Source organism: Sphaerodactylus townsendi, linkage group LG12, assembly GCF_021028975.2.
Source record: "Sphaerodactylus townsendi isolate TG3544 linkage group LG12, MPM_Stown_v2.3, whole genome shotgun sequence".
NCBI classification, from domain to species: Eukaryota; Metazoa; Chordata; class Lepidosauria; order Squamata; family Sphaerodactylidae; genus Sphaerodactylus; species Sphaerodactylus townsendi.
The window spans coordinates 8,316,528-8,460,706 of record NC_059436.1 but is presented as its reverse complement, the minus strand read 5'-3'; the positions used below and the strand labels follow the sequence as shown (position 1 = coordinate 8,460,706).

At 43.8% G+C, this 144,179-nt stretch overlaps 3 protein-coding genes across 8 annotated transcripts; 2 read left to right on the top strand and 1 right to left on the bottom strand.

Annotated features, from left to right (window-relative positions):
* Positions 1-32,285: 32,285 nt before the first annotated feature.
* OGDH (oxoglutarate dehydrogenase) lies at positions 32,286-94,797 on the bottom strand. Of its 4 annotated transcripts, none has more exons than XM_048512505.1 (24): positions 94,710-94,797; positions 84,898-85,146; positions 71,409-71,597; positions 69,597-69,687; positions 64,033-64,077; positions 60,776-60,891; positions 56,800-56,954; positions 54,440-54,586; positions 53,700-53,790; positions 52,764-52,943; positions 51,866-51,994; positions 49,807-49,986; positions 48,919-49,071; positions 47,556-47,658; positions 46,793-46,921; positions 45,131-45,281; positions 44,242-44,369; positions 43,979-44,157; positions 42,235-42,306; positions 41,425-41,547; positions 38,943-39,015; positions 37,263-37,426; positions 35,608-35,762; positions 32,286-35,345 (listed from the first exon to the last, which is right to left on the bottom strand). In XM_048512505.1, exons 2-24 carry the CDS (start codon positions 85,117-85,119, stop codon positions 35,225-35,227), a joined length of 3,096 nt encoding a protein of 1,031 aa, XP_048368462.1. In that variant the 5' UTR covers positions 85,120-85,146; positions 94,710-94,797; the 3' UTR covers positions 32,286-35,224. The 4 variants fall into 4 exon arrangements, with proteins under 4 accessions (XP_048368462.1, XP_048368461.1, XP_048368464.1 ...); XM_048512504.1 differs by lacking the exon at positions 69,597-69,687 and adding an exon at positions 69,350-69,452; XM_048512507.1 differs by lacking the exon at positions 64,033-64,077.
* A 58-nt stretch (positions 94,798-94,855) lies between these two features.
* Positions 94,856-116,787, top strand: LOC125442309 (interleukin-1 family member 10-like). Its single transcript, XM_048513612.1, has 6 exons — positions 94,856-94,886; positions 108,118-108,232; positions 109,255-109,355; positions 110,738-110,857; positions 114,881-115,008; positions 115,961-116,787. Exons 3-6 carry the CDS (start codon positions 109,268-109,270, stop codon positions 116,174-116,176), a joined length of 552 nt encoding a protein of 183 aa, XP_048369569.1. The 5' UTR covers positions 94,856-94,886; positions 108,118-108,232; positions 109,255-109,267; the 3' UTR covers positions 116,177-116,787.
* A 1,738-nt stretch (positions 116,788-118,525) lies between these two features.
* On the top strand, positions 118,526-140,370 carry LOC125442310 (interleukin-36 receptor antagonist protein-like). 3 transcript variants are annotated; one of them, XM_048513615.1, is made up of 5 exons: positions 118,526-118,639; positions 119,868-119,981; positions 121,423-121,521; positions 123,202-123,329; positions 131,521-131,741. In XM_048513615.1, the coding sequence occupies exons 2-5, from the start codon at positions 119,888-119,890 to the stop codon at positions 131,536-131,538; spliced, it is 339 nt and encodes a 112-aa protein (XP_048369572.1). In that variant the 5' UTR covers positions 118,526-118,639; positions 119,868-119,887; the 3' UTR covers positions 131,539-131,741. The 3 variants fall into 3 exon arrangements, with proteins under 3 accessions (XP_048369572.1, XP_048369570.1, XP_048369571.1); XM_048513613.1 differs by lacking the exon at positions 131,521-131,741 and adding an exon at positions 125,680-126,225; XM_048513614.1 differs by lacking the exons at positions 118,526-118,639; positions 119,868-119,981; positions 121,423-121,521; positions 123,202-123,329 and adding exons at positions 128,820-128,863; positions 134,706-134,822; positions 136,815-136,945; positions 137,737-140,370 and having other exon boundaries at positions 131,521-131,677.
* The last annotated feature ends 3,809 nt before the right edge of the window (positions 140,371-144,179 follow it).

Sequence of the window (144,179 nt, the reverse complement as noted above, 5' to 3'; positions counted from 1 at the left end):
GACCGCTGGGCTCAATTATTAGCATTAAACCTAAGATCTAGTTTTGGGGAAGCAGTGTAGGTAGCCCTGTTAAGCGCTGCTAAACCCCACTGATTTTCATGCGAAGAACTAAAGCACGATCCTTTACTTGGGAGTAAGCTCGGTTGCTGGCAATGGGGCTTGCTTCTGAGTAAACCCTCCTAGGGGCGTGATTCACTTATTGGAAGAGTTGCACGGTTGCTTCAAAGCAAAGCCACCGACTACCACCAAGCTTACTCCCGAGTAACGCACGCTTCAGAGCCAACCGTTTTTTCTAAACTGAAACCTCAGTATTCAGGTTAAATTGCCATGTTGGCACTTTGCAATTAATAAGTGGGTTTTGGGTTGCAATTTGGGCACTCAGTCTCGAAAAGGTTTGCCATCACTGTCATAGGGGATGGAAAGCCTCCCTTGTGGTAGGGGAGGAAATGGCAGTCATAGGGACTGTACCAGAGAAAATGGCTGCAAGAAAATCCAACATTTCCCACCCACAGGGCAGCCAGTTGTGTTTTACTGTGATCTTTGCTAAAGCATCAGAGCAAAACCGTGTTTGAGAAAGATCTAAGAAAAGCTAGGAAAACCCCAAGGGGGGCACAAATGTACTACAGTGCTGTGCAGAAGCAAGGAGGAAGAAAAAGGCTTCTGAACAGCATTGAACTCAGGGTAGACAGCTACCCCGTGAGGAAAAAGTCACAAGAGAAGCGAAGGAGCAACAGAAACAGGGATTAAAAGACAGAGTCAAAGGTTATTTTACTAATACAGAAGGGAGCCTATGGCATTAGCAAAGCATCACAGAGAGTCTTCACAAAATCATCCATTTAAATGCATCTTTTTTTCTTAGTTGTAGCATCTTATCCATGGCTACCAGTGCAATCCTAAGCAGAGTTCCGCTATTCTAAGGCCACAGACTTCAATGGAGTTAGAAGGAGATCTCCTCTAACACTGCACTGTTAAGAGACACATCCTTTTACGGCGAGTGCTGTAAGACTCTGTTCTTTTAAATATATGTGGGCTAGAGAACATGGGTTACTATTTTTGTTAACACAAGACACTGTGCGGAGCTTTGCATGAGGGCACACAGGGTGTGACTTTCAAGAAGGCTTTGACCCGGAAATATGTGTTATGCACAAATCTTGGGATAGCTGGTGCCAGCACCCAAAGGTGCTCCGAGGGACTCTGGGTTCAAACAATATAAGGAAAAAGAAATGTCAGATGTTCAAACTGGATTCAGAAAAGGAAGAGGCAATAAAGTTCATATCCCATTGGTGACTGAAGTATATGAGAGAATTTCAGAAGAAAGCTGGCTTGTGTTTCGAAGATTACAGCAAAGGGACTCTGGGTTAAAACAATTCCTAATCCACTCTTCCTACTTTTCCATGTGGCCTAGTGGGGAAGATAGAGGAGTGACTCTGAAATTTAAGGAACAATACACTGTATTGTGGGAAGTTCCGGGCTTTTACCTGCAGGGTAGAGAACACTACAGGTGTTTTGCAGAGGGCCAGACTACATATTACTCTTTCTTTGACTTCATAGAGGAAACGAGCTTGGAGCCATACTGCAATTGGAAATCCTTGGTGGCAACTCCTTTGTAAAAGTGCACCAGAGGCCCAGTCTCGATCAAATCCACAGGGTGTGGCAAGGGAAGAGGGGATACTGTGCTTATCGTGGAGCCATTTTCACAAGTCAACAGCCATGGGGTTGCCCTGTCGGGGGGGGGGGGGGGACTGCTCAATAGAGGAAATAACCCCTGCATGGCTCCCTGGGGTGTTTCCGCTCCTGCAAATGACATGGGGGAGAAAAGGGAGCCCCTTCTCCCCTGCACTACACTCCTGATCCAAATAGACTCCTTGCTGCACTTACACATAAGAGTTGCCATCAGAGACCAACAGCAGCAACATGGCTGCCAGTCATTGGCAACTCACGTGAACATTTATGTATAATTTGGCCCTGAGGACCCCCCTCCCTCACCAACTAACACAACTTCCAGCTCCTAGTGTTTGGGGTTGAGAGCTGGAAGATCTTACCGTATTACATATTACATTGCCCACCCCCATACAAAAATGTCACACGGAGAACGCGGCAGAATGCTCCGGTCGCAGAAGGGGGATGTTACGGAATCTTCAAGCGTACTGCAGATCCTATCACAAAGTAAATGTGCAAAATCTGCTGCCAGCTTCATCCACCCGTCCCTGTGACTGTAGCCTTTCCTTACAGCCTGCCTGTTTTCTCATGGCAGAGCAGGCAGCCTCCAGGTGGGACTGCCTACATAACTGTTGCCACCACACAACAGGCCTCCGTTTCCCTGGCTGCTCCTGCGTTATAACTTCACCGGGCTTGTCACATTAGCGGACCCTTTTTCTCCCAGCGGGTAGGAGGCACTTCTGAGGAGGATTCAGCGCTCCTTAGGGACAAGGCTCCCTTCCTCCTCTTGTTGAACGTATGTGACAAACGTCTCCGGAAGCTTAGTGAGGCTTGTGGCTTTCACCTTGGATGCCCTCCCCCCCCATATGTCAGAGAACATTACTCAGCAGTCGTTGCCTGACGTGGCTGCAGCCGGAACATCCAAGTTGGGGCGGGGGAGGGAGTGATAGAGGAGGGATGAGTTAAATGGAAGATGGGAAGGCAGCCTCCTGCACACTCTCCCCCTCCCCCCCCCCAGGAGATTTCTGCTGTGCCAAACACTGCAAAGGAGGGGACTTCATGTATGTGTCCCTTGGTCTCTGGTGGGATGTCGCCTACTAAATTAATTCTTCTAATCTCAGCGCCATTTCTTGAGAGTCTGACAAAAATTTCCACCTCAAATAACATGACTGAGTCTGAATGAACAGCCATTCCATTACCAGAATTCTTTTCTTGAAAGCAAGAGTCACAGGCAGAAATTCCCAAGGTGGAAACTTCCTTCTCTCCCAGTGCAAAAAATGCAGCTATGAGGAAGTATTATTAAACTGTAGTAAGACAGTGATGCAATTCGGAAACCTTCACCCTAACTAATGTGAAGGCAAGGAGAAGAGAGCAGGAAGAAAGCGCACCGGATTTTGTTTTGTTTCTGATTCCAAAAACTGTTGGAGAAGACAGAAGAGTGATGGCATAGAAGACAGGGAATAAAACACAGAGAAGCTGCCAGGTGCTACCTTGAGATGACATCACTGAACAACTGTGGGAGGAATTAAGAAGATCTATCCACATGGACGTCAGACTGGTTTTGCTGTGATCTTTCCCAAAGCATCACAGCAAAGCAGGTTTGGGGAAAAAAAACCTGAAGACGAGATGGGAAAATTCTGGAGGTTCACAGAAGCACCACGATGCCAGAGGGGAGAAGGGGGGGGGGGGAGGGTCGCTTCCACCAGTGTGTAAAGTGAACTGGAACAAAAGAATGTCAAGGGGAAACATTAGAAAATGTGATCAGTTTATCTAAACATTAGATGTAAACTTTACTGCTGTTAACTCCAGTGGGAAGCATTCTTAGTGGGGGGGGGGGGTCAGGAGGGAGAGATTGCCGTCAAATCACAGCTGATTTATGGCAACCCTGTAGGGTTTTCAAGGTGAGAGACACTCGGAGATGGTTTGTCATTGCCTGCCTCTGCCCCATGACCTTGGTAGTCCTTGGAGGTCACTCTTCCAAATACTCGCTAAGGTCAGGGCTGAGAGTGTGTGACTAGCCCAAGGTGATGCAGCAACCTTCCATGGCATAAGTGGGGATTCGAACATGGTTTTCCCAGGTCCTAGGCAAACACCTTAACCACTACATAATGCTGGCAGTAAGACAGCACCATTGTTAGACAAGCATTCCTGTCATTGCCTTAAAAAAACACGCACGCCTCTTCTTGTATGAATGCTGGGTCATTCCAGTCTGTCTCCCAAACTGGAGCCAAAAGGCCACACTAGAGACATTTTTCAAAGTTTGCAACCGATTGTATTCCCTAAATTAACTTCTAGACCAGTTGCTCCACATCACTTTGGTGGGAACTGATCTTCCAACAATGTGGAGTCCCCAGTTTGGATCGGGACCATGGTGCAGGGGGAGAAGGAGCTTCAGCCCTCCTCCCTCACCATTTTCCTGACCCAAATAGCTCCAGGGTGCTATGTTCCCTATTAGGGCTCTTTCTGTTTGGGAAAATCTCAGGGGGGGGGGGGTTAAGTCGTTTCCTCACCATCTAACACCATGCACACCTGGGAAATGAGTCCCCAGCAAGCTGAGGTGTGGCCAATGATCTGAAAGCCAGGTTGGAGAACCCAGACCCAACCCGTGAAAAATGATCCTGTCTAGTCTGGCCCTTAAGAAGAGTCCTTCTGGATTAGACCAGGTCATGTTATTCCACAATTCTCTGCAGCAATTCATGGAATACTTATGGGATGCCTGAAAGCAGAGCGCCAAGGCTACTGCCCCTTCCAAGCCTGTGGCTGGAAGTCAGGGGCATACTGCTCCTGATATTGGAGGCTCTATTATTTAGGTTCATCTGTAGCAGCAGTCAACCATTCTGAAGAAGAGAGGAAAGACTCCCTTTTCACTATCCTTTCTTCCTTTCATACTTCACCAGGGGGCCAATAATTCTGCAAAATGGGGGAAACAGGAGAGAACAAGGGCCCTTCTCGATGGAAGCAGCCAGAACAACTATTCTATACATTCTGCTACTCTGAGCTTATCAGAAGCACAGTCTTTTTCTATTAATGTACACTGATTCATGAGTTTTTGAAACAATAGGATATAAACATCTCATTATATAATTGAGCAGCGTGTTCTTGACAATGAACCAGAAAAAGTGAGGGCAGCTGGAAAGCGTAGTCCTCGGCCATCCGGGAGGGCCCAGATTCTAGCTCCTCCTGAGCGGTAATGACTAGAATTCCCAGGAACCCTTGCTATAGGGAATCATACTCCCCTCCTCCCCCATGGTGTGGTTCTCTCTACCAGGACTAGATCCCTGTGGTGAACTTTAAAGAACTTCCTGCCTGCGAACATGAGACAAATTCTGTCAAGCTGCAGCTGAGCCAGAAGAGCCCATTTGCAAAGTTAGGGGAGCCTGTTTTTGTGTGTGTGTGTGTGTGTGGGGGTTTTCGGGGGAATCTGTAAGTGAGCTTTTTTCCCATTGACTAATTAGGCTAGGTTTTCATTATCTGTGGTAAATTGCAGGGCCAAGTGGAGAGGAAAGGCAGAAGGGACTGGCCCTGTCAGTGGGCGCCGTTAACCTTGCAACAGTTTTCCAGAACCTGCTGTATTTGCTTGTACAATGGGCTTTACTGCAGGTTAATAATATTTAGCTACCTATTGTGTCTAAGCTGTCAAGAATGTGCGCCGCTTTTTTGTACGTGTTGTATCTACCAAACGTTTGCTTTTCATGCTGAGTACCTCTATTGGGTGCAAAAAAAGTGTCAACCTGCAATTTACAATAGTGCTTACCTCTTTTCTTCTCACGAGTAAAGAAACTACTAAGCTTAACAAGAGAGAATTGGCTGATAAACCGAAACAAGAACATGGACAGAAAAAGAACAGGCTTGACAGACAGGAAAAGAATTCCCAGCACTTCGAGTCTCGCTCATTTTACTCTCGGCTTAACAAGGTGGAAGATTGCCTACAGGCTTTATTAGCTGCCTTTCCAAATGAAGCATGGAATCCCTCTTTCCCCATGTAAGGGCAGAATACAGACAGGAACCATCCATTATGGTCACAAGGCAAGGCAGTGAAGTTCCATTTCCTGACCCTAGCAACATAAAGACCAGCCTTTTGCGAAAAGAAGGGGGGAAAAGGTCTTCTAAGGCCATTGACACGCTTGTGATCTCCTTTGCATTGCCTTTGGGTTTGATTCTCAGGCTGATTCTGCATGGGCCAAAAACAGCAGTGTGAAAATGGTGTAAAAGGGTTTAAAACGGTGTAAAAGGGTTTATACTGTTTTCACACTGTTTTCACACTGCTGTTTTTGGCCCATGCGGAATCAGCCTCAGTTACGCACATATTTTACCCTCTTTGGCTATATCACCCCGTCTTCAGATCACAAAACCCTTGTGGTTTCTCGAAGCTCTGAAAGTGTTTCTTTTCCTCTCCCTTTGCAAGGAAAGCGAAGGAGATCGGTGTGCATTTTCTTCAGGTTTTCTCGCTCCTCGCCACATTTCCCTGTCTACACCAAAGCAATTTCTCCCATTCTTTCGCCCACTTGAGATGGATCAGAAGGGCTTTCTTTTTTTAAAAAAAAAATCTGAAAGTCTGATGCTGGAGCAATAGAACAAGTGCAATTGACAAGAAATCAAGCAATAGAACAAGTGAAATTGACAAGAAATTGACAAGGTCTAGCAAGACCAAAGATGGCAGGGGGGAAAAGGTGGCAGGCAGCCTCCCCAAATGGAGGTTGTACGGAAACAGAAGGCAGGCAAAATAGTGGCTCAGCTAGGGACACTGCACTTGTGCAAATTAAAAAAAACAAAACACAGGAAACCCCAACTGCAAAGCAAACAGCCATGGCATAAGTAGTGCATACATAAATAGCCTAAATTTTGCCCATAAAGTTGGGATGTTTTTGCATATAGCAAGCTTTGAATCGAATGCTTACATTCCTTCTGATGCATTACATCTGGTTTATGAAACAGGACAGCTGAGGTCAGAAGGGTGATGACGCCTTGCAAGGGGTGTTAACATGGCTCGAAAGCAACTTGCCGTCATCCTGGCAAAATGGACAGTCCATTTCCAAGCCAGCATACAAGACATGCATGCCCAGAAGCTTTATGACTCTGGAACAATTAAACCCTTTCAAATATTACGACCTCCCTGCCCTTGATAAATTTTTCTACAGATTTTTCACATGGAGTCAACTGGTTAAAAATCAACCCCACGGTTTAAGCAAAAAACCCAAAACACACACAAAAGATCCCCCCCCCCCCCGGTGTGATAAAGGCACAGTATTTTTTTTTAACAACACGGATCTTGATATGTTCTTAGAACATATCACATTATCTGGCAAGCTTCCTGTGTGGTGCTAACAAATGTGTTTGAAGAAACTCAACAGACACAGTTTTACCCAGAACTTCACCTGTTGAATATACCGACCAACTAGATGTTGAGGAAATGGTGTGATCCTTTTACTCCAGGTCTCATGTACAGCAGTTCTACCTACCTGGTTTTTAATATGTCCTTCCCCAGTGAGGAATATACATGGTTCTCCTATCCTCCATTTTATCCTCACAATTCTGTGATGTAAATAAGGCTGAAAGAAACAGAGAGATCTAAGCCTAAGCAGTAGGATTGCCAGCAGAATTGGTGAAAATGTCCAATCCCTTCAGTAGATAAGGGCCACTGAAACTTTTTATGGCAGGGAGATAAAGAACATCTCAGCCAGTCTTCATCAAAGGGACAGGAGGAAGGGGGAAATCACGCTGACTACTTTCTGTCTTTTTAACATCGATGTGACATGCAGAAACCATCAGGCAAAGATTATCACTGTGGATCACTTGCCCTAAAGTTCTAGGTTCTACAGGGCCTGTAGGATGGAGCTATTCCACCAGGCCCATGGTTGATGACAGAAACTGCATGCTCCATCATATCTGGTCTCCTTGTCTGATTCCTCTTGCCTTCCCCCTTTTCCATTTACTTTCCCCTGAGTTAATTTTATGGTGCCATTGAAGTTTTAATAGTGCTGGATTTAAAATGGGTTTTTTTTGTAATCCACCCTGAGCCCATTCTTGGGAAAGGGTAGCATAGAAATCAAATATAAAATAAAGCAAAGGGACAGCGAGCAAAAGCTGGCAACCCTCAATATGTCTTTAGTGCTACAAGGGGGGCACCTTGATGACACTGCCGTATATTAGCTCTGTAGTTTCTGGAACTTTGCACTAAAGATGTCTGTCCACCCACAAGAATCATTGTTCCATTAAACAAGGTTAGAGTAGCAGATGCCAGGGTTGAGGAGCTCAAGGTTCAAGTTCCTGCTCACACATTTGATACTGACATACTCAGTGCTCAGTCTTCTACATTCTATGCCAGAAGACAACTGTCATTTGAAGAAATCCCACTGAGTTCTTTTAAAAAATTTTTTTTTTATTAAAATTATAACAGTCATTACAATTTCCAATGTCTTTGTCATTGACTTTCAAGTACACAAAACACACATTTTGCGACTAAACATAAACAAACCTGACAAACAATAAAACAAGCAACAACAAAAAAAGATAATAAAACCGTAAGTATGGTAAAGGAAACCCTAGGTGATAACGTTCTATTACTCTATTTCTATACCTTTGGGTTTCTAGACTCAAAACAAAAGTAGCCTGGCTTCCGCAAACTTTATGCGAGAACACCTCGTTAACATCCTAAGTTTTTAAGTCTATCTCTATTATAACTCATTTAATTGTATATTTCCTACTAACTAATCTCTAGTCAGATTAACCTAAATCAAAGTATCTTATAGTCTCATTTCATATTTGAGTTTTCGTGGATATTATCCTATTATGGCTCAATCTCTGAGTCTTTCCAAGATATCTATTATTTTTCTTAAGCATTTTCATATTACTTCTCAGAGCGTACAATTAAACCTAACACTGGTAAATACAACCCTCGATGAGAGCCTTAGTACCCAACCTTCATCTTAACCTGAGTTCTTAAAAAGCTTTTCAGCCCCACAGAAGTAAAATGTCAAGTCACAGATACCTGCCCCCCACACCCCATGCCAAGACTGTGTCTTTAAAAACTGCATGATAGTGCCATAGGCAATGTCACTGATGGACATACTTGACTGCATGCCATGAAGCCCACTTTTAAAAGGGAAAGGGAAAGGAGGCAAGGTTCGGTAAGATCAAAGCAGAAATCCGCAAACTACAAACCCCCACAACCACCACTACAGTTCAGTTCTCCTGGCAATCTGCAGGGGTTTAGCAGCCTGATTATATGATTAAGAGACAGAACGTCTTGCAAACTGGGACTTGTAGGATTTCAGATAAGTTTTGCATAATTTCTTAACTCTCAGCAGGCACCTTAGACTATGCCTTTGCTAAAAAGTCAAGGCAAAAATAAACAAACAAACAAACAAAAGAATTAAAATTCACAAAGATCCAACATTAGTTCTTTTGTATGTATAGAGATCTCTTTGATTGGTTGTTCTGGGGTCCAAAAATAACCTTAAGCTACCTTAAATAAGCATGCAGAAATGCAGAAGTTAACACATTTCCAAATCGCATGCCTTTTATATTGCTCTTTCTTTACATTTTGAAAATTCTGGCAGGTCTTGTTTTTTACCTATCATATTTTCTATCCTCCCTTTCCTTCAAGGAGCTCACAAGGAATGTAGCTGCTTCTCCCTTCCTACATTTTACAACCTTGTGAGTTAAATTACGCTGAGTCATATTGGCTAGCCTAAGGACATCCAGTTAGCTTTTATGACAAAATGGGGAATTACATTCTGGTCCTTCTCCAACCACCACTCCACACTGCCACTCTTACATCTGTTTACATTTACTTTATCAGCTAAGACAAATGATCACAACTGTTCTATTATACAGTTCAAGAAATATCAGTCAGAACTCTTGTTCATTTTATTTAAAAAAAGATAATAAAATAGATGTACTGCCATTAAAGCCCTTAACCACTTGGGGATTGGCCGTGCAGGCAGGGGCTGAGGGGAACTGTAGTCCATGAACATCTGGAGCACCATTGGTTGGCCACCCCTAAGAGTGTCAGACTAGTATAGTACAGTGCGTCAGGCTAATTAATATCTGGGAGCCCCTGGTTCAAATCCCCACTCTGCCATGAAGTTTGCTGGGTACCTTTGGGCCAGTCACTCTTTCAGCCTCCCTTACCTCAAGGCTGTCGTAAAAATAACATGGAGCAGGGGAGAATGATATTGTAAGCTGCTTTAGGTCAAACAGAGTATAAATATCCAATTTTTCAAAAGCCCCTTCTACATGAGCTTTGTCCACCAACTTAGACAAATGTCAGAAGCTCCACTCGGTATTCTCCTACAACAGGAAGCAACCACGGAGAGGTCTTTTTCCCTAGTGACCCCAGGGCTGCAAAATGCCTTATTCATAACAGTCGCTTGATCAGTACCTACCAGAAACTGTTCATTTGCCCAAGAAATCAGTTAATTGTATTATTCGTTCCAACCCTTCATTTCAGTGCTTAATTTTTTAAAAAATTGATTGCATTTGCTGAACTGTTTTGTGTGTGTATTTCTCTTACCTTGCTGTTTGATTGTGCCTTTTGGTTGCTTTCTGACTGTATGGATTTTAGTGATTTTATACTATAGCCAGTATATTTTTTATAAGAGCCTTATGGTGCAGAGTGGTAAGCTGCAGCACTGCAGTCAAAAGCTCTACTCATGACCTGTGTTTGATCCTGACGGAAGTAAATTTTAGGCAGCCAGCTCCAGGTTGACTCAGTCCTTTCATCCTTCTGAGGTCAGTAAAATGAGAACCCACCTTGTGTGATGACTGGGGAAGGCGATGATGGCAAACTACCCCATAGTAAACTTTGTGATGAGACATCATCCCATAGGTCAGGAACGACTCGGTGCTTGCACACCTGTATGTTTTTACTCTGCTTTACTCGGTGCTTTATCTGTATGTTTTTACTCTGATTTTACTAACAGCTCCTTTCCAAAGGACAGATGCAACCAAATATCCAAAAGATGCAGCCAAATATCCCAAATAAATAAAATTTAAAATGCAGTTTTAAAGTAGGCATTGCGAAACACTCTATTTTCACATTTTATAAATATAGTGCGACAAGAAAGAAAATGCAAATTTGTTTTGATTTTCACAGCTTCATTGTCATTATGAAGACTTCACAATGGGGAGAATATCTTGGAGCATGAGTAGACTTGCACAGAAGTAGCTCCCATTTAATTCCATGGGGTTTACTCCCAAGTAAGTGTGGATTTCAAAAATCCCTCCTTGGGATTTCAAAAGTTAGCAGATCTGGAAGGTTCAAGTGGCAGGTGCTGCTTTATGCAATTGGATAGATTCAAAAAACATGCTGACCTCTACTGGATAAAGTTAAAACTGTGTAATGTGCTCCCAAGGCCTTGAGAACAGTCTTGCTTTTGAAATGGGCGTTCAGGTTGCAGAGTGTTCAGGTCTGATACTACGCACTACACTAATCTGACACTCTAACCAAGTTTTCACCTGAGGATACTGCAGAACAGAGACAAGCAGAATTCAGAAGGGTAAGCTGAATTCATCTGAGATTTTGCAGCACCTGAAGAACAATCATATTTATTAGGACAGAAATCATCTGACAAAGTGGGCAGCGGTCCATCGAAACTATGCAGAAGTCATAAGATTCTACCCTGTGTTGCTACAGAACCTTCAATTCTTCCCGATTTGCAGCATTAAAATAGAAATCCTGAGTTTAGTCATGCTCTAAGCACATGACAGCTCTTGCCAGAAGCTATCTGAGAACTCTGTTCATCATGCTCTGCAGGGCTGCTCGGGTCAGGTACTTTGTACCCAATCATTAACTTCAACTGTGATATTGTCCTTGTGACACTGTTAATGTAAGGGGAGGAGGGACTGACTGTTTACATGAAAGTGCGCTCCCGAGAATGTTCCTGTCCAAAGACGCTCATGCGCCCACTGGTCCTAAAGGTACTAGGAATGCACTTAGAATGCCGTGTGCAGCTCTGGTCACTACATCTCAAAGAGGCTACTGTAACACCAAAAAAGGTGCAGAAAGGAGAAATCAAAATGTTAGCCTACTTTCTTACATGTATTACAAGCTTTTCTAGTGTCGCCTTCCATTTCTGGCAAGTTGCCATGTTAGTCTGTCATAGCAAAACAAAATTCCAGCCAGCAGCATTTTGAAGGGTATAAGCTTTCTTGAGTCCAAGCTCACAAACAAGCTGATACCTTGGAAAATGTTGCCAGTCCCTAAGGCCCTACTAGACTCAAAACTTGTTTTCTGATTTAATAAATCCAGGGTGACATTTTGTTGTATTGCTTGTTGCACGTATGCTACTGTTCCTCTTGCATCGTTTTTAAGAATGCATTCTTAAACCTCCTTGAGTCTCTGAAGGGAAAGGTGGACTACACATGAAGTAAACAAATAGTGAAACTAAAAAAGTAAAATCCGGAAGGATAGCAGCGCTAACCTGTTGTAGGAAAATTAAACAGGAGTTCAGTAGCACCTTAATATTTAATCCAGCATCGGTTGTCATGAGTCAGAGTTCACTTCTTCAGGTACATGGAATGGCCAGTCTCAAGCAGCTTCTAGCTGAAACGACAGAAGGTGGGTGGAGTGAGAAGATACAAGTAATGCAATGATTATTCATTGATTGGTTCTTGTGGCGTAGAGCAGCAGTGGCGTAGGAGGTTAAGAGCTCGTCTATCTAATCTGGAGGAACCGGGTTTGATTCCCCACTCTGTCGCCTGAGCTGCAGAGGCTTATCTGGGGAATTCAGATTAGCCTGTACACTCCCACACACGCCAGCTGGGTGACCTTGGGCTAGTCACAGCTTCTCAGAGCTCTCTCAGCCCCACCTACCTCACAGGGTGTTTGTTGTGAGGGGGGAAGGGCAAGGAGATTGTAAGCCCCTTTGAGTCTCCTGCAGGAGAGAAAGGGGGGATATAAATCCAAACTCTTCTCTTCTTCTTGTCAAGGACATAGGTAAGGGGGGGTTCTTGGGTTCAACCCCCCCATTGCATGTCTGAAGCTCCGCCCCGCGTTTGTGGGTTTTTATTTTAAAGTGTTTTTTGGTTTTTGGCCTGCAGGGGGCACAGTTTTTAGGCTAGCGGCACCAAAATTTCAGGTTATCGTCAGGTCACACTCCTGATGATACCTGCCAGGTTTGGTGAAGTTTGGTTCAGGGGGTCCAAAGTTATGGACCCCCAAAGGGGATGCCCCATCCCCCATTGTTTCCAATGGGAGCTAATAGTAGATGGGGCTATCCTTTTGAGGGTCCATAAGTTTGGACCCCCTGAATCAAACTTCACTAAACCTAATTGTTATCATCAGGATAATCTCCTTCTGATACTACCCAGGTTTGGTGAATGTTGGTTCAGGGGGTCCAAAGTTATGGATTCCCAAAGGGGATGCCCCATCCCCCATTATTTCCAATAAGAGCTAATAGAAGATGGGGGCTACACCTTTGAAGGTCCATAGCTTTGGACCCCCTGAACCAAACTTCACCAAACCTGGGTGGTATCATCAGGAGAGTCTCCTAAAGATACCCAGAAAGTTTGGTGCTGCTAGCTTAACAATTGTACCCCTGACAGCAGGCACCCCCCCAAATTTCCCCAGGTTCTCTTTTTAAATCCACCTTTAAGTGGATTTAAGTGGATGATGCCAGCATTATGCTGGCAGGGGATGATGGGAACTGTAGTCCATAACATCTGGAGGGCCGCGAGTTTGATACCTCGCTAGATGGACCATTTGTCTGATCCATCCCAGCTCCTCTTATGTGGCAATAAAGGATATGCCCAATCGGTCTTCAGTTGCATTCACTGTGCAGAAAAAAATGTTCAAGAGGGCCAGGTCAGATGTTACCCTCGACGCAGGCTACGGGAAAGACCCCACCCATGCTGAAGAGCTGCACCTAAAAATGCTGCATGGCCCTGATGGTAATGGGAAACCCTGTATGCTAACACTATGTATGGGAGCTACATACATAGTACTGAGCTTCTGTTTACACTTTCCACATGAAGCTTCAGCAGATGGGTCCCATACGTGACATCCAAATGGGTTCCTGAGGGACGGTGCTTCCCAAGATCAACATGGGAAACAAGTTAACAATTGGGTGCTGTGTGGTTTCCGGGCTGTATGGCCGTGTTCTAGCAGCATTCTCTCCTGACGTTTCGCCTGCATCTGTGGCTGCATCTGTGGCTGGCATCTTCAGCACCCAAGTGATTCTGGCTGTGAAAGCCTTCGACAATACAAAGTTAACAATTCATTTTAAAAAATTCCTATATGGAAGTATTTGGTTAGGCATACAGAGTTGCTGATTTAGTATTAAAAACTGAGGGCCTGCAAACTCATCTCTGGCTCATTCTGCACATGCAGAATAATGCACTTTCAAACTGCTTTCAGTGCTCTTTGAAGCTGTGCGGAATAGCAAGGTCCACTTGCAAACAGTTGTGAAAGTGGTTTGAAAACGCATTATTTTGTGTGTGCGGAAGGGGCCAGCTGATTCTATAAATCCTTAAGGACTTGAGCACAGTCATTTCCACATACGCCCCTCTTTTTTTCTTTCAACAATGCTCAACTTCTCCCGATATATTCCTGACATATTCACTTCTAATCCAGCTGCTGTATGCAGTTTTTCATTTGCTTCAGCAAAGGTATTTCCCTGTGTGCCTGCAGAGTTCCCAAAGTATGAAGCAATTCCCAGTTGTCGGCAGATGGTCCTGCTTTGCTGCTTTCATGATTGGCATGAGCCACCCACTTTATTATTAGATATAACACTTTAGAACATTCCTATCCCACACTCAATCCGTAGATAGTCAAGCAGAGTCATTAGCATCAACCATTATAATATTAAAACTATAGGACAATAAAATAACCAGCTCTATCTTGCAGAAATTACCAATGTCGTCACTAAAAATAGCACATTTCTAAAGTCTGAAACAGTCTGAAGAAGCCGTATAAAAACTGAAGACGCCGTATAAAAATAATCAGAAAAATTAAAAGCCACCTAAGACCATCTAGTTCAGGATGTTGTTCTTCATAGTGGCCAAGCAGATGATTCTGGAAAGCCCCTCGTGTTGCCTTCAAGCAACTGCAACTCAAGGTACATTGCCTCCGAATCTAGAGGTTCCACTTAGCATGGCTCATAGCTGTTGATTATGCTGTCCTCTATTACAATCTAAACCGGCTAAAACCATCTAAACTAGCAATCACAGCGCTGCAGTGATTTTTTAATTACACACTGTGTGAGGACATTCTTCCCTTTGTGCGTTCTTACGAGTACGAATTCAAGTCACGGCTTTTTTTATTTCACTGTACCCTGACACTGGCCAAAAAAACCCAGCCTGCCCTGCAATCCTTATCAGTTGAATTTCTGCCTGTAATCCAGCTGTTCGAGATCCTTGTGTTTAGACGCCACACGCCAGTTTCAGGCACAGCCATGCCTTGCGCAAACCGGACTGCAAGGTGCAGGTTTCCGTACAAAATATTCCAGGAACCATCTGCAAGCAAATTCCTGTCGTCTCACTCAGACCACCTTAAGCCCCCGCTCCCCCCCCCCCCGAGTCCCTAGAGAACCCCGACGGCTCTGCTGAGGATGAAGTCGGACGGGTCTATTCGTTCCTTTCTTCCGAGGGGTGCTGTGGGAAGAGACCAAACGCACTGGCGGGGGGGAGGAGCGGAGTAAGGAAAAAGGCGTTTGTGCAGGTTGCAAAGGAAGACAAACACCTGAAAGAGTATGGGGTGTCCAAAATGAGACTCGAGAAAACCACCTGGTCTGGGCACTGAAGAGCAATTCCCCTTGGCCCCTGACAAGGTGCAGGCGCCCATCCTGCTCTTCTACAGGATGCCCTGGCAGGAGCTCCGTTCAGCAAAGAAAATCCAAAGCGCGCAGCTGCTTAAAGGGGCAGCGCCTCCCTGCCTTGCGACTAAAATCCTAGAGAAACTCCAGACAACGACTCAGTGTGCTGCCGTAGTTAGGGAAGGATTTGTTCACATATGCAGGAGAATGGGCGAGAGATTATCTGCCTCACTACAGATGGAAGGTCACTTTGGCATGCCCCAATGTTAAAAATCTCCCAACAGTATAGCAAACCAATGAGGCAGCACAACCTTTCTCTTTGCTCAGCTAGCTTTCTATTTGCAGGGAGTTTTTCAATGTGAATGAACATGGAATACACACCGCTGGCAGCCTCTTGCACTAGCTCAAGACCACACTCTTCTTTTTGCTTATGTGAGCCAGATCGATAATGATGAAGCTTTCCAAAGGAGCAGCAAATTATACGCTTCCCTCAAATTACTAGCTATTGTTTGTGCCCTTGAGAATGTGACTTAGAAGCATTGCCACTATCGTTCTTGTTGGTGGTATTCCTAGGTAGAAATCTAACAGGTAGAGCAATTACAAGCATGCAGTCATAAGAAGGTGCACACCTGGCAAGTCATGAAGCAGTTGCAGAAACAAACGGCGGGGGGGGGGGGTGAGAATGGGCAGTGGATAGGATGAGCAAATGTGGCATTCACAGTTTAGTCTTCAGTGGGAACTAGAAAAGTAATATAAACATAAAGGATGTAATTAGGGATGTGCAGCAGCTGTTTTCAGCCCATGGGATCAGAACCCTGAAATGGGTTGCATTGTGCCACTTTCTGTATTGCAAGGCCCTATCCCCCCACCTCTTTACGCTATCTTTCAAGAAGGTTCTTTGGCTGGTGTACATACCCTGAAAGTTATCTGCCTAGTTCAGCCCCTTTACTGATGGAAGGTCTTCCATGGGGAGGCATTGTCAACAGATTTTTCCCTCCATCCAGGACAGTAAGCAGGAGGGACACTGATAATATAAGAGTTCCCAAGATAGCAAGTGTGGCATATTGGTTAGAGTGCAAGGCTAGGGTCTGTGTGACCTAGGTTCAAATTCCCACTCTGCCATGAAAGCTCCCGTCTGACAACCAGAAAGAAACTGCATATTGTTCCGAATACTGTTCCTGATGGCAAATTAAAGATGGATCCTTCCCCCCTTCCCCGCTCTTTTCAGTGGTTCCAGGAAAACAAGCCACCATGACTTTCACTGCAGTGACAAGGATAAGAGAGAATCAAAACAGTGGGAGAAGGGAGGAGCTGAAGAAGAATCAGAGGGGGGAAAGTCTGAGAGCTGACTGTACTATATGAAAGAAGCCACAGAAGCAGTGGTGGTATGTGGCAGCAGGAACCCATGCACTTCTGAGTACTGAACAAGCACAGGCTTGTTTGTACGTGCCTTTAAGCACTGCTGGCTCACAGAGGTAGGGCAAAAAATGACATACACCAGCCATTCAGCAACAGCTCTGTGTGCGTGCAAGAACAATGCCAGCTGTAAGGCAAGTCAGGGCACATATGGCACAGAACCTGAAATCTTGTACAGCTACTGCTGTTTTCCCCAGAGAAAGCTGTCAACACAAATTTCAGCCCTAGGAGGGACCAGGGAAGCTTCTCCGTCCTGGGTGCAGGCACTGTTCAGCCTTCCCATAACTGCTTTTGACTCTGGCTTAGACTACCCCAAGGATAAGAAGGGTGTTGGCATATCCCTCAGATATGGCTTTGGGCCAGAATAGGCTGTGGATCCTGATGGGGAGAGATGCACCAGCAGAAACTGGTGTACAGGGTATGTGGTTGTGTATGTTGGTATATGATGCAGAGGGAAGAGAAAGAGCCGCCCTGATGTATTCTCAAGGGCCTTCGATTGTACTCTTTCTGCCACCCTTGCCTTCAGGAGCAGGGGCAGAAGACTGAAATACTGTTTTTTAAACAACATAAAATAGGAGAGGGGGAGTTATCAGTTGAACACATGGTGCACATGTATAAAGTTTCATGTTCGGACTCTGGCATCTCCTAGCCAGCACATGTAGCATTTAGAGATCAGATTCGGATTGGGGAGACCCAGGTTCAAAACCCTGCTCTACCATGGAATCTTCCTGGGTGGCCTTTGGCTGGTGACCTTTGCAAACTCTCAGCCTAGCTTATCTCACAACATGGCAATTTAGTTTACTGTTATTCCCATTTTACAAGGGGGACATCCTATAATGGGCTGGGACCAGCATGCCTCTTGAGAGCCAAACCCATTCTCAGATCAGTTAAAGTCGCCTTAATGTACATATTGTTTCAATACTATTAACTGTCCAATTGTGAACTTATCCAGTTGTGAACTATCCAGCCATTATTGTCTATTATTGTTGTTACCGGCCTTGGATCTTCAGTGGTCAGGAGAAAAGTTAGCATACAAATATTGCAATTAAAAATATCTTTATGAAACTGGCTCTCAGACTATCGCTGCAAGCAACTAAATAACAGATAGGATCAAAACAGACCTTCCAAACAAATTTGTCAAATAAGCTATAGAGGCCTTTTTGGCAATTTATGTTACAATTGTTACAGCTGACCTCTGTATAATTAGCATATTTTAAAATAAAGCATTACCTCCTGTGTAGAAACTTGCGTTCACCCATTTCAGATCTTGATGTATCAGTGATGGCGAACCTTTTTGAGGCCGAGTGCCCAAACTGCAACCCAAAACCCACTTATTTATTGCAAAGTGCCAACACGGCAATTTAACCTGAATACTGAGGTTTTAGTTAAGAAAAAATGGTTGGCTCTGAGGCGTGCGTTACTCGGGAATAAGCTTGGTGGTAGTTGGTGGCTTTGCTTTGAAGCACCCATGCAACTCTTTGAATGGGTGAATCACGACCCTAGGAGGGTTTACTCAGAAGCAAGCCACATTGCCAGCAACCGAGCTTACTCCCAGGTAAAGGATCATGAATTAGTTCTTTGCATGAAAATCAGTGGGGTTTAACAGTGCTTAACAGGGTTACCTATACTGCTTCCCCAAAACTAGGTCTTAGGTTTAATGCTAATAACGAAGCCCAGCGGCCCAGGCCAGCCTAGATGTGTGTGTGTGTGTGTGTGGGGGGCGATTCCCCCCCCACATGATGAACTCTGTTTGTGCGTGCCCACAGATAGGGTTCTGAGTGCCCCCTTTGGCACCCGTGCCATAGGTTCGCCATCACTGTGATGTATGGATATTAAAGGTATGAGGGCTGAAACAAACACCTTTGCCATTCAGATGTGAACAGCTGGCCTCCAATCCCCCCCCCCCCTTTAGCCGTGGGGTGGACTTGCTCAAAGACCTTAGGAAGGAGATCCTCCCTGCCTCAGTTCCTCATCCACAAAAGGTTAGTTTGAGAACAAACAAGGAGGAGGCTGCATTCAAGCACTTCATCCTTTAAAGTACTATATCGTATGCATATAATAATGAGATTGCTGATTAGCAGGGACAGCTCCTATTTGCCCTTGAAGGGTATTTGCCTCTTTTGAGCTTAGTTAACACATATTGATTTTGTTAGGTGATATCACGGAATTGGGAATGGAGGGAGCAAGGATGAGCGCCTTCTGAGTACGTTGGCCTCCCCTTTCCCTTCCTGCAGGCTGTTGCCATGGCAACAGCAGGGCTACTGAAGGGCTGTTCCTTGTCCTAGGCCCTGTCGCACTCATCAAAGCATCCTTAAGGGTGTCTGAACCTTGGTGCCCCTGATACAGAAGGCGGAGATCTGGCCTGAGATAGCCAGCCGGACTGGATGGCCATTCTTTAGCTCAGTTCTCTGAACTCATAAGTCCTTGTATCACTGGGTGACTCTTTGAGATCTCTCTGTTTGGTACCCGTGAGACATACTACCAACAGCCACACAGTAGGATACTTTAATAGCTGAGGGTCACATGCTGGAGTTCTGTGATTGAGACTCCAGACATGTAATTTGACCTGGAAATTGTCTGTGTGTATGGGGAGGAGGGAGTAGTCAGAGTGAGGGCACCTGGATTAGGAATGCAGCATGGGGAAAAGAGATTTACTCCCACTAAGACACTTCCCCAATAAAAATGCCTTTTGAGGGGATATTTTATTCATTTATACCCCAGCTTTCTCATCAATAGAAACCCAATAGTGGCTTACAACAGGGCATTCTTCTCTCCTCTGTTTGTTCCTAACAATAATCCTATGAGTGTGTTAGGCTGAGGCAGCCCAAGATGGCCCACCAAGTTCCCCTGGCTAAATGGGGATTCATTCAGCCTGTGGGAGATAAAGATACAGCGGGCAGAGTGTTTTCCTTTCCCCTCTGGAAGGGTTTAAAGGAACTTTGGGGAGCATTTCCATCAGTGAAGCAGCTAAGGTTGCCAACTCTTGGAAGGAAAGATATCAGTTTGGCAAGGGACATGGTGTGCTTGACATGCAGCCACAGCCACAGATGCAAGCGAAACATCGGGAGAAAATACTACTGGAACATGGCCATACAACCCGGAAAACCCACAACATTCTAGTGATTCCGGCCATGAAAGCCTTTGACAATTGCACTTCCTTGTTTTGACTGCTGAGAACAGACAGCAGCAGCTAAACATTAAGCCTGTTTATTATGAATGTAATCCTTTTATAGTTATGCAGATATGTAAGGTAGAGAAACTGCAGGAAACTGAATACTTATACTGTTATAAAATCTCATGACTTGCCCAAAGACTTAAATTTTGGTATAGTCATCCTCCAAATCATTACAAATCTATGCACTAAAGAGAATTTGAAACTCAAGATAGCTGAAAAATCGACTGGTCCAAGGTCATCCACAGCAAGTTTCCATGCCCAAGTTGGGATTTGTACCTTGGTCTCCTGGGTTTTAGTCTGACACTTTAACCAGGACATCATGTTGGTTTTAGGAAAATACTTACCTCAAAGTGTGGTGGAATCTCCTTCTTTCAAGGTTTTTAAACAGAGGCTGGTTGGCCACCTGTCAGGAGTGTTTTGATTGTGTATTCCTGCATGGCAGGGGGTTGGGCGTGATGCCCCTTGTGGCTTCTTCCAACTCTATGATTCCATGAAATGGCAGGGAATAACAAAACAGAATAGTGTCACCTTTCAGACACCTCAGGGTTACTTGCTTACTTGGCTGACCTCCTAATGCTTCTCACGAATAACTGATTAGGCTGCAGAAGCTCTATCACTTCCCTTTTTGAACATATGAAGCAGCCATACCAAGTCCATCTAGTTCAGTTGTCACTTGTGGCAGAGAAAAGTCTTTCATGCTCCTTGTGATCATTTATCTGGCGGTGTGAGAGGTTGAGCTTAGTAGCTTCACCATGCAAAGCACACAGCACTGTAGCACTGACTAACAACCTCTTTCCTACTGCAACACAAAGTTCTCATAGGACCCGAATGAGCTGATTTATACAGCTTTATCTGTAAACTACAATGTCAAAATATTTTTTTAATAGGATGAATTAAATTCAAGAAATTTGTGAGTGCAAACGTTTGAGTTTCTCAGAGCTCTTAGTCAGCCAGGATGTTAAGTATTTAAAGGGCTGGATAGATAAAACGTGTTTCAAGGCATACTGAAGGAACCTGTCATTGACTCTAAAATATTTTGATTGTTGTTTTGGATTTTCTCCAGGGACCACTACTGCTATCTACCTTTTATTAAAAAAACCAAAAACAAATAGTGAGCCTTTTTCCCACACAGATTGCCAAGTTGTGGGTATGATTGTGGGTTTTTTTTACAATATTATGTTGTTTTGCCCTGATGTAGATGGTCCAGGCTAGCCTAATCTTATTGGATCCCTGAAGCTAAGCAGGTTTGATCCTGGTAAAATATGGATGGGAAAGAATAAAAAGACAATGGCAAAGCACCTCAGTAAGTTTCTTACCTTGAAAACCCTACTGGGACTCTACAAGTCAGCAGCAACTTGATGGCACCCTACGTACCAATGTTACGATTATGATGTAGTCTAGCGGTTGAATTTTTCTTGTGTCTTTGACACAGGTCTTTTTATGTCTTACTGTCTTTTAGACCAGCTTTCTGCCAACGGCATAACACCCATCTGGCTTGATATAAACAGCTGGGTCTCATAGGCAGCTTTTAGGAACGAGGGTGCCGGATACTAGCATCATGGCCTCAGCTGAATTTGAGCCTTGCCTCTACTCCCCACTTTGATGCCCCTAGACAGCAACCATATTTGCCCCCCTTTCCTGTACACCACAAGCTTACTTCCTTCAAACAGCAACTAAGATGATTCACCTGTTTCTGGGCTGTATCTCTTCAGACTGCAGGTGGATAACACAATCCCCACCCTCCCCTTATTAACATACACTTAGATTTCAGGAAGAAGTGTTGTGCATGGACTATGTGCATAGACTATGTTGTTCTCCCTAGGGGGCACTCATTCAGGTAAGACCGCTACCTGTAGATTAAAGTAGTGTAGTCAAAAGTTTACCATTTCATTTTGTATAAGAACTGGACCACAGCTAAATAATATAATATTATAATTTGGGAAGGCAGTCAGGGGTTAAAGAAAGCAGTGGTTCATTGTATGCATTACAATAGGAGACAGTATGAGTTGGTCTCACCCTTACTTCTCTTGGGCCCACAATCCCACGCTAAGAATCCCAGAGTAAGAAAGATTGCATCCCTCCATTGTAGGACAATCCACTATGGCAGTTAGGGACTCCAGGTCTCCCTTTGGCCAGAAACCCCCCGCCCCCCCCCCCCCCCCGGCTGTTTGGTTGTAGCAGAAGAAAATTGGGAGGGGATCATCATTGCACAGATGCCAAGAGGTCACTGGTGGTGCAATGATGGTGTGTTCAATCCAATACTGCCCCCCTCCAGTAATTTGCAACAGGATTTTCCAAGAGTGCACAAAGCAGCTCAGAATGATAGCTGCTACATAATGCTGGACAATCTCCAGTGATGTGTGGAGGCAGCCTAAGGGTGTGGACCAGGAGACTCCCTCAGCTGTTAAAAGAGGGTCAAGGGGTTTTTAGTTCCACCTTTTGTGCATCATATTCAGTTTCTGAGCCAAACCTTTGTCTCTCTTCAACACAGAGCAAACCCTTCCTTTGCTGCTTCCTAGCGATTGCCAAGAAGATGCTCCTTGCAAAAACAAGACATGTCTTCCAAAGCAGAGGTGAGGAGGGGAGTTGGGGGAATCTCCTTCTTTGTTCCCTTGCTTTGGGAGAAGGCGCAACTATGCCCATTGCTGCCATATGTAGGAAAGAATCCCAAGAGGGAGAAGAAAAAACAACAGCACGAGTGGGAAAGGGCTTGGTGCCACCTTAAAACATCCCAGGGCGTAATTAAGACAGATGCCATCTCGCAGGCTGATGGAAGCTGCAGCTTGTTTAGTGTGCAACAGAGGCAGTGCCAGGCTGTCTTAGGCACTCATGTCTGTGCCCTGTCTGCAGGAGGGAGAAGGCTGCTTGGAGCCTTGCCCACAAGTTCTCCTGTTCCAGACGACTCCAAGGTCAGCGGCAGCGGCACATGCAGCCTCATAGCCCTCCCTGCCTGCTGTGCTGCATCGTGCAGCATAGCATCCAGGGAAGAGCAAAGAACCATCTTTCCCCGTGCCATCCAAAGAGGATTGGCTTGGGTCCTTGCTGAAAAGAACCTGGCAGCACTTATATAACTTCCATTCACTGTAGAGGCTGGGAGGAGCTGCATATTTTATAAGGCCCGGAAGAGGGCAAATGTGTTTGGGGTCTCTTAGGGCTGAACTGGGATGCTGGTTTGAACACCAGACGTGTCCTTTAACACCTGGAAAGCGACCACAGGAGGGGGGGGGCACCTGGGCAGTACGGATGCAGGCTACAATCCTGGGAAAAGGACTGTAGTCTGCATTCCTACCGCCCGTGTTTTTTCTTATTTCAAAAATCCTGCCTCCTCTGCTGCTCCCCTCACTCGGTAGGCAAAAGAAAAACAGGTTTGTACAGACATATAATTGTTGATCAAGTGGTCTAGTGTGCAGCTGTTTCTTCCACAGCTGGCCTAAACAGCTACACAGCATGGAAACTATGAAGACCTCCTACCTCTGAGGGTTGTTGTGAGGATAATAGAGTGGAGAACAAAACAATATATATGATGGCCCCAAGAAGAGCAGGATGAAAATGTTCTAAAGAAAAGATGTCTGTCTTTTTGCCCTACTGGAGCTTAAAGCAGAGGAATGATGTGGGGTAGGGGTATTTCCATGGGGGAAATTGGCAGCTGAAGGAAGGAGTTAAACTCTCTTTCTCCAACGCCATGGGCCAGGGTCAAACAAGGACCACCCAGAGCTGCTATTTAGGGTCAAATTACACCCCCAGAGCTCCCCATACGAAAGCCCTGCACGAATGCAGATGTTCAGATCCCGCATTTGAGTCTTTGCATTCGACAGACGCAACCCACCAACACTGACAAAATAGATGATGCAGAGACCCAATTGTCTGCGTCGGCTAAACAGGCTCTTTGAAAAGCACCTTGTCAGGATGATGCATGTCCTTTCTGAAAAGGCTGGAAAGGCAAGCTTCCGTGTTGGTGCGGTGCGGCGGGGTGGGGTGGGGGGGAAGGATCTGCAGATACCATTCTCACTACTCAAGGTCAACTCCCAGCTGATGCCTGGCTCAGTAGGAAGCTAAACCCAAGGGATGGGACCGTAACCCAGAAGCGGAATATCTGCCCAGCCTGGGAAAGATCCCAACTTCAGTCCCACCCACCTCTAGTTCCAAAGCACAGGGAAAGTCTTCTGCTAGAGCCTTGGTAGGGAGATTGGAATTTTTTTTTCAAAGCACAGGGGCATGCAGGGGTCATTTAACTAGGACCAGGGCTGGGAGCAGCAGGGAAAGAAGTGATGGATGATGTCCATACCCGGCATTGGCCAGCCTGAACTGAGCGGCCTCTGTGCCGCTGCCAGCATGACTGTGCTGTTCATAGTCACTGCGCAGATTCACACATGCAAGCAAGAGGTTTCAGGTGTGCAGTTCAAGACTGCACGAGATGCAGGCCCATAGCCAGAAAAAGATTATCAATGGATGGGCAAATTAGTATATTAGAGGGGCACCCATCACTATTTACTATTACTTGAGGTGCATTACATGGTGTAAAGGAATGTAATGAGAGATCTCTAATGCATGCAACAGGACGAGGGCTGCTTTTTTGCACTTTGTGAAGTGTTGAAGTTTTTATACTATGCCAAGCAATGCAGAAAATGGAAGCACAAAAAATGAAAACAATGCTGTAAGATCATGTTGCAATAACATACACTGTGGCATAAACTGTAGTCCTGTTCTCTATTAGTGTTATAAAAATACATCAACAATTTTACATAGGCTCATTCCGCACACGCAAAATAATGCACTTTCAAGCTGCTTTCACAACTGTTTTTGCCATTCCGCACAGCTTCAAAGAGCCCTGAAAGCAGCTTGAAAGTGCATTATTCTGCGTGTGCGGAATGAGCCATAGTTTGCAGAATTAAAGTGTGGGAGCCTTTCTTCTAGTTGTTGACATCTGAAATTGCAAATACAACCTTCCTTCCTCCACCAATTTTCTGTAAAGGAAACAGAAAGCTCTGTCACTCAAAACAGAGTGTTCAAACCAAGAGCACCTATCACATGCCTATCTTATTTTGTTTGGGGGTTAACAAACTGAGATTGGGATTTTCTGTACCTCTGTGTGGAGAATAAATTAATCCAGTTTTCTAAAAACTCTTGATGTCTGCTGCAGTTCTATGCTTGAAACTTAGCTATTGTTGGGTTATAATTAGGAACCTATCCATTTTCTGACAGGATTAAGTTATGAAACTGATTCCAAATGAGACTTCCAATATTCAAAAAACCACAACCTGCCCCTGTGAATAAGATTTCTGTAAGGTCACATTAATGAGCAAAAGATTTGTGCTCACTTACCTCTAGGCCTAAATGCCTTGTTATATGTCTCCTGCCTTGTCAAAAATAATTTCCCCAGCAATAAGAGTTTTTTAGGACTATTGTGGAACACTGTCCAGCCTCTCTGTCTTTTTCTTTGCTTTGTTCAGAGTTCTAGTACAACATGATTTTACCTCTTCACTACTTAATCCCTTTCTCTTTACTCCAACATAATTATACTTCATTGCTTGCAAGCTTTTTCAGCCTTGCTAACTATTCGTTCTGTTTTAGCCAATTGCAAGAGAATTCACGCTTGGAAAGATTCACACCTTTTTGCCTCAACCCTTTCCTTTTCGCCTTTACATAGATAGAGAATTTATACTTGAAAGACTTGTGGCAGATTTCACATCAATCCCTAGTGCTGATTGGAGGGGCATGACAAACAATTGATGGCACTGAGTCCCCTTTTGCTGCACCGAGGCTATGGGCCTGACAGGATGTACTGAGGTCTTAACACTGTAGCCTGAAAGGTGCATCTCCCACTATCAAAATACTTTTGTGAGGCTCATTCCACACATGCAGAATAATGCACTTTCAAACTGCTTTCAATGCTCTTTGAAGCTGTGCGGAATGGCAAAATCCACTTGCAAACAGTTGTGAAAGTGGTTTGAAAACGCATTATTTTGCGAGTGCGGAAGGGACCTGAGTGTTCTGGAGAACTGGAAAACTTGCACGCTGTTTTACATCATGTTCGTAGATCTTAATAAAAAGCACCATGCAGCTTTTTTTAAAAAAAAACATTCAAGCAAGGAGAGCGAGTGGATATATACTAGGGAGGCGCAGCCTTGGCCATAGAAGGAAGGGAGGCAAGATTTTGAGCAGCTTCTGCTTCCAAAGATTCCCCACCCCGCTGATCCTATTATCAGGCCATCAAGCTGTCAGCACAAACTGCCCATGTATGTGAGAGACCTTCTGAAAATACCCCTTGCTGCAAGTTTGGACTGGCCAAATTCGAGTTGAAGGAGTAGCTGTGTTTGCATTCAGAATTTACCCCCACAGAACACGGGCCATTCCATTCTCCTACTTATGGCCATTACCCAGAAGTAATGGCACAAATAGTTCTGTCACCAGGTCCTGTTTTACCCTTCAGACATGACTACCATTTTGCATTAGTGGCACAAGAATTGTAACGGGAGTGAAAGATAGTATCTCACTTTAATATGCAACTTATCCCTGAAATCAGGCTCCATCCCTGAAGACTGGAAGATGGCCAATGTCACACCAATCTTTAAGAAAGGATCTAGGGGGGACCCGGGAAATTACAGGCCAGTCAGTTTGACATCTGTTCCTGGTAAATTAGTAGAATCTATCATTAAAGATAAAATTATTAAACATGTAGAATAGCAAGACCTGCTGAGAAAGAGTCAGCATGGCTTTTGCAGAGGCAAATCCTGTCTTACAAACTTACTAGAGTTCTTTGAGGGTGTAAACAGGCATGTGGACAGGGGTGAACCGGTGGACATTGTCTACTTGGATTTCCAAAAGGCTTTTGACAAAGTTCCTCACCAGAGACTGTTGAGAAAACTCAGCAATGAAGGAATAAGAGGGGAAGTCCTCCTATGGATTAAAAACTGGTTGAGAAACAGAGGAAACAAAGAGTGGGTGTAAATGGGAAGTTCTCACAATGGAGAGATGTAGGAGTGGTGTCCCCCAAGGATCCGTTTTGGGACCAGTGCTCTTTAACCTATTCATAAATGACCTGGAAGTAGGGGGGGGTAGCGTGGTGGCCAAGTTTGCAGATGATACCAAATTATGTAGGAATTGGTGAGAACCACAAAGGATTGCAAAAAAAGAGCTCCAAGCGGACCATGACAAATTAAGATGAGTGGGCTCAGAAATGGCAAATGCAGTTCAATGTAGCAAAATGTATAAAGTGATGCACATAGGGGCAAAAAATCCAAACTTCACATACACGCTACAGGGGTCCAGTGCTATCAGTCACAGACCGGGGAAAGGGATTTAGAAGTCTTGGTTGGTAGTTCCCGTAGAGATGTCAACTCAATGCATAGCAGCTGTGAAAAAAAGGCAAACTCTATGCTGGGGATCATTAGAAAAGGAATTGATAATAAAACTGCAAAGATTGTCATGCCCTTATATAGAAGCGGTGAATGCGACCGCGCTTGGAGTACTGTGTCGAGTTCTGGTCGCCGCATCTCAAAAAGGATATTGAGGAGATAGAAAAAAGTGCAGAGAAGGGCAACAAAAAAGGATGATTGAGGGACTGGAGCACCTTCCCTATGAGGAAGAGGCTGCAGCGTTTGGGACTCTTTAGTTTGGAGAGGAGGCGGCTGAGGGGGGATATGATTAGAGATCTACAAAATTATGCATGGGGGTAGAAAATGTTGACAGAGAGACATTTTTCTCTCTTTCTCCCAATACTAGAACCAAGGGGCATTCATTGAAAATGCTGGGGGGAAGAATTAGGACTAATAAAAGGAAACACTTCTTCACGCAACGTGTGATTGGTGTTTGGAATATGCTGCCACAGGAGGTGGTGATGGCCACAAACCTTTATAGCTTTAAAAGGGGCTTGGACAGATTTATGGAGGAGAAGTCGATTTATGGCTACCAATCTTGATCCTCTTTGATCTTAGATTGCAAATGCCTTAACAGACCAGGTGATCGGGAGCAACAGCCGCAGAAGGCCATTGCGTTCACATCCTACATGTGAGCTCCCAAAGGCACCTGGTGTGCCACTGCGAGTAGCAGAGAGCTGGACTAGATGGACTTTGGTCTGATCCAGCTGGCTTGTTCTTATGTTCTTATGTTCTTATAGCACAGGGGTCGCCAACATGATGCTTGTGGGAGCCAAGGCATTTCCCTACACTTTTCCATGTCCCCCCAAGTATTTTTAGAAAGTGAGTGGGGCTTTTGCCCAGCAAGGATAGTAACAATCCATTCTGCCACCACTGTTCTTTGCCCCCAGACTGGAGAGCAAGAATTGCCCAGTCCCTTCATCTGCTTCCTTCTGGGCTGAGTCAGGATTTAAACCACCGTCATCCACACTAAGCCACCTAGAGTGTCCACCACCCTGATGATGTAACTGTGTGGCAAAGGAAGCTTTGGTGGAGGCACTAAGTATATACTTGGCAAAGAAGGAACTACTTGCTCAGCAGTGGCGTAAGAGGTTAAGAGCTCGTGTATCTAATCTGGAGGAACCGGGTTTGATTCCCAGCTCTGCCACCTGAACTGTGGAGGCTTATCTGGGGAATTCAGATTAGCCTGTACACTCCCACACCCACCAGCTGGGTGACCTTGGGCTAGTCACAGCTTCTCGGAGCTCTCTCAGCCCCACCTACCTCACAGGGTGTTTGTTGTGAGGGGGGAAGGGCAAGGAGATTGTAAGCCCCTTTGAGTCTCCTGCAGGAGAGAAAGGGGGGAGATAAATCCAAACTCCTCCTCCTCCTCCTCCTCCTCCTCCTCCTCCTTCTTCTTCTTCTTCTTCTTCTTCTTCTTCTTCTTCTTCTTCTTCTTCTTCTTCTTCTTCTTCTACTACTACTACTACTACTACTACTACTACTACTACTACTACTACGTGGCCATTGAGCCACTCTGAGGGCAATGTTTGTACCTCAGAAAATGCGTATGAATGCTGCATGTAACATAGCCCAGCTTTGGAAAACAAAACCAATCCTTTTGCCTTGTTTTAGGCAAAACATGTTTAAGTCGTGTTTAAGTCAAACAAGGTCCTTTTGATGCTATGAACATTAAATTTTGGTGAACAACATTTCAAACAAAGCTCAAAAGCTTGCAACCTCTTTGAAGTGCCCCTTTGGGCCAATAACGTCTCACCTCTATGCTAATGTTTTGCTGCCATCTAGTGGTGCCTTGGACAAAACAGTAGTCTGGGGGGCCATTACATTGAGATTTCAGGCATCTCATCTGCCCCAAAAGCTCTTTGGAGGTTACAGAAAAGGCTCTCAGGCAACTTGAAAGATCATTATTATTCACAAGGGAACAAATCTTTCACACAGATAGCCAATGAACTGTTTTAAGTGCTTCTATGGGTCATCCTAAGCACTGCAAATTTTTCCTGCATAGATCACAGACTTGCTGGTAAATGAACATGTTCTGCCAGAGCCGTTTCCACCAGAAAGCAGCTACAGCTTGTAAATACTGATTTCCATGCAGCACATATCAGTGGATGCAGGACAACCACAGTAACATATTATCTAGATTTGAATAACAATATGCCAACCCAGGGTACCCTGGTAAGCCCCCTGCAGAATACCTTAGCTGTAACACGACATGAATGATCAGGCAGATCTGAAAAATGTGGGTCCCTAGCTCTCTTTGTTCTGTAGGCTGACAGATCCTGGCATGCTGACCAAAGGGGAATTCATGCTTACTTTCCCCCTCAAACGGCCCCATCCGTCTACTTCTTTCTTAAGTAGCAAAATAATTCATTTCTGTACTATTTGTCCTGCTAGTGAAATGGCAATTAAGTCTCAGCTGCTGTTTTGTTCCAGAACAGAGAACAAGATAATGACTCTTTTTCCCTTGTGCGCTCTCTCTCTCTCTCCCCCCCCCCACCCCCCACTGTTACTGTCTTTAAAGGGCACTCGGCTCACTGTGAATAGACCAATTTCAGAATCATCTGCCTTGTTTTATTATCTCTTCCTATGGGATGACTCTTGCTACCAACTAGCTAATAGCAAGATCCGTACAACAATCCTGTTAAGTAAAGCTAGTACTATTGTTCTCATATTGCAGGTAAAGAGGATTCAGCTGAGTTGATATTTATCCAAGGTCACCTCATAAGACAAAAGCATATTTGCAACTCAGTGAGTCTTCACATTACAGCAATTAAGGGCTCTTCAAGTGGGAAACGGCTAATGTGATTATAGCTAATGTCTATAGTCTTTATTTGGTTTCACTTAGTTTACCTAGGTTAACTATAGGTGCCATGGCACCCCCCTCCTCCCCGTATTTTCTGACACTCTTCTTCTCTAAATCAAATAACCAATATAGCTAATGTCTACCTCAGGAGGTAAGAGCTCATAGTTAAAAATCTTCTAGCATTTTGATTAATTTCCTGCCTCCATGACAGCTATTTTCTGATGGGTTCCACACACTCACACCTGCAGCAGCAACTTGTGGCGTTGGCTGTCACCTTTCCTCAAAATTCCAGAAAAGCTGAGCAAGGCTGGGCACCTTTGGGCTACATACTGGTTTATATCCTGGCCCCAGTCAGGACTTGTACTGAGGAGTCACCGATATAAAATATTACGGTTTGGATCAGACAGAAAATTTGTCACACGCTTGATCTCTATTATTTTCTACAAATCTCCATCCAGGAGCCTCCAATATTATTAAAAAACAGACTATGGAATGGGGGGGGGGGGGGGCGGCACACTTCTGCAGACCAGGACCCCAACTCCTACAGCTCTCCTCATATTAACAAAACACCAGAATTTGACAAGTTGAGCAAATACATATTTTCATTGTGCTTACCCCAAACCAAATCACATTTTCCTGATGAAGATGTAAAATAAATGCATGTATCAGCTTGATGTAGTGGTTAAGAACAGGTGGACTCTAATCTGGAGAACTGGGTTTGATTCCCCACTCCTCCATCTGAGTGGTGGAGGCTTATCTGGTGAACCAGATGCGTTTCCGCTCTCCTACATTCCTGCTGGGTGACCTTGGGCTAGTCACAGTTCTTTGGAACTCTCTCAGCCCCACCTACCTCACAAGGTGTCTGTTGTGCGGAGAGGAAGGGAAAGGAGCTTGTACACCACCCTGAGTCTCTTTACAGGAGAGAAAAGTGGGGTATAAATCCAAACTCCACCTCTTCTTAAGTGGGCTTTTGCAACTAAGAATTAGTAGTAGCACCCAAACTTTGTTGGCCAGTTCAAGAATTCTCATAGTTATGAATCTTGACTAGAAACTGCCATTAAACTGTTCCATCCAAAGCAACTTGCTTGGAGAGACCGTGAGGTTCATGCTTTTCATACGTGGGATTCAAGTCTGAGCTACACGACACACCCAACACATGCCTGGTCACTGGGGCATAACTGAACTCACCTTCATACATCAGGAACACTCACCATAAAGACCACTTGTTTGCTTAGTGCTGTGAGGGCAGAATGCTATCCTAGAATGACAGAGGAACTTGTAAGCAATTTCCAAAAGGGACTGTGATAAATGAGGACTGCCATGAACAAGCCAGGCCCAATCGGGCTGCAGTGAAGTGGTTGGTGGTGGGCTGTGCTACGGAACCTGCCTCGCTGTGTGCTTTGCCTTCTTGTGTCAGTTCTTTATGGAATTTCTAAATGGAAGTACGCTTGCAACCAAAGCCCTTTTAAAAGAACTCATAGTCAGCCCATACACTTCAGGATGCTACTGACCATCTGGATTTTCAGAGACAATCCCAAATAGATGTACTATCTCTGGGGGCAGGAGACCTGAAGGTTTCTTTGGGAGGGGCAGCAATGCTACCTTTTCACAGAGGGGATAAGACTGCAGAATACCTTGCAAAGCTCCCCACCAGGAGCAATTCAAGGGACTTCTTATGGATTAATGGATTCAAGCTATAAGAAAAGAGATTCCACCTTTCTAAACATTAGGAAGAACTTCCTGACTGTCAGGGCTGTTCAACAGTGGAATTCACTGCCTCGGAGAGTTGTGAAGTATCCTTCTTTGGAGTTTTTTTTAAACAGAGACTGGATGAACATATGTCGGGAGTACTTTGTGTTTTCCTGCATTCCAGGGGGTTGGTCTCGATGGTTCCTGGGGTCTCTTCCAACGCTATGATTCTGAAACCTTTGGTAGAGATGATGTTTGGAGAAGGATGGCATGCTAACTGTGGTCTAGCTGGCCGAGTTATTTCTTACAAGCACAGGCAAGGCTCAAGCCATTGTTACAATACATTTCACAGCAGTGCGCTAAGTTGTAAGCTGAACAAAACCTCAGACAACTGAGCAAGCCGGACACACGTGGCCAGAAGATCAGGCTTTATTGTTTAAGCCAGACACATCTCCGTTTGACTGTGTTTTAAAACCAAAATAAATAAATCTGTATGTGAGTTTGTGGAGAGCCCCCAGGTAGTGTGCTAGCTCAGAACAGGCAGTTTCCCTTTCCTGCTGCCCCCCCTGGCTTTAGCAAAGGTTAGACATGGGGATCCTTCTTCTGCAGAGCTAAAAAGGGAAAAGAAAAATCACCAGCAGAGCCCCAGTTTGCAACAGCCTCTCTTTCCATTGGGCATCGCTTTTGGAGCATGCTGTTCCCTCTACTGAAACAGCACAGATTCATATATTATAGAAAAAAATTTATTCACAAGATGGCACACATTTTTCATATGGCTGGCAGCACACACAAAAGAAAGCGAGGGGACAGAAGGAACCAGCTCTTCCCCTATTAATGCCCAGAAGCTGGGCAGATGATCATAGATTGCTCAGATTTGTTTTTGGAAGAGACCGGAGGCTCTGATATGGGAGATGAGCACGTACGGGCCTCATTTAGAAACTCAGGAAATAGACACAGAATGGGTGCAAACTTGTGTAGAAGGGCATCTTTGCATGAACGATGCTCTGTCTGGGGAAGGCAGGCTGCAGCCGGTGCGGGAACCAATCTCAAGTCACTGGTGCAGGTGTTTCTGCCTACCGTCTTGTGACAATCGCTCAGTGCAGGGCAAAGAGCCCAGCTGCACTGTCAACTTATTACTCAAAGATCACCAGGTAACTCCTGTGATTGGAAGCCGCTACCAGCGACAAGAAAAATAATCCAGGTTCTGCATCCGTCTCTGACATAAAAGCCACACAGTGGGGTGTTTGGGACTGTCCTGTCTTTTAAGCCTATGGATTTGGGGTGAAATATGTGGGACATCAGCACTGCTAAAGTAATATTCCAGTGGGCACAGGAGCCATGTAGTAGAGACACTAGCCCTTACATAGGGTCGAAACCTTTAACCATCCTGTGGGGAGACAACCTACTTGGATCCTTGCTCAGAAAAATGACCAAGAACTTTCCTGGCACAGAACTAAGGCACCTGCTCCCTGGCAACTCTGGAAAAGTCAAGCACCTGCCAACCATGTGAAGGGTCCACAGAAAGGACAAGGTTTGGAACACCCTTCTTAAAGCCGCAGTGGCGCACGATCTCTTTCCCTGATCAGAGCCAGGCTACGGGGAGCCCTGTGTGCGAAGCTGCGTAAATCCAGGAGGAAGCCACTGAGAAGGAGGTGCAAGTTATTTCTGGGATGAAAGCGGTGCACAGCCCGACTTCTGCTTGCTGTCTGAGCCCACAGAGGTAGAGCAAGCTGCCCTTCTACCCAGCAACACAGGTTTTGTCTGGGCCGAAAGCTCTGGACAAGTCAGGGGTGCTGGGGGAGGGTGGGAACGGTGCTAGTGGGCTAGCCATTAATATGCTGTGCACAGCTAATGGCTCTGAAGGTGGATTTGGGGCAAGCCTCTATCTTACAGTCACCGAGGAGATAGAACGCTGTGTGTGCTTTCCTCCCTCATTCTCCGTGCATCTTGAAATAGTGAACAGCCTGTGGGGAAGTGTTAAAGAAACACTTGGGGAAGAAGGAGGGAAGGTGGACACACTCCAGGTCAGTGCAGTGGGGAGAGGGGCAGCCTCATGCAGCAGCCTGTATGAAGCTTCCGATATAGGATTATCTGCTTCAGATGCCTTTGGAAGTTTCCCGTGGACAGCTATTTGAAAAACCTCATTCCGTATGAACATGTGCTCCTCCAAATCACAGCAGATCCAATGAAATAATCATGATGGAAGGGACTTACAAAATAAGCAGAACCATCAGCCAAGCATGCAGGGGGGAAATGTGCATCCGGACTGAAAGCTGTATGATAATATTGGGCAAAGCCTCATTCTTCTCAAGTGACGCAACGAAAGGAATTAAATTAATTTGGTGCTCCTGATGCAGAATTGCAATCAAAGACAGGGACAGATCTAAGTGCCTAAATTTCCTCACGTATATTGATTGGTGGAAACCCAGTGAATTTTCAGTTACCAATGACAGCGTTACCTTGACACAGCACTGGAGAATGGCAGCTAAGCAAATTCAAAGGCCCTTTTATGGCTGTGATGACTATCAGGAGACTCCAAGGCAAGCTATGGTGCCTACAGCATCTACAAAGGGATGCAGGTTTTGTAAAACAAGAAACCAGATCAGTGCCTGGCTGGGTCAGTCCATAGTTTTTATCTGAGGAATCCTTTGAAGGTTTGATCTGCAGCGGCCTGGTACATTTCTCTAAGGGCAATGCAAGCCACAGAAGACAAGGAAGGTGAGTGAGGGTGCTATCCCAGTATATTCAGTGGTATTTTTAAAAAAAGGAATAATGTGTGCCCCCCCTTCCACCCCAATCAAGGCTTGTGCTGCTCTAGAAGTACATGATCAGGCAAAACAAATGTGAAGATAACACCTCTAGCCTTTCAAGCTGGGCATGTGTGCGTGATTGGGATTCAAAAGTAATTGTCTGCTTCCAGTATCATTTTTGAGCTGGAAGTGGTGCACGCCACACCTGGAACCATCAGTCTCGGACAAAAAGTCATTTGGAAGGCAAGTACCATTCCTACCGGGGCTCTTGATTCTGAAGGAGTGGAGCCGGTTAATGCAGGCTGGGTTGGATGACTGGGGGGTGGGGGTGGGGTGGGGGAAAGGCTGTTAACACTGTGCTGGAGTGATAGCCAGATTGTCCCTAAGGTCTGAGCTTGCAGGACACGGAAGAAAAAGCCAGCATCCTAGAGAAGGGTGATTTAAGAGGGAGTTGCTCAGTAGCAAAACAAGAAGTTAATAAAAGGGGTCTTAAGTTAGGATTACAAGGTCTATAGCAAAGGACGCAAAAAGGAGCTGAGCTGACAGACAGACAGGGACACACACACACACACAGTGTGCTGCAGAACCAGTTCCAAGTGTATCTAAGACAAGCCCTTGAAGGAGTCGAGGTTGAAGGCCGTGTCCAAGAGGCGCTGCAGTTCCGTCAGGTGATTCTTTTTGTTGCCTGTGGCTGGTGCGGCGGCAGGCTCACGTCCAGCGTACCTAAAAGCAGGGAGGACAGCAGAGATTCAGGCTCGGACTCAGGGCCAACCGGTTCCTGAGGCAGCAGTTTCAAACTCCAAAGACCTCAGAGAAAGCAGAGAGATATCTCAGCACAACGCCTGTCACTCGTCACTGAACAGCAGCTGAGCACCACGGCAAAGTTAGGCTGGCACACGACGTATTGCTGTATCTACAGCCTCCCTCAAGAGAGGCGAGCAAAACAAGGTCTCTGCCCCCCAGCCCCCCAGAGGGAGAAGCTTACCACACTGGCTTTGCGCGGTCGATGGTTGTGCGGAGTCTAGGCTTCACATAGTCATAATATCCTTGGTTTTTGTGCTCCTCCTGACACCAAACCAGGTCAGCATTTGGGTATTTGTGGAATTCTTTTAGTAGGAGGTCAAAAGGGAATGGAGATAGCTACAAGGAACAGAGAAGGCCTTGGTTAATAATTATCAGTCTTGGGACAGCAGACACACGACAGTCAAACTGCAATGGAAAGAAAAGGTAACTTTGGTCTTTAAATCCCATGTCATGAGAAACAGGGAAGCTTTTTTTAAAACCCTAGAAGAAATGTGTCGTCCCCTGCATTATGATGCAATTTGGATACTTACAGCCCCATCCAAAGGTGGGAGGGGGAAAGGGTTCTAGGGAATGGCACGGCCATGCACCGGTGTGTTTGCCCTCCTGGGGGCACTTGCCCTGATGGAGGGGACAGATGCGCTGGCAGCCGCCTGTCCTGCAGCCCCACCACCGCAGAACCTAGAAGTCTGGGCTGCGGCAGGGCTGAGCTGGTATCTTGTTCAGACACCAGCATGGGAGAGAGGGTGGGGTGGGCTGGGGCATTCCTGGGGGCAGAGCCAATGTTAGTCGGCTCCCTCCCAGGGTTGAGGACCAGGAACGGAGCACCCTGGCCCTTGGACTTTTGCTACCTTTTTGGTGGTGTAAGTCCTGTAAATCTTATGGGGCTTTTCGGTGGTGGCAAGAGGTGGGTGGGTAGGTTTCAAGCCTTTTCCATGCTCCCTGTGTCACTGGAAAGCCACACTGGTGCCTGGTCTAACTGCCTCAGGGTTTGGATGGGGCTACCCAGCACCCAACTGTAAAACTATAAAGGGGGGGGGGGGCTGTAGCTCAAAGGCTGAAGCCACGTTTTGTACATCAGCAATCCCAGCTGCAGTCCATGGTATCGCAGACCTCAGGTGGCAGATATTATTTCTTCTTGGAGAGCTATTGTCAAAGCAGACATTGCTGAACCAGATGGACAAACCATCTGACTGGGTCGGTTTATGTATCCCAAGCTCAAAATAGATTTGCAGTTTTGCATGGCAGGAATCCCATTCCTCTGTAAGCAAAGATGAATGGCAAGCCTTTGACATTCCCGTTTCGTATATAAGCAGGGATGTCGGCAGAGCTGTGAGGCTTAGTGGGGACTGTTCATGGCTGCAGAAATCTTTCAGCTTAAGACCTCTGTATTCTTTACAGTGCTGCTCAATACAATCAGGCCATTAACAGAAGTACAGAATGCAGAAATGGTTCCACCTAAGTCCACACAGTTTAGCTGAAAGGCTAAAATATTCTCTGCAGCGCCTTTGCTAACAGTTCAGAGGAGCAATCATAGAATCATAGAGTTGGAAGAGACCACAAGGGCCATCAAGTCCAACCCCCTGCCATGCAGGAACACACAATCAAAGCACTCCCGACATATGTTCATCCAGCCTCTGTTTAAAAATCTTCAAAGAAGGCTAGTCTTGGTTTGCACAGTGCTAAGGAGGTTGGGAGTATCCGTCTGAAAACTGATGGAGGATTCCTTTTAACAATTTCTTCTGGTTTAAAATCTTGGATCAGAATTACTGAGGTTCCAGAGTAAGATAATCTTGCAAGATTGTTGGGTCGCAGAAATATTTCTCACACATCTCCTACCTGCTCCACCCTTGTGATAGCCACATCTGCTTCCATCTGCCGGGCCTTGCGCTCTCGAGTAAGTTCATAATAGACTTTGCCAGTGCAGAAGAGCACTCTCTTGACTCCCTCTGGATTCTGGGCGGCAGGGCCGCTGTCCGGGATGATGCGTTGGAAATGCGTGCCTGCAGAGGAGCAGAGATATGCGGCTTTTCAAGCTGATCTTGGATGACACATTTCTTCAAGGCTGTAACAGCTGCACGAGCAACATGAGTGATACAAAAATCTAAGCAGACTTTCAAATACAAGTCAACAGGACAATGTACTGTCAAAGGCTTTCACGGTTGGAATCAACTGGCTGTTGTGGGTTTTCTAGGCTGTGCGGTCTGGTGGTTTTATGAGGGTAAAGCATTAGGGGAGACACAACCCAGAAAACCCTACACAGCCACTGGAGGGAACAGTTAGTGTCCCCCTTGAGGCCAGATCCTCCTCCTTCCAGGTTACAGACAGGTAAGAGATATTAGATTGGGTGCTTCAGAGAGTTTCTAGTCGGAAACAAGAAGCTGCTAGAATTAACTTCCCTAAAGCATTCTGCTCTGCCAGAGAAGGAACTGAGCAGAGGGACTGACCCCCTAGTGCTTCCTTCCTTGGAGTAGAAGCTCCCATGCTTGAGCTTTGCAAATGTTAACAATTACTTTCTGTGCACGCCTCTTCTTGCAGGACAAGCACGACATGTCACTACTCAGCCCAATGTCCACTGCAAAGCAATACGTCATTTACGTATGTAGCACTCCTTAAAAAATACAAATATCACTGGGCTTTCTCTTAGAAAAAAGGGGGAGTAATGGGAGACTGGATAGAAGTCCATAACATGATGTGTTCTGGGGAAACAGTGGACAGGTGTTCTCCCCCTCTTTTAACACTAGAACTGAAGCTGAAAGGTGGGAGATTCAGGAGAAACAAAAGGAAGCACTTCTTCACACCACACGTAGTTAAAAATTGTGGAGCTCATTGATGGCTGCAAACTTTGAAGGCTTTAAAAATGGGAGTGGACATATTCATAGTGAACAGGACTGTCAGTGGCTAGTAGTCACGATGCACCTTAATTCCCTCCAGTAGCAAAACCGGCATATGCCTCATTGTGTCAGCTGCCGGGGAGCAGAGATGGGAAGGCGCTGTTGCAGTCATTCTGCTAGTGGGCTCCCTAGAGGCAGCTGATTGGCTACTGCGTGGACAGAATGCTGGATAAATGGGCCTTTGGGGTGAACCAGCATAGCTCTTCTTATGTTTTCATTTACTGTCACATTCAGTTCCCCATTTTCTTATATTCTTCAGCAAGGTGACACAGAAAGCAGGGCGAAAGCCTTTTCCCCACTGTATTACATAGAGCTAGAAAAAGATCCTATGATGGTCTTATGAGGCCACTCCTTTGGAACTATGCTTTGCCCTACTATGCTTTTAGCTATCACATAAATAGTATCTAGGATGGGGGGACAAGACCGTCTGTTAAAATTTAGAAGTCAGTCAGCTGTCTTGAGCTATCAGGAAAAGGAAAAAAAAAGCCGAACTTTCTCGGCTAGTCAGCTCCTGCCAGTGGGAACAGCTGAACCCACCGTCAAGGTTGCCAATTATAACCCAGACTACCGAGTCATATATCATCCTCCTGGACAAATACAGGCCTCCTCCCTCAGCTTTCCATACCTGGCAGCATCTCGTCAAAGCTGGACCGAGCTTCAGGGTGACGCAACAGCGACTTTGGAGTGAACACAATCAGCTAAATATAAAAAGAAGTAAAAAATAAACACATCCTTTGTCATAGCCCACGTGAGACGGAAACATTTTTTGCGCAAGTGCTGAATCACCGATACTTGTGACTCAACAAAGCCCAAACAAAGTCCAAAGGAAGGTGGCATTTTAAACAAACAGAATATGACCCAACACACTGTCTATACAGAAATACGCTTTATGCATAAAGATTATTGGGGGAAGGATCAGCTTATGCTTGTAAACAGAGGCATGTCCAATTCACAGTTATTTTGATTGAGTTAACTGCATCATTTATATTGAATGACCTATGAACCGGTCCATCAGTTGCTCTTTTAAATATGTCCCTGTCTTTGGTTTCTAAAGACCAAGCCTCCTTTGCAGAGGTGCCCAAGTATTAGAAACTCCCCCTCCAAGCATATATACCAGCCAATGTCATCATCATCTTTCAGCTACGCAGCAAAGTCCATCTTCATTGCTTAATCTTTTAACTACAATTAATATTAACCTGCTTTTAGCTGCTGTCTACATATTTGTTTTTGAGGCTGTGATATTAGATGCGCCAGGTTATTTAACTTGTTTTATTTTGTGCTGTTTTAACATGCTTGCAAGTCAAACAGGTAAATGTTGGAAAGGCTGGATAAATCTCTTTTAAAGGAAAAAAATAACAACAAAATACCAGGGCTAAAAAAAGAAGAAGTGAAAATACGCAAGGCTAACCCAATTGCTAAAGGAATTCAAATGTTCCATTCAGAAGATGATTTTTTTTAGGACTGCTAATGAGACAGTACATGATTGCAGAGGTACACCTTGGGGTTCTTTATGACACTGTAGATCACAGGAGTCAAACTCTCGGCCCTCCAGATGTTACGGACTATAGTTCCCATCATCCCCTGCCAGCATCATGCTGGCAGGGGATGATGGGAACTGTAGTCCATAACATCTGGAGGGGCGTGAGTTTGACTCCTATGCTGTAGATCAGTGATGGCGAACCTTTTTGAGATCGAGTGCCCAAATTGCAACCCAAACCCCTTATTTATCGCAAAGAGCCAACCCGACAATTTAACCTGAATGCTGAGGTTTTAGTTTAGAAAAAAACGGTTGGCTCCCTCTTCCTCCACCCCACCCGCTTGAGCAGGGGCCAGGCTGCTCTAGCCTCCAGCAAGTCCCGCGCGCACCACTCTGTGCTTCTCTAGCATCTCTGCCTCCTCTGCGCCCCCTCCCATCGGGCAGCAGCCACGTGGAGCACAGGCACCAGGCCCGCCAGCCGAGTACTCCCTGCTCACCGCGGTGCGCGCACGTTGTGCTCAGTGGCCCAGGTCAGTCTAGATGTGTGTGGGGTGTGTGTGTGATTTTCCACCCCCCACATGATGAACTCTGTGTGTGCGTGCCCACAGAGAGGGCTCCAAGTGCCATCTCTGGCACCCGTGCCGTAGGTTCGCCATCACTGCTGTAGATGATGTTAAGGTGACAATTCTAAGGTTTTGAGTGCCTGTGCCAAACCTGAGGTTTGCATCCTTTGCAATGCTGAAAGGAACACGGGGTAGCTAAGTGGAGCAGAAAACGGTTTGTGATTAGGCCTGGAGAAGGCTCTATGTGAGGAGTCCTCATGTAGAGGAGGGCATGGCTAACATGTAAGTCAAGGGGAGAATTTAGTTCAGGTCATCAGGAAATCCTCAATCTGCTGCCCTGGCAACTGGACTTGACACAGGCTGGCCTCTCTACGAAGAGCACAGTTCAGCTGATGACTTGGCCTTACCGCAGGAACTGAACAGGCACGAGCCGCACTAAGATTTACCAGAAGAAACAGCTCAAGGCGTGCAACGTGGAGAGGAAGTCATGATTCCATCCACAGCTGTTTGTTTAACAAGTTGGTAATGGAACCTTCCCTGGACAGCATGCTCGGCACCGCCAAGTAAGAGCCCTTACAGAATTTTCAGTATTTTTCAAGGACTGCAATGCCAACGACAACACTGCATCGGTCTCCAGGCTGTGCTCTACATTTGTGTTCTACTTTTTTAAAGAAAAGGTTCTTGATTTACAAATATATGAACGACCGACAAAACTATACAGTCCTCTTGTTCCCATGAGGATGGAGAGATAAAAATCTCAGTTATAAAGCACAAAGTAAACCTCAGCTACATTAAGCACAAAGTAGAATCTCTTACTAAACGTCACATAACCTGTGTGTTTAATTCCAGTTATTGGAAATGAACACCACCCCTTGCCCATGTTTTTTTTTCTATACGGAAGTTCTGTGGAATACCAGGGAGGAAAAGAGGGCCTACATGTTCACGGTCATTTCCTCCTCTTGTCTGCTGCTCTTGGCCCTTAATTACAGCGGCAAGGTTGCAGTGGGTGGGGGAGGGGGTTAAGGATGTGCCCATTCTGTGCCGAGGAAGTCATTCTTCATACTGACCGGCTTCCGGAAGGGGAGAAGTATTTGCCTCCGCACAACATGGAAAAAGTTTGCTGGAGAGGAGCAGTTCACAACAATCCAGTTACAGTCATACAGCTGGCGCACGTCAAAGTCGTCTAGTTTCTGCAAAAGCGGGGGTGGGGAAGGAGGCAGGCAGTTTTGAAACAATTAGAAAAGAGGCATGCAAATGGACAGAGCCAACGCATCAAACATCCAAAAACTTCCCCATAAAATCAATAGTACAATACACCCTTGTACCACACACTTCCTTGACTGCTGGCAGAGAGTTAAATCATAGCCTTGGCTATAATCTTCTCTCACTGAGAATCTGAGAGTTCTGGATATGGCTTCTGTTGTGCTTTGCAGCAATTTCACATGTTAATGACTCATTAACATATGGAAGGGCCTCTAATGACCTTCTCTCACTGTTTCTGGGAAAGAAGCTGAGAACCTGCAAAAATTGGGGGAGGGGGGAGACCAAATTAGCAATCCCTCCTCATTTTTCCCTCTAGAAGTCTATCAAACAATTCCCACGGATGCACCCTTAATTTTCTCAGTAACTTACTATCAATTATTTTCAGCATCCTGTGCTTCTGGAACAGGTTTCCTCCCCACAATACTCCTACTACCTCTTTTGGTTAACTTTACAGAGTCATATCTCCTTCATTCCTGGGGAATCCAAGTATATAAAACCCCATGTTGTCTATTGGTCTTTGACCTTTTCCCATAGTTAGACACTTCTAATAATTAGAAGAATGACAGGATACTGAAAAGAGACAGAGAGCCCATCCTCGCAGCTGCACAACTCACCGGGAAGACATCTGGATCATCATTGCACATCTGCAGGAATCGCTCTGGCCGGGCAGAAGAATGCTCTGGGCCCTGCAAGAAAGCAAGACCACGCAGGGATTGGATTTTTTCTTAATTAAACAGTACAGAGTACTAATTCAGAAGCACACAGGAGTCAAAATTATTAGGAACAAAAACTTGGCATTGGGCTTCCTTGGACTACGATACAATAGTACATTAAATGCAAAATCCAAATTTCAAATGTGCAACTCAGAAATTTCCCAGGGAACCCCGGGCACCCAGGTCTTTTGTTCCTCCCAGTGTGGTGTAGTAGTTAAGAGCAGGTGCACTCTAATCTGGAGAACCGGGTTTGATTCCCCGCTCTGCCACTTGAAGTGTGGAGGCTTATCTGGGGAGTTCAGATTAGCTTGAGCACTCCAACACACGCCAGCTGGGTGACCTTGGGCTAGTCACAGTTCTTTGGAACTCTCTCAGCCCCACCCACCTCACAGGGTGTTTGTTGTGGCGGGGGGAAGGGATTTGTAAGTCCCTTTGAGTCTCCTTGAAGGAGAAAAGGGGAGATAATAAATCCAAACTCTTCTTCTTCTTTGTTATACTCAAAATTTGCAAGGGAAGCAGATGTTCTCCCCAGCCCCACCCCCCCCCCCCCCCCGAGGCCCATTTATGAATGCAGTGTTTTTATCAGGGCTCTTCACTCTGCAGTGAGGTTGTGGTGGAGTCTCCTTGCGTTTCTCTGTTTTCATGCGAGGAGGTGTCCCATTGTCTGCAGCACGGCTTGCTTGCCCCCACTTCTGGGTCACTCCTGGTTGTTGCAAGATTGCTGGCTTTGTTTTTAAAGCACTTTAAATTCTTATATAAATGTTTCTGTGTTACATCAATATTTTTGTGCTTTTTCCAAAAGCTGGTTGTAGATCCTCCCAGAAATGCCCGCAAGGAGTGGGGTTGTGTGGAGGGGAGACTAGAAGCAGCGGAAACCCTGAAGCAAGGGAAAACATCCGCGTTTCCTCATTCTCACTCATGGTGAGGCTTTTGGGATCACTGTTATAAAACAGCCCTTGAGAATTCGTGAATGAAAAATACTCCTGTACTTCTATTCAACCATTTCCACAGAAGGTCCAGATGTTATCTCAAAACACAATTTGGGCAAGGTTCTTGGCTGCCCAAGTCCCAACCTCTCAGGTGGCCTTTTACAATGTCATAATTGAAAAGGTAAAGGCTGTGCAAGCACCAGGATATTATGAACCCATGGGGTGATGGCACCTCATGACATTCACTAGGCAGACTATGTTCATGAGGTGGTTTGCTATTGCCTTCCCCAGATGTCTACACTTCGCCCCCTGCAGGCTGGATATTCACCAGTCTTGGAAGCATGGAAGACTGAGACAACCTTGAACTGGCTACCTGAAACAGACTTCTGTCGGGATCAAACTCAGGTTGGGAGCAGAGGCTCCTTCCGCACATGCAGAATAATGCACTTTCAAACTGCTTTCAGTGCTCTTTGAAGCTGTGCGGAATAGCAAAATCCACTTGCAAACAGTTGTGAAAGTGGTTTGAAAACGCATTATTTTGCGTGTGCGGAAGGGGTCAGAGTTTTGACTACAGTACTGCAGCTTACTGGGTCTGCGCCACAGAGCTCCTGATTCACAGATAGAAGCAGAGTTTATATGTTCTGTTCCTTAGGCGATACACTTCCTCCTAATGGCAAGGTCCAACAACACAGAAAAATATTCAGCAGCGTTCTTACCATGCCTTCCATGCCATGAGGAAGCAGCAGCACAATGCCGTTTTGTCTCACCCACTTGGCCTGTCCGGAGCAGATGAACTGGTCAATAATGCATTGAGCCGTATTGTGGAAGTCGCCAAATTGGGCTTCCCACAGCACTAATGCGTTAGGGCTGGCCATAGCAAAACCCAGCTCAAACCCTGCAAAGACAGCAAATTAGAACCCGTGTGTGTGTGGAATGTTATCGAAGAGACAGCTTGAGACGGCAGGGCATGTGTACTCACCAAGAACTCCGTACTCCGAGAGAGAGCTATTGCAGACAGTGTAGGGAGCCTGGTTTGGCCACAGATGGTTCATGGGGATGCAAGTCCGTTTATCTACATTCTGATCATGTAAGACGTGGTGCCGATGACTGAAGAGAAAAGACGGCAGCAAATGTTATCTGAGGGCTATGCATTGGAATTATTTACAACAACCTTGCAGATAAGTTTTCAAAAGATACTAATCCTTAAAAAAATACTTTATTAGCCCCGGGGTGTTGTGTGGTTTCCGGGCTGTATGACTGTATTCCAGAAGCTATTTCTCCTGACGTTTTGCCTGCATTTGTGGCTGGCATCTTCAGAGGAAGATGCTAGCCACAGATGCAGGCAAAACGTCAGGAGAAAATGCTACTGGAACACGGTCATACAGCCCGGAAACCACACAACCCCCAGTGATTCCGGCCGTGAAAACCTTCGACAATACATTTATTAGCCCTATCTGTCCACAAATAATCTCTCAAGTTACTTGTGGCGTACTACCAAGTTACAACATGAATCAACCCATTCTCTTGCTTTTTCAATGGTGACCCTGCTTGGTCTGTCTCTCATCACAGGTGACCAAATGAGCAGCTGTTACAAGCCTGGATCAGAACCAAGCAACCATGCTGCTCGATCATGTGCTGAGTCAGGTCTGCCTATGTGACCTGTGAAATCAAAAGACTTCCATGGAGTCAACCCTGCACAGGAATGCAGCTTTAATATGTTCACACTTCTCTGATCAAGGTATTTCTGTTGGCAGCTTTAGAATGCCATCAGAGCAGCAGACCAAGGCGTATTGGTACTTTGAAATGTCATGGAAATTTGTACATTTTTTGGCACATGTAGAAATGCTGGCCTCATACAAGAAAGTTACCTGAATGTTCCTCTCTCAACATCCTGCCCGCTCAGTCGGATGTGGATTCCCTCTTTTAGGAGAGAGCCGAATGACATGTACTCAGCCAGGGCCCAGTCTACAGTCCTGTTAGTGACCATCTCTCCACGAGTTTTCAGAATTCGGCTTAAACCTGCAGAGACAAATGTAGCTTACAGCCTGCTTCAAAGAAGCTGCAGTGACCCACTTTCAGAATGTACTATGATGTTAGAAAGTTACAACACCACATTTGAACTGAATGACCCTAAGAGGACTTCAAATACTTTGTACGCATGAGGTAGTGAGGAGGAAGGATAGGACCAAGCTCAGGGTGTCAAAGGCAAAAAATCATGGAGGTGGAGTGAAACTGAAGAGTTCAGAGATTCTGGCCAATTATGCACTGGCGCACTGCTACGCAGTGAGGGCACCTTTCCCAGCAGAATTTTCATTGCAGTCGCATTCGCACTTAGGCGCTGCATATCCTGGAAACCCTGTGGTTTCTGAGAGTGGGCAAACACCAATGCTCTCCCTTGCTTTGGGTTTTCTGCTCCTTCTGGTCTCCCCCACCCCCTACCTCCTCACTGATACTTCCAGGGGATTGACGGCCAACTTTCCCCCAAAAAACAAAAATTAATGATAACAAGCTTTTGCAATAGCGATATGAGCAACATTGATATGAAATGTAAAGAGCTCAAAAGAAAAAAGTTGGCCATCTTGCGCTCTTGTGAAGAATATCGATATGGCCCTGTTTGTGCACTCCTACCTCTTCTTCCTTTTGCCCTTTCCCACCCTCCAGGCTCCTGTTGCTTTTTTGGGGGTGGGGTGGGGGAGGAGCAGGGGCTTGCCCAGTCATGGCATCTTCCTCCTCTGCCCATCGTGCTTGACCTGCCTCCCTCCTGACCCTCCAGCACTGCAGCAGAGGGAGGGAGCAAGGCAAGGCCAGGCCAGGCCAGGGAAGAATATCAATATAAAATTTAAAGGGCTTTTTAAAAAAGCCATCGGTCTTGTGATCAATGGGTAGTGACCCGCAAGTGAGGGCAGACAAGTCACACAGAAAACAGTGGGGCATCTCCTTGCGTGTAAACAAGGAAATGCAAAGAGACCCCACACTGGAGCGAATAGTGTCGCAGAAAGTGCTCCATGCATAATGGGTCTGTTTTACATATTAATTAAAAAAAGAAGATGAACTAACTAAGATCTATTCTTTGTGGAGTCTCTACATATTTAAGGATGCCTAGAGAAAGGGGGAACACCTGCTGAGCTCAAACGGTTGCAAAACTTGAATCAAGAAGAGACTTGAACTAAACAAAAAATATTTTGGACTTGGAGCTCTCAATTTTTTTTTATAAAAATCTCAGTAGTCAGCCGAGTGTGGGCTGCATTTTGAATCAGGACAAACACATTTGAGATAAGCACCATGAATCAAACCGCCACAAAGCTCTCAGATTATAATATTGGTCCTTCCCATGCAAGCTGGTCAGCCCACTGGCATAGGTAATAGCAACTTTAGGAGTAGGTTGCTTTCTCCACAATTCACCTTGCAGCCTGAGCATTCTCAATTCCTGCTAGAGACTGTGGAAGTTGCATTCTAGTGCAAGTCTACTACTGAATTAAAAACAGACCCCCGAAAGGACAGAACTCAAATGCTGATCTAGAAAATCATACCGCCATGAATGGTAAAGTTCTCGACAGGCACTGAGCTGGCCACCTTTCCTATATGGACCAATTCTTCTTCATTCAGACCAGTGGAAGGGCAGGTCATGCTCCTGGGCTGCCCATCCAGAGTGAAGAAACCTGGGGAAATAAAGAAGAGCGCATTAAAGCAGTTTGACTGATGCCAGCTCTGGTGGACAGGATAAGTCAGGGGTGTCCAACTCTGGGGCTTCAGATGTTCATGGACTACAATTCCCTGCTGGCATGGCCAATTGGTAATAAGTAGTAACACAGACCCATGGAATAAGTAGCAACACAGACCCATCACCATCTTCTTTGCAAGAAAACCTGGCAGAGAAACAACACTATACAAAACTACCGAAAAGGTCATGCCTGCCAGAGAATCTGGAGCAGGCCTCATTCATAAAGGGGCTTTCTCTTAACTGCAGAGGCGTTTTGTTTATCAAGCAGGTGATATTTATCAGCACTTTTAGTAACAGGAGCCTCAGTTGTAATCCACCAGTAATGGAAACACTTCTTATCTGGGAAGCTGCCGATGCACATGAGTGCTGCACCTGAAATAGCCTTATACTGAGTCAGACTTTCGGTCTGTCAAGGTCAGCACTATTCACTCTGACTGGCAGTTGCTCTGCAAGGTCTTCAGGTCAAAGTCATTCCCATTACCTACCACCTGGAAGTGTCAGGGACTTAATCTGGGACCTTCCACACACCAAGCAGGTGCTCTACCACGGAGTCACGGCTCCACCCAACTCACCAGGCCAGGGAGAATCGAGCCAGTGCTTGATGTGAAGGATTTTTTCGTCCTTGGATCGGGCATGGGCCTCTTCACAGATCTTATCGTACTTGGAAATTTCTTCCTGAAAGGCAGAGTGCCCGGGCAAGTTACGAGTGACCACAAGTGACCCTAGGCACAAATACTGGCACCAGCTCATTCTAAGTAAACAGAGTCCTATTCCGTCTCCACCCCTGAGCAGTATTTTATATATATCACTCACCATATGCCAATTGAGACAACACTTTATCTTTGCATTGCATCAACTGTTGACTAACAAAGACTCTGTTTTAAAAAGCCAATGTTCAAACAAAGAATTTTCTGAAAAGGAACAACCACTGAAGCTCTTTTAAAGACTGCACAGAAGTTCCAAGGAAGATGGTGAAATTGACACTTTTCATGTTACAAATGAAGACAAATGCTCTCAAGGACCATGTTCACCACTTGATGTAATATGTTTTTGCACTGTTCTCCATCCATTAGAAAATGCCAGAATTGGGCTTCTCTTAGGAGCAGCAGTGACGTAGTGGTTAGGAGCAGGTGCATTCTAATCTGGAGGAACCGGGTTTGATTCCCCACTCTGCTGCCTGAGATATGGAGGCTTATCTGGGGAATTCAGATTAGCCTGTGCACTCCCACACACGCCAGCTGGGTGACCTTGGGCTAGTCACAGCTTCTCGGAGCTCTCTCAGCCCCACCTACCCCACAGGGTGTTTGTTGTGAGGGGGGAAGGGCAAGGAGATTGTAAGCCCCTTTGAGTCTCCTACAGGAGAGAAAGGAGGGATATAAATCCAAAATCTTCTTCTTAGTAAGAGGCAGACCAAAATGGCAGCAGCTCTAATATGGGAGACTTCACAACATGAAACTGAATTAGAGCTTAATTGCCAGGGAGTGGAGGGTGGGGGTTGCTATGGATTCTAGTATAGAGAACCTTCCGGATCTTCAACAGCCAGAAGCACCAATGGGATGAATCTTTTAAAGCAGCTCTTATATTAGCAAGATGCCACAATTAAAATACCATGGGGATGTTTGCTCATGGCTTCCTCCTTCCCAGTTCCCTGGAATGCCTATTCAGTTTGCTCACTGAGTTCCATTTATTACTGATCCTGAAATAGGCCATCTTTTGAATGCTGCACCCTCCCCTCTTGGACTCAATGACGGATAATCTCGCCACATACCAGACACTTGCTACTTTATGAAGTTGGACTTAAGCTTCAGCTTGCATGGTTTCTGGCCTAAGTGCTCACATTTAATCATTTCTCCCAAAATAGGTCTACAAAGGTATTTCTTTAGGCTATAACGGGTCACTGGCTACAGACTGACTGTCAACCAGAAATTACAGTACCTCGTACTCAGGCTGATTTACCACCCCTTGAGAGATCAGCGTCTCAGCATATTTCTGTAGCACGGGCTTCTGCTTTCGGATCTGCTTGTACATTAATGGCTGAGTGAACATTGGCTCATCCATTTCATTGTGTCCATTTCGCCTGTAGCACACCTGTCACATTTGAAGAGTGAAAACGCACTAAAGTCAACCTACATATTCCATCTTTCACAACAAAATATGAAAAAACCCTCTTATTAAATATGTACAGATACTTGCTACAGCAGTAGTTTACTGTAAATGGCCAAAGGCTGTTATAATCTTAAATTAAAAAATAACACATAAAATTCAAACGTTAACAGAAAACAATGATAAAAATAATGATTAAAAACCAGTTTGAAAAAATGGAGTTAGCAATCTGCAAGCCTTATAAGCACAGTAAAAGTCACCATAAATAGAACAGAAAGCATAACTTTGGCATGGATTTTCTTGGCTGCCTGTGCATATAAAGATACTATATATGAGCAACATGCTGGTCAATATCAGATAAAAGATAAATAATTTTCTCCAGAAAATGGACTTAGGTGAGACAAGATTATTGCAAGAAATTTGGATCCAAGTTCCTGATAAAGGGGAGAAAATAAGATATAATGGGGAAAGTCTTCCAAGATGCTTACTATAACAAATTCAGAGGAACTAATTAGAACCGCATAGCGATATAAGCTAGAAACAAGATTCACTGAAACCTAATGAATTTCTTGTGTTTGTGGATAAAAACAGGAAACGTTAATGCAGAAACAACAACTTCTAGCTTGAGAGGTTTAGTATGGCTTTTACTATAATCTGCATCCTCTGATACATTTCCTCACATTTCCAATGTATATCCCCAACAGAACCAGTATCACCTACCAGGTCCACCACGACATCTTTGTGGAAAGTACTTCGCCACTCAGCTGCCACATTACATACATAAACCACTGCCTCTGGGTCATCAGCATTCACGTGGAAAATGGGGGCATTCACCACACGGGCCACATCTGTTGGGTACGGAGACGAACGAGCCATGCGGGGGTCAGTGGTGAATCCGATCTAGAGAGGACAATTAGAAGCTGTTCACTAATGACCAAAAATAAGAAGACGGTATGTGTTCTTACCACTGGACTGAATACAAACACAGTTGATGACTTAAACAACAGAGTGTCAAGAATCTGGTGAAAACTAATGGAAGAATACTGTCACAACACACTGTTTTCTAATTCTGTAAGACAAACTGTAAATGACGTAAATAAAATAAATGGAAATAACATAGACATAGGTGGTAGGCCCATTGGTAATGGGGACTGGAAACAGTGGCATTGAGATCCCCTAGCAACATAAACAACATAAACATTGAGATCCCCTAACAACATAAACTGTAAAACTGAGCTGTTCCACTGGGCTTTTGGGGGGACCGGCCGCTGATTCCGCCCCCTTCTTATTGCCCTGTTTACTGGCTGTGCACCTGACCATCTGACCATCTGCCAGCCCCCTCCCAGAATTTGTCCACTCCCAGGTCTTGATCGCTGGGGTGTGATGCCAGACGCCCCTTATTATTAATTATTAACTATTTATTGTGGATTGCTGCTGCTATAGTTTTAAGATTTGTATTTTAACTGGGGTTATTCGATTTGTTTTATTATGGTTGTTCTCGTTTTGTTGTACACCGCCCTGAGCCCTCCGGGGGTAGGGCGGTTTATCAAATCGAATTAATAATAATAATAATAATAATAATAATAATAATAATAATAATAATAATAATAATAATAATAATCAGTAAGTAAGAATAAACTGAATCTAGGTGTGTTCCCTTAGTCTTAACTACTAGAAAAAACAGCCTTTACCAGACTAGGTTAAAATTGTGACATGTGCACTGATTTTTTTTTAATTCAACTCCAGCTATTTAATAATTTCTATGCATTTAAGGTTAAAGATAGTATGGGGGGAAAGGTTAATAAAAGGAACCCCAGTTATTCAACTGATAGAAGCTTAACATTTTGGGATTTGGCTTCTACTCTTTGTCTGATGAATCAGTAGACGGGCATACAAAAAGGAACAAGCAACATGACAAATGCCTTTTAGAAGAGAATGGGTGAGAAAGAGTTTTTGAAGAGTGTGCACATGAGAGAAGAGGCACAAACCAGACTAGCTCAGTAAGATGGCCAACAGCACCAGATGTTCCCCACATAAAACTCAGCCAGCAAATACTAACAAGAGGGCTATATTAACAAGCCAAACTATTAGGGAGCTGGGTATGTTTAGTGAAGAGAAGGTTAAGAGGTGACATGATAGCCATGTTTAGATATTTGAAGGGATGTCATGTTGGTGAGGGAGAAAGCTTGTTTTCTGTGGCTCCAGAGACTAGGATCAGGAGTAATGGGTTCAAGGTGAAGGAAAAGAGATTCTACCTAAGCATCAGGAAAAACTTCCTGACAGCAAGGGCTGTTTGACAGTGGAATGCACTATCTCGGAGTGTGGTGGTGTCTCCTTCTTCGGAGGCTTTTAAACAGAGGCTGGATTGCCATCTGTCAGGAGTGCTTTGATTAAGTGTTCCTGCATTACAAGGGGTAGGACTTGATGGCCCTTGGGGTATCTTCCAACTCTATGATTCTATGATTCAACGAATTAGCTCAGTTTAACTATCAATTAAAAAGACCAGCATAAGAACTCAGTTTATATTTCAGACAGCATCAACTGGGCTGCCTGAATGTCCTTTAAACTGGTCCATCCGGATATTTCTCTAAGAATAGTACCAAGAAATCCAAGCCCATGTCAGTACACAGCTGCAACTGAAAACTTCATAACCAAAATGGTTTTGAAGTTCTTGCAAGAACTGAGAAACAAAACTTCAGTCAGATGTTCTTGGCGCATTAAGTGGAAAAGGGAAAGAACGGGGAGAGGCCGACATTATAGCAAAGGATCCACAAATTACCTGGTTGTTCACCACAACATGAACAGTCCCATGGGTCGTATAGGAAGGCAGGTCACTCAAGTGAAATGTCTCATAAACTATCCCTTGCCCAGCAAAAGCGGCATCACCGTGCAAAAGAATGGACATCACCTTGAAGGGGGAAAAAAAGCAACAACAGCAACATAAATTGCTCATCATGAATCTGGCAGCACTGGAGACCCAGCCACGATTGCAGTGGTTGCAAGCAATGCCAGTTTAAGGCTGTGGAAGGAACAGTTAGTTCTAGATCAGGGGTAGGGAACCTGAGGCTCTCCAGATGTTCAGGAACTACAATTCCCATCAGCCTCTGTCAGCATGGCCAATTGGCCATGCTGGTAGAAACTGATAGGGTGCTGGAGTTCCTGAGTATCAGGAAAACAGGATTCCCTACCTGTAAGGATGGCAGTTCTGCCTGGTTCTCTCCCAGCCAGATGGCCTTGACGGAATGCCTCCAGCCGGGCGGTGGGCCAGAATCGGCGGCAACAACCTTGGTGGATGGCTTATCTTGCTGACCAAGATGAGCATTCCGTTCCCATGAGATGGGCCTGGATGGCCCAGGGAGGGGGAAGGGATTTGAAATGCGATTATAACCTGTAGTTTGGGCGGGAGGTCTCATTCCTGTCATGTCGTGTGTGTGTGCTTTCTAAGATGTCTGAATAAACGGTCTTATATCCAAAAGCCTTTTATTTCTGCTCTTTGGAATTCCTTACAAATTCTGCTCTTTGGAATTCCTTACAATTTCTGCTCTTTGGAATTCCCTGTTCTAGATGAACTTTTTGACATTGGGAATGAACAATGCTCTCTTCCCTTTGACAAACCATGTGCAAACAACCATGGAGAAAGATGATTGGTGACAGATACACACTGCACGCCGACTTACTTTCTTCCCTTCAGTGTCTCCACAATAAAACTGTTCGGCCTTCGTCTTGCCCTGAACCACAGGATCAGCAGCCTCCAAGTGAGATGGGTTTGCAACCAATGAAAGAGTGATGGTCTTGTCAGTTACACGATTTATCCTTCGATGGTACATTCCCAAATGGTACTTCACATCTCCCGATCCCTGGGGAAAGAGATTCATATCCACAATTTTCAGAGCCTCAAGACGACCGAGAAACATTCACATTTTGAGTTCTGACAGAGTGGCCAAAAATCCAAAACAGGAAGTTAGAGAAAATGGCACTTTGCCTTACTACTCAGCTTTATTTAGTCCCTTTCTACCTTATATTCATGCCGATGTAGGAGACTGCAGACATTTAGAGGTGATCGATTTAGATTGGAGATTTCAAAACACTCAATACTAGCACTGCCATTCCAAAATGTAGATGGCCCCTGAACATGCGACAAAGAATCACCGTTATTTCATATCACAGCTGAACTCAGCAGCTGTTGTGAACCACCTGAAGACGGCTGAAAATCTCTTGTAACTGATCTGATTAAAGCCATTGTCATATAGGAAGGGGAATGATATAGTCTCTTAAGTTCCCATCCTTTTCTGAAGTTTATACACACATGAAACGGAAGCTTTAAAGCTCAGGAGCATTCACCCTGGAGTCCAGTTACAAGGACAAAAGAGCAAGCCACAACTTTACCCTTGAGGCAAAGTTACTGAGCTCTGAGCAACATTAAGGAAACTCCTGAGTCAGTCACACACAGGATCAAAAATTCTGGAAGCAAGCTTTTGAGTTGCACAGGATGAACTGTCGAAAATACATGTTCAAAAGGTGATGGGTGGGGTGAGGCACAGAATAGTCACCATTCAGTGAACAAAAATTCTATAGAATATGCAATCCTTCCCCAAACATGCAAAAGTACTCACCTCATCTGCAGCCTCCAGCTTGGAGTCAAACTGGCAGAAAATCTGCTCTAACTCCTTCCTGATCACGTTGGCAAGAACGTTCAGACGCCCCCTGAAAACCAATTAGATTTAGGAGAAATGGACTTTGTATCAGACTGGGCCAGTCTGGAAAAAAACCCCTTTAACTCAGGAGTGTCAAACATGCAGCCCAGGGGCCGGATTTTGCCCCTTGAGAGGGCTTATTAGGTCAGCGAGCCAGCTGAGGCAACACCCCCCTTGCTCCCAGTCTGGCCTTAACTGGCTCGTGGGCCTGATAAGCCCTCTCAAGATGAGACAGCCACTTCCCCTCAGTGCCAATCTGGATTGGGAAGCCTACTGGGGGCTCACTAGCTGAGGCAGCCACCCTCCCTGCAACAGGGCCGGGCCTAACCAAGTCACATTTATGTTATATCTGGCCCTCGTAAGAAATGTGTTTGACACCTCTGCTTTAATTCCTCTTTTGCAGTAAGCGGGAGAAGCGGAACCACTAATAATTCACTTAAAAGTCTTCGTGTCCTCAGGGAAGTGACTCATTATTTCTCAGTTTAAGAATGGGGTACTGATGTTGAGAGAAAAGGGACTTTGTTAAGGTTGTATATTAAGAAGTCTATGGTAGAGGTGAATATTCTACTCAGGTCTGCTCAGGTACCAGAGCTCCAGCCAACAACAGTCCTACAAACTTTACCCTCCCTGGTAATCAGTTTTTCCAAGAACTAAATTACCTGTGCGGCATCCCCATGATAACATAATCCACTCCTTTCTCGCTTGACTTGTCAATTATTGTCTTCAAGGCAGGTATCAGCACCTCACAGCCTTCCAAGCCAAATCGCTTTTCAGAAGACCATTTCCTATGAAGGAACTCTTCGAATCTGAAAGGCAGGTATGAAAACCACTTGAAGGACCAGAACTACCAGAGAACCCACAAGGTTCTTGAAAAAATTCAAATGAGTTATCGAAACAATATGCTATTATCAAAGTTGCCAGCTCTGTAGAATGCATAATTCAAAAGAACAGAAGAAGAGCACATCATACGTGTAGCAATATTTTAGTGACTAACTAAAGAAGTTTGACTTTTCCCTTAACAAGTCAACACCGGCTGATTACCTGCCTGAAAAGAATCACAACAGGAGTGACTTCAAAAGGAATTTAAGGAGCTGTGATGGAATTCTGAAAGATCAGTTCAGAAAAGACATCGCAACATTGCTTGTTTGAAAAGAAAAAGGGAAAAGAAATGTCAAAAATCACAGACAGGAGAATAGTGCATCCGCCTCCCCATCGCAGTACCCACTACAAGGGATATGGCACTGTATTGAAATTCCACTGCCCTCTTCACAAGCATTAATTCCAATGTTCAGGAACCCATTTGATGCCAAGGACAGCTGTGATCCATCTCCAGTGTGCCTCAAATAGGAGGCTCTATTCAAATCCCGCTCTTTCCCCTACTTTCCATCACAGCCCATGAGACAATGATGAGGGGTGTATGTTGTGGGTTTTTCATAACCCCCCCCCCCCCCCACTGATGTGAGAAGATGTACATGTCTTTGTTACGGATCGGAATCTATTGCCTCTCAGTATTATCAATGAGGACACATAATATGTATTTACCATGTTGTGAAAGACAAGGAAGGAACAATATTTTCCAAAATGGCTAAATAGAGAGATGAAAAAGCATCGGTTTCGAAAGATTTGGAGGAAGTCGCATGCCTTGGCAAGCTTTGCTTTCCAAAATAAAAACGTTTAAGAAAAAGAGTCAAGCAGTGAATCATAGTCATTTCCTTCTGGATATCTCAAAATAGCCTGGGGGATGCACAAGGGAGGCCAGAGCTCAAGACCGGCCACAATGAGAACAGCACAGAATCCAGCAAGTTGTCTGTAGAGATAGGACATATTATGACATTTGAACGTATCACAGGTACACATCTAAGGGCTTTGCTAAACACATTTTTTCTAAAGTGGACTTGCACTAGCCAAAATTCAGTCCAGTATCTCCCATATATATATGAAAAAATACAGTGTAACCTTATTGGTTCCATACCAGATGTTTTTGCAGCCTAAGGAAGGAAACACACACACACAGACCCACACCCACACACACACACGAAAAGTCTCGGCATGCCTGCTGCATTTCACGCTGGACTAAGAGTTTCATTTGACCTAGCAACAGATGGGAGTGTCTCACAACCTCTCTGAGTGAACTGATCACTCTTTGGATCGGACCTGGTTTTGAACTGGCCTCTTTGTAGACTCCCCTTGCCCTCACTGTGTGTAACAAGATTAGGACCATTTTTGCCATATCAGTTATATTCGGAGGGTGACGCATCAAAAGCAGAAGCCTCTAACAAATTTGAACTCCAATTCATGAAATCAGAAAAATTAGCGGACTGGCCTGCTAGAAAGTTGAAACTTTCAGTTAGCACGCTGAATATGCAAAAAAAAAGAGAGAAATCTCTAGTTAATATACACAGAGCTCTATACTACCCAAGATTTGGAGATGCTCCATGTAACACATATACACACACACACTCTCTCTTCCCCCTCCCCCACCTGGAAGAAGGCAGTTACCTGCTCAAGCAGAAAGAGACACACGGTGCGCTCAGCAGCAGCATTCTGCCAGGAAGTGAATATGGACAGTTTGGACTTGTACTTCTGCATATCAGTTGGTTGAGAGTACCATATCTCTTAATACACATTCTGGTTCTCCAGGGATCATGAACCTTGACTCCTCATTCCTGCTTTATCTGTGTCTTTTTACATATGCTTTAAATCCTATGAGATTTGGGTCAAGAGCCCTTACACCTAAGAACAGTGGAGTGCCTGCAGGAAATGGCACCCCAAAAAAGCACTGATTGCACCCACACCCCAAATTGTGCCCCCCCTTGAGGCAGGCTGGTGGGCTGTGAGCAGGCAGTCAATTGTGCCCCCCAAGTGACCCAGGCAAGTGGTGCCTGGGTCTTGAGCCCCCTCATCTCCCCCCCACGTTACACCATTGCCTAAGAAAACAACACTCTACTAACATACATACTGGCATTGTACGCACTACGTGACAAACTGCACTGGACCAGGTGGAAGAAATACAAAGTACCTGGTTGACCGGACCAGTCTAGCCAGCAGGGTGCGCTTCTCCTCATTAGTGAACTGCATGACGCCCGGAGTCTCAAATTTCTGTCTTATCCATTGGCATTGCTCCAGGTCGTTGATAAACATGAATTCCACACCAATATGCTGGCAGTAAGCCATCTATTTAAACACAGACAGGAAGGTTGCAAGACAAAGTTAAACATTTGACCACCCGCCCCCCCCAGACACAAATATGTAGTTGTATGAGCCAATAGTAAAAATGTGTTATGTCTCAATGTATCCTACCCTTCCCTTACATACTACAGAGCAATACAGACGGATTTATTCCATTCTATCCAAAAGTAGACAAGGCAGAGAGAGTAGCCTAAAGCCACTTATTTGTTTATAATTGCCTTTTTCACTGACACTCAAGGCAGATTATACAGTGCAATTAATGGGATGTCAATGCAATTAATAGGATGAGAAATCCAATAAATAGTTTAATAGGACTAGAAATACAGAAGTCTGAAACAAAGCATAAAGTATTAGGTATGATATGTTAAACAATGCAGAAAATGGTATTACATAAGCACTGGGAGCACAATACATACAAGCAAATGGCTAATATATACTGTACACAGTGGTATAATTCACAGTCCCATTACTTTAATAAAAGTGCCCCCTTGAATCATTTTGTTATAATAGTGGCTTATTACCTTTACAAAAGCCATCTATAGTCTGTCTCAGAAAAAGCTGAGGTGCAGCTGACGAGAAAATCGTATGCTTCTGCATTAGAATACAGTCCTGAACGAATATGAGAATGATCACACTTCCTTTGCCAAAACTATTATTTTGTGATTACTGAACATGGTACCTTGATACAAGAGCCAAAATGTATTTTTACTTTCAAACAGATGGGGGGAGCAGGGCTAGGTAAGCACTAGAAGCCAAACAGAGCATTCTACACACACACAAAAAAAAGAAGGTCCAGCATGTTGAGTTCTGTGGTAAAGGAATATGTAACCCTACTAACGCCGTTTTCTGAGACAGACTATAGAAAGCTTTGGCTGTGTGAGGATTTAAACCTCTCAATTATCAATTCACACCCAACCACAGCATGATTCACTGCATCTCACTGCTTCTTGCAGTTACTTGCTATTTAGCCATAACCATGTTTACCTGGAAATAAGTCCCAATAATAGCAGTGAGGCTTACTTCCATGTAAAGATGAGGTCATGCTGAGGTGGTCAGTCATTTTCAGTCCCTCCATGAATTTGAATGCAATCCTGAGACTGAAAAACAAAGGTGTTTTTTTTTTAAATCACTGAAGGCTTCTATTGAGGGTAGCAGAGTTCCAACATGTTTTAGGGAATACTGGCATTCCTTAGAAGCTTATCAGGTTTTCCTCGGTATTTAATTAATTAATTCCACTTTTATACCGCCCTCCCCCAAAGGGCTCAGGGCGGTTTACAGCATAAATACAAACAGTGGATAAACAGAATAAAATACTAAAGATTAATATCAGTTAAAATGCAGCGCTCCAAATTCATAATCATTTAAAACAGGTGGCGTTCGACCATTAACTCCTCTAACTCCTCTGAGAGGGGAACAGCGGATCTTAGTTGTTAACGGGCACCTATCAGCAGCTGGCCTCCCCAAAAGCCCGGCGGAATAACTCAGTCTTACAGGCCCTGCGGAACTCATGTAGGTCCCGCAGGGCCCGGACAGCTGGAGGAAGAGCGTTCCACCAGGCAGGGGCCAGGGCCGTAAAAGCCCGTAAGATAAGAAACAGTAGCCAAGATTCCCTGAAAGACACCCTGACCATCACTACACATCTCTCTCTTCAAAGTGGAGCTGCAGGACAGTGTTTATATGAGACTCAACAGGTCTGGGCAGTGCCTTGAGCGTAACCTGACGTACTCTACACCACAGGTCCCCCAACCTTAGTGGGCCTGTGGGCACATGTGGAATTCTGACTCAGGGCAGAAGGAACAATTTTCAGAACGGCTGCTGCAGGAGGTGACCCTTACCACAAAATATCACGGAGCAAAGTTAGATAAAACTCCAATAGGAAGCTTTAACAGGATGCTGTTTAATCAACACAGCCACCCAAAAGTCCTGCGGACAAACTCCCCTCCTAGCCACACCCACTTTCTAAAAGCATTTGGCAGGCATCATGAAAGGTGTTGGTAGGGGCCACGCACACACGGGCACCACGTTGGAGACCCTGCCGTACAACTGTAGGGGTATGCATGCAGGGAATGAGGTGGGAGACAGGTTGGCTTGGAAAGTGTTCCTTGAAGAAAAAGCCACTGGGCCCAGACTTTAATGGAGTGATCATCCTAGCTGTGTGTTAAGACTAGTCACGTTCGGATTCGAAACCCAGGTGATGAGACTGCAGGAGCAAAGCAGAAAAAGAATGTTTGGCAGGGGATGGCCAGGCCGGCCTTTAAACAGTCTTGTTGGAAATTATTTTTAGATGCGGCAATGACACTCGGAGCCAATGAAGGCAGAGGACACCCGGTTGTGTCTGCTTGACCAGAAAGAAGGCGGCATTCAGCAAGCGAATGAGAACCGTGTGGCCGACAAGGAAGGTGAACCCTAAAAGGAAGCTGAACATAAAAGTAAGGAAGAACAATGCTGAGATATCAAGACTGGTGCGGTGGGGAGGCTCGGTGCTTCTGGCCTAAGTAGACCAGTGACACAGCAAATGCTGGCCAGCGTTACCAGTGCTGTTGAGATGTTGCCATGTCCCCTCCCCCTTTCTTTTGAGTCAGCAGCACCTGTTCTTTTGCATGCTGAGCATGATGCAACTACAGCTGCAAGGGAAAACCACAGGGCAGCTGGGGAAAGGGGGAAGACCTCTGCTTCGGCCCTGAATGGTCACTTAACCCTTCAGCTTCTGTATTTATACACTTTCAAGAATTCTGGAGTTATTGGCTCCGGGCTCCCACTCTTCTCACTTGGTACAAGGCTGCGTGACCATATTTTACATTCTGTTCCGGTACCCTTTTGAAACACGGGCAATTTCAGCTTCTGCAGGCCAGAGGCGAATGGGCATGAACTGGCGCCCAGGGGCAAGGCCTTGTTTTTGCGTCCCACCCCCACCCTCTGATAGAGGGTGGGGCCCCGCGCAAAAACAAGGCCTTGCCCACAGCAGGTTCCCGGCCTGGTTGCGGCTGCTGTTGGCCCACCCCCCCATCTCTATCAGAAGCTGCACCTGCTCGCAGTCTCCGATAGAAGGGGGGCGGGGGTGGCAGCAGCTGGCACCGGGCTAGGAGCCTGCCGCAGGCCCGCTGGGTGCTGCTGGGCTGGGTCACCCCACCTCCATCAGAGGCCGCAAGCCACTGCCTCTGATAGAGGGGGGGGGGGCCTAGCAGCTTGATCACACGAGGGGTGCGATTTTGTGCCCCCACGTGATCAAATGGGTGATGTTCAGGGACGTGAGATACCCCATGTCCCCAAGGGTGGTACGCCCCTGCTACAGGCCATTGGCAAGACCCCACCCTGTAAGCCTCTTCCACACAGAGACAGAAAAAGGCAGGCAGGTGGCGGCTTCCGATTGCCATTGCTTGGGTAATTACTAGCAGCAACACACTCCTTGCCTATGTGGTTGAGGAGCCACCATCTCCTCCTGCAATGGTGGTGCACAGACCAGGGGATGGTAGCACATGATTACCAACCTTTGTTCTTAAAGCTCTCATTAGCTTTTTCATGGATCTCTATATGAACAAAAACTTACAGCTTATGTCCTTCTGTTGAAGAAACTGTACTGTCTTCTTTAACACCATGTTAGAGGGGGGGAAATCAGTAGCCGAGTTAGAAAAAAGTGATTTAGGATTTAGTGATTTAGAACAGCTTTGATTTCTGATGCAGGAGCTGTTTTGATGCAACCCACTCAAATTCTACGCACAATCAGACTGAGAGGGAGCTTCCGGGTAGCTTTCTTCCAATCTTTCTTAACACTCTGGGCAGCACTCCAGCACTCGCAGTCCTCTTACCTCTAAACGGTGGATGATTTCACGCAGGGGAAGAGCAGACTCGTTTCCTCCAATGAAAGTGGTCGTAGGCAAGTGAAAGACCTTGTCGAGGTCCGATTCAGCCAGTCCATAAAACCCTGCAGGATTTTCATAGGTAGGCAGAAGCAGAGAAGGAGCAGGGGAGTGTGTTGAATGCAGACAGCAGCAAAGGAACCAGGTTTTTGTGAAGAGGGGAAGGGATGAGAAAGCAGCACAAAATAAGCACGGGGAAGGTTCATATGAATTCAAACCAAGCAGCAATTAAACAATGGACGGGTAAAGCAAGAACAGGAAGGTTATTTATGAGGCACACAGGATATAAACATAAATACTTGCCATTAAACTGGTAATTAAACCTGATGGAAGAATCGATAAAAATTTCAGGCCCAAATACGTACAAATCAGATTTACGAGGAGGAAACAGAAACAAAACAACCATATTTCCCATACATGTTCAGAATTAAAAGTAAAATGGAAGGAGAAAATAAGACAGGACCGATTCCCAGATCCAAAGCTAGAAAAGCAGGCAGTTTCAGGGATTCTGCAGAGGTCTCTCCTGAATAGTTCATCCCAGGGAACTAAGATGCACCATAAAACTAGACTCTTTGCAAACCACAAATCACATTCTACAGGACTTACAATAGGGTTATTTCCTAGTTAACTGTCCGAAATTCCATTTCATAGGTAACGTTTACTGTACACCAGGACTTTCCCATTGCTACCAACATTCCAGCAGATGATGCTCAAAGAGTAATAAACAAGGATGCTTCAGCTAAAGGCAACAACAGCTTCCATGAAGAGCTACAGCAGCTAGCAAGGGCGGGAAGACAACACAGCAGCTTGACAAGAACCTTGGAACATTCCAGAAAGCCTCCTTAACCGCCATTTGCTTGATATCTAGCAAGTCTTGGCAACTGATACAGACAGATGGCACATGGGCATCCCACTGCTTAAAGCAAGCCCATTGTACACAAACAAAGAGACTTTCCTCAGGAAACTCTCTTCCTCGCTGGAGTGGACAACTGTATTCTTTTGGAATAGGTAGAGACAGGATGGGGCTGTAAATGCATCTAAATGGGAGGATACACAAACCAGTTTGTATTGTCAAAGGCTTTCATGGCCACAATCAACTGGCTGTTGTGGGTTTTCTTGCCTGAATGGTCTGGCAGTTTTTGTTCCCAGATGCTTCGCTCGCATCTATGGCTAGCATCCTTAGTGGTATGTCATAGCAAATTACTGTGACTTATCTCTGAAGATGTCAGTCACAGATGCAGGCAAAATGTTACGAGCAAAAACTGGCAGACCGCAGCCATGGAGCCAAAAAACCCCACAATAGCCAACAAACTACTTTGTTTATTTTGCCGTCAAGTCACAGCAGACACATGGTGATCTCATAGGGTTTTCATGGCAAGAGAAGTTCAGGGATGGTTTGCCATTGCCTGCCTCCCATTTATATACCTGGTATTCCTTGTAGGTCTCCCGTCCAAATACTTGCCAAGTTCAAGTCTGAGAGAATGTGTCTGGTCCAAAGACACCCAGCAAGTAGGGATCTGAATCTGGATTTCCCAGATCTGACATCTAAACTAGCTACACCATGCTGCCTCTCACACAAACTAGTTTTGTTACATAAAAGGAGTTCCAATTCTTTAGGAAATTCTGTGCACGGGCCCCTGACAAAAGCATGCTTATACTATACATCACAAGCTATGTGGAGTATAAGCTTATTATAATCTTTGGATTGGAAAAGTTAAGTGTGAAACAGTCTGAGTTCCTTGATAGAGGCTGCAGCAAAAAAGAAAACAAACCAAAAGCACTTGTGGTGAATTCAGAGTCTACAGTTTTCTACAGAAATTTCCTCTGGGTTCCCAAACAGCTGACCCCAGCCTCCTATGAAGGAAATCAGATTATTAATTTTCATGCAGTATTTTTATATGCAACTTGAGACCAAAGACACCAACAATCCTAGTGGTTATATTTCCAAGTGTCCAGATTGCTCTTCCTATCAGACTCCACCAGGAGTCAGATAGTCCCTCCTCCAAACATTTGGATACGTCACTCTTTATTAACTACATAATCGTTTTGAATACTCCTTACAGGATTTTTTGATGGCTGCTAAACTACAGAAGTTCTCTTTATGATCTGATTTCAGACACGGTGTTAAAACCCAGTTCATTTGCTACGTTCAAAATCTTTGAGAAGTGTTGTCATAAGGGACATCAGAACCCAAATTACTGGGTCAGCATAAGAATGGGACAATATTAACTATGAGGAATATTCACTCTCAGGGGAACATCAAGGGAGAATTCTCCTAACGCCATCACATTCCATCTACTAGATATATCTACTACCACATAACTGGCTTAACAGGAGGAAGGCGTTAGATTTTATGCATTACAGTTTGGACTTGGGATCCTTGTTTCCTACAAGGGCATTATTTCACCCTAGGGTCAAACTCTGTCCAGGTTTCATAGCTAGGGCATTATAATTAAGATTTTTGGCTATTAATCACCCACGTTTTCTGAAACTGCCTTACAAAGGGCTAGACGTGGGATGGTAATTACTTAGCAGTGCATAAAAATCATTGCTCCCTCCTAAGCACGGTTACCCTCTTCAGAGCACATTGGCTTCAATGGTTTTAAGAGGGCATAACTCTGCATAGGATTAAATTGCAACCAACTGATGTGGATTCCAGAACAGCTTTGCCTAAATAAAGTTGGAAATTCAAAACAGAACATTCTGATCCGTGCCTGACAAAACAAGTTAACTCAAACTGCCGGGCTCCAATTTCACTGGCACCTGGACACGGGTGCCAACGAACAGTCATGTTGGCACACTTTTTAAACTGCTCAGTCCATTGATCACATTTCTTCGTTCATTCACTCAAAACGTTTCTACCCAGCTTTTCCAAGCTCAACTTTTCAGAGCAGCTTGCAACCAAATAAAGGACGCAGGAAAATAAAATCGCTGCAAATAAAACCGGAGCAAGCAAACAATGAGGAAAACGGCTACCACTCTCAAATGCGAGGGTACAACATTTGAGAGCCCTTACTGCTGAAGCGCTTTGAACACATGTATCCGATTCACTTACGACATTTAAGATTACGCTGGAAAAAAGGGTCACCCCCACTGTCCATAATATGAGCAAGCGGTAACTTTACCTAACTTCTACATGCCCAGAGTCAACTATTCAGAGGAGAGTTCTAATCGCCAGAAGGGTTAAAAGGCCATTATTTGCATACCTCCTACGGTTAGCACTCTCAGCCGCTCCTTGAATATTGCAAGATCTGGGGAAGGCGGGAAAGGAGGGTTGCAGAAAGGAAAAGACAGAGAGACCCAGTCAAAGTTAGTTTTTTTAAAAAACCCCAAAGAATTTTGAAAGTAGTCACGTAAGAAAAAAGACAACTTAAAAAAAAAACAGCAAAGGAAAAAGTATTCTCCCATAGTCAAAACCACTGTAAGGGAGAGGGTTAGAAGGGAGGGTGACTGCACTCCTACAGGGCAAAGAAATCCTCACGGGAATCATTCAGAGCCAACCAAAACGGACAGTGCATAAGAATAAAAAGCATGAAGGTTGCACACCGGACAGCAGTTAAGCTACATGGTTTGAGATCTCCTCTTTGTTTCCTTGGCTGAAATATTCAAATGAAAATAGCACAGAAAACCATATGGAAAGTGATAAACCACCTAACATCTGTCAGACTTACACAGCTGGAAAAAGCCTTTGTCCCATTTCCAAATGACATCGCTTCAGATTTGTGATCACATTTGTGTCAGACTCTTCTGCCACGAAACTCCGGGCAATCAAAATAAGGTCCTCTCTGTTATGATGGGAGGAAGTTTAGTGAACCCAGGACAAACTGTTTATTTTCCCAAGACAGGGAAGTCACGAGAACAGGCACTTGAATCAGCAAGAACCTTGACCATTTGGAATACCTGCTCAGGGGATCTGATGGTTCAGCATCATAAAAACCAATCAGGTTTGCAAAGAAACCCAGTGGCAGAGAGAAGACCATTATCCACGTGAGTCAATATTTTCTAATTCGGGTTTGGGGAGGAGGTTTTCACCTAAGCAGGAAGAAGTGTTAAAAGGTGAACCTTCCCGCTGTTCTGTGTTTCCCTTCACTGAGATGCAGGGGACCAAGGGAGGTGTTTAGAAATAATAATCTTAGTCATCATTGTCATGGTAATTACATAACAGGTAACATTTGCCCACTGGCATGTAAGCCACACAGTAGCTGATTATCTAATCCCTTGTATCACTGTAGTTCTTGTCTGATATCCTCAATTAATATGTTCATATCTAGGGATATAGTGAGTTTATAGCCAGAGTTTATAGCCATTTGAATTCACAGTTTACAAGGCAAACACAAAAGCAAGTCAGCAATTACCTTTGTAAACCACATTGGGGGGAATATTTGTGGCAAATATCCCAGAGTTTCTTGCTAGGATAAGAAGCCACACTTCACAACAGCCTCTTTCACTGAAACCTCTATTAGCTGATAAAACAGCAGGGGGGGGGGGGGGTATTATCCAGCTCTCAGCAGAAAACATTGCATTCAGCACAATGCTCACACACAAGCTCAGCACTTCCCAATGTCAAAGGACTCAAGCAATTTTAATTCATTCTTTCAGCACTCCTAATCAGCAGACGAAAGGCTCCCGTCACTCCAGAATCACTCCTCAATAAGACTGTGTATTTGACCTTTATCCTGATGTAAAAGTCAAATCTAGTTAGTGTTCTTCTAAACACATTAATGAGTAAGAACATATCAGCTACACAGGAAATCCCAGGACAGGTGTATCTGCTAAGACTTATTTTGATGCTGGAGTGATCTCTCAAAAGACACAAACATCCAAAACAGGCAATCATTCAAGGGTATTCACTCTCCTGAAAAAGAAGTACAGCCTGCAGAATCCCAATAGAAGGGGGTGAAATGCAGAGCGCCCCAACTATTCCCAGGACATATATCAAGAAAATCTGCTGGTGGGGATGCAATCCTCCTCCCAAATTCTCACATTAATTATTGGAAAGTGACTGCCTCTAAACTGGATTTGCTAAGCTTTGATTGCTCTTAGCCCACTTTGATTAAAAGGGAACACTCAACATCAGGTCACCCCTTTCAAATCAACGCCTAGTCTCTGGGAATGGCTTCTTACGGTTTGCGTTCCATGGACACACAGCCAAGTACAAAACATGCACACAGTGAATCAAATATAAATGGTAAATACAAGAACGTCACTTGCTGCTTCTCCACTCCAAACACAAACAAACAGCAGAGAGGAAGTAAAAGGGTGGCTTGTCATTCACATTTTTGGCACAACACACGTACATGGTGCATACAACTAAGGAGCTGTTCTTAGATCTGTCAAAAGGGCATCCCATAGGAATGTATCACTGCTATTACTTACAGACATTCTTATAGCTAGGTTCATGCTACTAAAATACTCATGCAAACCTGAGTATTTCAGCAGCTTTGCAGGTTTTGAGAAAAACTAACCAGGAATACCATAAGAGCATCCTGGATAACTCAAGGAGAGTTTCTGCCATCAATGTTGAGAACTACAGAGTCAAAGACATTAGCTGCGCCCACCCCACAGCTAGCAAAACTATATTTTATTATAACCTTTTCCAAATCAAAGGTCTGCTTTAACACACATTCAGTAAAACTCTTCAAACAACTGAAATAGCAAGAGATTTTAACATCAGATCAGCCAGTTTTTTTAAATGTCTGTCTTTAATTCAGCACGCTGAAGTCAAGACCACAAAGCAAAAAGAAAACAGGCTAGCTATTGTACTGGCTAGCTATTCCCAGGGCTGTGTACTCCATTGTCTGTCTGACTCACACCATAAATATCTGGTTCAGAATTATGCTACATCGTGATACTATCTGTTTTATTTTTTAGCTAATTGTCTAATGCTCTTTTGGCAGCAAAAGCAGCTGGCAAGGAGGTAGCTAATACCTAATGAATCTCACTTGCTGCAACAGGAGCAGAAGATGTTTGGGTAGTGAGGCTTGTATACTCAGTGCCAAAGCAAAAGAATGCATACGTTTCTCTGTCGCTTTGCAACAGACGTGGAATTTTCAAAATCTGTGTAATTTATACAGGTTGCAGACTCCAGCTTTTCTATAGAATTTCAGTTACTTTCACCCACCTTATATGATAAAGCACTTCCATTAACATTGTTCAACAGTAACATCAGCCAAACCCATGCCTGCTGTATGTCACTTCTCAGGATTGCAATTGGCACAGGTGACTTAGCTGAAAACAGCCCAGATATTGTTCTGAGAGGCCAGCAAGACTGGATTAAATGGTACTGAAAATATTTAGACCCCACTTCTCCGTACAGCCTACCAACAAGGCAGATTACAGCATATCAAAATATAATAAAAACCAGCTACAATAAAATATTGGTATCAGATGACCCAACAATTAATGAACAGTGTGAACAGGAGATACAACCAAGAATTTCAAGAAAAGTGGAAAATATATATTTTGCATACTACTTTCAAACATAAAAACGTTTAAGAAATGAGAGGTACATGGTTGAAGTGTTGTATAAAATTATTAATAATTTGTTAAGGTTTCAATTTTTCGTTGTTGGTGCCAAACAAGGGGGGAAAAGGTAAAAACTGAATAACTAAAGAAGATGTTTAAAATTTGATATCAGAATTTGTATGTGGTTAAAAAAATATCTCAGACCCTTTTATGATTTTATAGAGCACCACTTGAAAAAGGTACATTAGTTCTCTCAGTGTCCAGAATTGTAACTATGTAATGATCTGTGTCCTTAATACTGTTATATTCCTTTTTATTAATACCTTTCTATTTTTTCCTGTTATTATTGGAAAAATGTTTAAATCTCTAAAAAAAATCTCAATTGTGAAAATATCTCCTTTAAAAATGGTTTCATCTACCATAAAACAACCTCCACTTTAGAATATTAAGATCTCTCTGATTAGAAACATGTAACATTATTCCCTCAACAGAAGGTACTGAATTTATACAAGGTTGTACTGTTTATAATATTATGATTCTCACACATGAATGTTGGCAGATGAGAATTATATCACATCCAGTTTCCTAAATCACTACGTTGCTACCTAGATGAAGTAATGGTGATTGATTACTAATAGTAATGTAGCAATTGTTCTGCCACGGGGGCATGATGTCAGATGAATCACAAGGCCAAATTCTCTAAAGGGTCACTGTACCCTTGACACCACCATCCTTGTAACAATACATCATATGATTCCTAAAATGATCACAAGGGATGGCTTAATAGCTTGACAAGCACAATTAATGCGTGCGACCTGGAACGTGAGTGGGAAAGGATTCTGCAGGAATCCCTAAAGGGCCTGGTGAATTCCCTCAATCTTGTATTCATCAGCTCTGCTCCACTAAAAGATCCCTGATTTAAAAAAAAATACAGCAGGAAATCCAGAATTCCAGCTGTGAGTCAAATGTAATGCCATAGGTGGAAGCATGTTCTCAAACACTTTATGGGAGAGGCACTTCAAAAAGCAAGTACCATATCAAGTCATTTAGTTGCTTTTCGTTTCCTTTCACTGTTCCCAAAGACATTCTGTGAGCATAACAACACTGAACACCCTTATTGGCATACATTTCATGCACAAACATTCTAATCACATTTCAACCTGGTTAGTGTTCATTGTTTTCACTCTATTCTAAGTTAGAAGCATGCTACTTAGAAGCACTTGCGGAGCCAGGTTCATTGACCTGTGGAAAGCACCAGCAATCGATAGAGCTCAGCCACCATAACTTGTTCTAAGCTTGCAAATACAAGAGTGGGCACAGTTAAGAGCAAATTGGGCTACGCTAGAAAACTGAGTTATAAACACAACCACACATGCACTCACTGGAACACACGCGCACACACCCCTTCCAGCCCAAAGGCCCTATCATTTCAGCCTCTCAATCAGTTGTGGGAATGCACTCCAAAGCTTCCTTGTCATGATCACCAAACGGTCATTTGCTAGTGTTTAAACTAGGTACGCACCTCCTCTTTGGATAGTGAGGCAAGCTTCCCAACTAAGCAATGTAACTCAACTGACTGAGGAAAATGCCACTCAGACTTGCCCGGGGGCATTTCTATTTCTTCCCCTCACTAGTGTCTCCTGAAGCAAATCATCATCACCCGAAGCAACAGCCTCACTTGCCTTTAAGGGGTCATCAAGGAATGATAGGAGGCAGAGCGGAAAGTCTAAATGTTCTGTGACCCGGACATTTTCCTCAGGAAGGCAAATCGTTTTCACTACCAGCCTACTTCAATCCATGTACAACTGGACTCAGATGAACAAAGACTGATCGAAGAAGACACCTAGTTGGCTTGCAGGGTGCGTATATTACAACGATAACTTGTGGCTGCACCTGGTAGAAAAGACTGTTGCTCCTGCTTGTTTGTTTTTTAAGTGATCATTATGAAGGAAACTTAAGACCTTTCCCTCTGGGCTTTAGTGAAGCGTCTACCTAGAAGCTGTGAAAGTGAGAGAGGAGCTCAAGCGATGCGGCACTAACTGCTCTCGGAGCCCTCACCCAGTTTGTCTGCGGAAGTGATAATATCGGCTGGAACGGAAGAGTCCAAATCAGCATCCAAGATGCCCAGGGGGTCCAGCTGTGCTACATGATGCCCTCGAATCTATGAAATGGGCCAGGGGCGGAAAAAGGAGAGAGGATACCAAAAGAAAGAAGGGAGGGGGAGGGGTGGGGTGGGGTGGGGTAGAAAGGAAAGGGATATAAAAGTTAAAATTACATTAGAGTTAATTGGCTGAGTAATTCTCACCGACGTTTGGAGAATCGGATACTGCCGAATCATCAAAATTTACACAACTAATGCCGAGAGGATCAAGCTTGGCATGGTGGTGACCCCTGACCTGGAAGTAACAACAGAATTAGTCAGCGCAAAGTTGGTTAGCAAGTATCTTCATGATACGGTCATTTTATAAGGTCAGGATACCACATTCTTGTTGATTGGTACCATTTCACTCTAAACACTGATTCCAGTCTGCATCACAAGCTAGAAACCGAAATAATTTTATCTTACTATAGGGGTCATACTATCTTAGTGAAAAAGAATTCATGCTGCAGACTCTTGGGAAATGAAACCAACTGTAATTATACTTAAGAAGAATTTAGAAATGGGGCAAGGACACCAGAGAACCATTTTGCCTTGCAGAGATTCTCATTAGCAGCACATTCCGATACTGTATTGGAATGTATTGGAATATTTGGTCTTTTCCATAAAACAGCATCATACAGAAGAATGCTGTTTTCTTTTACATTAGACTCCATGATTTTGACTTTGTTGACATTTTCTGTGTTCTGCTAGACTGATGTAATAGACATCTCATTCAGATTAGTGGCTAGCTTTGGCAGGATTTTCATGTCCTTACTCAATCTGTTTTACTGTCCGTTAGATAACATATGCCTGTGAAATGCTCCAGTATTTTCAGCGCTCAGGAATACAGGTTTCCCCAGCCAGACAACGGCTGATTTTATAGCCTGCACTGTGCCTTCAGCTCGGGCCTTGCAAACTTTCAGACCAGACAAAGCTGCAAGTTTAGACATTAATCTACATGGATTTCAGTTTTTGTCCCTGACTTGGCCATGGCTATTTTAAAGGGGGAGAGAATAACAGAGTTCAAGATACAGGAAAGGGGAACTAAAATCACCCAGGCTGGTGAGATACTTCCAGCAAGGTTCTGACAACTGTAGGCAAGCAACGTGCAGCTCTGGGACTTAAGTATCATCTACATCAGAATTTTATGTCAGTCAAGTGATCATATATTATTTAACTGCAGTTATCTCAAATATTTCACAGATCCAAAAATATCACTGTGAGATGACAGCTTACCTTTTAAAATTGATTATGCTTTCCATTTGTTAGCAAGTGAGGGCTGCCCTGAAGTCCAATAGCAACCAGGAACAAACTTACAGCATAACTCTAAGCATATTTATTCAGAAGTCACTCCAGTTGAATTGGATGGAATTTCTCCATAGCAAGCTTGGTTAGGATTGCAGTCATATTTTAGACCTCTTTAAACAAGAAGAGTAACCTTATTCTTAGCACAATAACCCTTTGTTTTTTAATAGCTGCTGTTACTTGGCTTTATTTCTGTTTCCTCCTTTTCAAAACAATTGTTAATTGCATTCACATTATCAAAATTTCCTTCCACTGGTCAAATGTCCAACCTAACTGCACTTAGATAGAAAGCTTCTGCAAGAGTGAATTTTGAGCACCTCTGCTTTGATTTTTACATCCAAGTATATCAAATGAGCTGGACGTCAAATGTTGGAAGTGGTCTCTTGTAAATCTTATTGTAGTCCCCCCACCCACACCAATTTTGAACCCTTTAACAGTGGATTCAGACTTGAACATAAGAAGAGCCATGCTGGATCAGACCAAAGGCCCATCAGGTCCAGCATTCTGTTCACACAGGGGAGAACCAGCAACCCCTAGGAAGCCCACAAGTAGGATACCGTCTCTGTTAGTACACTGAGCAAGGAAAGCACAAGTCTCTCTGGAACCGCAGTTGACAAAAGGAACATGAAGTGTCCACATCTGCCACCAGGAGAAAAACAAAGGTAGCCTTACCTGATACGCCCTAATAAGGGACTGGACTGCAAGATGATCTTCCACCAGTTTATCTACATTTGGCTGTGCTTGAAGCAAGGACTGTGCGTGCGTCAGAGTCGACAGACTGGTACTTAATGGAGGGGGGCTTTGGTAAGCAGTACCAGGAGCAGCTCCAGCATTGGCGTTGCGAAAGAATATGTCCCATGACTAAAAAAAAAGCAAAAACAAAAGCGTGCATATGGGGAACTCGCCAGTCGTTACAGTTTAATATCTGCTTTTCAGCATCATCAACAGTAGCTTGAGGTTTTCTTCTACAACAACTACAACAACAACAGGTAAATAATAAACCATTAGGAATTTGGTTAGCCCCTCCCACTTCAGTGACCTAGAGGCCAAAGACATCATATTATGGAACCGATTTTCTTCCACACCCTTCAAGCTTATCTCTCTCAATAACTCAGCAATCAACACTTTCACCCCATCATTAAAACTAGAGTATCTGCTCTAAGGAATTACAGCATGTCATTATTGGCTCTAAGGAATTACAGCATGTCATTTCCAAAGACAGGTACACAAGGCCCGTATGGAACAAGTTATAGCAGTTCTTTACAAGGTGTAACCAGGTTTGCTACGGTGATTTACGGACTGAGCTATGAATCAGGAAGTCTCTGGTTTGAAGCTGGTGTCTGCCATAGCCTGAGACAAACTACATTTCACAGACTTCACCACACTGCATCTGCACATTAGGGATAGTAATAGTACCTTACAGGCTCTAAAGACAACAAGGGAATGCATGTGAAATGCTCTGCACCCTTGAAGGAGAACAGTTGATGCAGAACAAACAGTGATCAATGTTCGAGTTCTCCAACCCTTCAGGGAAACAAAAAGCCCTTAAAGCAAGGAACATATTATCTGCCGAAAGGGCATTCTTCCCTGGAAAGTGCACCTTGTGAACTCACATCATGTGCCACTGCACTAGCATCAACCCTGATCACATGCTACTGAGGCTATTTCTAGCATTTCCTATTTACGTCAACCATGAGCTAAAAGATGAGTTTGAGGAATCAATGTAATAAAAGATGCCTTGGAACAGGCCTGCAGTCAAAGGACTGCGGCCCTAACTTCTTTTCTAACAGAGGCAGTAAGAATAAAGCACCAGGGTGTACAGCTGTGGAAAAGAACTTGAGCATACCCAAGGACTTGAAACTGCACCTGGGATCTTGAACATGGCTACCCTTTTAAACAGTCCACAGAACTTATCAAAATAATAAACGGAAAACAAAAAACATTTGCCAGGCATTCACAGCAGCCAAGACCCAAGAGGGCGACAGTCATTTCAGCTCTTTTTTGACGCATATTTCTCTATTGCACATAGCTAATGTGGTAATATCTGATAAGCACCACTGATAAGCATACAAAGGGCAAAGACTTTGTGTTTCTCCCCACTCCTGTCAATAAGCCTCTTACCCATCCCCTAATATTTATCCTCATTTGGTTTAGAAGGCAAGCCATTATCAGCTTTACACAGCACAGAAACACAAAAGTCATGATTTGCGTAGGCAGAAGACAGCATTTTCCAGTTTGGTAAACTGGTTTTAACTGAGCTATGTATGCAAATAATCAATATTTCTCAGTACAGAGAAGGTCTTATCTTTACCTCTTTTTTTCGGTAAAATAACCTGCAATAATCTCAAGAGAAAACACATGCTAGGATATGGAACGGCATTTTCAACTAATTATACAAACACTGAGATGACTGAAAACTTTCTTTGTCATCAATGGAGAGTTCTCTATACTGCTGCCAAATTTCCAAAGGCTATGGGGAAAAGCTGACTCACTCGGTAGAACATTCGGAAAGAACGCCCTTCCAACCCCAACCAAAAAAACAAACGTCTAGAATGTACATAAAGACAGCAGCTTCCATAGTTCCCGTTAACGGCATTTAACATAGTCAATGCATTGTTCTCAGCTGCTGACACCTCTGACAAGTGAACCGAGAGAAAGATTGCAAAGTGGTGTTTATTAACAGCAGCAGATATAATAAGACAAATCAAAACCAGAAACAAATGACCCCTACTCCATTCAATGCAAGTGCAATGCAGCCAGATGCCATTTTTTTATTTTACAGACATTTGCACTAAAAGCTCCCAGATCAGATTCAGTTCCCAGCTATCTGAGACAATTCCCTTTTCAGTATTACACAAACAGCAGCTTCATCCCATCACGGTAGTAGTGTCTGATATCCCGTAACAGACTGGGTGGGGAGAAAATCCTGTTGCAAAAAGAACAGCTCCCTGTTCTCACCATCCTATGTTTTTTTTTTGAAAAGTACATTTTGGATTTGGTGAGGAGTATTTATATTTGTTCATACAATTTGCCAGATGTTGAAAGCAACAGAAAAACCTATAACTTTTAAAATACCAACTGTAGTTTTGAACATTTTTCATTACTGCATTTACCGTTTTACTCTGATTCTATGTACTATTTTTCTTCTGCCATTCCTCCTTCCATCTGTTCACCCCTATTTGCCCACCACACATGACTGGAAAACTCAACAGGGAAAGAAGCCGGGAGGGGTGTAATATAAAAGTGGTGGATGAAGAAGAGTGAAGTCCTCTCACCCACTGCTTCTCACCGGTGAATGCCACCCTTTCTTTGGACACTGGAAGCCAACACGGGATTGGAAATCCTGGCACAGCTGTTCAATGCTGGGGTCTACATTCACTGCGCTAAACTTCCAGCACGCAGAAAAACACCAGAGAATAACCAAACCCAGTTATTTACCAGTTGAAATCTCAGGGATGCAAAATGTTACAAGGAAATCACTCAGCAATTTTCTTCAAAGGCCACTCACATGCAGCACAAGCAAACTACTTATAGATGTTGCAATGACATTTTCAAATAGATTGCATCCTGTGGCTGGGATCCAGAGACCTCTTCAGGTTTATGCAGGGGCCTGTCCTAGCAAAGTAGTTATTCTTCTCTGAGCAGCCCTCCCACTTTTGAAATTCCCGTGTTTAAAAAGCAAACCCCAAACAAAGTTTTCCATGAGGGGCTGCTGTTCAAAAACAGACAAGTGAAAATAAAGCCCCTATTTGGATCACGGAAATACTTTCAGTTCCTTGGATCTTGGCTCACAGCCCTGAGCCCTTCGGGGGAGGGTGGTTTATTAATCTAATTTATAAACAAGAGAGAAATAACAGGCTTGGCTAAGCCTTTCCCGATACTACCGCCCACAAGTCGCTTAGTGAAGTCTTTATCTTTGGCAATGGTTGGTGTCCAGTGCATCTGCAGCTGATTTGGAACACACGGCAAAAGAAGTAAAAAGAAGTATTCTATAGAAGCCTACTTTTCCACTAATATATGATATACCACTTCCAAATCTTCTGAGAACTGCTGTATGTAAAACTCCTGAAGGCTTATCCTGAAGTTTAAAAATGCTGACATGAAGACCTAATTACAAACCGAAACTGAAGATCCGCAGATAAGGACTCAAAATCTCACTTCCCTCATCTGTCATAAACTTTCCTTCAAGGACAAAGGTAGAGCAATTGGTACTAACAAAGATTGCAGAAGGAGGGGGGAAGGCCTGATAAGAACCACAGGAGTGGAGAATGGGATTTTTCTAAATAAATAGTAGTTCCTTTGCCACAGATGACCCCTGGTATAAATCTATAAAATGCAGATTAGTTTAACTTTGCGACTTGCTATGAAAAGATGTGCGTCTTTCCTTATAACTTACAGAAGAAGTGAATGAATGAGGTTAGATGGCTTCCCAATGGTATTTCCATTCAGTGGACGGGATAATCCCCTTTCTTAGAACTTTAGCTCTTCTGTTCATCAGTAGTTGTTATAAGACTGATAGTTACATAATAATCACATGACTAGGGATGGAGACCAAATTAAAAGCTCTGTCTTCCACAAACTAAACCTATGCCATCCAGTTGCCTCACTGACTATACTGGTTAGGAGTGGTGGACTCTAATCTGAAGAATGAGGATTGATTCCCCACTCCTCTACATGAAGCCTGCTGAGTGACCTTGGGCTAGTCACAGTTTTCTCAGAACTCTCTCAGCCTCACCTACCTCACAAGGTGGCTGTTGTGGGGGTAGAGGAATGGGAAGGCAATTGTAAGCCACTTTGAGACTCCTTATGGTAGAGAAAAAAGGGGTATAAAACCCAAACCTTCTTCATTAAAAGCAATGCTTGATTACACATGAACACACTGGGTTGGATATAACCAGCTTTCCCACTCAAGTCTCACCCAATTCCCATTCATAATACAACTCCCACCCTACATGGATTTTGTTTTCTGCCTACGGGTCTCATTCTCAGCATTGTTTTTCTGACCTGGATCCAACTCATTATACATCACTCCATGTCCATTAAACTGACATTGTTACAGCTCTTTCCTCTCTCACTCACCATTTGCAACACTACAAGTTCCCAAAGGAAATGCCTTTTTAATTTCATGAGCGAGTGCTCAACCCATTCACGGCACTGCAAGACTTAGTAAGTAGTGATCATCTAGTGTCAAATTGTTATAATGAAGCAGATTAACTTCTATTTGAAAGCATGTCCCATTATTTGCCACATCCCTCTAGAAAAGTGTTTCCCAACCTTTTCGACATCACGGTACTCTTGACCTCTTCATAGCTCATGGTACCCCTGCCATCTCCCCACCTTCCCCTCCCAGTGCCCCTGCTTGCCACCCCCCCACCTTCCCCTCCCAGGGTGAAGGGAAGCACGGGGCGGGGTGTGTGTGTGTGTGTGTGTGTGTGTGTGTGTGTGCGGGAATTGGCTGCTGACTTTGCGTCAGGCCCTGCCTCCTGGGCCAGCTCCAGGTCCTTGCTGGTGCCGGTGGGAGACACCACAAAAGTGAGGTAGTGTTGCCGCGGTTCCCCTGGGACATGCTCATGGCACCCCAGGGTACCACGGAACCCTGGTTGGGAATTGCTGCTCCAGAATCAGTTCACATAAACTTTTGGGCATTTAAAAAAAAGGATATGTTAGATTCCTGTTTGTTTTCATTGCAACAGACCAACATGACTCTGGACTTCTGAGAAGAGACAGCTGGCAAACATTTGTAAACTGAGAGTTTTCCAATGCATTTCAAGTGTACTAAACACATGTGCACAACACACTTTGGACTAAAACCAAAAATGTGCCATGCCTGAAGTACAGGATGCAAAATGATCAGCTCTTATTCTACAATAACCTTCAGCATCAATAGCAAAGTTGCCTGTCATATGATTGGATTGCTCCCTACAAAATTCTGCTCAAATATTGACATAGACTTTTTAACAGCTGGTCGTGTAAGCGTACAGCTCTATGCTGGCTGGAAAAAAAATGAAATAATGTGACTTGTATGTTTAAATAAAACAGCATCTCATCCTTCCTGCATTCAAAGGGAGGGTTACAATAAAATCCATCAAACATAACACAAACTCCTCAACCATACAACAATGATAACCATCTAAAACATATGAACTAACACAATCATGACATTATAAATTGCTACCCTCTTTGCCAAATATTTACCTGCAGAAATAAAAACATCCCCCCTCCCTTTGTAAAATGACAAGAGGGATGATGCACCGCCTCAGGGAGGTAGTTTCAAAGAGAAGGGTCACTATCAACAAAATGTTGTTACTTGGGACCACTGATCTTACCTGGTGGGTTGCTGGAATTGTTAAAACCATTTGCTGTCTCAATCTCCATCAGTGGGGCACATATGAAGAAAATACTTCAAATACATTGGTCCCAGGCTGTGAATGCTTAAAACCAGCACACTAAATTGAACCCTGAAGCAAATGTGCAAAGATGGCAATGTACAGGCTGTTTAAGTGCATGACATCTGACAACAGGCAAGAGATAATGCCATATTGGTGTTACTGAAAGTATCCTAAAATAACAGCTGCAGTTGCACTGAAGAAATGAAACCCCAAAATATCCGGATACAGTCATGTGTGCATTTGAAAGGCATTCTCGGGAAAGACTTCCTTGCAGAAAGGGAGGCATATAAATCGAAATAATTTTTTTTAAAAATTAACTATTCTCTTCTCCCCATATGTCTATTTATTTAGAAAATGTAAATGGTCACTTTCCAGAGACCTGCGGTTTACAACTAAAACAGTACAATAAATCTAAACAAGCCTAAAATAAACACTGAGCTGTCTGAATTGAAAGTCATAAAACAATCCTCAAGTTTGAATTAGACCAGCTTAAAAAAACAAATGGCCCAATCCGAAGTGGGGTAGTGCGAATCTGCCTATGGAGATGGCACAGGGTCGTACTGTCAGATTTGCCCCCCCAGGGCATTACAGGCATAGCAGGGGCATTCTGGAGGGGTGGCCGGGGGTGGAACTGACATCAGTTGACTTCCACCCAGCCTTTGCCTGATGGAAAGCCAGAATCCGGGGCATGAATTTACGCCATCCTTTTGGGTGACATAAGTCCATACAATCCAATGGAGGTGAGGAGGATTTTTGATGGTGGGGAGGATTTGTTTTTTGCTTCTCCGTGCCACCAAGAAGCCTTCTTGGAGGCTGTGGGGTGGCCCCACAGCAGCACTGCATCCTGCTGCCGTGGACTCTGGATTGGACTGAGAGTCTCTCAGTCAGGCTTAAAAGGAACAATTCAGGTCTAGTGCCTAAAGGAAACTAAGGTGGGCACCAGGAAGGCTTTAAGGGGGAGGGCATGCCAAAGGAGAGGCATCACCACCAAAAAAAGCACACAACTTTCTCAATTGCTGCACCTCAACTGGCTGAACTATCGTCTTTAGTGAAACAGAGTATACTTAGAGCTTTCAAGGCCCCTTCAAATTATAAACAGAACTAGTTTAGTCAGCAAGAAGACAGCCAGAGGAAGAGTTTTGAAGGCCTACAAAAAAACAGGGTCAGAGCTGAAATTCAGACACTTCCTGCAGAGAATTCCCTCAGGAGGTAGAATGCTTCTGTGGAGAAAGCTAGGCCCCAGGAGTTTAACTACAGCCAGTCTCAAAGGAATCTCATGAAGGGGAGAATTCCCTTCCCTGAAGAGGAGAATTCCCTTCCCATGAGACTGCTGACAGAAAAGGTCTCAGAAGATTGTACACTGGAATTAACACCGAATAAGAACAAAGACAATTCTCCTGTATCCAGTTCTGCATTTTACTATTGTTATCCAGTTGGTGTTAAACATTAAAGAATGCATTTGTATAAATCTGAAGAGAAATGAGGTTCTTTTACTTGGGAACTGAGTGCCTAAGGCCAAGTCATGTTATTCAACCCTGAGTACCCTGACAGTGGATTTCTTTCACACTCATAACTTCAAGGCATGTTTGCAGCTGGAGACCAAAAGCGGAAGAAAAGTGGTTTCCTGGAAGGCAACCGAAGCAAGGGAGAATGTGTGGCATAGTTTGAGACAGGAGGACTCCTATCAATGAAACATTGAGGCTAGAGTGAAGGTGACAAGCAGGGATAGACTGGAAAATAGAGCAGGGCGGAGCCAGGAAGAGCTTTAAAACAAAGGCATTTCCCCTTCATCCAGAAAGGGATGGGAAGTAATTGCAGATACTTCATCACATGGTCCATCTTGCCTCCCAAGCCCCCCATCTCCACAGTTCCTACACAGGAATGTAAGAGTACTTGTGATAGACCAGCCTGATAAACCACCTCACAGCCTTTAATCCCTACCACTCTTGCTCAATCTATTGTTAGGTCACGATAATTCTCCCTGAACAACCCTAGGGAAATCCACACCTTCCTTCCTGTCCCCATGGCTAAAGCTCTGGTTCATATTCTGGTTGTCCCCAGTACTGACAGGGCTACTTTATCCTCTTTGGTCTTCTCTTGCTCTGCCCTCTTTTCTCTATCCATAGCAGTACTGGCAAAAAGTTAGAATTGAAGACTACAAAGCTTAAATGTGAAGAAGTAAAACAGCAGAACAACTCTTCTGAGGAACACAAACATGGATAAATTGCTATTCAGGCGAGGAACAAGGGGCATTTGGAGGAACTTAGAAGGGTAAGGAAGGCAAGGTAGGTCCAAAGAAGAGGATGAAATTTCCAATGCAGTGATCAAGAAATCCCTTCCTGGCCTTCTTTAAGTGGAAAATTCCCCTTGCCTGATTTTACATTTTCCTTTCCTAACCTTGTCCTTTGAGATTCATCTTTGGACTGACTTTCCCATTTCGTGTTATGACTACGCTGCTGACCTCGACATCCAAAAACACAAGACCAAAGTGATTCTAATAATTGGCTAATGAAGCCAAGGGGAAAAGAGCAGCTAGGTTACAGTGACGATCAACATGGATGGGCAGATGGTGACACCAACCCCAATTTTTATCACTATCTCAACCCACATTAGAAACAGCTGGCCTGAACAGCACCGCTCCTAGAGCATTTCCCCCCAGGAAGAAGGATCAGCCAGGTCAATTTTTTTTACCAGACTGGCACCCAAATCAGCACTAAACAACAGGATTACGAAGTCATAGCATTAATCACTTAGCGACATATTCTTTCTGCAGGATTTGTCTACATTGATTTTGCTGTTTTAAGAACATATGGAGATTCTCAAAAAGCCCAACTCTTGCTCACGCACAAATCTAATAGCAGGTCCACTACATGTGCACCTTGAGTTCTGATGACCTTGGGCAACCTTTTTGATTGTATTCTTAGCAGTTCATCCAGAATCACTGGGCCTTTTAACATCTTAGTCAGGCTTCAAAGGACACATCTTCCTAGAGTGTGTCAGGAGTTCAAAATTTATTTCCTGTTCTCCAGTAAGTAAATAGTTGGAGATATCACTTGGCACTGTGTTACAGTAATGTTTGATAAGCATGACTGTAAATGAATTAAGTCACTTTATGCTGGCATCTTACACGTTTCCAAGGACATAATTCTTAATCATAAAACCAACCAGCGCATTTTTATGTACACGTATAGAACTTAGTAAAATTCCACGTCTCATCAGTTATCATTGTTGCGCAAAAACATATATTCAATAGCTCTTCACTAAACACTTTGCAAGGTGCGAGCTGAACGGTATGAAGAGCAAGAAATCAAGAAAATGAAGACTAAATTGCAAACAGCCTACTTAAACTTGTTCTCTGTGACTGCATTTGGTCCTTACAATGAGCTAGGATGCTGAGTGCCACTTCAGTTTCAATTAAAAACCATTGCCAAATGAAATCATCCTTTGTAGTCTTCATGCTTAGATTATAGCTGAGTATATGTGTGCATTGTGATAATTAAACAGTTTAGTATTGTATTTTATTTGTCAGCTTGTAAACAACCAGAGGCACGTTTGTCTACAGAACAGTAGCAGAACAAAACAGTCCAGGAGGTCACTTGCATAAGGAAATAGGATTGCAGTCCATCACAATGCTTGTTGTATTTATCACTGTGCTTTCACGACACCGCCTTCTAACTTTGTAATCCACTTTCTGCATTTGATGCCATGCCTTAAACTGTGATTGCATTGTTTTCTCATTCTGTCATTCTAGACCTACTGTTTACTGGATTACTTATGATGTCTGGTTTTTTTAACGTTTTGTAACCCACTTTAAGTCTCAGCGATAAAGAATGTTACTTATTTACTTCCTTTGTACCTCTGTCTGTCTCCCCAATGGAGACCTGAAGTGGCTTACATTATTCTCCTCTCCTCCCCTTTATCCTTACGACAATCATGTGAACTAGGCTAGGCTGAGAGTGTGTGACCAGACGCATGTCACACAGCAAGCTTCCCTGGCAGAGTTGGGAAACAAACCAGAGTCTTCCAGATCCAAGTCTGACACGCTAACTGCAATGCCACAATGGCTGAAGTACACAAGCAGCATGATTCTTCTGAAAGCAACCAGAGAGGGGAAAATTTCTAGATTAGAAAGCAGCATCTAGTAAAAATGGGCTACAATCACCTCTTTGTATTTAGTTGCAAAGTTGATCTACAGCATAACCCTAAACAGAATCATACTTATGTATGATCACAGAAGTCAACAGGGTTAATAGGATGTTAACAGCAGTTAGGACTGAACTTCCAGGGCACTCAGTAGTAAGGTGGGCTACCTAGCTTCACTAGTCCATTAAATCATCAAGGAAGACCAATCACAAGCTCAGGATAGCTACACCAGCTTTTCCATGCTGTGTTTGCCAAAGGAATACCAGCTCAATTTCCAGTGGAATTAGTGTCTTCCCTTTTAGGAAAAATATATATTTTGTCCTGGAATGCTGAAATCCAAGACCCTTGGATACAAAGTCAGGGATGTTACCACACAATCAGATTACATTGGTAACTCCTGAGCGTTCTGAACTTTGAGCTGCTGAGAGTTTACAACTTAGAATACCTTTTTCTGAGGGGAAATAACTCCAGCCTGTCACGATAAGACAAAAGTGAAAGTCAGGTGACATTGGAAGGTCAGCACATACTGGCATATAAACCAGATCAGCTGGCTTAGGGCAGAACTAGCTATGGCAGGACAGTTACCTAGACAACACCACCGATTTATCAGGTTGAAGGAAGGATTGGCAGAAAGCCAAGTCTGAGGTAGCTTGAGGACAAAGACTAGAACAAGTTTAATGCCACATGGAAGTACAGCGGTCAAGTAGTTCAGGAAGCTTGAAAATAATGTAGGGAATGAAAAGCAATTGCAAACCATAGAAGTGGATGAAATATTAGGAGCGAAACTACCAGACCACAGCCACACAGCCCAGAAAACCCACAGTAGTCTACTGCAAGCTGCTTCATATTGGGAGTTAAAATGCAATTTGTAAATTCCAGCTTGTGCCCTGGCTAAACTCCTGAAAACTGTGTTGATGAGCTCTTCTCAAACTATTCCATATGGCTCACTTGCCTTGGGGGGGCAGAATCCTAGTAAACAAAGGAATTCATGGCAGAATTATGAACAGAAATTGCTACAGGAAGCCTGGGTGCTGCATAGGATTCAGAGATAATTGTACACATATTAAATAGCTGTGTTACATATGCTTCACATGTTTATGGGATACACCAGGAATAATGCTACTCTTCCCCGCAATAGTCATACTACTTAGCTGTCAGGAATGGCACCTAATTATTGAAACGCATTCCTGATTCCAGGGCAAGGTCATATAAATGCAGACTGTGATTGCATCTAGGTGATTGAGGTGCAGTCCTGTCAATGTAACTGCTTTGAGATATATGTATTCTGCCTGCTAGATGTAACTGCTCTGTTAATGGACATTATTGCTTTGTTCTTACTTTCAGTCTTTCTCATGCCCGATAGACAAACAAGACTTATCCTTGACACCTTCTACTCCCATGAGAAACATAGTATTTCCAGTTGCTCCAAGGGGGCAGATGGCCAGGTGGCATTATCTCTATCTGTCACTGACCTTGGGGCCTTCCAGGCTCTGATATAACTCTTTTCCACATTCTTTGGGAAAATGGGAGGGGGATTGTTTAGGATAAATAGTTCTGGAAGAACTGACTTCTTGCAAGATGGGTGCTATGTTACCTTTTCAACAAACGCTTCTGATCAGCAATCCAGAGCCTGTTTATTGCTTCAAGGATTGAGACCTAACACTAGCTCTGCATTCAATTTTCATGAATCATTCAAAACAAACCTTCAAGGCTTTCAAAGGTTGTTAATAAAGCTCTGCATTTTAAATTGCATATTCACCTGAATCTGCATGGAATCTCGCCTGAAGAGTTTTGCTTTCTGAGAATCTTAGTGTATATTTTTAGCAACTATCTACTCACTCAAGGTTAAGGAAAATAGGAAAGACTCTAAATGAACAAGGATTAGCTGTTTTCACAGCTGTTTGTTCCTCTTAATTCTTAACTGCTACATGAACAGATCTCACTTTTTTGTGATCAAAGAGGGGTTTTTTTGTGATCAAAGGTTTTATTTGCCTGTTGCTTTCCTGCTGTTCCTACTCTGTAGCAATCCAGTTGTTGCCTACCCTTGTCGATTTTAAGCTGCTCACCAATATTTTTAATCTACAGAGATTGCCACAAGAATTTTCAGTTATTAATATAACATCTAATACAAACGGAAGGCCATGATGTGCAGATCAAGAAATGTAAGAAGATATCTCCCAGGGGTAGGTCTTTAAAATCGTCCAAACTGGAACACTTCTCCAAATAAATGACAGTTCTGTTTTCCTAAATGTCTATATATCCTATTGGGGCTTATTGCTAGCATGTCAGGAATGTTCAGATGGTGACCCTTACTGACAGCACATGGCTTAGAGGGATGTGCATTTGTGATTCTGTGCAATATAGTTCATTGAACTCAAGTCAAAAGCTCTCTCGCACCAAGCATGCAAATGACTAATACACAAGCACATCAAGGTAGGGCTGTGTTAACTTCAGTTGTGCCTGAACTAATGTTTTCCCACCCACTGGAATCAGTGCTTTAAACACAAAGCAAAAACAAACACTAGGATATTTGAAGACATCTGCATTATTGCCCTAGTACGTAAGAACTTCCTTGCTAAACTAGACCAGGATTCACCTTAGTCCAATACTCTTTTTTTTAAAAAAAATTGTAACGCATCACATGCGTTGGGTAGTCCAACAGAATGTGATGTGCATTTAGGGCCAACTTGGACACTTAGACAGAAGACCCGCATGCATTGAGCAGGAGAAAATCTTGATTTGACAACTGGAAATACATTCTGCCTTAACATTCAGCCTCCCTCCAATGTCTGGGCAGAAGAGGGCAGGTGTACTTAGCATCAGATTCTATACCTAATCAAATTCAATACCAGTCAGCATGGCTCAGTCCATTCTTTACACGTGTTTATATTTCCATTACTGTGTACTACCGCTTTGAAAACTTCCATACAGAATTCAGCAAAAATTTAGACCCTAATATTAAGACTTATGACTTCAATGGGATTCAATGCATAGTGATTTACAGATCAGCAAGCATTGTAACTTTTATCTTAGAAGAAACCCATGACACCATTGTGAAGGTCATCCCTTGTCAAGGTCATCCCTTAAGTACCACAGGGCAATACAAGACTCTACTGATTATAGTAAATCAGAATTAGCAAATCATCAGGTATTACTAAGGTTAAAATATACACAAAATTTTAAATCCACACATAAAGCTATTCAATTTTGAATGTGGTTTGCATTTATATAATGGTAGAACAGATCTTAGCGCCTCTTTCCGATCTAAAAGAGTCTACTTCAATTACTGCAAACAGAATAATCAACAGAAGGCCTTCAATGGACACCCAAGAGAAGCAGCTCAACTTTGTATGTATCCATGCCGGAGTCAAGCAATCGTTCCTCAGGGAAAGCAGGTGGAATAAGTTTGCAGATCCATTCCAGGATTGACAATTCCATGGTTGTCGTCCTCCGTCGGTCGCATGTTTTCAGGTTTTGCAAAGTTGAAAGGATTTGTAATGACTCCAGGGTCTTCATCCAGCTGGACTCCACTCTGAGACCACCTGTACTTACCTGAAAAATCAGGGCTCATGTTTGCATAGCAGCATGTAAGAGAGAGAAAGCTGTATCCTAGCGAGGCTGCTCCTTACCTTATGTACACTTTTGGGGTTTTCCAACCAAGCATAGTACATTTCCTCCACATAGTTCGAACTAGTTCCACTCAAAAACGGCTCAGCAGCAACAGGCGCGCTATAGCACCTGATTTGTTGAAACGTCCTTGGTGCTGCTGGCTTATTTAGAGAAACAGTCTTAACAGTCTGTGAGGCTGTTAGAGGCCTCAATTTAGTGGCACAAGTCCTTAAGTGAAACATTTTTGTTCTGCAGCAACAGACAGGATCCTGTAGGGAAAGAAATAAAGAATGACTTTAGCCATTAAAGGAAATTCATAAGTCGCAAAAATGCAATTCCAGCTTCCTCCATTTGTTTCCATATCTACACAGGAATGTCATGATTTCTACCTTATAGCTCACTTAACTCGCCAGCAACGAAGCGGAGCACCTGATGCAATAGCAAAAGGAATGATGGCCACAATCTACAGTTTAATTGAGCACACTGATTCCAATGTGCTCCTCTGAACCGTGTGTGATAAATGATGCAGTGAATGCTTCGGTAGTCTGGCTGCTAGGTTAGGAGTAGGTGAAACTAACTGAACTTAATGGCCCAGGACAAAGGCCAGACAGTTGGAAACTACAAAGCTAAATGATGAAATTTAATTCCTCTTTTGAAATATATTGTGGCAAATGATGCCCACTGATCAATCCCACTTGATCAGATCTAGGTCAACACACCACTCCCAACTGTGGACTGTCAAGAGTCTCCCTCAACGTAAATCAGAGGCATTGAGTCCTCTACACCAGTACTGTTCCCTCTCACCGACAGCAGCTCTTCTAGGTTGCAGGCAGACATTATTCTAGCATCATCTTAACTGGAGTTGCCAGAAACTGTGAACTCAAGATTTTTGCCCAGGTGAGTGCTACACTATACTCTGTTCCACAGATGATAGTACAGTCAGTTGAGGTGCAGCGGTTGAGACAATGGTATGCTTTCCCACTAGAATATAGTCTTGAATGAACATGGGAATTGTTTTTACACGCTGCCTTTGTCAAAACCAGTATTTTATGCATTGCTGAACTTTGATACAAAAGTATTTATAGTTTATTGAATGACTTTCAAACGGATGTAGGAGCAGGGCTTGGAAGCTCCTAGGATCCAGGCAGAGCATTTTGCAACAAAGAAGGTCCAGGATGCTTTGTTTTGTGGTAGAGGAATATACAACCTTTGGGTGGAACAGAGTATAGTATCTTGGAAAACTGGGGCATAAATGAAGTAAAATGAATAAAATTCCAACAGTATAAATCAAATGTTTGTGACCAATCTCAGGTGAAGCTGATGAGCTCAATACATTGCTCCATACTTTATTACTGGACTATTGACAAAAGTTCAGTTATACAAATCCACCTTGGAGACTATTGTCTTTCCTGTTAAGGAAACATTAACAAGTGTTATCAGTACAGCATTTTCCCTCCCTTAAAGTCAATCCTGGTAGCTAAAGAGACCTAATTCTGTCTAGTAACTGTTGATCTATCTAATCCCTTTCTTTGAGTCACTTCACAGAACTCTTTGTTAAGAGCTGAATTCAGATGCAAGCAAGCAAACCAATGAGACCGAGAAATGAGTGACTGGAAAACAGCAGACCTTTCTTTTAAAAAGAATGATAAAAGATGATCCACGTGCTTCACCAAATCTAGAGACAAGGTCCCAATGAAAGGAATTGAATCAAAAGCATCAGATACCTACCTCAGCGCCCATGATTACTCCTGCAACTCACTTAGCCCAACTGGTTATTTGCCTAAGCTTTCAATTCTAGCTTTTTACATAGATGAAGTACATTTTGGCACGATGCTTTCCAAAAAGAACACATGTTTGGGAAATCAGTCACCACAACAGAAAATCTGCATGCTAAGGATCTGACCCAGTGAAATGATGAGGAAATGGAACTTCAGGAAAAAATGGTTTAAGAATTAAAGAAGGTTGTAATTTCCATCCAGAACGCCTCTAGTTTTTGAAAGAGCTGAAAGACCTGAGAATGATGTTTTTATATAACGTACCAGTAGGTAGACACATAAAAGGACTACTAGTACTTGTCTTCCCCATGAGATCTTTTGGGTGGTAAGAATATCTGGCAAGCTTCCTTCTAGAATCTAGATCAGTGGTGGTGAACCTATGGAACCTATGGAACTTCGGATCTACATACTAGTTAAATGAGCTCCACTAAGCCACTAATTGCATAGTCCTAACCAGAATTACAACCTTCTAAGCCTATTGACTTCAGTAGACTTAGGGAAGAGGAAGAAGGGTTGGATTTATATCGCCCTTTCCCTCTTGTAAGGAGACTCAAAGGGGCTGACAAACTCCTTTCCTTCCCCCCCCCCCTCACAACAAACACCCTGTGATGTAGGTGGGGCTGAGAGAGCTCAGAAGAACTGTGCCTAGCCCAAGGTCACTCAGCAGGCATGTGTCGGAGTGCACAAGCTAATCTGAATTCCCCAGATAAGCCTCCACAGTTCAAGCGGCAGAGGGGAAATCAAACCCGGTTCCTCCAGATTAGAGTGCACCTGCTCTTAATCACTACGGGCATAGTTTGTAAGTCTGTTTAGGATTATGTTGTTAGTAATATTAGAACAATATTAATGTTATTAATAGAATAATGTTACTGGGTCACTTTATACAATACTATGTCAAGATCTATCAGAATAACTTCTTTATCAAGTCAAGAAGTTCAAGATCTAAAACAAATAGAATTAGAGCTTTTTGAAGCAGCGTGAAAGACATGAGAACAAAAGGCATGTCAGTTTAGTCACTTTCAAGCCCCATACACTTCACAGACAGATCCACGGCCACTACAATTCTCAATTCAAATGCTTCTATTTATGCAACTGCATCCCACCACTTCAACTCTAATTACCTTTCAGAGTTATTTAAGCAAGAGCAAAACTCACTAGCAATTGAGTATCTGGTTTGAAGAGCAATTGTTGGCTACTGCCATTCATAATACACATTAAAATGGAAATTCCTGTTTCTTTAATCTAGCTACTCTGCTATAGTCATTTACATCATGTCTGAAAAACCAACGGTTGAGAGTGAATAAAATCAAAACCAAAAAGGCCTTTTAAAAGCAAAATGCTTTATTTTTTAACTCTGTTATTCTACCAGCCCAGGGGTAGGGAACCTGCGGCTCTCCAGATGTTCAGGAACTACAATTCCCATCAGCCCCTACCAGCATGGCCAATTGGCCATGCTGACAGAGGCTGATGGGAATTGTAGTTCCTGAACATCTGGAGAGCCGCAGGTTCCCTACCCCTGTACCAGCCTAACCCATAGCCCAAGGCAGCTGGGGAAAGGCACTGCTACCATGCCACCCCACTGCCTCCAGAAGGCTTTCTGGTAGCATGGGAAGGGAGGAAAAATGGGGGGGGGCGGGAAATCCCACCAGAAAACCCTCCAAAGGGCTAAATGGAGTTATGCCAGCCTTTCAACCCCCAAGTTGCGGCATGTCTAACTGCGGCATGTCTAACTGCAAAGCCCAAGTAGAAGCTGAGTAACATTGGGACCACACCACCATTCCCCTCGCTCGTGTCCCATCAGATGCCAGTGTAGCCCTGCAGAGGCAACCATTTCCAGCTTTCACTGCTGCAGAGCTGAGGGGTGGCTGGTTGCCGGCGTTGTTGCTTTCTCTGACGGTGGAGGTGCCCCTTAAGCTGGGGAAAGGGGGCAAAGATGCTGGGGCGAGGCCATACCACATCTAAGCAGCGATTTGGCTCCCCTCCATTTGGGTGGGTGATATGTCTCCTTTTAAATGTAACTTCACTTTAAATTTAGATTTCATTTTATACAAAGTGTAGGCATCTACTAAAGCTGAATTCATAACTGTCACAGTTAAATGCCCCCCCCCCCCCCCGAAAACCATCCATATGGCTACTTGGAGCTTCACAATTATTATAATGTTATATTATTATATTATTAAACCACCTTTTCTCTCTGTGTCTGTATATCTATATATAAAAAACTACCTTGTTTGTATTAGGGAGACCTCATAAAGTTTGACCTCAGCTTTAAAGTATGTAACTTGTTTAGCAACTTTACATGCGTAGAAAAACTGATTTGCTTCACGACTTCCGTCTTCAACTGCAGCAGATACAATTCTGTAAAGGCAATGTGTCTTGCATGACCAAGATTTTGAATTATGGTGCTGGTTAGCATATAGGTGCCATTTAATGGCAAGCTAATATCTTCTCACTATTCTACCGACTAGGCAGTAAGAATGCTAATTCTAGAAATTATGAAAAAAATAGGCTTAAAACAATGATTTAACTTGCCTCAAATTAAAACAGTCCATCCTGTCCCAATCTGGTAATTTGTTTACTGGATTCTTTGACCGCTCTGTGAATGCTTGTGTAGCAACTTCCTGGCTAGGATTGTGACATAAGGTTCTTTGGAATGATGCAATCTGTCCACTCAAGCAGTGGCCACCTTCCTCAGCAGCAGTGGCGTAATGGTTAAGAGCAGGTGTACTCTAATCTGGAGGAACCGGGTTTGATTCCTCACTCTGCTGTCTGAGATGTGGAGGCTTATCTAGGGAATTCAGATTAGCCTGTACACACCAGCTGGGTGACCTTGGGCTAGTCACAGTTCTTTTGAGCTCTCTCAGCCCCACCTGCTTCACAGGATGTTTTTTGTGAAGGGGGGGAAGGGAAAGGGGTTTGCAAGCCCCTTTGAGTCTCCTAGAGGAGAGAAAGGGGGACATCAATCCAACTCTTCTTCTTCTCATGCTTATTGGATTTTAAAAGCAGCTACAATTAATATTTTTTATATTTTTTTATAACACCAGTGGACCCTGCCATCCCCTCCCCTCCTTCTTAAGGGGTTTAGGCTGTGGGACGCCATCTATTGTGTTTTGTAATTAGAACACTGTGTTTTAATGGGGTTTGGTTAATATGTACAGAGCTATAATTTAATTATTCCTGGTTGTTTATTGATTTTATTTTGTGCTCTGTTATATACTCTGTGTTCACCGCCCTGAGCCCTTCGGGGGAGGGCAGTATACAAACTTAATAAACAACAACAACAACAACTCTGGATTCCCCACTCTATGAGATCACAGTTCTGTTCCTCTTGGCTGAAGAACCTGAGAAGCAACTGTTCTATCACCATTGCAGAAAGATGACTTCCCAAAAAAGCCGGGCAGCTAGTAAGAAGTGCTGCCCTTGACTCAGGGAAGTTTGGCACAGGGAACGAAAGGAAAAAAAGAAGAACAATGCAGCACCACATATCCTCAGCTGGTAATTCCTGATGCAGGAAAACAACTTATTTTAAAAGAGTTTTGTTCATAAAAATAAAAAGGGTAAAATCATCTTGTTAACACCACCTCAGAGCATTAGTATGTGAGACACATCCCCACAGTTGTTTTTTTTTATATTTTCAAAAGAACAGCGAGTCTTGCTTCTTTATCCCAGTATGCTGTGATGCAGCCTGCCAACTTTTGAGCTGGACAAAAATTAATCCAACTGGCACCCAAATAGCTTTGTGCATCATAGGACTGTCATATCTTTCAGAAAGGATTCCCACTGTATCTTCTACTGGCTACACCGTTTGTTTGATCGGTTTTGAATGGACCAGCACAGTGGCCAACCTTCTAGAAGACCTCAGTGTCCAGTCCTTCAAGGCTGCCACAAAGCACCAGGTCACACGAAGCCCCTCTTACTCCTTGCAAGCTCAGTCAACTTGGCAATCCCTACCTCTGGGCACGTGTAACCTGTTTTGCAGCAGCCAGGTTGCTTCAAGTTTCCTCCTGAACCCTGCACTGGCTCCAGACAAAAATGTGAGAGCTCGTGTGTGACCTGGTTTCTGCTGGCTTAGGGAGGAAGAAGTTGTTGCTCTTGTTATTTATAGGCAATGACACCCGCAGCAATTTAAAAAGTAGCCAGTCGCTTACATAAGTGTGTTCTTGGTCCCACAAGTATCTACTACTATGCAAGGTCAAATAACCAGAAGTCTATTGATCAGCAACCCAAAGGTAAGTTGTTTTGGGCTAACTTTACAAAAGGTGGAAGCAGCCATTCTTTAAAAAGCCATTCTTTTTAAATTCACAGCTTAAAAAATTATACTTCTCAACTGCACCTAAGTGCATGCTCCTAAGTGGGGAGACATGAAGACATTTTTAATTCAAGGCCAAATCATGATCCTTCCTCTGCTCCTATCAAACTCAGCTATTGTTATCTAAAGAGGGCCCTGACCTGGATAGCTCAGATTAGCCCTACCTCATTAGATCTTAAAAGTCAAGCCAAGCAAGTACTTGGATGGGAGACTACCAAGGATGCAGTGTTACGATGCAGAGACAGGCAATGGCAAACCACTTTTGAATGTCATTTGCCTTGAAAATCCTACAGGGTCACCATAAGTTGGATGCAACCTAACAACACTTTCCACCATCACCTTCAAAAAGCAGGAGAAGGGCAGTCACTTCCTTTACCTTGTATCTGAGCACTGTAACCCAGCCACTATTCTAGCAGTGGGTGAACAACTGGTCAGCAATGTCATCAATGAAAGCAGCTAACTGGGAATTGTGTTGCTTAAACAAGCTGCTACCATGTAAACAAAGCTTAATCAACAATTACAACTAGATTAACAAATAGTTTGTTAGTACAGTGACTCCAGCAGAGAAAGTTCTACAACATTTTTTCCGAAGTAACTACTTGACTGTCAGTAATACATCCACAGTTGAGGAAAGGGGTGGAAAGTCCCTTTAATGAACATTCTTTAAACCCATTGTAGATAAAACACTTCTTTCCATTTTAAGGAAAACTCAAGGAAAACAGTGGAATTCGCTTTTTGAAAAACATTCATTTCCTAGAGCATATGGGAATCTTTCAAGCTTCACATACTCAGTAAGCATAAGTGTTATGGATACACTGAAGTGTCCTGCAGCAAACATGCGGAAGGGAACATCCAGAAAGACATCTATTGTTCATGTGAAGATACATCCACTGCAATGGTGACTCCAAAAGAGAGAAATGGATGTTTCACACCTAGCTTCATACATGAGCAGAGGAATCCAGATGGGGGAGGCTGAGCGTGCACAGGGAAAAGTGGAGGGCCACACCGGCACCCCGCTGGTGGAGGGGGCAGACACAAGCAGCTGGCTGCCTCTCAGCTCTGTGTTGGCAAAACCTGGAAGTCGAAATAGCCCTCAGATGCCGAGGTGGGTCAGGATGTTAGTCAGCTTCCTTCAGCATTCCAACCCAGGAACACCGGCCCCCGGACCTGCAGACTTATGCCACACAAAATGGCAGCGTAAGCCTGTGTTGCCCCTGGGGTGGTGGAAGGGGTTTTTGTTTTCCCTCCTTCCTATGCTTCCCAAAGCCCCTTTGGAGGCGAAACAGTGCTGCCTTCATGGCGCTGCCTCCAGCCGCCACAGCACTCCTCCCCGCAACTGGATAGCACTCTTAGGGTTTCAGTTTCAGATGTGCCCGATACAATCTGCAACTAAGTTCTTCTGCACATGTCAATAAGCAGGAATTGTACTGCAATAAGGATGACACTGCATGGATAAAATACGTGTAAGGGTCTTCAACAGCTCTGCCTGTAGTTTAAGTCCATCCCATGAAAATGCAAAGGAGGGCAGGAAGGCATCGCATCCCTTTGTCACTACATCAAACACATGCGAGTTTTACATTGGATGACATGTTAATTTTGACAGTGAATGACTTCAACCACTGATCCAGATGAAATTTATGTTTGCCATCAAGCCACAGCTGACTTAGTGACTCCAGGGATTTTTCAAGGCAAGAGCTGTTCAGGGGTAACTTGCATGGCTCACTTCCACATGAAGACCCAGGACTTCCTTGGTGTCCTCTCATCCAAACACTAGCCAGGGCCGACCTGCTTAGCTTCCGAGATGCAACGAGACCAGGCTAGCCTAAGCTATACAGGTCAGGGCGTAACCGCTTATGCCACATGTTAGCGCTCCTTGTTTCGGTATGTCTGCTCAGGCAGGATGTAAACATTAAACTGAGTCATTACAGGCCAGTCAAACACTTTGAACACTAATCATTAAATGTAATGGATACTGCCTACAAGCTATAACTCGTTCTCTTTTGTGTAATCAGTACCTCTAATCTTACGGTATCTGGTAAGGCCAGCAGAAAACTTCCTGTAAGATCTGCACGTTTGTATGAAATAACTAGAGCCACATAACAGAAAGAAATCAAAGGTAAGTTTGAATCACGTATTCTTTAATAGAGCCTGGACTTGGATGGCTCGGACGAGCGTGATCTCATCAGATCTTGCAAGCTAAGCAGGGTCAGCCTTGGTCAGCATTTGGATGGGAGACCCCCAAGGAATACCAGGGTCCTGGCTTGGAGGCAAGCAAGCCGTCTCTGAATGTCTCTTGCCTTGAAAATCCCACGGGTTAAGTCGGCTGTGACTTAGCAACAAAAAACCTCAAAAATGCCAGAAGAGGAACAGAGAGCAAATATTTCAGTCAAAGGTGAAACGTGATGCTTGCTTAATCAGCTTGCATGAGAAATTTCTCAGTAGGTCTGAGTATACATGAACTATTATTGAAGGCTTACTAGCAACTCAGACAGTATCGCAGAAACAAATGGACAGAGAAATTGTTGCTCTCTCTGTAGGTGTATCTCTACTGCTGCAAAGCTGGCACAAGAGTACATGCATAGAACAAGCAGTAACAACCAAAGAGGACCTTGCATTCAAAACACAGAGTCATCATTTACAACCCTTCGCACACTGTACAAGTGATCCCCAATGTGGTACCCAAGGCTGCAACTGCTGCTGAGTTTCCTGGCACCCATGAACTACCCTACTTTTGGACTTTTCAAGTTCCCTAGTTTTTGGTCTTTCACTCACATTCTCATTTTTATAACCTTTCTTTTTCCCAGTAGCCTTCACCCTAACTCTCCCACCTTCCCCCCACTACTATTTCTTAAGGTAAATGAAGGCATTGGTAAAGCCAGGAAAAAAAATGCAGTGAGATTGATGAGACTGGTGGACGGGTGTGTGTATGGTAGTGGTCTTCTACAAAGTGGACACAGCAGGGCCATATGTTCTTGATAGATTGCTTAAAGCCTCCAATGTTCTTGATAGATTGCTTAAAATTACTTTGCCACAGCAGCAGAAGAAAGAGGGAGGCAGCTGGACCGCCGCTTTGCAAAGTGGAAGCGAACACCAGAAAAAAACACAATGAGACATAAAAGAAAAATGGAAGGCCACAGCAACTCGTCCCAGCCAGCCTGCAGAATACTTTCTCGTGCAATTCGTCATACAGAGGATTGGGAGTTTCCTAGTATTCAGCTGGATCTGACTGAGTATCGGAGTTCCCAATCCAGCAAAATTCTGCAGATGAACACTTGAGGCTGGAGCAAAACGGTGAGTTCAAAAAAGTCAACTCGGTCGACTCATACAAAGACCCGGCACCGGCACCTGACTTCTTAAGGCCACGGAGGAAAAAAGAGGACAGGAGCAACCCCTTGCCCCGTGGACTCTCCATGGCGAAGCGGCTACAGTCACGAGGGGTCGGTGCAGCAGCACCCTCGATTCATGTCCAGCGAGGGCAGCTGGGGTTGCAAAGCGGGGTGCAAGAAACCCTGGTGCATCACGAGGCGCGGGCGAAGACCCGGCTCCCAGGCTCCCCGCCAGCCTGCAATTGGGCACCGGCCCGCCCTCTCTCCCCCACCCTCCCGCTCCCAAGGACATGCCGGCCCCGGCAAGGAGCGACTGTGGCCCGGGCGCCGGCCCCGCCAGCCCCCGCCGCTCTCCGCCAGCGACCTCGGCGCCCCCGCTCGGTCGCGACCCGCCAGGTTCTCCCCTCGGTCCGCTCCTTTACCTGCCACCGCCCGGCCCGTCCGCCCTCTCCCGACACCGACCTGGGCTTGACAGCGCCGACCGCTGGCCACGCCCTCTTCGCGCGCCGCCTCGCGTCACCGCATACGTCATCGCCCCCACAAGCCAACCCGCATCGAGAGCGAGAAGAGGCCCTCGCTCCCTTCAGCCGGGCATAGAGGTAAGTAGCACAAGGCGTTCCTCGATTTCCGGTACGGTTTGGGAAGCCTTAGAGTGACGAGGGGGTCTTTGGCCGTGGGATGTTTTAAGATAACGTACTCAGCGACAACTCAGCCAGGGAGGTCCCCTTCAGTGAGGCTGGGGTGGCAGATCATGCCCCCACCCACAGAAATATGCATATATCACCGCCCAGAGCCCCTAGAGGATGGGGCGGTATAAAAGTTTAATAAATAAATAAATAAATAAATAAATCAGTCACACAGCCAACAAAATGCCTTGCCAGCACTCACTTTTGTGGACTTCTTTGGATAGCTATTCAGATATTTTATGTAAGAGTAGTGGAAAGGAGACACCCCCCCCCCCCAAATCAGCACACACCAGGGGAAAGGGGCCGTGAAATGCGGCAAATAAATGTGGCATGTAACATAATCAAGAAAATTATTCAATTTCGATAGTGTTGAACCAGAATCTGGGAAACCCAGGTTGGAATGTCTATTTGCGCCATGGGTGGGTCAATCACACACTCTCAGCCTCCACTCTGTGTTTGAATGGCAAACCAACTCAAATCGTCTCTTGCATTGAAAACCCAACAAGGGTCGCCATAAATCAGCTCTGACTTGTCAACAGCGGGGGAAATACATTGCAAAGGTGTCAAAAAGCCACTCATCACTTTAGCTCCCCACCTTCAATTTGTGTAACACAAAATTAGTTTATAAGGACTGTAAGGAGCTCAGCGAGTGGGTGAGGCTGACAGATAAACCGTGGTGTTTGAACTCTCCCAACTCATTTTCTCCGAAAAGAGCAAAAGCTTCGAACACCATCCGGAAATCTAAACTGCAGACAAAAGAACCATTTCGTAGTCCCGCTCGCGGGGCCTCCGGGTGTCACGTGACACGCCTCTGTCCCGGGACGCGTCAACCCTGCGCGCCGTTTCACGTCACCGCCCCTTGCGACCTCGTGCGGAAGGGCTCCGGCTGCCGCGTTGGAGGGAGTCGCAGCTGCACAAAAGGCTGAGTCGCCGTAGCAAGTTGACGCAGCAGCCTAGTTGACTCCAGGCCAGTTGTCCGACTCTGCAAAGGAAAATAGGACTGAGTCCCACAGCTGCTTTCAACATCTGTGTCTTCAGTTGCTCCACACAATTGTTGAATTGTCTTTAGCCTGGCGCTTCGATCTCCTTTTTCAACAGGAGTAGTTAAATAGCAAACCGTAGTAGTGTAAACACGGCATTGATAGACCGTCATGGTCTATCCGGTTCAGGTTCAGTTTCCCATAATACACATGAAGATCTTGGATTAGTTTCACCCACCGCCTCGCAGGATTCTCGTGAGGATGAAATGAAGATCACAGTGCCTTGAGCTCTTCGGAAGGTGGTTGATAGATTAGATATATGGACTGATAGCAATCCTCAGCTAGCCACAAATGCCCCCCAAAATGCACGACAGGTTCGTGAAACAATAAAATCAGCTGCCCAGAACGCTATCAGAAATCTTTATGAGTGTGCATTACTGTGGGTGCTTTTTTACTTTTAAAGTTTTGTGTTGAAGAATTTTAATGCCTCTGGAAGTTAGCCTCTGAACCTTTACTCTCTTGTCTGAAAAAGTATAATTTTAAAAAGCACTTGACACTATTTTGTGTGTGGCTGTGAATGTTAATTGGGGGGAAACTAAATGTGTAAAAATGTTAATTCCTATCAGTCCCAAATTATAAGCCTCCTCTCTAAAGGGAGATTCTTTCAAATTATTTGGTAGATTGCTTAAATATGCCAATGGGCAAGGTCTCTCCAAAGTGGGGCCTCCAAGACTATGTGTCTCTTAAGAGCAGGCTTGCACACATTCTTCATGGAAATAACTTAAAAACCCATTCTAAATCCTACCCCTCCTCCCAGGAGGAGTAAATTGTTCTCCATTCATTCGCTTTGCCTTCACAGGGTTTATTGGTAGGCTTGGTAAAAATAGTGACCGATCTAAGACATTTTCCACACTTCTATATGCATTTGTTTAGCTAATGCCTTTAGTGAAGTAAATCTCTATGGATGAGCATCCCCTTTAGCCTAAGAACACAGAAATATCCAGTAATTATGCATTTATAATATAGTTACAAGAAAGAATGGGGGTGTGTGTAGAGGCACTCATATTTCTGTTCCTGAATTTGCAGGACTGGTCCTGCTTTTCTAGATCTCTACATTTAACAATTTGCTTTGTAAGCAGATTTTCTATGCAAATTTCTCAGCTCCCATTTTGAACAAATGAATGAGCAAGGTAGAGCCAGTTGTGCTTTATATAGCTGTTGTATTCAGCATTCATCTTTGGTTAATTTTTTTAAATATTACATTTGCAACAATTTTATTTATTTAAACCATTTATTAGTCATCTTTCTTCCTTAAGGAGCTCAAGACATCTTTAAAACATAGATAAAATGTGCGTATAAAATAAATTGAAAACATTAACCCAAAATTTAAAATCACTACTCAGGACTGCTACATGGAATGCAAATCTAAATGAAATGTACATGCATGAGCTGGAAAGGAGGAAACAAACAGAAGAAAGCAGGAATAAGATTTCCACAAACAGTACAGCAGTTTCTTGTAACAACTTTGAAGAACATTGTTAACAGGCTGCTGTGAGGATAAAACAGAAGAAAATGATGTAAGCTGCATTGGGGTCCCCATTGGGAACAAAGGCAGGGTATAAATGAAGTGAATAAATACATACATTATAGATCCTTGGTTACCTCATCCGATACAAACAAAATCTACAAACCAGTAAAGATTAGCTGTTTAACTGGACAGTCAGATTAACTGGAACAGCCATTTTCATTGGATCTCAGTTCCATTTATGGAACCTGTCAAAGCAGGTGAAAAGATTTCAGTCTTTGATGGCAGGCCAGCATGGTGTCCTGGAGGGAGCGTTTGCATTGGCTGAGGCTCAGATCACCTGGCTGTGAAGTTTACTTGATTGCCTTAGGCAACTATCACCTACTGGCTTAGTTAATATTTCAAATACAGAGAAACATAGACTTTTCCAATACATTTCTCCTGACAGGTAATTGCTTGAAACAGAGAAAGGTCCATGGGGACATGCTGTCCTCAATGACTAATGTCTTCTGTTCTTGAACAAAGTTCATGTGTATGCACTGGATCCATTATGCTGTCACTTGCAGAGGAGCAAAGTCCATAGGAGGATTAGTTTCCTTTGAAAACTGTCAGCCTGAATACATTAGAATGTATAGAAATGGAGTGTTATTCCCTGGCATACAATACTACTGCCATGTTAATTACAAATCTATAATGTTGTATTGCATCCTAAGCAAAAACGATGTATTCTAAGCAGCTGCATGTGAAATGGTCTTGATTTGCTTTTCTTAAAAGTAGTTTTGCCAAACCCGGGAAATTGCATTTGAAGATATAGGAAGTTCTAAAGTATAGCATGGCTGGTTTGATGACCAGCTATTTAACAGGGCAGAGGGAGTAAATGTTTTATTCTGCATAAGTTAGCATAAACCTCTGTGCTTGAGACTAATCACTTATTAGGAAAAAATTATAAAAATGTTATTACAATATGAAAATGTAACAGAGCAAGTAATAGTTTGCGTGATAAAATGGATGAAAATTTTTGGAGAAAACAATCATGAGTCTGAGAAAATCTTTGCCAAGTAATACTCCAAAAATATATAGCAAAATTATTCAAGCACATGGTGACAGTGGCAAGAGTAACTTGTGCAGCAAAATGGAAGGCAGAGAAATACCAAGATATGAATGAACGGATGAGTAAATTCACTGACTATGCAATTATGGCAAAACTTTATATATAATAGACCCATTTCAGAATTTTAGGAAAAATTGAATGTCTTTTTAATTACATAGTTGAACATTAAGAATAAAGTTAAATCAAAATAGAAGAAAGATTTGTATAATATATGCTTCACAATAAATATGTTATTAGATATGAAAATAATAAAACTCAACAAGAAGTGAACTATTAACACGCAAATTTAAATAGTATGGTCCATATAAATTGTAAGAATATGAATGTTTATGTTTTATGTTTATACATTTTGGATATGCCAGTGAGGTATGGATGCCAAATTCAGGAAGAGGTCATGACCCAGGGGTAGAGTACCTGCAATCTGTCTGCTGAAAGTCCCATTCTGGTCATCTTTGCAGGCTCTGCTTCAGATGTCACCATGATTGGAGGTTAGATGGGTGAGGACCCAAGGAAGGGTCTTCTTGATCATGGAGCCAACGCCTTGAAACTCCCTCCCCAGAAATATTCATCCTTCTATCAGTGTCTTCCACCAGTGGGTGAAGACTTCTGTTTTGTTCGGTGTATCCCCAGTAACTCATATTGCCCTGCCTCCCTTACTGTGTGTGTTTATGTGTATGTATATACTTATTGTGTATACTCCCTTATTGTGGTTCTGTGTGTATTTGTATATATATACATACATATGTATGTATATGTGTATATATCTGTTATACTAGCGGGCCCGGCCACACTTCGCTGTGGCTGGGGGGGGGGGGTTTGGAATGGAGGAGGAAGGGGAGAGCCGTACCAGCTGTTTTCCGTGGCTTGGCTGGGAACGTGCCTCCCTGGTCTCCCTGGGTCTGGCAGCAGGGGGTTTCTTGGCGTGAATGCGCATGCTGCGGCAAAGGTGGACAAGCCACGCCCCCCTGAACGGCAGGCCCTCATTGGCCCAGTGGAGGTCTGGGGAAATTGGCAGTTTACGGGGCTCAGGTGTGACCTGGGACCCCGGCGAAGGGCGCATTACCTGCTTGCCACGGGAAGGGACGTTGCCTGAAAATTTGGGGGCGATCCGTCCAGCCGTTTCAGCGTTAGGGCATGACTAACAAAGTCACGGTTAGCTTTTTATATATATAGATTTGTTTGTTTGTTTATTTATTTATTCGATTTGATAAACCGCCCTACCCCCAAAGGGCTCAGGGCGGTGTACAGACATGTCAACCAATACAATGTAATTAAAAAGACACAAATCGAATAATCCCAATTAGAACAATAAATACAATACAATAAAAACAGTAGCAGTAATTTTAAGTGCTGATATTGATATTGAAAAGCTTTGATGTCTTGATGTTTGCTGCCTTGGGGATTCTATTTTCTACATCTGTTCTGCAGCATGTTAGTATGGCAATCCAATATAGCAAATATGTTGGTCTTCAGGAGTGCTGTCCTCGACATGGGGATATGACACGGACCAGGATGAGTACCAGTTATTTTTCACTATGCAGAAGAAAAGAAAAGTTTGGATTCATACCTCCCCCCTTCTCCCCTGTTAATATGGTTCACTTTAGAATCACTTTTGGAAAAAACAATCACTCTGTTTTCACTTTGATCCTCTAGAGGGTGTGCGAGAACCACCTGTATGTAAGTTACTACCATTTGACTGCTAAATGGAATTATTAGGAAGCCAGACCCCTGACTCGGGATATTTTCATTGGACAGTAACTTTTTATTTTTTTGGTGGGGGGGAGGGGGGAGACAACAACAAACATTTCCAAAGTAATCTTTGGTGTTCTGGGAATCATGCTAATTCCCATTTAAATCAATAAGGTGAAATTATATATATATATTAAAAATAGAAGATCCACTGCCTTTATGTTGGATGGCAGAGAAGGATTTCCTTCAGAAAGGGTTTTTTTTTTAAAGATGGAGGCAGCAATATGCTAGGATTGTTAAATATATTTAGACCTACTGAAATCAGTGGATTTGTGCATGCTTAGCTCTAACCTAGATGGCCCAGGATAGTCTGATCTCATCTATCTCTCTATATAAAAAGCTAACCGTGTATTTGTTAGTGATAGTATAACTCAGTAATTGCTGGGCCAATTCCTCTGAAAATTCCCAGCCACTATAGTCAGCCAGGCGAGAGTGTTTTTAGATGTTCACATACCTGAAATTTCACACCTGGCCCAGGTAAAACGCCTTTTTCCTGGCGCTCCATGGTGAAGGACATGCAGCTCCTGTGTGTAACTGTCACCCTTAGAATGTTCGTGCAGCTTAGAATGTTCGTTCAGATGGCCAGATATGAGCAGTGAAAACAGTACATAGGCAGTAACTCGAGTGGAAGTGAAACACATGCACACACATACACATGAGGGAGAGGGAAGAAAGGGAGAGGGAGGGGTGGCATGCAAGGGAAGAGAGGGAGGGAGAGGAAAGGGGCGGAGGGGGAGGCATGCAAGGGAAGAGAAGTGAGAGGGGGAGAGAGTGAGGGGTGGCATGCAAGGGACAGTAGGAAGGCCCAGGATCTTAATATGACCCACTCAACCTAGCAGAGGGAAAGGGAAGGGAGGGAAGAGAGTGAGGGGCGACTTGCAAGGGATGGGAGGGAGGGGCCAGGCACCCTAGATTCCCTGAATATTGCGGTTACAGTTAAGAAAACCAGGCACACATTACTCAGGAGTAAGCTCGGTAAATCAACCGTGACATACTTGGAATGGCTGCGTTGCGCCCCTCAGAGGGTTTCCTCAGAAACGACACCCATTGCCACCAACCAAACTTACTCCCAGGGAAAGGATCATGACCAGCCAGCCTAGATGTGTGGGAGAGGTGCCTTTCCATCCCCCCCCCCCCCAGGAATGCAGGCACACACATCAATGACATCCCACAGTATCAGGCTGTGTGTTTGCATGAGCATGTACTGCTGGCCTCTGCAATTGATTTGCTGCTACTGTTCCTTTCCCATTTCACCACAATAAGCCACAGCAATGCGTGGCCGGGCCCCGCTAGTCAGATTTAAAAACTAAGCAGGGTCAGCCCTGGTGAGTACTTGGATGGGATATCACCAAGTAAGACCAGGGTTGCTATGCAGAGGCAAACAATGGCAAACCATCTCTGCACATCTCTTGCCTTGAAATCCCTATAGGATTATTATCAGTTTGCTGTGACTTTATGGCATATTCCACCATCCTGCATTTTTACTATTGCTTAACACTGCATTGTACACTGCACTGTATTTAGGACACTTTTAACCTACTTATCTTCATATGGACCTAAAATGGCATACAATATGCAAAACATGCAAAAGACATTTAATTCCGCAGATATACAGAATAAGAAAATTTTATAATTACTACTTGCCATTCACAAATCAGTTCGTAAGGCAGAGCAGGTGGAAACAGCTCTGTCCTTAATGGACCAGTCTTTCTTCAAGCTGGCACTCACTTCCTTTATTGCAGATCGTAATAAATTGTTCTCAAACTTTGGTCAAGACACCAAAGTGGGTTACAATTCTTTTACAGATATGTTGTGAGGCCAGGAGGGAGGAGGTGGAACAGAGTGGGCCAGATAAGGTTCGGAAAGGTCCAGTGGCAAAACTGGCTTAGCCTTTGCAGAATGTGTGAAAATGGCCCATTGCTCAATAATGCTATTTTCTTTTTAAAAGCTAAACATGAAAAAAAAACTTGTTCAAACTCATGTGAAGTGGCTGATTTTATGTCGGTAACCCTAACCTATTATTTTAATTTAATTTATATAGTCATAAATTGTTCCCCAAATTGTAACAAAAACCTGAAACTTAAAACTGACCATAGCCCTATTCTTGGTCTGCGCTGTAGAACTCAACGTAACACTAAGGCAAACCTGAGCCCCTGCCCTTGCCTTAACCCTAACCCTAATTTTATTTAATATATTTTTGTTACAATTTTGTTACTACAGAGACTACAGTGAATAAGGGGGAGTTGATTTGTGCTTAATTTCACACCGACACCTGCTAGTTCTCAATCCTGCCCTGTCCGACACATACAAAATAATGCACTTTCAATCCACAATCATTTGCAAGTGGATTTTGCTGATCCGCACAGTAAAACCCAGCTGCAAAGTGCATTGAAAGTGGATTGAAAGTGCTTTATTCTGCATGTGTGGAAGGGGCCCCTGTCTGGAAAACATACATTTAGTAACTTTAGCAACTGGTGATTCATTAAGATATCAAAATGTAAATAGCTGCTGGGGGCGGGGCAGGGGATGATTCATGAGTGGCACAGAGAAAAAGGTTAATCCATTCCTCCCACCAAGCCACATTCAAAACCTCTTTCTTGGGGCTTCTATTTACCACAGGGAAGCAATACAGGCATTATTTGGGGATTTTCCCAAGCAGAGCAACTCATGGAGATGGGGAAGAAACAGCGAAAGTAGCAAATTTCTGCCCAGTGTTTAAAACGTTAACCTCTCCCCCTGCACAATGGCCTGAATCCAGATGGCACTTGGTCTCCATGGCTATTTACATCCTGTGTAGACTAGCTCTTAAATAAAGAGTTGCAGTTATTCGCTACTGAGGAACCCTCTTGGTGTGCTAAGAGGGAGATACGCTAATCTGTTGTTACTTCCCAGGCTCCAGGTCTTTTGTCGTAAACATCTCATGGACCTTTTATAAGCTTGGAAATCCACACCCAAGATAATTGCTTATCTTTGGACATATTTGGATGATGCATTTCCTCCCTGTTGCAATACTATTGTGAGATCAATACTGACAAACAGGTTGTTGTAATTATAGAAACTCAAAACACCCTCATTTGCTACCTTGACTGGAGTATGAACCATCCAATAATAAACATGCTGTCTTGATCATGAATAAATCTTGGGTCTACTAGATGAGACACCTGGGATTTCCAGGAATGGAGCTCACTGTCTTTTTGTCATGTGAGAATCAGGCATGCGGAGATCTGATTCTGATGAGGACCGTGGTGCAAGAGGGCAGCCCGTTTCAGCCTCCTCCCCGAGTCATTATCTTAACCTGAAATGGCTCAAGGGATTCATTAAATGCCTCAAGTGGGGCAAACATCCTGACATCTATGCTAAAGCAAAGCTTACCCTCCTCTTCTACATTTGCAGTTCTGATGGGAATCAAATCTAAAAGAAAAAAAGAATTCCACAGAGAGTTCCATTCATAGATCTCACAGCGCCTTGTCTACTTGAGTCTAAAGCAGTGGTTTTCAAATATAACAGTCCCAAGTAACTCAACTGCCAAAATCCTGTAAGTCCAATTAAAATTGCCAAATGTGCTTTAGTTTCTACATTTATTGGAGACTGTCATACAATGTAAAGCTTCAATTCATCATGTTTATTAAGTGACATCTGTATCCACAGCAGAAAAAATACAACTTCCCAAATTATGTTTTCAAATACTGATACCCCCATGTGGCAGATTTAGGAATCTTCAGCATGTGCTATTGTTACCAGATCATGCTTTTTCTTTTTAATCTTGCTGATAATTGTGCTCCCTCATGAGATCAATCAATTGGACATTACAGAAATGTGAACCATGAATAGAAGTTGTCATTTGCTGGAAGACTTTAATTTCAGGAAAGGAAACAAAATGAGAAGATTGGTCAAAAGAAAGCGTATTGCGAGGGCAAGAGAGTCAAAGGATCTATTGGTTTGAACCAGCAGAGCTGTTCTTGTGGTTGTCTGTATGAAGAGTTGTTTCTGAATCTTGGTACAAATGTCTGGAGAATAAAAAGTTTGGAAAAACTTTCACTGCCAGCAAGAATGTACTGACCATCCTAGGGCAGAGATACATCCAATTCAACAGTTCTCAGACTTAAAAAGCATTCACTTGTGTATAACTTGGTAGTGAAAAGCATTGTTAAGTAATAGCCGAACTTACGGTAGGTAACCTTTTAGGATTTTCAAGGCAAGAGACAAGTGGAAGTAGTTTGCCATTGCTTTTCTCTGTGTAGCAACACTGGACATCTATGGCGGTATTCCATCCAAGTAATAACCAGGGCTGACCCTGCTTAGTTTCCAAGATTTGACAAGATCAGGCTAGTCTGGGCCAGACTACATAGGCTTTGGTAAAGTTTCCCATAATTTTCACTTAGCTGAATCAGTATGGGATGGGCCACTTACATAATATACTTCCTTCCGAGAAGAATTGCTGAAGAAAAGAGGTGTTTCCCCTCAGCTATTAGAGCATGCAGTGTGGGAAAACTAATTCAGTGGCAGACTTAAGTACTTACAAGTACTCAGCTTTTCATCTCCTCTTCCCTGAGCCTTCAGACTACACAGATTCAAACAGACCATGTGTCTTGTGAGAAAACTAAAATGTGTAAAAAGAATTATTCCTGGTGTAACACTTGTCAAACGGGAAATTGTTTACCTCCAAGGGTATGGTAGTGGATAGTCCAAGACCTCATTGCTCAGACAGGCTGTTACTGATGAGCTGTGGGCAAAAACAAGAATACAACAAATATTTGCTTAGGCCCCTTCCGCACACACAAAATAATGTGTTTTCAAACCACTTTCACAACTGTTTGCAAGTGGATTTTGCCATTCCGCACAGCTTCAAAGAGCACTGAAAGCAGTTTGAAAGTGCATTATTCTGCATGTGCAGAATGAGCCTTAGTTTCTGCTGACTAGCATTAACATATCTTTAGTTAATCTTCCCAGCTACCTGAACAGTATTCTGAGGCTGAATGTGCTGTATTGTGCTAGGTGACATGCAAAGAGTCCAATAGAAGATGTACCTCTCTGGTTGGCCTCCTTGCCTCACTAAGCCTTCCATCAAGTCAATATTTGGGGAGGAATTTACCCCCCCTTTTTTTCAGCTTTCAATTTTTTTCTGTAAAGCTGGGACTTTTTCAGGATTGTCGAAATAACTGTTTTGTCCATTCATGGCCCAAGTCTCTAGATTTAAGTATCCACAGATAGGGCCATGTTGAGAATCGAATGTATTGATAACATTTTAATAACTATAAATATATTGCATGAATGTTGCAATCCATTTTGTACCTGATTGCCCTGGCAGGTGCTCTGGTTTTCTTACTCTCTACTGTGGGATTGAAGATTGCCAGACCTTTTTTTTTTGCCATCAGGTCACAGCTGACTTATGAGGACCTGTAAGGTTTTCAAGGCAACACATGTTCCAAGGTGGTTTGCCATTACCTGTCTCTTGATCACACCTCTGGCATTCCTTGGAGGTCAGGGCTGAGCATGTGACTGGTTCAAGGTTTGAATCTGAGCTTCCCATATCATAGTCAAACATCTTAACCACTATACCAAACTGGTTCTAGCAGGGATTATATGTATCTCCTAGTCAATCATGGGAGCCACTGGGAAGCAAGGATATGTCACATCTTACCGCATGGCAATGAAGAATGGACCAATGTATTTTCAATCAGCTTCAATATAGTAATAACTACCCAAGGGCCAGAATGTACTAGCTAGGTGCTCTAGATGTAAAGGAATGATACAGCTACTGACTAAACAAGATAGGAAGTCTTGAAAGTATTCTGGGAGTGGCGCCAGTGGAAGTTTTAACACCTTTGAAACAAACTTTCATGGCAGGAAGGTTCTGTTTCGAAACAGTAAGATGCAACTAGCTGAAGAAATGAATGTCCAAACCTATGCCCCAGTTATTGCCAGATGTTAAGTGTGTCACAATGTAATTACTATTGCTATTTTACTTGTGAGTACATAGTCCTACTTGATGAATGGGAACATAAGAAGGCTTTCACGATCACTGTACCTCATATTGATTCCTAAGACTGGACATGCTAGTAAGGCATTGGAAGTGATCAAGCCCTTTACACTGAGGGAGAAACAGATCTCTTATCCGGAATTCGCCGTCTTCTTCATTCTATTTTGGCCATTAATATCAAGTACCATATATACTCATGTATAAGTCGACCCGCATATAAGTCGAGGCACTTAATTTTACCACAAAAAGCTGGGAAAACTTATTGACTCGCGTAGAAGTCGAGGGTGGGAAATGCAGCAGCTACTGGTAAATTTCAAAAATAAAAATAGATACCAATAAAATTACATTAATTGAGGCATCAGTAGGTTAAATGTTTTTGAATATTTATGTCAAAGAAAAACAGTAAACTAGCTCTGTAAGTGGAAAAGAGGGTCAACAAGAACAATATGGTATCAACAATAACTTTAAAAGTACAAAAACCTTAGTTCAATCAGCAACCAAGCTAAAACACAAGAGTTAAAATCCTTCAAAACTGGATTCCTTATCATCATCTGTATGTCCAAATGTAACCCAACTTAGATTTTAAGAGGGATATTATCAGAAATGGAAAATCTACTATTAGCTTCCATTGTAAACAATGGGGGATGGAGTACCCCTTTGGGGATCAATAACTTTGGATCCCCTGACCCAAACTTCACCAAACCTGGCTGGTATCATAAAGAGACTCTCCTGATGAGACCAGCCAGGTTTGGTGAAGTTTGGTTCAGAGGGTCCAAAGTTATGGACCCTCAAAAGGGTAGCCCCATCTACTAATAGCTGCCATTAAAAACAATGGGGAATGGGGGCACCTCCTTTGGGGGTCCATAACTTTGGACCCCCTAAACCAAACTTTACCAAACTTGGCTGGTATCATCAGGAGTGTCATCTGAGGGTACCCTGAAATTTTGTTGTCGCTAGCATAAAAACTGCGCCCCAGTTGGCCGGCAAAGTAAAAACACACACAAAAAATTAATGACCCGCATATAAGTCGAGGGGAGCTTTTTCAGCATTAAAAATGTGCTGAAAAATTCGACTTGTACATGAGTATATATGGTACATCTTCATGGTTCCAAGAAATTCATTCTTGGGGAACACAGGAAAAGGAATAATGATTTTCAAGCCATATTATAGATGAGATTTAGGGTGAGGTCCATGCAGTGAAACCAGGCTGAATCTTAACTAGTCTTCCAGTGCAAATGTGTAGGTCATTTGAACATCAAAGACACTAACCAACTCCCACAATCTGCACTGCAGAAAAATGTAACAGAGGGGTGGATGTCTTTATGGGTCTGGATATCTTTATCAGCCTGGAACTTTGAGGCTTCCAGAATTCATTGGGTGGTGAAAAAGGAAAGGTCCCAGCTGACTGCCTCTTATGTGGGGAATCATGGGAACTGCATGGGCAAAAGCCATGTAGGATGGTAGGAGGCTGTAGCAAAAAAGCTATCTGAAACCAACCATGGAGCTTAAATTAGAGAAGGAATTCTTGAGATTCAACAGCTTAAAAATATTTTGAATGGAAAATATTTAGCATCTATCCTGATTGCACTTCGTTGTACCTTGAAAAGTCTTCTAAAGTTGGCTGGGATTCATCTTTTAAGACAAATCATGCAGGCATCACTTCATTAAAAATGTATGTGAGAAGTGGCCTGAAGTCCCAGGGATTTGAAAGTTTAGGAAGCGAGGCATGTTTTGCACTTGGAGAACAATTTGTAAGAAGGCCAATTATATTAATGATCCAGAAAATTTCCCTCCCTCAGCTTGAAGTCACTCCTACTCGGTAGTTATAAAGCATCATACAACCACCAAAGGAAAGCACAAAGAGAGAGAGAGAGAGTCTTCAGTCCAAGGCACAAGATTTGGCATTCCATCCAGGTACTGTCTCCTTAGCTTCTTGCTATCTTTTTCGACTTCACTTTCTTCATGCTGTATGAGGGATTGGCAAATATTGCAGTATCTACCTGTGATCATGTTAGTGGGCCAGCAAAGAAAAGGGTGTATGTGAGGGCCAGATAGACTGAAAACACGTCAAGAGCCAGGAATGCTGCTGCCCCCAAGAACCTACCTCAGTCCCTTGGACAGAGGACCAGTCATGTGTGTCAAACAAAACAGTCTGGCATGCTACTTTTCGGCACACACACTGGGGGCTGCCTGATCCTCTACTAGGCTGTCTGTTCTCTCATAAGGAGAAAATGGGCCTACTCTTCTGTCCCAAGATACTACACCAACGTATGGTAATTTGTACTTATAGCTTGTGCCCCCTGTGGCAGCTGCGATACCAAAGGTTGGCAGAGACTGGGGAAAGCAAGTGGAGCTTTCCATTCCTACTATCAGATCCTCTGAAGATGCCAGCCACAGATGCAGGCGAAATGTCAGGAGAGAATGCTGCTAGAACACGGCCAAAGAGCCCGGAAACCACACAGCACCCCAGTGATTCTGGCCGTGAAAGCCTTTGACAATACGTTGGCAGAGACTGCTTGCTAGCCTAGATTGTCTCACAACTTTTTAATATATGTACTTTGAATGTTCTTTGCAAAGTTTGCAGCTGTAGTCTATGATGCACATTGGGGTCAGGGAAGCCCTCCCTATGTAACCCACTGGTACATGCGTAGCCCGCCAATGGGACAAATAAGGCTGGCACAAGCTGAATGCTGAAGCTCTCTCTCCCCTCATGCGTTGGGCATGATCCAAACTTGGAAACAAGTTCCCCTACTCTTGATGTCTGACAGCCAGCATCAAAGTCAATTTGGAAAAACTGATTCTCTGACCCTAAATCGTAGTTATAAATTGTAATACGTAGTTTGGGCCAAAGATGACCTCTTTTAACAGTTCATCCTAATATTAGAATTGCAATTGCAGAAGAGGCAACCAATAATAATACCCTGAATTAATTGTAGGAGAATCCAGAATATGGCAGAGGCTGCAAATATGAGGCGTAAAAGGAAGACTGTGGACCAGGAAATGGCAGATTTATTCAACCACTTTGGGAAGAAAGGAGGTAAAAAAAAGTTATTTTTTTCTAATAATTAACCTGGAAACATTTGCAAATAACTTTTTCAACACTAACCGGGTCCCAAATTTCTACTTTGTATCCACATCTACCCTGACCTAGATGGCCTTATGCTAGCTCGATCTTGTCAGATCTCAGAATTAGCCCTTGCTAGTTCTTGGATGGTAGACCATCAAGGAATATTGGGGTTGCTGCTTAAATGGAGGCAATGGCAAACTACCACTGATCCATTCCACATAGCTGAAATAAGACATCCTGAGGACTTAAAAAAAAGGCATCCTGGGAAGGCACTCCATACGGCCTTTTTTCCAAGATGTCCTTAGGATGCCTTTTTTCTGCTCAAGACCTCTTTTTAAAAAACGCTTCAAAGTTTACCTTTTTCTCCCTAAGCCACCTGCAAGATGTCTCCTGCCTGGCTGTGCAGAATGCAGAGCTCAGGAGGTGTCTTATATTTCCCGACTGACCATTTTGGACTCCCTTATGAACCTACTTGAAGGACCATCTATTCCCTTATGAACCAACCAGATCTTATAGTCATCTTTCAAGGTACTGCTTTAGGTGCTACAAGCTTCTCAGATTAAGTGAATGACGACCTGAGAAAGGGCCTTCTTGGTTGTGGCTCAAAAACTCTGAAACTCTGAATTCATTTAGTGAACTATGTACACAATACTTTTATGGTGGAGAACATTTCTAGACTTGCGTTAGAAATTAAGACAACTTGTGTCTTAGGATATGTCATCAACCAAGACAACTGGTATTTCATGCAAATTTATCATAAAACTGCAGTGCATAAAATGAAGACACATGCAGAACGATGCACTTTCAATCCACTTTCAGTGCTGGATTTTACTGTGTGAGATAGCAAAATCCACTTGTAAACAATTTCAATCTACTTTCACAATTTTAAGTTGCTATTGTGCTATTGTATTAGTGTTTTATAATGTTTGGGATTTTATTGTTATTTTAATTGGGTTTTTATGCTGTTGTATTGCTACCCTGAGCCCTTTGGGGATGGGTGAGGTAAAAATTCAATAAGTAAGTAAGTAAGTAAGTAAGTAAGTAAGTAAGTAAGTAAGTAAGTAAGTAAGTAAGTAAGTAAGTAAGTAAGTAAGTAAATTAATAAATAAATAAATTGTTTGCAGGTGGATTTTGCTATTTTGTAAAATCCAGCATTGAAAGTTGATTGAAGGTGCATTATTCTGCATGTGCATTATTCTGCATGTGCGGAAGGGGCCTAAATGTAGCAACCCACAAATTATAACAACTTTCCCATTGTTCCTTTTTGAGCAGTATCTATTTTCTTTGCAAGTGTGAAAGTGTGAAATTGTATAGTGGTATATATATTTATGTGCATCTAATTTCCCCCATAGATGTAGAAGCGGTGAATATACCGAAACCCTGGCTCTACAAAATTTGGGATACCAAGCAGAAATCCCTCTTCCTGCAGGATGGCACATTAGTAGCAGCTCCACAAAATTCCAATTCAGAAGGTAACAGCCATTATGTTTCATCAAAAATGTCTCAGTTCCTTATTTCCATGTTGCTAAAGTTACCAGTTTCACTTATTTTGAAATTCTGGAACTGGGTAATAATCAAGAAGGCATGCCTTGGAATTGGTGACCTTTTTCTTGCTTCTGCACCAGATCCTTAACTCTGGAAAAGACCTTTTAAACACACCCGACTTTCACCTACTTCCTATTCCATAACTACCCACCTTTTCCTTGCCTACTTGCTTTGCTGACCCTAAATATTTTTAAATCCCCTTCTATTTCTGGATTGAGCAATAGGTTGCTGCGATTGTTCATGGTTCTGCACACTGCCAAGGACCTATGTACATGAGCTATTTTAGATATGCATTTTCACCTGCTTTTCTCCTCAGTGGGAACCCAAATAAGCTTACAAAATACAAAAATGCAGTGGCGATGCTCATCTATTGCCTTGAAAGCCCTATGGCCCTGGACTCACCATGAGTCAGTTGTGACTTGACAACACACAGTGTGGTGTAGTGGTTAAGTGCAGCAAACTGTAATCTGGAGACCCAGGTTTGATTGGCCACCTCTCCACATGAAGCGTATTGGGTGACTCCTTGGTCCAGTCACAGTTCTTTCTCACAGCCCCACCTATCTCCCAAGGTGCCTGTTGTGGAGAGGGGAAGGGAAGGCGATTGTATCGTATTCGTATCGTATTATTTGATTTGTATACCGCCCTCCCCCGAAGGGCTCAGGGCGGTGAACAACAACAGCATAATAGCAAACATCAGTAATCATAACATCAAGCAACAAAACATCAATAAACAGAGGATCAATAAACACAACATTATAAACAGCATTATAAACAAGAACATCAATAATCATAACATCATAAGCTATAAGGCAACAATAATCATAGCAGCATATATAAACAACAGAGATAGACATAACAAGCATAGATGGTAACTTTCCCATTCTGTAGCCTAATCTTTCTGCCCTCATAGAGTAGGGTATTTCACACTATAACAAGTTTTAGGTTGCCAAGCTCCAGGTTTGGGCTGCAGGTTCCCCAGAATTACAATTGATGGCCATAAATGGCTTGTTTAGATCTATGAAAACATTGATCCCACTTCTCCTGCAGAAAAATGGCAGCAATAATAAACTTTATAAACCAGCCCAGGTTAGAAAAGAGAAAGCTCACAGAATGATACTGGGGTCAGGGGGAAGTCCTCAAGCTTGCAATAGACCACAAGAACCAGATATTATGCATGGATATTAAGTCATATAAAATTGATACAAAAGTGATCTAAAGTAATATAAAAACGTATTTAATATAAAACTGGTAGTTTAAGTAATATAAAATTGATATGAAATTAATGTAAAAGTAATATAAAAATGTATTTGATATAAAACTGGTAGTTTGGGTGTACTGACTTTTGAAGCTTGCGTGCATTGAGAGCGGCTGACGTTTGAAGGCAGCCTTGCATTTGGGCCGGGTGTGTGCGTTTTATCAGACTTTGACCAGCAGGTGGCGACCAGAGGGGTTTTCTCTAGCAAGAATTCAAGAAAAATAAAAAATGCACGTGCTCTGTTTAATCCCCAAACCTCTTAATTGCAAATTAACTTGCAAAAGTAATGCTTCAGTGTGTACTTTAACATGCCCCCTGTACAATTTCTGAGTTTTAACGCCGTTTTAAAGGTTATAGGGAGGCTGGTGGAGAGAGACCGTCTAACCATAGGTGTCAAACTCGCGCCCTCCAGATGTCACGGACCACAGCTCCCATCATCCCATGCCAGCATGATGCTGGCAGGGGATGATGGGAACTGTAGTCCACAACATCTGGAGGGCCGCGAGTTTGACATCTGTGGTCTAATCCCAGCAGCCCTCCAACCCTTCCAAGCTAGCACCTCCCCTTCCCAGACCGTTGCACCATCCGGAGAAAACCTCCCTTTCAAAAAACAGCTGCCTCACCAAATTAAAAACAAATAAATAAAAGGAAACATTAAAAAACCCTATTTTTGCCAACGCTCTGCAGCCCGCGCCCTTTTCCATGTCCCCTCTCCTCTCAATGCACATGCGGCAGCTGCTCCCAGGGGAAGGCTGCCCTTCCACCCAAGCCCACCCCCCCATCCCATCTACCAGGATGATTCCAACAGACCTCCCCCTCCCCAGTCATTCCTTCCAGACTCCAGCAGCCGTTTACACCCCACCCACCCCTTTCAAAAGCGGTCACGCAGCCACCCCACTCTTAGCGTCCAGCGAGCACATTTCTGTAGGTTCCCCTTTCAAGCCAGTCGCCATCTTCTGAAGGAAGCAACAGGGTGGAACTCCCCCCCCCCCCAAAAAAAAATCTCAGTTTTTTTGGATTTTTAAACATGGATCCGTATCAGCTCCTCGATGGAGATGGTCAGATACATTTCTGTTCTTCTCATGGCCTGTTTAAAAGCAGTGTGTGTGCAAAGGGGGATTGGAATTTTTTGATTTTCCATATCAGTTATAGAGAATCAAGGGCCTTTCCGCACTTACCTTAAGCCCCACGCTACTTGAGGAGAGTAGCGTGGGGTCCCCTGGCACTCCCCATGAGAGGGGCGGCGACAGTGCAGCTGCTCCGACGCTGCTGCTGTCGCGCCCCCTAAGCGCGAGGCATCCCTGGCGCTCTTGCAAAGAGCGCCTTTTGATGGGAAAGGGCGCCTTTTGATGGGAAAGGGCGCCTTTTGATGACCCCGTGCAGAGTGCGGGGTTGTGGGGACGCCCAGGCGCGTGCCAGGGATGCCACGCACTGGGCATTGCGCGCAGCGACGGCGGGCAAGGGAAAAGTGGGGAAAAGCCCAAAGACCCATCTGAGGGGGCCATCCCATGCTACCTTCAGAGTGCGAACCAGGAGTTGAATCAGCCAGAGTGTAAAGCTCCTTGAGAAAACCAAAGCCGGTTTTTCTGCCTGTTCCAAGCTCTTGGGGCATTTTTCTGCTCCAGGCGGGGGCTTGCTTCCCCTAGCGAGGGGGACTGCCAGCAGCGTGCAGGCCTGGCACTTAAAGAACCTACAACTGGGCATCAGGACTGCATGAGGAGAGAACAGCTCCAGTCTCCCTCTTCTCATTGCGCCAGGCCACCCGATGAAGAAACTTCCACTGAACTTTGTTCACAGAAGGCTTACCTTTGCCCCTCGATTGTCAGGTATCAGCGGTGCATTCCCCAGCGTAGCATTCTGCGGTAGGCTCATCTGGCTTGAGGCACCTGAAGATCTTCTTTCAGGCAGAGGAAAGCGGGTGTGTGTGTGTGTGTGTGTGTGTGTGTGTGGCGGCGGGAGGGGGGGACCAACTCTTCTCCCCTGACAAACTGTTTGTGGGTCTGCTCCACATACTGGCAGCGCCAGGGATTCCACGCTGAAATTTCACACCCATGCACATGGGGCTCATACTGGATGAGGAGACTTGCCAACCTCCAGGTAAGGCCAGGACTTTTCCGGAAATAACAACTGATCCTCTGAGATCTGTTCCTCTGGAGGATATGGCAACTTTGGAGAGAAGACTGCACAGCATCACTTTTGAGGATTTCCCTCCCTTCCTGAAATTGATGTGGATTCGTCGCCATGTAGACATGCCCTGCTGTTGCCTGATTGGTCAGGACCACACACGTCATGGTGAGCGGCGTGAAATTCAGTATCGCGCTAGCTGCCGAAGTTCCCCACAACCCCGTGCCCAGCGCGCAGTTTCCCAAAAGCTGCTGTTCAAAACAGCAGCAAAATTGACGCGTGCTGAGGAGCGGGGAGAGCTGCAAATTCGGGGCGACTGTGCTGTCGTTGCTGGCGGGGTGGGGAGCGCTTGAAAACCCCGGGTCATTTGACTGGGTTACCGCGCAACAAACAGTGAGTGGGGAAAGTCCCCCTGTTGGCCAGCAGTGGAACAGCAACACTTGAGTCCAGTTGCACCTTAGAGGTCAGGGGCGCTTTGGCTCTTGAAAGTTTGTGTCCTGCAACTCTTGATCTTTTAGGTGCTGCAGGACTCAAACCTGTTTTTTTTTTTTTGCCTGTTCTTTCCTACCAGATCAATTAATTGCAGTGACTCCAAATCGAAGCACAGACCCAAACAAGCGACCTATCTTTATGGGCACCAAAGACCAGAAACATGTTCTCGCTGTGAAGTCAGGTGATCACCCTCATCTACAGCTAGTGGTAAGTTTCATATTTGCTTCAAAGTATTTTTTGATTTCTTAAGCAAATGCTTTTCACTTTTCATCGCATATAACTAGGGCTGGCCGCAGTTCTCCCTCGCTCTGCCCCTGTGTGATGCCACAAGAGTCCATCCTGTGAAGTTGCCATTTCTGTAGCCTGGAGATCATTTATAAACCTGTGAGAACTCCAGGTCTTACCTGAAGTTTGGCATCCCTTAAGATTACACTTGTATGAGTAGAGAAGGTAACATAAGAATATCTGCTGGGAAATAGCTGAAAATGACAATAGTAGTTGTTCCCAATCTTTTTTCACTATGTACTCCTAGACAACCCATTCCCCTAAAAATGTTGTACCCCATATTAGCTAACCTATTACGTAATTTTTTCACGCACCCCCAAATGCTCTGATGCATACCCCTGGGGGTACAAGTGTCCTAGGTTTGGAACCACTGCGCTAAAGGATTTAACATTAAGTCAAACTAAAAAAAAGGAGGTTGCTTTGGTAGTAGCCCAATAATGAAACAAGAACAATAATTTCTTCCAAGTAAATTGGGTTAAGACCAGGCTATAAGTGGTTTTTCTACTCTGCTATTTTGAAATGGAAAATAATAATGTGAAGCATTCATATAACCCTTTTGGAGCATTCAGAGTTCCTTGTATATTACCTCAGACATCATCATTACTGCCCTTTAAGATAGGCCTGTTTTGCTATTCCTGCATTTCCACTGGCAGGATTGGAAGGACTGACGCAAAGCGGACACAGTGGTTTAACAAAGGCCACCAAGTAAATCCACGACAGAGATATTATTAAACCAAAGAACTTCCAATAGGCTTATTTGGGTATTTCTGTGAATGGGCAGCAGTCAGGACACAACTCAATACACTCTTCTTGTGAAGAGGAACTCCTGTTGACAAAAGAGCACATGTCTAACTAAACTTTCATGTTTTCTTAGGCAGGAGATGTTATGGACCTTTATGTGAAAAAGGAGGAATCCAAGGAGTTCACATTCTACAACCAGACCAAAGGCAGTGAGGCAACTTGCTCCTTTGAATCAGCAATTTCTCCTGGTTGGTTCCTCAGCACTTCTGCTGAGCCACACAAGCCTCTTGGTTTGAGTCAGGGAGGGGGTTCAGACATCACTATTTTTTATTTTGAAAGAAAAGAGTAAATAGCTCAGAGATATTTCTTTTGGTGAAGAGAAAGCGGTTAATACCCAAGTGTACCTTTCCGAATTTAGTGTGCATGTTTTTAGTTTTAGATTTAAAATCTGGGAGGAGGGTTGTTGTTAGAAACTGATTTTCTGATGAGGTGTTAGCAGGGAGATAATCAGGTTACATACTGTTCTTGCTTAGGTGGACAATAGTGAACCAAATCCAATAGTTAACCAAGTGGCCTATGTGAACCCAAGCCAAACTATTGCCCACATAAGCAAGCAAGAACAGCAAATAACTTGTTCCATTGTCTGATATGGGAGATGTATTTTGGGTTAAGATAAGGCAAGTGTCAGGGATGAACAGCCCACCCACAATATTCTGAGAAAATGGTGAAATAATTTTTTAGGGTTACATCCGATCAAAGCTGTTGTTGTTGGTGGTGTTGGTGGTGGTGTATGTGGGGGCGGGGTGAAGGGGGGGTTCATGATCACAACTAAGAGAGCAAAGAATCACACCCAGGGGATCTTCACACACGATCAGCAGGAGGGATTGCTGCAGTGAGCTACAATTGATAACATAATCATTGCATATTGGTTCAATAAAGAAATATCAATGTCTAACTGCATGAAACCGTGTGCACGTGTGCTTTTTTGATGAGTTTTTCTTCACCTTATACGCAGAGGTGGGATCCAGCAGGTTCTCACAGGTTCCCGAGAGTAGGTTACTAATTATTTGTGTGTGCCGAGAGGGGGTTACTAATTGGTGATTTTGCCATGTGATTTTTGCCTTAGTTACGCCCCTCCTCTCAGCAGTAGTGTGCAGAACTTGAAGCAGTCTAGCAGGAGGTGCACCGGCGTGCATGGAAGCCTGCGCCTGCGTACATTTGTTACCCGCCCAAGGACTGGCGCAGTGGCTGCGTCCTTGCCACAGCCCCGCTCAGCAATGCCCCACCCCCGGAATGCCCGGCCACGCCCCATCGTGCCCCGCCCAGCCCCATTGGTGCTACGCCACAGTTGAATCCCACCACCATGGGAACCTGTTACTAAAATTTTTGGATCTCACCACTGCTTATAGGTAAAGGGAATCCTTTTGATACAGAAAGGGGATAGGGCACCTCATAGAATCAGGGACAGACTGGGCATTAAAGCTATGGAAAGATCCTGGTTGACCTGATAACTGAAGGCTCCCCCCCCCCCCCCCCGCTGGGACCACCTGAATCTGCACACACACACCACCATCAGTGCCTCTCCAGCCCCAAGAGAGGAGTGAGCATGAGCCAGGGGTGTGAGAAAGGGTGCAAGCTTGGGCTTGGAAAATTGCTGGGGATTTTGGGGAGGACATCTGGAGAGGGCAGGGTTTGGGGAAGGGTGGGGTTTAATCCCATCATAGTCCATCTTCCAAAATGACTATTTCCTCCAGGGGAACTGATCTTGGTCACCTGGAGACTGGTTGTAATCCCAGGAGATCTTCAGCCGCCACCTGGAGATTGAAAACCTTAGGTGTGGGGAAGACTTGCAGCACCTGTCCTTCCACTGCAGTATCCTTGCTGTAGTGAAGAATGGGATACACCCGCCCGGGCTCCCAGTGGGTGACGGGATGCACCTGCCCAGCCAGTAAGGGACAGGCATGCCCAGCCATAGCCTGCCTGGCTGACCACTTTGGCTGGGCACCTTCTTCTTGGGGCTGGCTGGGAAAATGCTTCTTCCCTCTTTTGGGGGGCAGAGCCAGATTTTTCAGGAAAGGCGCTAACATTCCCGGGTTTCAAACTGACAAACAAGTAAGACAAAAGATTTGGATGAAACAGGTCGTGCAACCATTTAGATCAGCGGTCCCCAGTGATGTTCAACCTGTAGGCACTTTGGAATTGTGAGCATGGCAAAATGGTTGCCATGGGAGGCAGACCAATAAATGGTTGCCGTGCGGGAGCAATTACAAAAAGATTCCAGAAGACTGGTGATGTTAGTCCATACCATGGAGAATCCCATGACCTTGGAAAGATTAACTATTCAGTCCAAAGCAGAATTACACCCTAACAAACTAACTTCAACAGATTTAGAAGTGTAGATCATATATAAGGGCTAATGGATAATCAGCAATTGGTTTCTGTAACTTTTGCTTGCTAGGAACCCATAAGTGTTAACCGAGACTCTCTTGTACGCAGATAAATGCAACAGGTAATTGCAACATGGTGAAGAAAGTCTGTGATATGTGTAGAAATATTAACGGTATATGGGAGACAAAAAACCAATGAGTTTGTGACATGGTTGTGAATAACCTTATATGGAATGGCATACTCATACCCATGAACAAGTGTATAAATGCTTTGCTTTTAGGACGACTCATTGGAGAAGTGCCCAGTGGGCATAAGTCCCATTTCTTCTGACGACATAATAGTAAAGTGTTATTTCCTGGAACCATCTGGTGGTCTTCTTATATGTTCCACAGAAAGATATAACTCTGCTTAGGATTGCACTGCTGTAAGTACTTTTTTAGGAAGTAGTCTCATTCCTCAGATGCATGCATCCAATGTGCTATTATTTTAAGGGTTTTGTTGTTATTGTTGTTTCTTCTATTGCCCTTGTTACTGGAAGCCAATCTGGTAACCTTACTTCTGGTGTAGCAGCTGCAAATTTACTCAGATTCTAATCCTTAAACTGTTAGATATACTAAGATGAATGACGTATGTATATTTCATGCAGGTAAGTAATGCAATAACATTGTTTTTTCCTGCTTCTGTATGGTTTGCAGGCAGTAATAAAGACTGACTGACCGTTACTTTTGTAACTATTTGTTATATATTATGCTCTAATTGCTCTAATTGCTCTCATTATTGAAGTGGATTTGTAAGCCATCTTCAATATCATATTTGCTCGGGATTGTGCTAGGAAAATGCTCAATAAAATACATAAAATGAATGAATGAGAATCACAGGTCCCTGGGTATGCACAGTTGCTTTTTCTTGTTTGGCAATGGTATCAAGACCATTCAGAGCTGGTCTGGGGCACTTCTCCTGCCATAGATTTTTTTTAAAAAATGCTTGCTTTCTAACACTACAACTGTGATTCCCCTTCTAGTTCTGACACCAAAGTCTTTCCCATTGGCGTTACCCTTCATCCTCTCTACTTTTCAAGGACCCTCCTCTTTGCTAAAACTCCAGCTATGCCTAGTCCTAAAACCCCAGTTACAAGGGGTTCGTTTGTTGCTGAATATTTATTTCTTTATTAGCTGCTTTTGTGCCTTGCAAAACTCAAGGTGGCTTACAATCTTCTTGGCTGAGGTCACAAGAGAACACAGCGGAATTAATGTATATCCTTTAACAATACTTTGGATGTTCTTTGCAAAGTTTGTGGCTGCAGTCTATGGTGGAAACTACACATTGGGGCCAGGAAAGCCCTGCTTATGCAGCCCATTTGTACTTGCACAGCCTGCCAATGGGACAAATAACGTTGGCAGAAGCAGATGACTGAAGCTATCTCTCCCCTCATGCCAGGGGCATGATCCAAACTTGGAAAACAAGTTCCCCTATTTTTGATGTTTGACTGTCAGCATCAAAGTCTATTGGAAAAACTCTGATCCTAAATTGTAGTTATAAATTGTAATACATAGTTTGGGCCAAAGATGACCTCCTCTTTTAACAGTTCATCCTAATATTAGAATTGCAACCGCAGAAGAGGCAGCCAATATAATACCCTGAATTAATCATAGGAGAGAAAGAGGCTTCAAAGATGCAGCAGGAAGAGACTTCAATGATAGAACATGAAAGGAAGACTGTGAACCAGGAAATGGCCGATTTATTCAATGACTATGGGAGGAAACCAGGTAAAAACAAGTTGTTGTTTTTTCTAAGAATTAACCTGGAAATGTTTGCAAATATATTTTCAATGCTAACTGTATCCCAAATTTCTGCTTTGTATCCATTATCTACCCTGACCTGGATGGCCTATGCTAGCTTGGTCTTGTCAGATCTCAGAAGCTAAGCAGGATTAGTCCTCATTAGTACTTGGATGGGAGACCACCAAGGAATATCAGGGTTGCTATTCATCGGGAGGCAATGGCAAACTACCACTGGTTCATTCCACACAGCTGAAATAAGATGTCCTGAGGACTCAAAAAAAAAGGCACCCTGGGAAGGCACTCCGCACAGCCTTTTCCCAAGATGTCCTTAGGATGCCTTTTTTCTGCTGAAGATGTTGTTAAAAAAGAAAACGCTTGAAAGTTTACCTTTTCTCCCAAGCTGCCTGCAAAACATCCTCTGCCTGGCTGTGCAGGTTGCAGAACTCAGGAGGTGTCTTATATTTCCCGATCAATCATTTTCTCTCTGGCCAGTTTCACCCTCAGCTTGCGCCTGACATTTTGTGTGTAACTGAAGGGATTCTCCCTGACGCCATTTGCTGAAGGAAGTCCCAAGATGTTTGTTCTGCAGGCTCCGATTCTGGGCACATTTTTAGCCTGAAAAGTACATAGTTGTGGTCAGCTGGCCCTGCTAAATCCGACAATGTATAGTTTCCCTTTTTAAAATTTTTGAGTAGCTATCTGCATAGCTATGCAGACACACATAAGAGAATCTTAGCTACTTGGAAGATGTATTGAAAAGTATTGGGCTGATCTGCCCTTCATGGACTAACAGTAAAAGAAAAATTAACTTGACCTGCGGAAGGCAGTTCAATCCTTTGTGGAGAATGTCCCAAGCCGTGAGCAGGGGGCCAGGGACAACGATGAGACAGGTGGGGCATGCGGGCAGCCAAGCAATTCCACAGGCTTGTGTCCAGCTGGGGAGCAGCCAGGGAGGGCATGGGGGCTGGGGCAAGGCTGGGGGGGGGGCAGCAGAATGGCCCTGGCCACAGCTGGCCCCGAAGAGGTCCCAATGGGGCATGCCAGCTCGGACAGCCCAACATGTACACATAATATATTTATGTGTATCTAATTTCCTTGATAGAAGGAGTAAAATGAGTCTAGAGAGCCATTGTGGTATAGTAGTTAAAAGCAGGTGGATTCTAATCTGGAGAACCGGGTTTGATTCCCCACTCCTCCACCTGAGTGGCAGAGGCTTATCTGGTGAACCAGATGTGTTTCCGCACTCCTACATTCCTGCTGGGTGAACTTGGGCTAGTCACAGTTCATTCAGAACTCTCTCAGCCCCACCTACCTCACAAGGTGTCTGTTGTGGGGAGAGGAAGGGAAAGGAGCTTGTAAGTCACCTTGAGTCTCCTCGCAGGAAAGAAAGGTGGTGTAAAAATCCAAACTCTTCTTCTTCTTCTAGAGGTTCCCTGGCTCTACAGGATTTGGGATACCAAGCAGAAATACCTCCTCCTGCAGAATGGCACATTAGTAGCAGCTCCACAAAATTCCAACTCAGAAGGTAACAGCCATTATGTTTCATCAAAAATTTCTCAGTTCCTTCCTTCCATGCTCATTAAAGTTACCAGTTTCACCCATTTTGAAATTCTGGAGCTGGGTAAACAAGTTAACAAGAAAGCACACCTTGGAACTGATGACCTTTTCCTTGGTTCTGCACCAGATCCTTAACTCTGGAAAAGACTTTCACTACTTTTACCTACTTGATATTCCTTAACTACCTACTTGCCTACTTTTAAATCCCCTTCTAGTTCTGGACTGAGCCATAGGCTCCTTTGCTTGTTCATGGCCGCTACCCTTCCTTCTACTTTGCATCTGCACCTACCTGTTCCTTTGTTTTAGTTCCACTGGCTCTGCACGCTGCTGTGGGCCTACGTGCATGAAGAATTTATGAGTGTATTTGAGTATTTCTCCCCTGCTTTTGTCCCCAGTGGGAACCCAAATAAGCATACAAAATATAAAAATACAATGGCAGTACTCATCTATTGCTTTGAAAGCCCCTGTGGTCCTGGACTTACCGTGTGTCAGTTGTGACTTGGCAACACACAGCATGCTGTTGTGGTTAAGAGCAGCAGATTCTAATCTGGAGAACCAGGTTTGATTGGCCACCTCTCTACATGAAGCCTGTTGGGTGACTACTCCGTCCAATCACAGTTCTTTCTGAACTCTCAGAGACCCACCTATGTCCCAAGGTGTCTGTTGGGGAGAGGGGAAGGCAATTGTAAGTTGCTTCGAGGTAGAGAAAAGGGATGGGTGGGGGGAACCAACTCTTCTTGTCCTACTTCTATTAAGCACTCTTGGGCTGGTCTGGATCTCCTGGGCATGGTGGATTGTTTAAGCCTTGCACAATTTCCCCACCTTGAAATGACTCTGCAGAGCCACAATGTGTCATCATTCATCAGTATCTGCAAGTTTCTGGGTAAACAACAGGTCCCTGGAGCTGCTCCAGGTAAGGAAAACAGAATGAAGAAGAGGGTTGCATTCCCTCACCTGTACTGTAATCCTAGCCTAAACCTGGCCCTCCATGCACCTGAGAATTAAGTTTCAATGCAACTTTGCAGAGTAATACTCTGCTAATACTTTGGGACTGAACTAAAATTACACTTCCAGGTAGACTAGCAACTGCAGATCAAGCTCTTCTATCGAGCCTTCAGGGCAGCAGGATGCCAATTCATATATCAACAAGTGTGGGACCTTCAAGGACTCACAGGGGGGCAGATCTCATTTCCTTCCTCCCCACACTTCCTCTGGTTTCCTCTGTTCGTCCCTCTTGCATCCCCCACATCCTTTCCCCATCCCCTCTTTCCTTCTCTTCTCCCATCTGCCTACCAATCTGTCTCTGCCCTTGACTTTCAGATTACTTTCTCTCTCTCCCATTCACACCGTCTGCTGCCCATGCTTGAAACCACAGACAAGCCTTTACTCTTATATAAACATAAACTCTTGTTTACTCCTGAATAAGTGGTTTGTCCTCTGTCAGACCACTGTCTGTGGGTTTTTTTGTCTGTTTCAGATGTCGCCCTGTTGGCCTGCAGTAGAACAGTAACATTTGAGTCCAGTAGCCCCTTAGTGAACAGGGGCGCTTCGGCTCTTAAAACCTTGTGTCTTGAACCTCTTGAGGGTCCCTTAGGTGCCACAGGACTCAAAGCTGTTTTGGATTTTTTTGCCCGTTGTTTCCTTCCAGATCAATTAATTACAGTCGCTCCAAATCGAGTCATAGATTCAAGCAAGCGACCTATCTTTATGGGCACCAAGGTTCAGAACTATGTTCTCACTGTGAAGTCGGGCGATCGACCGCAGCTACAGCTAGTGGTGAGTTTCATTCTTGCTTTCAAAGTTTTAAAGATTTCTTATAACCAGGGCTTATGTACATTCTATACTGACCTCTTATATTCTGTGCAACCAGGGAAAGAATAGTCTTTCAGTCCATTTACCTGCTTTTGTTTATAAAAATTATGGAAAGCCATGGTGGTTGGCATCTAGTGGCCAAAATGCAGATACTTCGAGAGGTGGATGGAGCAAGGTCCTGAAAGTTCATTTTTAAAAAATGTTTTCCACCTTCAAGAGGGATGCCTGGCCCTGACTGAGATGTAGTAGCTAACTTCAGATTAGCAAGTTCCTTGAGATTTGGAAGGAGCACTTGCAGAGGCTAGAGTTGTAGAAGGAGAGTGATTTCAGCAGAGATGGATGTCACTGTAGGACTTCGATGCTATTTTTCTACTTACAGAGAATTAGTATTGTGGTGGAACTTTGGACAATGTAACCCCTTACTTCAGTCTGAACTCTGAACTAGTATAGCCCAATCTGTCACCTTTGTACTCAGCCCCTTCATTCGGCTATATGTCGAGAACATTTCTTGTACTCACATCCAGTACAGCTTGTGAAAAAAAAAACCAGTTTCATTATAGCTTCTAAGTCATATTTTTGTGTTATTTTACTCTCTCTCTCTCTCTCTCTCTCTCTCTCTCTCTCTCTCTCTCTCTCTCTCTCTCGTGGGCCTGCCCATGCGTTGCTGTGGCTGAGTCTGATGAAGTGGAAAAGAAAGAAAAGGGGAAGCGAACGGTTCGAACATGTGTCATTGCACAATGATTGCAAGGGAGGGCAATGACACAATGATTGCAAGGGAGGTCCACCCTCCCTCTCTCTCGCTCCCTTGCATGGCAACCCGTCCTGTCCCTCCCTAACATTCCCCTTCCTCTACTAGGGTGGGTGGGCCATGTGCAGGTGGCTGTCCCTGTCCCTTTCACTCCTTTCCCTTGCAGGCGAATTATCTAGTGTAAAACACGCTGGGAGGCATTAGCTACGTTGTGTTCAAATTTTAGAGCGTTTGGTCCATCAAACCCCTGGACCCTCCCTCATCTTCCCCTTCCTCCGCTAGGGAGGGTGGGCCATGTGCAGATGGCCCGCCCCATCCCTTTCACTCCAGATGGCAGTGGTTTTCAAGGAAGGCATGGTTGTTTCTTTTGTATCAGAGGGTGTTGCTTTGACGGCCAGCAGATGGCGCTGTTGCGGAACAGAACTGTGGTTCCAACAGGTGTGGCATGTACACAATAACTGGCACAGTTGTGACATGTACACAACAGGAGGTGTGGAAACAGTATGGCTGCATGCGAATGCGACGTTGTGTGAAAATTTCAAAGCAATTGATCCAGTAGTTTGGGAGATTACCTGTCAGCAGAAAAACGCACTGATAGGAGGCTAAGACTGTTTATCAGGACACACTAGGGTTGCCAACTCCAGCTTGGGACCTTCCTGGGGATTTGTGTCAGTTCCTGAGGAGAAGAGGGAACTCAGCAGGGATGTGATGCCATAAAAGTCCATCCTGTGAAGTTGCCATTTCTGTAGCCTGGGGATCATTTATAAACCTGAGAGAACTCCAGGTCTTACGTGAAGTTTGCCATCCCTTAAGATTACACCTGTAGGAGTACAGAAGGTAAGAAGATATTATCTGGTCTGTGCTGGGAAATGGCTGAAAATGACAACAGCAGTGGTTCCCAATCTTTTTTTCACTGCATACCCCATGGCAATCCATTTCCCTAAAATTGTACCCCCACATTAGCAAACCCATTATGTATTTTTTTTCACATTCCCCCGAATCTGTGGTGCTTAGCCCTGGAGGTACAAGTATCTCAGGTTTGGAAGTTGGAACCATTGCTCTAAAGGATTTAATGGAACCATTGCTCTAAAGGATTTAGCATTGTCAAAATAAAAAAAAATGAGGTTGTTTTGGTAGTATTTCACTAGCCCAGTAATGAAACAATAACATACCTTTATTCCAAGAAAATTGGGTTAAAACCAGGCTATAAGTGGCTTTTCTACTCTGCTATAATTGGAAATAATGTGAAGCATTCATATAACTCCTTTGGAGCATTCAGAGTTCCTTGTATATTATCTCAGCCATCATTATTACTGCCCTTTAAGATAGGCCTGTTTAGATATCCCTGCATTTCCACTGGTGGGAGTGGAAGAGCTGACACAAAGTGGACATGGTGGTTTAACAAAGGCTACCAAGTAAGTCCATGACAGAGATGTTATTTAACCAAAGAACTTTCAATAGGCTTTAAATTGGTATGTCTGTGAATGGGCAATACACTTTTCTTGTGAGGAGCAACTTCTTTTGATAAAACAGCACATATCTAACTAAACTTTCATGTTTTCTTAGGCAGGAGATGTTAAGGATCTTCATGAGAAAAAGGAGGAATCCAAGGAGTTCACGTTCTACAACCAGACCAAAGGCAGTGAGACAACTTGCTCCTTTGAATCAGCAATTTCTCCCGGTTGGTTCCTCAGCACTTCTGCCGAGCCACACAAGCCTCTTGGTTTGAGTCAGGGTGGGGGTTCAGACATCACTATTTTTTATTTTGTAAGAAAACAGTAAATAGCTCAGAGATATTACCTTTGGTGAAGAGAAAGCCGTTAACACACAATAGTGCCGTGGTGGCGAACCTTTGGCACTCCAGATGTTATGGACGTTTATCAGAGTGTGCCCTAGAACTCCACGTAACGCTAAGTCAAGCCCAAGCCCCTGCCCCTTCCTTAACCCTAACCCTAACCCTAACCGTAACTTATTATTTTTATTGAATTTTTCAAGTCATGAATTGTTCCCAAAATTAGAACAAAAACCCGAAACCTAAAACTGACCACCGCACAATTATCAGAGCGTGCCCCTGAAGTCAACGTAACACTAAGTCAAGCTCGAGCCCCTGCCCTTGCCTTAACCCTAATCCTAACTTATTATTTTTATTGAATTTTTCCAGTCATAAATTGTTTCCAAAATTGTAATAAAAATAAATAAATAAAAAAGTTAGGGTTTGGGTTAAGGCAAGGGCAGAGGCTCGGGCTTGCCTGAGTGTTACGTTGTGTTCTTGGGTGCAGTCTGAGAATAGCCCTATTATTAGAGTGTGCCCTAGAACTCCACGTAACACTAAGTCAAGCCTGAGCCTCTGCCCTTGCCTTAACCCTAACCCCAAATTGTAACAAAAATAAATTTATAAAATAGTTTAGGGTTAGGGTTAAGGCAAGGGCAGAGGCTGAGGCTTGCCTTAGTGTAACGTTGAGTTCTAGGGCGCTGTCCAAGAATAGGGCTGTGGTCAGTTTCAAGTTTTGTGTTTTTATAACTATTTTGGGAACAATTTTTGACGGAATAAATTAAATAAAAATAATAAATTAGGGTTAGGGTTAAGGCAAGGGTAGGGTAGGGGCTCAGGCTTGCCTGAGTGCTACGTTGATTTCTAGGGCACAGTCTGAGAATAGGGCTATGGTCAGATTCAGATTTGGGGGTTTTGTGTAAACCCTGGCCTTTGCTTGATTCCCAACCCTAACTTTTTATTTTTATTTATATTATTCAGTCATAAATTGTTCCCAATTTTGTAAAAAAAACCCAAAAAACCTAAAACTGACCTTAGCCCGAGGGCGAAGAATCATATCCAGGGGATCTTTCCACATGACCAGCAAGATGGATAGCTGCAATTGATAATGTAATCATTGCTTATTGGTTCAATAAAGAAATACCAGTGCTACTTGTAATAGTTTGGATTTATACAACACTTTCCTTCCTTCCTTTCCTCTCCCCACAACAGATACCTTGTGAGGTAGGTGGGCCTGAGAAAGTTCAAAGAGAACTGTGACTGGCCCAAGGTCACTGAGCTGGCTTCATGTGGAGGGGCAGGGAAACAAATTCAGTTCACCAAGTGAGAGTTTGCCACTCAAGTAGAGGAGTGGGGATTACAGTTCCTGCTCTGGTTCTCCAGATTAGAGTCCACTGCTCTCAATCACTACACTGTGCTGGCTCACTATACCACAGAACCATATCATTCATCCTCCAAAGTATCTGTTTTCTCCAGGGAAACTGATATCTGTAGTCAGGAGATGATCTGTAATTCCAGGAGATCCCCAAGCCCCACCTACAGACTGGCATCTCTACACACGGTAACCAACCATCATTCGGGGCCTACAGTTCTATAACGGTTCTCCACTCTACAAAGATCAGTTCTCCTGGAGGAAATTACAGCTTTGGAGGGTGGACCGCATGGCAGCACATCCCTATGGAGTGTCCTCCACACGCACAACCCCTGCATCACTACAGATTTCCCAAGCTGGAATTGACACCTCTGGCAACAAGATCTTTTGGGGTTAATTTCCAGGGCACCAGCAATGAATTCTTGGTGTGTGTGTGTGAGAAACAAACAAAGAACTTAATTCACATAAAAGTCAAGTCATAAGGTGTGTCTCCATCAATGAAAACAAACCAGTCTTCCCAGTGCAACTGGGCAGGTCAGTTGCCCATTAAACACACAAAAATCAAACAGTCTCTTTTGCAGAAAGACACAGCTGACATGGTGATATCTGAACGTGGGAGTGGATTCATTGCCAGGCTGAGCCGCATTACATTACTCATTTAACAAGCACATTTTCTTCCTGTCCAGTTTTTGGCCTGGCTGCGCATGCAGCTAGCATCTACAAGAAAGATAATTGGAATTACTACAGTTGAGGTGCTGAGTGTATTTGGATCAGGTCCTGGTGTTCAGACCCCTTTTGTCTTGAGCTAGTTTCTGTTGCAGGTGAGTCACACAACTGTAGTCTGAATCTGCAAGAAAGCACTTCCAAACCTGAATTTGGGTCCCATCAATTCTGAAAACTTGAGTTGCTCAGAATTCAAATCTTGAACCATTTTATAGTTTTATAGTTTGGTTTTATAGACAACAAATTCAAGAAGTGTCTGGGGACAGAAATCTGACCCGGGCACAGCTCCCCCTCCCTTCGTCATGGCCCGTTACACCAACTGTTAGAATAGTCCATAAATATAATGCCTATTTCAACGTTTTTTAAAAGTCGGTGGTAGTGATGAGAAGAAATGACTGGTGTGGAGACAGGATCAGATCATAGAAAAACTGGGAGACCTCCCAGAAGTACACAAGTACACCATGATGCTGAGGGAAAGTAGGGGGAAAAAATCCACTCCCCAAAAGCATTAGAGCAAATAACTTGTGTGGAAGACCCCTCTGTTATGTCTGACAAGGGATGTGTCATGAGGCAGCACAGGACGGGAAACCCCAGACCCCACCCATACACTCCATTATGCGTCAAAATGTGTGTACTTTTTCAGTCAAAAAATGCATGTAAAAACTGATCCTTTTAAGATCCAGTGGCCTCAACAGATTAAAAGTGAAGTATGCTATGCATTTTTGCCCATATCCTGTAACAGGGCTGTTTACATTAATAATCCAGAAAAATCTTCTCCAGTCACACCCACTGGGTAGCTAAGTATAAAATGTTCTGTAAGTGCCAAAGGAAAACAGAGACACAAGATCTGCATCCCAAGGCACAAGTCAAGTGGGTGAGGCCAGGTACTGTCTCCTAATCTTATTTCTTTTCTGGACTTTTCTTTCTTTGTGTAAGATTGTCGGCTCTCTCATGAACAGCAGAGTTATTGAATGTCAGTCCATTCTCATGTCTAATTTACAGAGGTTTTGTACTGACAGTTGGTCTTGTGCTGCCTGACAAGAAAGTACAGAAGTCACTCACGAGCCCTGGGGTTCCCACCACTTCCAATATAATTTGCCCAGCGTGTTTTCTTAGCCAGCTTTTGCCGCCCAGTCCTTCCTGAAATAATTCCTGGTTGCTTTTTCCCTTTTGACTTGGCAGATTTGGTTGCTGTTGACGTGGAAACACATGCAAATTAGAGCTAAAGGGAGATTCAGTTTCTCTTGTGATGTCCTCTTTAAGTAGATGAGAAAGTGACAGATTTTTCCCCCTTCAGTCAAAACCTCAATTAGCAACATTGAGGATCTGCAAAGACAAAACAAAACATTAGGAAATTTCCCTGTGACTAAAATGTCCCCCTCTAGGATCTGATAAACTTGAGCAGGTCGATTTGCTCATCAGTGCCTCTTTTTCTCACCTCCTTTGTTGAAGATTAAGTTCCCTCAGTCCTCCATCACTCCTAGCTAGAGTATGTTCTGACCCTTGGGAGGAATTACTTTTCTTATTAAATTTACAACTCTTCCTCACATTGCCATAAATTGAACATCTGGAGGTTGCTTCTACGTGGATGCTTTTCTCCAGTGTGTCAGTTAAACTAGAATTTTTTTTAGTATTCAGTTGATAATGTATCCCTAATTATCCACTTTCCAGGTTCTCCCCAGCTTTGCTCTGATCTTTCTCAGATATGAACATTTTGGGAAGATAGTGATGTGTGGATCTTTGTAGGACCTGTCCACAGTGGCACAATTTTCTAGACTTTAGTCCCCGTGCCACAACTACCACTGTCCCCATGGCATCTCTGGAGGGCTTTGGGGGGAAAAAAATGCTATTTGCTATTAGAAAAAAAAGCTATCTGCTATACAGACCGTTTTTGTGCTCATGATCTACAAATTTCCCTGAATTTCCCAGTTTTTTATGCAAGAGAAAGTTGGTATCTTTTTGGGGTGGAGATACATTTTTCCAGTACTGTATATACTTGTGTATAAGTTGACCCATGTATAAGTCAAGGCACCTAATTTTACCACCATAGACTAAGAAAACTAATTGACTTGTGTATAAGTCTAGGGTGGTAACTCTTAAGCAAGCATAAGCAATCTTTGGAGCATTGTCCTTTTAAGAAAATCATAGAGACAGGCTGCCCGAGTGGCAGCTTCCCTGAAGCCAAGCCTCAGAGCCTGCGGGGAAAGGAAAAGATGAGTGAGTGAGTGAGTGAGTTGGGGGAACGATGGGTGGCGATGGCGGCGGCGGCGGCGGCGGGTGGCTCGTGTATAAGTCAAAGAGGGCTTTTTCGGGACAAAAATGTGCTGAAAAAGTCGACTTATACACGAGTATATACGGTACATCTTTAACTACAAGGGCCAGTGGTTTTTTGAAAAATGAAAGTTGACCATTCAGAATTGTTGGTAGATTGAGATAATAATTGTAATGTTGCAATGGGCCCTGCTGACTAGATAAAAAGTTGGAGATTATAGAAAAAAAACACCTCTGGCGGCATGCCAGGGAGAAAAGACAGGGGAAAACGGCATCTGACAGTAGAAACTATGTACAAAATTCCCATATGGGTGCCAACCTGCATGCCTCTGACTTGACAATGGTAATGATAGGAGAATCATCACCAAGTGGATGTTGCCAAAGGTTTTGTGGCCTCAGTTTGTGACCTCAGATATTAGATGTGGGACCATCAACTCTTTCTGGGACTATGGCCTCTCTACTCCTGTGCTTCCAGTATTTGCCTTAGTGGGAAACATTCAATAGCCACACAACATAGCAGTTCTTAAGGGCACCTGTTGAGTTTCTCCTTATGTCATAGATGGTAAAACTAAAGGAAATTTTTACTAGGAAAAGACTTATCAGCCTTAGACCTGAAGCAAATGAAAAAGCACGGCTAAGTATCAACAGGGTAGAGTGCGCACTTAAATTATTCAGCAGATAACAAAGAGCAAAAGAGCCCTGTGGCACAGAGTGGTAAGCAGCGGTACTGCAGTCAAAGCGCTGCTCACAATCTGAGTCTGAGCCTGACGCATGTCGGTTTCAGGTAGCCATCTTAAGGCTGATTCAGCATCCTTCTGAGGTAAGTAAAATGAGCACTCAGCTGGCCGGGGGTAAAGTGTAGAAGACTGGGGAAGACAATGGAAAACTGCCCTGTAAATAGTCTGCCTAGAAAATGTCACAATATGACATCACTCCATTGGTCAGTAATGACTCCGCACTTACACAGGGGACTACATTTGCCTTTACCTAGCACAGAGCAAAATACCCTTTGAGATTTGGAAACAGGCTGTGTTAGTCCATTGCAGCAAAAAGGACAAATTACTGTATGACTGACTTGATCTATTGCAGTAGGTGACTTCTGTAGACAAAAGACTTCTTTGTCAGATGAATAAGAGACACAGCATCCTTGGGAAATGTCCTGTCTGAGAACACAGTAATTCACGGGAACAATGAATCTGCTCTACCACTAGCTTTGTTTGGGATGTTCCTGTCAGAAATTATAGCCTATGATGTCATCGTCTTCTAACAGTTCCTTCCAGGATTCTAGCTGCGACTGCAGAAGCAACTGCTAAGTCAAAGTTCAAGCAATTCAAGAGAAGGACTGAAGAAAATAGGAGAGGCTGGAGAGATGGAGCCCCTCGAGAGGAATGTGGACCTAAAATTGGCAGAATTTTCCTCGTCATATGGCAAGATCTCATAAGAAATAGTTATTTATAATGATATCTAATGCTGAACATTAGTAATAAACAATGGATCAAAAATGCCCATAATGTGGTAATATAAAGATGGGGTTTTTTTTTGGGAAGCCTGCGTTATGCCCAAGGTTTGAAGAAAAATGTAAATGCAAAAATAAATGCGCAGAACCCACCCCTCAGAAAATCACGGAAGCAATGGCTTCTTCTTGAGGAAAAGTATTCTGTTGAGGTCTTACAAGACTATGTTGTGAGATATTGGTCACCATTTTGGGGGCTGCTCCCAGACCACACTGCTGAGGATTCCAAGCTTCAGTGTCAGTGTGGTGAAGCGGTGGAAAGAGATGGACTAAGCAAGCACAATGACAGGGGGAAGAAGAAGTAATGCTGAAGGGGGAAACAGCAAGGGACTGTGGATAAGGGAGAGGCAACAGAAAACCATGAGTGGATGGGTGAGTAAGGCTCATTCCGCACATGCAGAATAATGCACTTTCAAACTGCTTTCAGTGCTCTTTGAAGCTGTAAGGAATAGCAAAATCCACTTGCAAACAGTTGTGAAAGTGGTTTGAAAACACATTATTTTGTGTGTGCGGAAGGGGCCTGAGTGAGGAGACAGGCTGCCGGGAGGTAGAAACAGAAAAAAGGAAAGTGGGAAGCAGAATAGAAAAGGGGAGGAAGGGGTTCAGGAACTGTTGTGGAAGCAAAGAAGAAAATAAAGGTGGGAAGAGAGAATGGGAAATGAGACCCTCCATCCGCCACAAGTCCCCCACATTTTTTCTATTAATTATACTGGAGAAGTTCCAAATGTGTAAATGCCTTAAAACGCAAAAGACATTGCAAACACTGGTTTTATATTCATTATCCCATCAAAGTAACACTTATGCCAGTGAAGTAAAGGTATAATTCTGTCAACTTTCCATATTGCAACTTCATCACAAGACTCTGCTAGAAAATAGGAAAAGCTGTAAAGTGGACAAATTCAGAAAGCTGCCTTGTCACAGTTAATGCAAAACGTTGCATGGAATTGCAGGTGACAAGCTGCACTGAGCACTTCAGTTGCGGACAAAGAATTTATGAGACTAAACTTCCTTTGTAAGGCAGACATTTTTTTAAAAGCCAGACATTCTTCATATACCACATTTTGCACTCAGTGCATGTGCATTTTTGTATGACATGTAATTCAGTTGTTGAGAAACCAGGGGTCACTGTCCCAGGGCTTCAGTGGTCAGCACACATTCCCTCATCTCCTTTCTGGTATAGTGCATATCCAATACTGAAAGATTTGAGGCCAGCCAAGCCTAAAAAACAAGGACTGTATGGTATAAGCAGTTAGTTTGAGTATAATTTCAATAGATACTTCATAAACCGTTCATAAAGATTATTCATAAAGATATATTGTGATTATTTAACTGGATATAAAGGCAATAAACACACATATAATGAGAGCATGTCATAAACATTGTCCATGAGGCACGAAACCTGCAATAGTCATATTGCGTTCCAGTCAGTTGAAAGAGTCAGTATCTCCAAAATTCAATGAATCAAAAATATTAAGATGAATTGTGGTAGTAGACAGCAACAGCTCCAGCAAGTGATGGGGAAAGAAACTACGTGACAGCAGCGTTAACATTCAAGAGAATGCGCTATGCTTGCTATGATCCCACGGTTTTCAACAGAAATTTCTTCAGTGCGTTCAGGTAAATCTATTAGAAATAGAGATTGAATTCTCTTATTGTGTGTTTAGCTAAGTAAAGCAGCATACAGCTTCTACATTCAGTGAATCATCTAGTTACAAAGTAATGTCTAACTGCCTCAGCAGACTTCCAACAGTTACAGTTGTCTACTACCACAATTCATCTTAATATTTTTGATTCATTGAATTTTGGAGATACTGACTCTTTCAACTGACTGGAACGCAGTATGACTATTGCAGGTTTCGTGCCTCATGGACAATGTTTATAACATGCTCTCATTATATGTGTGTTTATTACCTTTATATCCAGTTAAATAATCACAATATATCTTCATGAATAATCTTTATGAACGGTTTATGAAGTATCTATTGAAATTATACTCAAACTAACTGCTTATACCTCATTGCCTTGTATCCCTATATATACAGTCCGTGTTTTTTAGTCTTGGCTGGCCTCAAATCTTTCAGTATTGGTTTGACTGTATATATTTGCTGATCTGTTTAATAGTACATATCCAGGCAGCCCTAGACATGATGTCTCATGATGAAGGAAAGCAGAAACTCAGAGAAAAATAAACCAGGGGTTGATGCTGATACAGAAGCAACAGCCATTCCTGCAGATGAAAGTGACTTGTCCTCTGCAGGACTTGCTGGAGAAGCTCTCAGCCAAACCAGTTTAATAAGAGAATGTGGTTTTCAAGCAGTCGAAGTTGTTAGCTGGGATCACAACATAATGAGGGATGGTAAATGAAGGACTTCAGCTTCATTGCTGGTCAGGTTACAGACTTACAGTTGAAAACATTCAGTTTCTACAGTAAGTGTGTAGGAAGAATATCCCCATGTTTTTATTATTGTGTTCCTTTGTTAATTGCTTGACTGCAGAATACCTTACCAGTGGAGGGCTTTTCTAGCCTCACATCAGCCTGGAGCAAACTATAACATGGAACACATTGCATGCTATTCAGACTATTGTTTCATGAAGACACTTTGTAAAACTTGAAACCATAAAGATTGTTACTGCAGATCATAATGTTTGCAAGATGGTGCCAAATAGCATAAACCTATATTGTTGAAGGCTTTCATGGCTGGAATCAACTGACTGCTGTGGGTTTTCCAGGTTGTGTAGCCACCGTCTGGTAGTTTTTGCTTTCAAGGGACTGACATCTCACTGTGACATACCTCTGAAGATGCTAGCCATAGTTGCGGGTGAAATATTAGGAGCAAAAACTGCCAGATCACAGCCACATAGCCTGGAAAACCCACCACAGCCAGAAATGTAACTCTTTCCTGCTCTGGAAAACACTCTCTCTCTTCCACCTTCCCTCCTAGAGTCCAGTGCAAAATTATCCCGTCCCTGGTATTTCAGAATTCAAGATATCAGGCAGCAAATCTTCATCCTGGTGAACAACATCTTGATTGCAGGTCCATCAAAGTCCCATTTATCAGGTAATGGTTGTCAGCTATTTGTGTCTATTCTGTGTAAAGTTACTGGTATTAAAGTACATGTATTAAATTTTATTAGTAAATTCTGAAGTTGCGTATGGTTGTTGATTCCGTAAGATTGGGGCTGCAGCTGAGAAGACCCGGCTGCTACTCCAATCTATCTGAGGGCAAATTTACATCCATACATACATGATTATACTTGGAGCAGAACCAGATCAAAAGGTTATAGGTGCAGGAAGCTTGCCATTGGCAGACTGAGAACCAACAACAGATTGCAAGTTCAGGATGGATTCTTTGAGTTGATTCCTTGACATCTCGTGGAACACACTCCATCACAAGGGACTTGAAGCCCTGAGGATTTTTGTGGACATATACCATTATCCTTTGAAGTCCTCACAAGGTCGGTTTTAATTATCCAGACACTGGTTGGGCTTAATGGGTTGTTGTCTGGATTGCTAAAGAAAGCAATTGTGTTTGCTGTTTTGAATGGCAATAGAAAACAACAGCAAATGTACTTGCTGTTTTGAAGTGGGAAAGAACGCAATTGTACTTGCTGTTTGAGTGAATTCACTATGATTGATAACTGTATAGCAGCTTTTGTACAGTTTTTTTTTGTTTTTGTAAATATATTTTATTGTATATATAACACCAGTGAGTTCTACTGTTTTCTGGTCTTGCTTGATATAATTGGGACTTTTGTCCCTTGAATGGGTTTAAGTTGGACAGCTTGTGCTGCAAGCCACTTTCAATGTAATTGCGTGCCCACCTAAACGTGGCAACCCCAGTTCCCAATTGACCATGCCAGCAGGGGCTGATGGGAATTGTTGTCCATGAACATCTGAAGTGCCAGAGTTGGACACCCCTGTATTATACCTTTCTTCAGACCCTCCCCTCCTCAAAGTCCACGCTCTCCAGGCTCCACCCCTTGAATATCCAGGTATTTTCCAACCTGGAAATAGCAGCCCTATCTCTTCTCACGAAACAGCCAACCTATCTTTATCTGCCCCTCCATCCTACATTCCTGCTGGGTGACCTTTGTTCAGAATTCATTCAGAATTCTCTCAGCCCCACCTACCTCACAAGTTGTCTGTTGTGGGGAGAGGAAGGGAAAGGAGCTTGTAAGCCACCTTGAGTCTCCTTACAGGAGAGAAAGGTGGGGTATAAATCCAAACTCCTCCTCCTCCTCCTCCTCCTTCTTCATCATATCTGAATGAACAAGATTTCAGATTTCAGAAACCTTCAATAGACATTAGGAAAAAAACCCCAAACAGTTAAAACTAAATAAAGTTACAGTTAAAAGAACATTATTACAAGGCATGCAAAACAGGTATTAAGAATGTGGCTACAGCTTCGGATATTTCTACCTCAGGATTAAGTTACTGGATAATCCTGAATGAACAAGTTATGGTCACTGTTCTGCTTCCAGAGGCAGCTGGACACTCAGTATTGAGAGGAGTGAGACTAAAGAGTGGGCCGTTTCCCCCACTTTTGTTGCGCACTACTTGCTCCAAGTAACGCGGGGTCCAGCGGCACTCCCCACTACCAGAGTGGCGACAATGCAGCCGCCCCGATTCTGCCACCCTCGCGATCCCTCAGCGCGCGTCATTTCTGCCCCTGTTCAGAATGGCGCCTTTTGCAAAACCCCGCGCAGTGGGGAGCATGACTGCGTGCTCAGAAACACCCGTGGTTAACGAAGCCCGGTAAACCTCGCTTTTCTTTTCAAAGTGGGGAAATGGCCAATGACAGGCCTCTCCATTGTACTGTGTTCCCTGTTTGGAAGCTGAGACACAAACCATAGTATGGCGTGATGTTGAAAGTGAACCAGTATTTCTAATGATTTATCTCATATAGATAATCTCATATTAAGGACCCTTTCAGTGGCTTCTAATCTAATTGGCAACCCTCCATGAGTGGTTATAATCTACACCACCACCAACAAAAAAGTGTCTGTTTTATGCATAATTGACCATGTTTCTTCCATCTGTTCTCCTCCAGGGCACTGCATGGAAGTGGTCCCAAATCGTACCCTAGATTCAGACAGAAGTCCTGTCATTATGGGCCTGAATAGATCAAAGATTCTGTCCTGCATGAAATCTGGTGAGGGTCCACCTCAGCTACAGCTAGTGGTGAGTTTTGCTTGCACGTCCACACCTTTTTAGAGGATCTAGATTTTCAGCCTCTGTGATCAGGACTCAGATATATTCTGTGCTAATAATATTCTGAGCCAAAATGACTGGAACAGAAGATGTAAAACTAGAGAAACCTTAAGTATGTATATGGCTCCAGAGCTGCAGAGTCACAACAACGTTCCTGCTGTGTGGAGCAGGCAATCTAATATTTGGCAGAGGGTATGTAGCAAAGGAAGATGGATGGTAGAGTAAATGGGAGGAATCAGTTTAATTTAATGTGTTTATGCTAATTCATACACCACTGAGTACACAGGGTGGAACTGGGGTCCCTAGCCTGTGGAACACTCAGAAGTGAATTGTGGGGTCTCCTTAGTTCCCACATATGCAGTGCCTGATTTGACTCGGGGCTGTGGTACATGTGAAGAAGGGGCTTCAATCTTACTTCCATGTTTTGTTTTCCAAACGAAAAGAGTCCATGCCCACTGGGGACACACTCACCTACATCTTGGAACAATTCAGAAGTCATGAAGAAATTTTTTTGTAATGGGAATTAAACTGGTCACCTGTGATGCTCCCTTTCCCCCTTGTGTGGCACACCAACTGGGCTGCAAATACACATTACAAGTGTCTTTGCATTTGTTGGGAAACATAAAAACTTGGCTTTGTGCCACCAACAACAAAGAGTGAAAATGAAAGGGGCCATGCAGCCCCAATTAGATTTGATCTCTGGAAAATAACGTCATTTAGTTCCTCAGAGCATTCCTAATCAAGCTTTCGTGTTTCTTTAGACAGGAGATGTTATGGACCTTTATGAGAAACACGAGGAATCATTGGAGTTCACTTTCTACACCCAGCCCAACGTCAGCGAAACAACTTGGTACTTTGAATCAGCAGCTTTTCCAGGGTGGTTCCTCAGCACTTCTCCTGAACCATACAAGCCTCTTCGTTTGAGTCAGGGAGATAATTCCGACACCACTCTCTTTTACTTAAAAAAAAGAAGGATTTGTAAATAGTTGAGAAGCATAGTTTCTAAGATGAAGATGTTAATACCCATGTATAAATCTTCCTGAACTTAATGTGTAACTCCATGATAGCTGTAGGATTTAAAATCAAGGAGGTGGAGGTTCAGGAAGTTGGTGAGGATTGGTGTAGATGCAGACATTAGCCTGTTTTAGCCAAGTCTGTTGTCATCCTGACTGATGTAAAGAACCTAGCCAAGCTACAGTCCACATGGACAAGCAAGAATAGCATAATTCAGTTGTCTGGTTTGGAGGATGTCTTTCAGATCAAATGAAAAGGGTCAGAACGTTCCAACAAAGGGAGAAATTTTTTATTTTGCTGAGTAGAGTTGTTTCTTATTAAGTAGTGAGTAGAGTTGCTTCTGAGTAGAGTTGCTTCTTAGGAAGGGTGAACAAACCTAAGAAATGAATTTTCAAAATGACTGTGTTACATATTTGTATTAATCATTGCAACTATGAGAATTAATGTCCAGAGGGTCTCTATACCTGACCACCAAAGGAGACATCTTGAATCAGCTGTACTTGCATTTCAATCATTGCATATTGAGTCAGTAAACAAATGCTGATGTCTGGTAACACGAATTGTTTATTTTTTGGCAATTTGTTTTTCTTTCTGTAAATCTTTGTTCAACTTTACTTGAAACCTGTTTTGACGGCTTAAATAGTAGAAAGTAGTTGGAATATATAAATAGAAGATATCTGCTTTAGGAAGAAACCTTGCCTGATTTAAAGCAATAGGTAATGCATGTTAAACCAGCTTTGTTCTTTTTTTAAAAAAAAAATTAATTGAGATTTTCTTATTAAAAAACAAAAAGCCAGGAACAAAACATAAAGTGTACTATAAAAAGGATATCGCACCTAAAAAACAACTTCATTACACTTGCAAATACAAACATTAACACAAGATATATATTCACCTATACAAGTCCTCATCCATACCCACCTATGTAAATAAGTAAGTAAATAAAAAAGAAATAAGAAAAAACCAAAAACCAGCTTTGTTCTTAACTGTGACAAGTTGTAAATTATTCCAGGAACTTGAGAAGTGAATGACCATTTCTGTAATATAACCAACACAGATGTGTTAAGAAATATTCAAGGAGTGGTTCAGCCTTAATCATTTCTTCCATTCCCAGTGGGATTTTAGTCGACATCTTTGAAAAGAGTTTTCCTAGCAGGTTTGTTTTAGAATAAAGAAGATTCCCAAGAATCCAAATAATTGCTATCCTTTAAGTGAATCACAAGGTAATTGTGGGTTAGTTGCTGACCTGCTAGCAGTAAATTCTGGACATCAAAGGAAAAGCAACAAAGAACAGTAACCTCCTTGTCAGGAGAGACCTTGACAAATTTTGTTTGGGCATAAGAACTAACCACAAAATTAGAAACCAGAAGTAGGAGTCAGGTTTCAGGCTTTCATAATTAACATTTTTTCTAATGATTGCTACCACAAAACCTAATCCTATCTTCTTTTCACAGTTTCATGTAATTTTATTAATGCAGTGACAAAGATGTTGTAGCATACAAATATAGAGTAACTATGGTTGTCACTACTACAACAAAGGCAGACCCAATGTTCAGTTTTTGGGAGGGGATTTTGGTGCAGCAAAAGACACTTAAATTGCCATGTCTTCCAAAAGAAGAACAGCCTATGATTTTACTGACCTAAAAAAAACAGAAAGGTGAATTGGTCCAATATGACCTCAAAGAATTAAGTGTGAATTGGGCTGTGCATTTTCACAAGAGCTGCCAAAAAAGTTGATCGCTTGATCCAGCAAAGGACTCTCTAGAAGTGTCACACCCACAAGGAACTTACAAATTATTGTGGAAGTGCCAGGAGGAGTACACAGAGAAGGAAACTTCAGCCCCTGCAAAGGAACTCAAAAGACCATCTTCACCATTTCCGAATGTTAATTGGCCACTCTAAGGGTCTCTGGTCCCTTTCTTTTTGCTCAGTTGTCGACTCCCTCATAAGAAGAATGCATTAGCCCATTTTTCTTTCAGATCATATCTGTTGTACATCTTATTCTGTGCTACAATTTGATACCAAAGCCCATGGGAAACCACTCTCAGTTCCCGGGGGTCTCATTGTGTTTGTAGTTGCTCTAAGGATTTCCTCTTTGGGGATATGGGCAAATGCTGGAGACAGTTTTCTTGTACAAACAATTGAAACAGCAGCAACAAGCTGGGGGCCTTTAAGGGATTGCCTGGGAAATAAATCATTGAGAAATTTCCTGCTGGTTTAAATCTGTGGAATTCTTTAAACTCTTAGAAGACCAATTCCTACACCGATTAATATTTTATCCTACCTGTTCTCCATGGAGCAGTGTAGATGGTTTTGTACCCTCCTCCTCCTGCAATAACTACGTGAGGTAGGCTGAGACACACTGTGCCTGGTATAAGGAAGGTCACCCATCAATTTCATGGGAGAATGGGATTTTGAGTCTGGATCTTCCCAGGCCTAGACTAAGGACCTAACTACAGCATGCACAATCCTTGGGGCAGAACTGATCTGCCGCAAACACTGTCATTTAGATATTAGCTTGCAAGTTCTCTGCTCGAAACTCAATTCCAGGTGAGCAAAGCCCAATTCAAACTATGTGCCATGTGAAGAGAAATGCCTCCCTTCGTCATTTCCCTGATCTAATATTCTGTAAAGATGAGGAGTCTCTACACACACACAAAAGGTGAAAAAAACCCACTATCATGTCTGTGGGACCTGACCTGGATGGCGCACGCTAACCTGACCTGGATGGCGCACGCTAGCTCATCAGACCTTATGAATTAAGCAGGGTTGTAACTTTAGGCATATAGAACCAAGAGAAAACAGCTGGAAATGGCTGAAGGAGCAAGGAGGTCTTGGGTTGGCTGAAAATGCAAAAATCCATAGGCAGGGGTGTGTTATGTTATAAGATCTGAGAAGGACATATGAGCGACACTGTAATGACTTGGAAAGGCAAGGAATGAAGTTTGTATTTTGGAAGCAGATAGGGAGTCACAGGATTTAAAGAGGGGTGTCATATGGTCGTAATGAGTCAGGCAGATGATTTTGGCAGCAGACTTCCAGATAAAGACTCATGAACATCTTTATTTTGCTGCAGTTGGTTCTAGACAGAAGCAACGAACAATCCAGAGCTGTTCCTGGATTCATGAAAATCTGGTCCATGCCACCCCCAGCTCAGCTTGAGAGGCTTCATTGGGCAAGTCTCACATACTTTTGACTCTATTTTTACAGGTTTATGGGCTAGAGAAGTGACTTTAAAATGACGATTTCCAGGATGTTAAACCTGCTAAAGAACTTGTAGGGTAGAATACCCTTGTGTTGTGTCTACACATTCACTTGGAAATAAAATTTTCCGTTTTAAATGGAAATAACAAATAAGAATGCATAGATTCTGAAGTGCAGTTCCTCCTTTATTCCACAGGATGGAACCATTCCTTCACACTCTAGCCAGCAAATTTCCACTGCAGGTAGACAAGATTCACCCCTGCATCTTTTGGTACTGCGGTCACATCGCTTTTCCAGATGAGCTGGAAGGTTATTGGGTCCCCCCACCTTCTTGGAAACCTAGCAGCCTAGAATATCCCATCTAGAGCCGAATTTTTTAGAGCCGAATTTTCCTGAAATATGCCCGTCCCCCCCCCCCCCCCACACACGACCAGTCCTCAGATCACAAGATATGGGACAGGAAATGAGAAAGATCCTAGATGATTACAGAGCTTTGTCAATTTAGCTTGTGACATCAAAACTGGAATAGTGAAATTTACATGCCTTATTACTATTTACATGATGTGTTTTCACTGATGGGGAAAGAGTGTACAGCTCTGAAAATAAATTAAAAACAGCAAGCAAATGAGAAAAGGCAAAGTAGGATATGAAAACAAATTTTACTAAATGTGATTATAATGTCATTATAAACTATAGTGAAAAAGAGGAAACAAGACCTCTCGCATCTTAAAAAAGAAAATGTATGTCTTGTAAAACAAACTGGGATGGATTTTCCCCTTTAAGGATAGATCCTTATGCCAAGGCTTTCTTCGTTTTATTATTATTTGTTCTATTAAAATATTGATTGGCCTGCTCTCCATTAAAAAGTACTTGCTACAGCTTACAGCATTAAAAAGCAAAACACAGACCTTAGATCATGACCAATAAAATATTAATTGAGCATATGCTTATCCTGCTTAAAGTGGCACACCTATTTCTCCATTCCCTCTTTTAACAGAGGGAATAACAGCCTTGTGAGTTGGTATAGCTGAGACGCAGAAGGACTATTCTTTCCACACAGCCAAAATAAAATGTTTTGAGGCAGGAAATAAAGCATTTCGTCCAAGGAGTTCTGCCCGGTTTTTAGCCCGAAACATTTTATTTCCTGCCTGAAAACATTTTATTTGCATGCTGTTCCCAAGCGATTAAAAAAAAAAGGTTTTCTGAAAGCATTTCTTTTGTGGAACCCTTTTAACTTGCTGTGTGGATCTCTTTAAAATGTTTCCCACACCACTCTGGAGACCCCAGACTTTCTTTTCAGTATCATTTTCTGAGCTTGCACCGGCTATCTCACACTGTATTTACTTCAAATTTTTAAAAACCATTTCAGGACCTTGTGTAGCTACAACCCCTAGAGCAGTGTTTCCCAACCTTTTCGACATCACGGTAGCCTTATCCTCACTCTTCATATCTCATGGTAGCCCTGCCATCCCCCCACCTTCCCCTCCCAGTGCCCCTGCTGGCCACGTCCCCCCACCTTCCCTTCCCAGGTTGAAGGGACGCATGTGGGTGTGTGGGTGGGAATTGGCTGCTGACCTTGCAGCAGGTCCTGCCTCCTGGGCCAGCTCCATGTCCTTGCTGGCGCTGGTGGGAGACACCACAAAAGTGAGGGGGGCCGGTAGCGTTGCTGCGGTACCCCTGGGACATCCTCATGGCACCCCAAGGTACCACGGAACCCTGGTTGGGAATCATTGCCCTAGAGCAGGGGTAGGGAACCTTTAACACTCAAAGAGCCATTTGGACCCGTTTTCCATGGGAAAAGAAAACACTTGGAGCCGCAAATAATTTTTGACATTTAAAATGAAGATAACACTGTATATATTGGGTTTTTTTATCTTATATTCTGCTCATTCTGAGAAGTGCATGGATGCGTCCACCCTGCTGCCTGCAGGGTGGGCGTGGGCGAGGATGGGGCCAGCGGCTTGGCCTCGCCAGCCGCCGGGAAAGCACCTGCCCCGCTCCAACGGGGCAGGCGAGAGGGGAAGCCCGCGGCGCGGCCCAGCCGGCTGCAGGCAGTTGGTGCACCCACCCTGCTGCCTGCAGGGCGGGCAAGGATGGGGCCAGCTGCTCGGCTGGTGGAGCCGCAGTGCAAGGGCAGAAGAGCCGCATGCGGATCTCCAGCCGCAGGTTCCCTACCCCTGCCCTAGAGCATTACAGCATGAGGCTTTGAAGCCTCATAGCATTGAATCCATGGAGTTTGAAAAGAAACAGAGCCACAACATGGCAGCCAGGAAGTGTTTTTGAGAAGGCGAGTGGGGACAAATGGTTTTTCTTTAATTTTTTTCAGGGGCTTGTGCTGAAAGGGCCAGAGAGAGACTGAGAGAGAAAAATGGTTCAAAATTACCCAGCAATCTTTGCTAGCAGATTTGAACCCCTAGGGGTCTCCCTAATTCTAATCAAACCACTACATCCTACCCATCCCATCCTACTGATAAAAGCAGAATGGCAGTGCCTAAAAACAGGAACAAAGCAATAGGACCACTGAAAAAGCCGGGGCTTATAAACAGCAGTAAAAAATACAACCAAAAGAAACAACTCATCCTAAATCTAGTTAGATTGTAGAAGATAATCTACCCCAAATGGTAGATTTTTTTTTGAAAAGGCTGCTCAACTAAACATGGGGAAAGTGTTGTGCCCTGCTTTGCTTCCAGGAATGCCTGAGGATATACCTGCAGCTTAGCCTTTGTGTAAGGACTTGGCACTGTGTCTTTACCCCAAGCACGATCGATCGCTTTGCTTTCCCCCCAGCGTTCTGATTTTGAGAAGAAAAAAAAAGACGACAAAAGCAACAACGTGGAAGGGGGAAGGGGAAACTAAAGCTGCTTTCTGTTTTAATTGGCACCTCTTCCCTCTCACCTCCGTGCTCCCCCCCTCCCGTCTTTTCCAAGAGAGGCTGGCAGTGTCACTAATCATTGATGCGATGCACGATTTGTGAAATACGTTGACG

Excerpts from the sequence above, each read along its gene's own strand:
- OGDH (XM_048512504.1), bottom strand. The coding sequence starts at position 85,119 with ATGTTTCACTTAAGGACTTGTGCCACTAAATTGAGGCCTCTAACAGCC. Across the intron at positions 71,598-84,897 it reads ACCCCAAAAGTGTACATAAG|TCATGGGACATATTCTTTCG; the intron begins GTAAGGAGCAGC and ends CTTTTTTTTTAG. Across the intron at positions 49,987-51,865 it reads ATGTTGTGGTGAACAACCAG|ATCGGATTCACCACTGACCC; the intron begins GTAATTTGTGGA and ends TGTCCTCTCTAG.
- LOC125442309 (XM_048513612.1), top strand. The coding sequence starts at position 109,268 with ATGGCAGAGGCTGCAAATATGAGGCGTAAAAGGAAGACTGTGGACCAG. Across the intron at positions 110,858-114,880 it reads ACAAAATTCCAATTCAGAAG|ATCAATTAATTGCAGTGACT; the intron begins GTAACAGCCATT and ends CTTTCCTACCAG. Across the intron at positions 115,009-115,960 it reads ACCCTCATCTACAGCTAGTG|GCAGGAGATGTTATGGACCT; the intron begins GTAAGTTTCATA and ends ATGTTTTCTTAG.
- LOC125442310 (XM_048513613.1), top strand. The coding sequence starts at position 119,888 with ATGCAGCAGGAAGAGACTTCAATGATAGAACATGAAAGGAAGACTGTG. Across the intron at positions 121,522-123,201 it reads ACAAAATTCCAACTCAGAAG|ATCAATTAATTACAGTCGCT; the intron begins GTAACAGCCATT and ends GTTTCCTTCCAG. Across the intron at positions 123,330-125,679 it reads GACCGCAGCTACAGCTAGTG|GCAGGAGATGTTAAGGATCT; the intron begins GTGAGTTTCATT and ends ATGTTTTCTTAG.